Source organism: Pseudochaenichthys georgianus, chromosome 5 (assembly GCF_902827115.2).
Source record: "Pseudochaenichthys georgianus chromosome 5, fPseGeo1.2, whole genome shotgun sequence".
Taxonomy (NCBI): Eukaryota; Metazoa; Chordata; class Actinopteri; order Perciformes; family Channichthyidae; genus Pseudochaenichthys; species Pseudochaenichthys georgianus.
In genome coordinates this window covers 35,237,779-35,381,957 of record NC_047507.1, presented here as the reverse complement: position 1 = coordinate 35,381,957, position 144,179 = coordinate 35,237,779, and the positions used below count along the sequence as shown (strand labels likewise).

At 41.6% G+C, this 144,179-nt stretch overlaps 3 protein-coding genes across 5 annotated transcripts; 1 reads left to right on the top strand and 2 right to left on the bottom strand.

Moving 5' to 3' along the window:
* The first annotated feature begins 6,124 nt into the window (after nucleotides 1–6,124).
* psmf1 (proteasome inhibitor subunit 1) lies at nucleotides 6,125–21,423 on the top strand. The gene is made up of 7 exons (XM_034083302.2): nucleotides 6,125–6,366; nucleotides 7,683–7,838; nucleotides 8,389–8,471; nucleotides 10,802–10,984; nucleotides 16,574–16,630; nucleotides 19,975–20,136; nucleotides 20,874–21,423. The coding sequence occupies exons 1-7, from the start codon at nucleotides 6,238–6,240 to the stop codon at nucleotides 20,923–20,925; spliced, it is 822 nt and encodes a 273-aa protein (XP_033939193.1). The 5' UTR covers nucleotides 6,125–6,237; the 3' UTR covers nucleotides 20,926–21,423.
* On the bottom strand, nucleotides 14,383–33,720 carry tmem74b (transmembrane protein 74B). Of its 2 annotated transcripts, XR_011643235.1 has the most exons (4): nucleotides 33,637–33,720; nucleotides 32,006–32,278; nucleotides 30,359–31,241; nucleotides 14,383–14,542 (listed from the first exon to the last, which is right to left on the bottom strand). XR_011643235.1 is itself a non-coding variant. In XM_034082203.2 (3 exons), exons 2-3 carry the CDS (start codon nucleotides 32,219–32,221, stop codon nucleotides 30,603–30,605), a joined length of 855 nt encoding a protein of 284 aa, XP_033938094.1. In that variant the 5' UTR covers nucleotides 32,222–32,278; nucleotides 33,637–33,720; the 3' UTR covers nucleotides 21,561–30,602. The 2 variants fall into 2 exon arrangements, 1 of the variants encoding a protein (XP_033938094.1); XM_034082203.2 differs by lacking the exon at nucleotides 14,383–14,542 and having other exon boundaries at nucleotides 21,561–31,241.
* Nucleotides 33,721–48,388: 14,668 nt separating this feature from the next.
* Nucleotides 48,389–129,412, bottom strand: flnbl (filamin B, like). 2 transcript variants are annotated; one of them, XM_034083918.2, is made up of 49 exons: nucleotides 129,027–129,412; nucleotides 102,258–102,367; nucleotides 101,805–101,940; nucleotides 101,305–101,402; nucleotides 98,894–99,041; nucleotides 97,563–97,681; nucleotides 97,111–97,185; nucleotides 96,723–96,885; nucleotides 94,795–94,995; nucleotides 94,478–94,615; nucleotides 93,880–94,006; nucleotides 90,721–90,857; nucleotides 90,440–90,633; nucleotides 89,329–89,442; nucleotides 88,370–88,513; nucleotides 84,129–84,252; nucleotides 80,394–80,554; nucleotides 80,214–80,304; nucleotides 79,519–79,673; nucleotides 79,048–79,165; nucleotides 78,691–78,770; nucleotides 78,388–78,573; nucleotides 77,574–77,888; nucleotides 76,316–76,433; nucleotides 75,498–75,698; nucleotides 75,217–75,390; nucleotides 74,716–74,878; nucleotides 74,451–74,611; nucleotides 73,195–73,486; nucleotides 68,284–68,437; nucleotides 67,337–67,526; nucleotides 66,385–66,632; nucleotides 65,784–65,861; nucleotides 64,483–64,579; nucleotides 62,460–62,600; nucleotides 62,095–62,223; nucleotides 61,675–61,848; nucleotides 60,606–60,764; nucleotides 60,303–60,506; nucleotides 59,702–59,854; nucleotides 59,109–59,231; nucleotides 56,257–56,523; nucleotides 55,681–55,818; nucleotides 55,422–55,537; nucleotides 52,550–52,682; nucleotides 51,498–51,674; nucleotides 50,924–51,142; nucleotides 50,121–50,327; nucleotides 48,389–49,839 (listed from the first exon to the last, which is right to left on the bottom strand). In XM_034083918.2, exons 1-49 carry the CDS (start codon nucleotides 129,316–129,318, stop codon nucleotides 49,652–49,654), a joined length of 7,830 nt encoding a protein of 2,609 aa, XP_033939809.1. In that variant the 5' UTR covers nucleotides 129,319–129,412; the 3' UTR covers nucleotides 48,389–49,651. The 2 variants fall into 2 exon arrangements, with proteins under 2 accessions (XP_033939809.1, XP_033939810.1); XM_034083919.2 differs by lacking the exon at nucleotides 65,784–65,861.
* Nucleotides 129,413–144,179: the final 14,767 nt, after the last annotated feature.

The window sequence follows — 144,179 nt, the reverse complement described above, 5'->3', positions numbered from 1 at the left end:
TGACTTGGACACGTCACTTGTTGTCGTCTCCTTCTACCGTTTCTCCTTTCCTGTGACTACGACCTTGCAGTGGCTGGCGTGGACCCACGTAGCTCTCTCGGCGACCTTGACCGCTGTCTGGGTGAGGAGAAGCACCTTGCCAACGATTGGATTTCCAGCTCTTTCTCCGGAAATCCTTGATCAGCACGAAATCGCCGGGTTGAAGGCGGTGCAGCGGACCAGTGGCAGGGGTAGGCAAGGCTGCGGCTACCTGACGTCGGATGTCTGCTAAAGTGGATGATAGGTTAACACAATATGACAACATAGCATCCTCACACAAAGTTGTGGAGGGAAGAGGACATCCTGGAGCCTTGAGTCCAATCTGTGGAGGAGCCCCAAAAAGGATTTCAAATGGGCTGAGTTGACTCCGTGTTCTTTTCCGCATCCGCATGTACATCAGCACAATGGGCAGAGCTTGTGTCCATGACAAACCTGTGTCTGCACAGCATTTTGCTAGTTTGTTTTTTATTGTGCCGTTCTCTCTTTCCACCCCACCCCCACTCTGTGGATGATAAGCACAATGCTTTCTGATGTCCATGCCCATGTATTCTCCTATCTGCGTAATGGCCTCATTAGCAAAATGTGAACCGTTGTCACTAGACATTTTGTCTGGTAGTCCCCATCTAGGAATTATTTCCCTCAGTAGTGCCTTTGCCACAGCATTTGCTGTCTGTGCTTTTACTGGGAAAGCTTCGACCCAATACCTCTGGGTTCTGCTCAGTATTAATCCAGACCCATTTGGACCACATGTCGACCACCACCAGACATTGCTTCTTACCCTCTGATGGGCTAAGCTCAATGAAATCCAGCATTAGGTGCTCAAATGGCCTGGTGGGAGGTGGATGTGCTCCGGGTCCTGTAACCTTTACTGGTCTACCAGAATTTTGCATAAATGCAGATTAGGCATGCTTCACAGTGCTTTTGAGCTGTTACTGTGAACCCCCTTGTGAACACTCCTGATTGATAGACTCTAACATCCCTCCTTTTGACACATGATCCAACCCATGTGTCAACTTAGCGAAATGAGGGAAAAAATGTCTGGGAAGACATGGATTGGAATTTGGGCCAACCCAGATGCTGGAGGTTGGGTCAAAAACAGCCCCAGCAGCCTTCCATTGAGCCTTCTCAACTGGCGTAGCTAGCTGCTGCATGGAAGTCAGTGATGACATTTTGTCAGTGAAGGAGGAGACAGGGATTTTAACAAATGAGTGTGCGTGAGGTGCGAGAGGAATCAGGGCAGCTGCCTTTGCGGCTGAGTCAGCAGACGCATTTCCTAGGGAAACTGGGTCTGTACTGCTTGCGTGTGCGGCACATTTACAGACTGCAACCTCAGATGGGAGCAGAATGGCGTCTAGTAAGCCTGCAACCAGTACATGGTTAAGTACTGGTTTGCCATCAGATTTCAGAAATTGTCTACACTTCCAAATAGCCCCAAAATCGTGTACTACCCCGAAAGCATAGCGTGAGTCAGTGTAAATAGTCACGGTTTTGCCTTCTGCAAACGTGCAGGCTTCAGTTAGTGCGATGAGCTCTGCTGCCTGTGCTGATAGGTGACATGGAAGCGGTCCAGAACGGAGTACAGCAGAATCTGAAACAACAGAAAAACCCACCCGATTAGTGCCCCCTTGGTCGCGAGAGGCAGACTCATCAACATACAAAATGAGGTCAGCGTTGGTCAGAGGAACGTCTTTTAAGTCCGGTCTAGGTGTGCACACAATGGAAAGTACGGCAACACAGTCGTGTTCCTCACCGTCTTCAGGCAATGTTCTAACTAAATGTAGTCTCTCCTTTTGAAACATCATGTGGTGAAATAAACACCTGCAGTTCAAAAATAAAAAGTGAATTGCCTAATATTTTGGTTGTGGAATCAATTAATTTATTTCTTTAAAGGCAAAAACATGAAAAAGCTAAGAGAAAAACCCTATTGAATACAATATTATTTGGAGCAACTTAATTTATAAATGGTTGTCAACTTAAAAACATGTGTTCATGTTCAACATGTGGTAATTAAGTACATACAATTTAAGATTACATTTAAATCATACGGTAAAACAAGTTGGAACTTTTGGAGTAATCAACTTAAAAACATGTGTTTATGCTACCAATTATTAAGTAAGTGGTAATTGAAAACACCTCTGATTGTAGAGGAAAAGCCTTCTCCCCTAACCCAAATAACTTTGTTGCTTTAACAACATTTCAATAGAAGTTGTCTTAACTCAATAACCATCGATGCAACCTATTGCCTTGATTTTCTTTGTTAAGCCAAGGCATTTGTTTTTAGAGTGTACGTAGACTGGGCCTCCCATATAACCTGTCTGAGCCGATATAAAAACCAATCAGCAAATAACTTTTCAATACATTATTGATTACTATTTTTGAGGTACTTTTAGGTTGGAAGTGAACTTAAGTCAGAGGTAAATGGTGTACTTTTACTTTAGTTACTTCACAGATGTGGATGAATGATGTGAAATATAATCAAGTGTTAAATCAGACTTTAGTTCCAGAGGAGTAAATCCACAAGCTACCCTGCAGTATACAACGTACTTCAAACTAGCTGCACCTTTACCAGCTTTGAGAACACTTTCATGATCAATAATTATAAAACATATCATATATATTATTCTGAAATGGACCAATCTGCACAACGACTACTTTTACTGTCTTTACCTTCACTATATTCTGATAATACTTTTCTACTTTTACTTGAGGAACCTTTTGAATGCAGGACTGTTATTGTAACACTCTGGTACTTCTACTTTTACTCAAGTACAAGATCTGAGTACTTATAATTTCACTACAAGATCTGAGTACTTATTCCTTTACTCAAGTACAATATCTGAGTACTTATTCCACTTCTGGTAGTGTATTAGTCTGAATTGTAGCTACAAAATCACACAGAGCTGCATACATATAGACTCACAATGGTAACAAGTGGAAAATAATATGTACTAATGTGTACAATGATTTGTAGGTAATTTTGACTACTCAAGACACCTGACTTATACATCTTCAAAGTATTGGCTTTCAGAATATTAAACTTGTTTCGGCAAATTCAGATGATAAATACAACTTTGAAGCTTGTAACGGCATAATTACAAGCAGAGAACGGACTAATGTAACGTCACAGCAAGCATAACAACAGCCGTGTGTTATGAACACATACGCAAGAATGACATCATCTGTCGCTTAGTGACAGGTTTTGGCAGAGCAGCCAATGATGCAATACACTTATCTGAAAGCGCTTTCCCCTCTCCTGAAATGACATGACCCAAAAATGTAACTGTTCTTTGTACTTTTTTACCATTTAGCCTTAACACAATCGTGTGAATGTGTAAGGTTTACCATTATATTCAAATGTGAACAAAAATTGACTGTCTTTGTGTACAGGGACACTGAAAAATGCATTTGAGACATCTATGGCAGTAAATATGTTGCAGAGGCTGGAACTTCGGAAATAATCAGATAAGGATTCCGGACGAGCGTGCATGCACAGCTGCATTTACATCGTAAATCCTGGACAAATCTCCACTCGTCAGGAGGTTTTGTCTCTGTCTTTTTGACAGGAAACACTGGAATCGTTACACGGAATAATGACCCCTTGTTTAAGCAGAGAGGTAAACACTGGCCGAATGCCATCAACAGCTTCACGTTTCAATGGGTATGGGACGGAACGTGGACATTAAACCTACGTCATATCTGTGAGCTGCCCAGAGTGAGTATGGCACATCTGAAAGCGCAGCAGGAAGCTCAGAGATATGAGAATTGCCTCATCATCCTCAACCAACAGCAATGTGCGCAGAACGGCTACGTTCGTGCACATTTTCATTTGATACACGTCACGTGACATAGAGTACATGACATATTCTGTGTGTGTAGGTGCCCAATCAGTGACTGACTCCCAATCTTTAACGATTGGACCCAAATCCCTCCATCTATCAGTGGGGCCCCCTGGCTAGTGAAATGTGTGGACTGCCCCTGGGATTTGACACGGTTTGTGTTGTGTGAGTGTTAGTGTAACAGAGCCAGCAAACTCCAATACATAGTTTAAGCATGAGCTCATCATTCACACATTCTACCAGAAAAACTCTCATCATAGCATTTACACGGATCCTTCAACCACGTTAGCAGTACAATGCAAATGAGAAGCCTCCACACAGCAGGTGGAAAAACACGTTGATCAGTCAAACGCAACAACGCCTGAGAATCAGGATACCCCGTGTTACCAAAACACTATTTTTTCATCCGTCGATGATACAGATATCCCAAATATCCTACTTTCGAGCAGTCCCTCTCATAAATGTCATGTCGAGTTTAATTACGTTTAACTTTAAACAATTTAGACTCTGTACATCTCACCGATTTTGAAAGCCCTTTGAGTTCGTTGGATCTCGTGAAGTCAATCGGTTCCACCCCGGCGCTGGTCCTCTCGTCCCTTACGGTTTCTGTCGAGGTAGAGGAGGATCCGAGGATCCTGGAGCGCGCACCCACCAGCGTCCGGAGGTGTCCCCAATCGAACTTGCAGAGATCCTGCCGACAACGCCACTTGTTATGGAAATCTAGGACCCAACACGGCTGGAGAGTACAAGTCAAAGTGATCAAAACAAATAAATGGTGAATCGAGCAGAGCTGTCTTTTTGGTTATTTATTTGTAGCTTCAAATACATGATACAATAATAAAATAGACACAGGTCGAACAGAGTATAGGATAGTCTGCTAGAGTGTGCGCAGTACAATGTGATAGCAGAGGTTATATAGAAAAAGAGTGGGAATGTTATAAATCTTGTGTTAACACGGTCACATTGTTATTAGACACCTTCTGTCCTTGAGCTGTAGATAGCATAACGGTTCTCAGAGTAGGGAAGTTCTTGTGTGACTGTGTGTGAGTCTCCCAGTAGCCAAAGCAGCTCTGTGGCCTTGAAGTGCCTGGGAATAAACCCAAAGGAGAGTAGATAGGAGAAAGAAAGCACATCTCAGGAAATGAGAAGCATTTGGTTTAAGCATATAAGGATATAATAAAAATGTCCACTACAGGTGCTTATTAAGCATTTTAAAACATAGGTGGTAAGTTGCCAAAGTGCTTTGTTTTGAACGTTCATCAGTATTATAATCAAAAAGAGAAATATGAACGTTAGTTTTTACTGAAATGATCAAATAAAGTCAACATTTCAGTCTTTACTGAGCTGTGTGGGGTTTGTTCAACTTTTAAAAGATGTTTGAATGGTGATATACATAGTGATAGATGTTAAGGACTAACGTTTATAATAAATACATTTGTATTGATTTTAAGATCTTTAGTTCATACAATCATACGTATTGGGATCATTGGTATTAATGTGGAGGAGAGGGTGACGAGCATAAATTTCACTTTCCTTTTTTATTTAAATTCCAACTTTGGTCATGAAGAATATGTTTCTCTGTTGTCCACGTTCATAAAGCAAAGCAACAGCATCAGAGCACGGTGCAGAGTCTCTAGATGAGTTTACAGTAGTCCCTCGTTCTTATTAAACATCCATGTTGTAGTCCGCTGTATAGAAAACTGTAGTTTCCATAGTTCCCCCACAGCAGCAGACGCACATTCATGACGTCCGCTGGCGCATCATAAACACGTCGGATAGTGAAAGTGCATTCGGATTCTCTAAAGTACCGCAGTCTCTTCTCCTAAGTCCTTTTGAATTCTCCTGTCCACTATCCCTTAACCCCGTGACGTTTCACTCAGAGGTCAAGGAATAGACGATAGGATTAGAATTTAGGAGCTGATCTTTGGACTATTCGACTGCAGCCTGGCTGTGTTACGTCCTAACCAACCCAGCCTTTATGCCAAAGGTCATCACAAGCTCTTTTAGGTCAAGAGTGATCACCTTGGACGGGTTTTTTCCGCCTCCTCATAAATCGGAGGAAGAAGCCACATCTCATCTCCTCTGTCCGGTGCGCGCGCTGTCCTGCTATGTGGCACGGCTTTTTAATAATAATATAATTCATCTGTTAATATCATAGACTATATGGTTAATATCTATGATTTTAAATAACAATTGGTAGTAAAGCTACAATTCTCACTGGTGCTTTTACATTGAAAGGTTTAGACAGGAAGTGGTTGTTGCTGTGCATTTGACGTCGTTAAGCGCCTATGAAGACTTTCGTTTTCATTTCTTGTTGACACTGCATTGATGTTGTTATAGTTGGTTGCTAGTTCAGACAAACATGGCCGGCTTGGAGGTGTTATACTCCTGTGTCGGTGGCAGCATTAGCTGTCCACAGGACGCCGTGGTGTGCTTCGTTCACTGGGAAATGATAAAGAGTGGATACAGGTGCATCGGTTCTGGAGACGAGGTAAATTAAACTAGCTAACATAAGCTGAAAAATACAACATTGTGTTAACCACTGGCTGTATAAAGATGCTAAAGCTAACATTTAACCATCAGCCGTAGACAAGCTTACACCAAACGTCATTCAAAATCCAGCCGTTTAACGCTACATTGACTATTTGTAAACATCGTATATGTACGCGTTTATAGGACCAACATAAATTAAACTATATAAAGCAAATACGTGCTGTTTGGTGAATCACCTATAACGTCAAGCCGAATTGAAGAATGGCTCTTAAACTGTCCAAGTACATCATTCTGTGTGTTTTTACCGAGGGTAAAGATGCATGCCTTACTGGAAGAAAAAAACCAGTACTTTTTTAAAAAGACTTCTGCATTGGCTAACTTGCCCAGCTGCACAGTTTAGCTTTAGCTTCCTAAATGAGCATATCTGAGTTTATCTAATGGGCAGTTATACCGTTGTGAAGACATTGAAGGTCTTCTAAAAAAAGCCTTTGTATTGGAAGCATAATTAGCTAGCAGTTGTTCTATTAGAGATATTTTGACGAGCTCTAAAAACTGTCCTGTCATCTTTAGCTAGCTAACCTGGTACTGTGCCTCCTGGGGCAGTCACAGGAAAGCACTACATTACACTTATACTAAGATCCTTTACTCCAGTAAAAATAGTAATACCTCAGTATTATACAAGTAATGCCGTGGATTCAAAACCTTACATCTTAACAAATAATCATTATGTAGTAAAACAAATCCCTGTCAGTGGTTAGATTTATGATGATAGGATTAGTATTACTGCTGCATTCATTTGTATGTTGCATCTTACTGCTGTAGATGTTTTAGGATCTACACATTTTAATGTTTTGTCGTTTATTCTACAAAATGCATCATATATTACAGGATCATCATATGATTGTAGTTTCTTTGTGTTAAAACATCTTCTAATTCATAATTTAAGACATATGATTATATTTACAACACATAAAGGACACTTTATCCTTCAGTTTTTCACAAACATTATAAATCCTCACATCAGAACCGCATAGTATATTAGTAGTAATAACCGACAGGAAGGGGATGAAAACCGATCAAAGCTGTGAGAGGTATATAGTGGAATAAAAAGTGACCTCTTAGTTATAGTGTAGTGGAAAGACTCAGGTACAATACAAGTTTCTACTTCGGAACAGTTATTCAGTATTTACTACCACGACCACTGATTTTTAGAGCCATCTGATCTGTTTGTCCTGACTGTTATGCTCTCTCTGTCCTCTAAAGCCCTTTATTTATCCCTGTTTTGTTGTTTTTCTCTCTCTCCCCCTCCTCCAGCCCAAAGGCAGTGATAAGAAGTCCGAGCTGCTGCCTACTGACTGGAACAGCAACCGGGAGGAGCTGTACAGTCTGCGATACAAAGCCAAAGACAGTGAGACACAGTTGCTGCTTAAAGCCATCTCTGTCGACTCCACCTTGATCTTCAACTTGATGGTAGGAACAGCCGACTAACATACAGGGGAATGCACATTTCACCAACTTTAAAATGTGTTGGAAAGAAAATGATATGGTGTTTAATTTTAAGTCAAATTTTAAAGACAGAAAACAAATGATTGAATGCTGAGACAAAGCAGCATAAGAGGTAATGATCCCTCATCATTAACATTACTACCAAAATTCTTTGTTATCTACATGAAACTACAAACATATAAAAAAAATAGGGACGTTTTTTGTAAAGTAATTTGAGATATATTGAAAGAGAAAGGATTTGGGTTCTTCTACATTTTCTTTTCTCTATTCACATTCACCAACATTTTGATACTGATAATATAGATTAGGAAGATTTCTGCAAGTGAAGGGCCCCTGCTCCTTCGTACATGCCCCATAGGAAATATATATTATTGTGGTCAGCTTTGATTTATGTGCCATTAAACAATTATTTTGAGAAACAAGTTTATGACTGGTATTGAGCTTTATCTTATGCACTTCGGTAATTGTGTGTATCTTTCTGTCTTTTTCCTGATGTGTGTGTTGGTGTGTGTAGAACTCCGGCACACAGCAGGTGTCCGACTTGACGGTGAACATCAGCGATCACGTGGAGGCTGACCAGCTGCACACATTTGACAGGTTGGTGGTCAGTTTCTTTTTTTAAGTTGTTTTATTGACTTATGTAAATCATATTTTTTTTTAAAAGAAGCATTTGGTCGCCAGTAATGAAGAGCGTGACATGACCAATCAAATGTTTTAATATGCTTGTATTATTTGTTCCATGATTATGAACAAACCAGAACGAAATACAAAAAGAGCAATCGACATTAAAATAACAATTGTATTAACATGTTCCATAGCGGAAAAGGGTAATCGTACTTTGCCTTACCCTTTTTTGAAAGATAAATAAACAATACCAATATTGTTAATAACAGTTCATCGTTAATTACAGTTACAGTAAGTAAAGGTACATAACAACAAATAGTTAAAAGAAGAATCAAAGCCAGGACCATTAATTTAACATAATACCTGACACTTTATTTAGCGTAATTCTTATTTTTTATATCTTTGTTTTATTTCTACAAACCTTTAAATTGTTCTGTAGATAGATCCCATAAATAACGCCCAACCACTGAAATACACATCTGCTTTGACATAATCCTTTCATACCAGGGTTATTATTGTAAACTCAAACTGCAGAGAAAATACAGAAAACTGAAATAAATAAATGTTGCATTTTAATAAAAACCGAAACAATAGTTCCGGTTTCAAAAATGCAAACTGACTTCAATTCCTCTCGGTTGTAGTTTTAAGGCTGTATGTACATTATCACTACAGAGAACAATAGAACATGTAAATCATGACTGGGCAGCAGGTGGCGCTATCTCTCAATGAATCCATGTTGTTTCTTTAGTATCATCTTGTAGAATAAGGTAACAAATCCATCATTCAAATACTGTAGTACAGTGGTTCTCAAAAGGGGGTGCGCGGACCCCTAGGGGTATGTTGGAGTACTGCAGGGGGTACGCGGACCCCTAGGGGTACGTTGGAGTACTGCAGGGGGTACGTGAGATTTATTTTATGTTCATGAAAAAAAACACATAAGTAATGCATTTAAACAAACTACTAATAGTAGATTAACTACTTTTATTCAAAAGTTTACAGTAATTCTGGATAATACAATGGGAAAAATAAACGGGGTGCTCTCTTTTCCTCTCCCTCTCCTGACAGTCTCGTGCAGCTCGCTGAACCTGTAATAACTTTAAGTGACCGACAGTAAAGAATACATATATTTATAACTAGTTTAGCTAGTTCCAGAGTAGATTTATTAGCTAAGTGTGTTAGGTCTAACTCTTAGTGTATTTTGGTCCGTCACAGCGGCGGAGCTGTGATCATGCAGAGCTGCGTGTTCTCTGTCAGCAGCAGCTGATCTGATCTCTGATCTCTCTCTCGCGTCCGGTTGGTCTTCACTCGCGTTTTTGTCCAAATCTATCAGATCTAGCTAGTTCTAGCTAATTATATGACTGCCTGCTTATCAAAGGACCTAAACAATAAGCGTTGCTTGGCAACGGCGTGTGGCCGCAAAGTATAGCGCAGCATGCACATGCTCATATCTTTTTTTTCTCTTCATTCCCCACGCCCCAAAATAAATAAATATACAAATTTTAGGAAAAGTAACAAAGTTTGAGCAGTGTGGGTTTTATATGAACAGAGTTACACATATTTCAAAACGTGAAGTGTAATAATGTTTGCCTCCCTGTCAGAATGACAAAGGTCCTCAGTGAAGCACAAGCCCATGTTTCACTACATTGTAAGTACAACTTATTAAAAAGATCAGTTCAATGCAACTAATGTCGTCTTAGTGTTATTGCATGATGTTAAAATTGATTTGCCATGAATTTAGTGATGGATTGTAAACATTTGAAATGTAGCATTTAAGTGTTTCACAGTTACAATGTTGTTGTTTTAATAAATCAGACACTGATCGTGCAGCGCTGTACTGTACCTCTTTATATAGGCATTTTGTCCCAAACAAATTGTTTTTGCGCTGATCAGGGGGTACTTGGCAGAATATCTTTTTCAAAGGGGGTACATTATTGAAAAAAGTTTGAGAACCACTGTTGTAGTAGATAAAATGTCCTTTATCCAAGCTCTTCAGCTCAGGCCCTATGTTTTACAAATGGGGAGTGTGGTAAAGAATGAGTGGATTTTAACATGGTGCCATTTCTACAGTTATCTTACAATGTATTCTTTAGCTCCACAATTTCGACCCTAAAAAAAGAAGTTATAAAACGTGCCCAAGTGCTGTCAGTTTAATTGTTCCCACCTCAGAATGCTCCATAGTCGACCATCACGAGAACCAAGTTTACCTTTGCCGTAGATCTAAGAAACAATAACAATATACAAACATTTTTACAACTTACAACTTTATTGTGAATAATTAACATAAATCACTTTTTTCTGTGCAGTGTGTTCAAGGACACAGACAGTCTGTCAGAGAAGGTGAAGACTCAGCTGCTACCCGCTCAGGGACGAGCGCCAGGACAGAGGACGAGTCGGAGGGAGGAGGAGGACGAGCGGAGGAGAAGAGAGGACAGCGACCCCCTCCGCATCCCCATCAGACAGCCCCGACAGGGACCCCCCCCACACTGGTGCGTTAACACAGGAGGCTGCCTCTTTAAATCCATACATAGGAAGTATTCTTTTGAGTTAATGTCTGATAACATGTCTTATATAAGCTACAAGAGTCCAAAATATACTGATATATTTTTATACTATATATCAATAGTGTCACATTATAAAATGTTTGTTTTAGATTGAATGATTTGCATTTTAACCACAGATGCAAATCAAAGATGCAAACCGAAGATCTGGATTTAGGCATCACCTATTCCAAAATAGCAAATATTAATTTGATTCCAAATCTGCATTACACACGTACATCCTCCACCAGAGGCCTACACTACGAAGCCGGATCTTCGCTTAGCGAGCTAACTTCAGGGTAAACTCTGGGTTTCCGGTCCTACGACGCTGGTTCACTTCTTACCGGGCTGGATCTCCATGGTAACTTATGCTCCCCATTTGCTGAACGGCTAACCTGCTCCGGAGCAGGTTTGGTTGCAGGCTAAGAGATCAACTCAGTGAAAGCACCGCCTGCTGACCAATCAGAGCTCAGTGTGTGGAGTTTAAAGCGATCAAGTCATATTACAGGAGAAAGGAAATACAGAAAAGCTGCTGTTGCAGGAAAGACGGCCGGCAAAAATCACCGACTGTGTGAACGTGAACATTAATAGAACATCACCTCCATCTTCAGAGCAATCTGACTATTATAACATTAGCGTTAAGAAAGCTTACTTAAATATCTGCCACAACATAAGTAACCGGATCAGAGTACATTAAGTACAGTCCACGGCACTGAGTGCAGACGTCGATGTGTCCCATTATCATTCATATCACATCATATCACTTCATAATGTATCATATATCTCCTTATCTGAGTCAGCTGAGCCGTATCTGGCCGTGCAACACTCACAGTGTCACATACTGTATGCAGAAGTATTATTTTAAGCAACACATCGTCAAACACTCGTCAAATGTAATTAAAGTCAGATCGTGTCTTAGACGGGGCAGTGATATCAGTGATTGGCAGTTATGTGGCTTTTATCCTGGATAAAGTGTTTAAGTCATGGATGTTTAAAGTTTAACTTCTTCATATTAGACATGAAGAAGTTAAACTTTAAACATCATATTATAGTTTACTTTTCATTCAGGAAGCTGTCAGTACGCTTCTCCATGTTTGTGATTGGTCAAATGTTGCTTTCATGTGAACGCGCTCGCAGCCGGACAGAGAAACCCTGGCTTGAGTTACCGAGTTGATAACCAGCGTCGTAGGGCCGTTTAGCGAGAGCACGTTTGTTTTGGATTAGGTAAGCCGGGTAACTCAAACATATCCAGGGTCTGTTGAACTGGATTCATAGTACAGGCCTCAGGTAGCCCCTGTCACACTGTCCCGAAATTGACACCCGATGGACACACGATAAAGGAAATGTTCAAATTCGGCTCTGATCGTAGCAACATCGGGCCATTCGTGAGGGCATCTAAGCCATCGTATGACCGTCGGTGGAGTTTCTCAGGCTCCGGCAGCAACTTCGTGAGCGGCAACTTCGTAAGGCACTCGTGAGGGCATCTTGTCGAATCGTGTAATCTTCGTGTTATCATCGGTGCCATCGGGCATTCGCCCTCACTCTGATCGGGGCGAATGCCCGATGGCACCGATGATAACAAGATGACCTCACGATGGCCTTACGAAGGGCAAAATTGACACACGAATTCAACACGAACATGAACCTTCGCAAGGCCCTTCTGCAATTTTTTGGCATGTCAAAGATTTTGCCACCGCTCACGAAGTTGCTGCCGGAGCCTGAGAAACTCCGCCGGCGGTCATACGATGGCTTAAGATGCCCTCACGAATGGCCCGATGTTGCTACGATCAGAGCCGAATTTGAACATTTCCTTTATCGTGTGTCCATCGGGTTGTTTTATTGCACAACAAAATCATGTAAACATATTATGTAAATAACCCAATTTGTGTTCTGTGAAACTGAAAAGGATATAATATATTATTTTGAAGGAGAGTTGACAGGAAGTTGTTGTTGCTATGGAAACAACATTACGGAGAAAACGTAATATTTTCTACATATAAAGACGGATAAAGTAAAGAACAAAGTCTGAAGATATCAGTACAGTATCATAGTACTGTAACATAATTGTTTTTGTTACTTTCGTTGCAGTTGTATGTCTTAAATGTAATGTAAATGTTGCCTTCGTGTGTGATTCGGGGCCATCTTCGTGCGAAATTCACAATTCCATATTCGTGTGTCCATCGGGTGTCAACTTCGGGACAGTGTGACAGGGGCTTTACTGTCATTTTTCATCTTTTAGGGGACTACTGTACATTTAATCTAATGGTCAAGATTATATTACTTTAAGGTATATACGTTTTAATTAAAGTATAATAATAGTGTTACTTTCTAGGGTGAAATGTCCATACTTGTGCAGATTTATATTAATCCCAGTTTGCTAAAATGTGTCAACCCATAGATTTAGTGAGAAAGTCACTGTCTGATACTCACAACATCTATGGAGTCAGTCTTAGTGGGAGGGTCTCTCTGTTACTATTTTCAGCTATCCTGCAGGTTACAAAATAAATCATATATATTTAGTAAATATTTGTCTATCAACAAATTAGCTGAAGCATTGCCCAAAATATATTGTACTCCTCCTGTCTCCAGTATGACATTTCAACACCCAATCTTTCCCGTCTGTGGTATTCTTGTTTTGACGCACTCTATCACACATTCAGAAATCCCTGATTTGCTTTCTACTTTTTTTTTAATCAAATTTGCAAACAGAATTCTCTTCAAAGTCCTTACACTAGTGAAAGTAAAGTGTATGGATTCTCCCTTAAAATGTCTTGTGTGGAAGAGTGCATCAAAACAAGAATACCACAAACCCATGAAGGACTTGACTTTGAAACTGGCTTGTGTGTGTATAACCTAACCCAGCACACACACACACACACACACACACACACACACACACACACACACACACACACACACACACACACACACACACACACCACACACACAAAGTCTAGACGCAGAGGCTTCAACTGCAGAGCTTGGTGTGTGTGTGTGTGTGTGTGTGTGTGTGTGTGTGTGTGTGTGTGTGTGTGTGTGTGTGTGTGTGTGTGTGTGTGTGTGTGTGTGTGTGTGTGTGTGTGTGTGTGTGTGTGTGTGTGTGTGTGTGTGTGTGTGTGTGTGTGTGTGTGTGTGTGTGTGTGTGTGTGTGTGTGTGTGTGTGTGTGTGGTGTGTGTGTGTGTGTGTGTGTGTGTGTGTGTGTGTGTGTGTGTGTGTGTGTGTGTGTGTGTGTGTGTGTGTGTGTGTGTGTGTGTGTGTGTGTGTGTGTGTGTGTGTGTGTGTGTGTGTGTGTGTGTGTGTGTGTGTGTGTGTGTGTGTGTGCCTGTCTGTCTGTCTGGGTCCAACCACCCTGCTCCCCCCACCTCTTAACCGTGACCCGATCAGATGAGATGCGAGGTGATGTCAGCACTTTATCGACCTCGCTGCTGTCGCCTCCTCATCTCCAGAGGGAGAGGGGGTGAGATAAGGATGGGGTCAAAACAAAGACAGATGGAGTAGAAAAGAATCTGAGAGAGAAAATACAAAATAAGGGAGAGAAAATGACAAAAGAGATATAATAGGGTAGAAACATAGAGCAAAGAATAAAAAAGACAAGGAATAATGAATGAGAAAGCAAAAACTGAGTCAGGACTGCGAAGAGCAGAACGTGTTGGAAGCAGGCAGCGAGGAGGGGGAGGAGAGGGAGGAGGAGAAGGAGGAGAGGGAGGAGAAGGAAGGGGGAGAGAGGAGGAGGAGAAGGAAGGGGGAGGAGGGGAGCCCAGAGGAAGGGAGAGAGGAGAAGAAAAGAAGGGGAGAGGACGAGCAGGAGCGACGGAGGATAGGAGGGCGAGAGCCCGAGAGGAGAGGAGAGACGGAGAGGGGGGAGAAGAAGGGAGGAGCGGAGGGGCGAGGGGATGGAGAGGAAACGAGGAGAGGAAGGGGAGGGAGGGAGAGGAAGGAGAGGAGGAGGAGGGAGCGCAGAGCGAGAAGAAGGAAAGCGGGGGAAAGGAGGAGGAGAGGCAAGGGGGGACGCAGGGAGAAGGAGGGAGGAGATGAAGGGGAGGAGGAGGGGAGGAAGAAGGGAAGAAGGGGGAGAGGAGAGGGAGGAGGAGGAAGGGGAGGAGAGGGATGAGAAGGAAGGGGGAGAGGAGAGGGAGGAGAGGGACAAGAAGGAAGGGGGAGAGGGAGGAGGAGGAAGGAAGGGGGAGGAGGAGAGGAGGGAAGGAAGGGGGAGAGAGGAGAAGGAAAGGGGAGAGGGAGGAGGAGAAGGAAGGGGGGAGGAGAATGAAGGGGAGTGGAGAGGGAGGAGAAGGAAGGAAGGGGGAGAGGAGGAAGGAAGGGGGAGAGGAGAGGGAGGAAGGAAGGAAGGGGGAGAGGAGAGGGGGGAGAGGAGAAGGAAAGGGGAGAGGGAGGAGGAGAAGGAAGGGGGAGAGGAGAGGGAGGAGAAGGAAGGGGAGAGGAGAGGGAGGAGAAGGAAGGGGGAGAGGGAGGAGAAGGAAGGGAGAGAGGAGAGGGAGGAGAAGGAAGGAGGAGAGGAGAGGGGGGAGAAGGAAGGGGGACAAGGAAGGGGGGGAGGAGAAGGGAGAGGAGAAGGAAGGGGGAGAGGGAGAGGGAGGAGAAGGAAGGGGAGAGGAGAGGGAAGGAAGGGGAGGAGAGGGGGAAGAGGAGAGGGAGGAGGAGAGAAGAGGGAGGAGAGGGGGGAGGAGGGAGTAAAGGACAGAAGTGCTAAAGATCAAACCACAAATTGTCCTCATCTAATGATAGAATGTCAACATTGTTCTTCTTGCAACACAATGGTGTTCTCAGCCTCAGTGGAGAGTTCCTGCTCCTCTCCGTTCTCTTTTAAATGAATGACTTAGTTTGGACGTATGAAATTGGGATAAACATTTGTCACACTTTTCTGACATTTAGTTAGTTATTTGATACTATTGATTAATTGAGAGAATAATTGGCAGATGAATCGATAATAGAAATAGTTGTTAGTTCACCTCTCCCATATCACGGTTCAAGGCTTTGATTGGTCGTACGTGCATAGCGACAGTGTAGTTATGACGATGAAAATCTTAGGTCACAGGCTCCTCCAACAGTGCAACACAAAACACAGATAAACAGAAACAAATAGTGCACGTAAATAGTAAATACAAAAGGAAAAAAAGTGAAATAGTGCGAGTGATTGGAATGTGATATATTAGATAAATAATTCCTAAGTAGCAGCCAGATGAATGTTATGGATGTTGTTTCAAAGTTCAGGTGTTTAATATTCTTATGGCCTGGGGGATGAAGCTGTCCCTGAGTGTGGTGGTGTTAGTCCGGATGCTGCGGTACCGCCTGCCTGTGGCTGGGGTGTCACTACATATATATACATACATATATCACTACACTCCAATGCGATCTGAAATCAGATGCGGTTTGATTAACATCTTATCTGAACATCTAGGGACATATTGCATATTTAAAACCCTATTGAAGTGCACTTAATTCTTGTTTACTCCAAGAAGATGTTGCTCACAATTGACAGCAGATATTGTGATTCATTAATAATCGAATGCATTTTCCAGGCGGGACCCCATGGTCCCTCCGTTCTCCGTTGGAGGAGCAGATCTGGATCCCTTCGGGTGAGTCTCTCATAATTAATCCCTACGAATTATTTTTATTGAAATCATTTTGCAGATATATATATAGCTGGTGCTTATATATATATATATATATATATATATATATATATATATATATATAAAGCTCCAGCGTGTTTTGTTGTTGTTATAATCTGGGATTTTAGGGATGAACAGTCCCTCCACGCAGGATTAGCGCTGGCCCAGACTCCCTCTGCCAGCTCAACGTGAACCACAAACATTAGAAATAGTAAACCAGAGCAGTCTGTGTGTAGCCTGAACATGAGAATGACATCACTTTACTGCCTTACTGCTTCCCTGTATTATCCTACAATAGGTTTCTTTTTAAATCAATGACGGTCAGGGTTTGACTTTTTGCAGAGATATTTCTTCACCTTATTATAATTAGAAGGGGCCTGTTATGCTCATTTTCAGGTTCATATTTGTATTGTGTGCCTCTAATGAGACATGTCTCCATGCTTTATTGTACAAAAAGCTCTTTATTTTTCTCATACTGCCTGTGCTGCAGCACCTCCTTTCACCCTCTGTCTGAAACCAGAGCCCAATCTGCTCTGATTGGTTAGCTGGCTGCCCCTTAGCCTATAAAGATGTGGGAGCGCTAGCCAATAGAAGTGCGAGTGTTATATAGTGATGTCACTGTGTTCAGGAATCAAACAAAGAAGTCCAATAGAAGTGTAAAAAAGCAGAGCATAAAGCACAACAGGGCCTCTTTAAAGAAAACAACTTGTATACATACTGTTCAGGCATATGCCACCACAGCTTGATTGGGTACAGTCAGATGTCTGAGAGGACTTCTTTATATATTGTCTTCATTGTCTTTCATTCTTCAGGTTGTAGAAAGCCTTCTTTACAAACATATTTTATTTTGTATTTTGAGAACATGCTCTGAACGATGTCAATTAAAAGGTTAGAAGGACCCAAAAAGAAGAGAAGAATTCACAGACGTTTGTTAAAGAAACTGGAAGCTTAGCAACAATATCTTTGCAGATTTAATAAGGAACAGGTTTGAGTGTCAGGGGCACAACAATGCCTTTAACAACCTGGAATTAACCGCCAATGTGTTCCAATGAAGTTAGCACTGTTGAAACGGATCAGGGAACACCAGCTCAACCTCTTCAATCAAACCCCAACAATCTGACAAACTAAATATTTAAAGTTCAGTTGCAGTGTTGTGGTTAAATAATGAATAAGGGTGTTTTTACACTTTTGTGGCCTGGAAAACTAATTCAAAATCCAACCGTAATCTTTCTGTATAATCAAATCTAAATGGAAGATGTAATCTTTGAATTCTTCTTCTTTTGGATCCAAAACTATTTCAAATGTAAATAATACATACGGTGTATAATTGGTGTAAAGAAGAAAAACCAGCTGATTCCAAACTTTTCATAGTACACTGAACAAAAATATAAATGCAACACTTATGTTTTTGCTCCCATTTTTCATGAGATGAACTCAAAGATCTAAAACATTTTCTATAAACACAAAATAACCATTTCTCTCAAATATTGTTCACAAATCTGAAACAATCTGTGATAGTGAGCACTTCTCCTTTGCAGAGATAATCCATCCCACCTCACAGGTGTGGCATATCAAGATGCTGATTAGACAGCATGATTATTGCACAGGTGTGCCTTAGGCTGGCCACAATAAAAGGCCACTCTAAAATGTTCAGTTTTATCACACGGCACAATGCCACAGATGTCGCAAGTTTTGAGGGAGCGTGCAATTGGCATGATAGCAGGAATGTCCACCAGAGCTGTTGCACGTGAATTGAATGTTCATTTGTCTACCATAAGCCGTCTCCAAAGGCGTTTCAGAGAATTTGGCAGTACATCCAACCGGCCTCACAACCGCAGACCGCGTGTAACCACACCAGCCCAGGACCTCCACATCCAGCATGTTCACCTCCAAGATCGTCTGAGACCGGCCACTCGGACAGCTGCTGCAACAATCGGTTTGCATAACCAAAGAATTTCTGCACAAACTGTCAGAAACCGTCTCAGGGAAGCTCATCTGCATGCTCGTCGTCCTCATCGGGGTCTCGACCTGACTCCGGTTCGTCTTCGTAACCGACTTGAGTGGGCAAATGCTCACATTCGATGGCGTCTGGCACGTTGGAGAGGTGTTCTCTTCACGGATGAATCCCGGGTTTCACTGTTCAGGGCAGATGGCAGATGGCAGACAGCGTGTGTGGCGTTGTGTGGGTGAGCAGCTTTCTGATGTCAATGTTGTGAATCGAGTGGCCCATGGTAGTGGTGGGGTTATGGTATGGGCAGGCGTATGTGATGGACGACGAACACAGGTGCATTTTATTGATGGCATTGTGAATGCACAGAGATACCGTGACGAGATCCTGAGGCCCATTGTTGTGCCATTCATCCACGACCATCACCTCATGTTGCAGCATGATAATGCACGGCCCCATGTTGCAAGGATCTGTACACAATTCCTGGAGGCTGAAAACATCCCAGTTCTTGCATGGCCAGCATACTCACCGGACATGTCACCCATTGAGCATGTTTGGGATGCTCTGGATCGGCATATACGACGGCGTGTTCCAGTTCCTGACAATATCCAGCAACTTGGCACAGCCATTGAAGAGGAGTGGACCAACATTCCACAGGCCACAATCAACAACCTGATCAACTCTATGCAAAGGAGATGTGTTGCACTGCGTGAGGCAAAGTGCGGCGGCGGCGAATAATCGATTAATATTCGCCAGGGCTGTCCGATTTACGATTTTGATCATGGTCAGTTTCTGGCATCCCTATTTCAGAGTGGCCTTTTATTGTGGCCAGCCTAAGGCAGACCTGTGCAATAATCATGCTGTCTAATCAGCATCTTGATATGCCACACCTGAGGTGGGATGGATTATCTCGGCAAAGGAGAAGTGCTCACTATCACAGATTGTTTCAGATTTGTGAACAATATTTGAGAGAAATGGTTATTTTGTGTATATAGAAAATGTTTTAGATCTTTGAATTCATCTCATGAAAAATGGGAGCAAAAACAAAAGTGTTGCATTTATATTTTTGTTCAGTGTAAGTTACTATGACAACATTTGGCATATTTTTATAGCATCAAGTGGAGCGTGGCCCTTGTCCTCTGTTTTTATCATCAGACATATAACTTGTTGTGTTTCATCTCTTGTGTAATTAGAAGTTTTGGCCCTTTATCAAATCAAAGGCCAGTCTCTCCACAATGTTTGACTGGTTTGTACTAAAGCAGTTTTCAGTTCAAATATAAAGCACTCATTAAACTTAAACTAAGGGAAGAAGTGTGTGAAAGAAAAGATAAATAAACCTATCTTAACCCCCCCCCCCCAGGTCCCGTGGTGGTGGCGGGATGATCCTGGACCCGCTGCGGTCGGGGTATCCTCGCTCTGGTTTTGACCCATCAAGTGGAATACCAGACATCCTGCCTCCTGGAGCTGTTCCCCAGGGGGCTCGCTTCGACCCGTTTGGACCAGTCGGACGACCCAGACCAGGGTACAACACACACACACACACAGCGCACACGCACAGCACACTAAATGTGTCTATTTTGGTGAAAGTAACCCCCTCTGCTGGCTCAAGATAAGAATCTACAAGCTGAATGATACTGAAAGGAGAGAGAAGAGATAATATTTTTTTCGCAATTCAGTGTATTTGCCAGGACAATAATATCATCATTAGTTCCAGCCTTAGTTTAATTAATAAAACTTTACAACAGACTATCCATGGCATATGCAAATAAAATATGTAAATAAAGAAGCGTTATAGTTGAAGCCAATGCAGGATAAATACGTTTTCAATTCTCATTTAAAAATATTCACAGCGCTTGTAATCTTTTTGTGCATATTGCAAAAAATGTTTAGCTGCCAAACTTCTTGTTTCTGTGAAAGTTTGTATTTAAAGAAAAATGGCAGCAGTTGGTCTAAGATCATGTAAAACAAAGAACACTAATGTGGGCCACCCCGAAAACATTAGGCGCCTTGTTTGAAAAGACCTAAAACACGAGTAAGCTAGCTTCTACTGGGCTTTTGTGCTATATATTTCTTGTTCTGGTAAAAAGCCTGGCAGATGAGAGTCTCTGTGGATGTTATTTGAGTGGCAGCTACTTAAAAGTGAAGATAGAAAATCCCAGTTTTGGTGACTCACGTTCAAGGCCTTGTTAGCATGCTGCTGTTACAAAAAAAACTCCCAATTTGGGTAACTGGTCTAAAAAAAGCATGTTTGTTTTCCAGGCCGGACCCGGACCACATGCCCCCCCCGGGGTATGACGACATGTTCATGTAGTGCTTCCTTCTTTTCTACTCCTCGTTTGCTTCTCACGACAACATCCTGTCCTCCAGCCAATAGGAGGAGGATCTCCTCTTCCCCCCCTGCAGGGTTTGATCTGCTTTAGTGGCCTGAAAATAAAAATGTTTGCCTTTTTTATTTTCCCGTTTTTGAGAAAGAGGGTTTCATATTATTGGTTTCTTATAACTTATGTACAACTCGTGTATATAACTTGTGTAGAAGTTCCCTTAGTGATACATATACATCAGCAAATGTGCTTTGTTTCCTCTGCTTCCTGGAGGATAGAAGTGAGTCGAGATGATTATTGTCCCATTAAACTGCATCTTGTAGTTCTAATTTATACATAATAAAGAACAAGCGCTTGTATTTCTGTTGTGGAGACATCAGAAGAGCATGACATACGGTTCCTTACAGCTGTTTTGTTTGGATTGTTGTTGATTCTACGACATAGTTGATGAAATATCCCATGCCAAAATAAAAGTCTTAGATTAACAATCTGTTGTCTGTTCCTTCCATATTTATAATTCCTTCATTACGGCTGATGAATGAATTATACTGTCAGCGCAGTGTCATGTTTTAAATGTCAAATCAAGTTCAGAAAAGGTTCAAGAGACAGACACATTTTCACACGATTAAAAACAACAACAAAACCGAACTTTTATTGGTCACGGTAACAAAATGAAGAATCAGCATTGTTGTTACGTACAGTATACAGTATGTACAGGAACAAGGCATGTTTACACTTTCACAGCTCACACACTTAGAACATGCAGATTGAGCGGCCTCCACAGCAGCGCTTCAACTATCAGTGGAGAGGGACCCCTTCTCCAACGGATGACATATAAATGTATCTGTGTGTGTATTCAATGGATCAGTTTCTCAAGGGAGAATATATTAAATTCCGTTAGGGAAGAGCTGAAGCTCCCTACATTCATCTGTATTGAAAAGAGAGGTTTATTAAGAGGAATAAAGTTGATCTTGAGTAGGATTTCTAAGATTTGGGAAATATGAATGGATAGCACATTTAAACACTTGTCAGATTATGATATGGTTTGAACAACATACGGCATTAACACAATGTACATAAGTAGCTGTGCTCGTCACAAAATGCACCACAGAGCATCACCAGGGGTCTGTGCAGCTGACCGCATCTCAAATAGACCGAATGGAAAACACACATTGTTGTAATAACAAAAACAAATTCTATCTTTGTGGTTTGTGTCAAATTAAATAAATACGATCCATGCTTCATGAACTAATCTTGAAAAGCAATCTTCAAAATCCTGATGAATAATACATGTCCCCATTTCATCCAAGTAAAGGATACATTTGTGCCGTAGATGCTTCAATGTTCTGTCTTTGTGTTAACGTAATGCTGGAACCAGATGGAAGCAGAGCGCTTCTTACATTCACTACAGAATGGAGTCTTAAGAAAGACATTTGAGACTCAGACCATTTCTTTTATGAAATGACATTTGACTCAATTCACTCCTGTAATCGATGTCTTCATCACTTAGTGCAAATAACATGAAGGGATACAAAGCTTTAAAGTTACTAATAAAACAATTAACTGTTAACATCTGGATAATTTTTATTTAGAAATACTGAACAAAATTGCAAAACTTCTGCTTTATAAAACTTTATAGACCTCGATGTTCACTCAGGTTAAAGAGATATGTCACTTTGATCACGTTACAATGGTCTTTGTTTGTCTCAATATCTTCATCTTTTCTTTACTCTCTTAACATTCCCACCAGCTGACAGTACAACTAATATACAACCACTTCAAAAACCAACTGATAAATCCCTTTCAATTCCATTTCCCATTATTGCCTGTGCTAAACCTTACTTTCATTGTTATAAATGGATTGCAAAAATGTATTTATTTTATTCACAAACAGACACACAACTACTTTCCCAGGCCACGTTATATTTTTTTCATATATTTCATAATATGCATTTCATTTCATTCTTGTATCGTAAAGCGACATTTCACCTACAGGGAATACTTTCTTTCCTTTTTTTACATTTCATTATTGAAAAAGTCAACTTCCTGTTTCTTGTGCCTGCTTTTATTTTGAAGGCTATACATGTTACTACTAACAGATGCTGGAGCCCCAAAGATGATTCCAGATGGGTGAAATGTCGCTGTATCTGGTTAGATACACATCTTTGAACTTGTTTAAGACAGACCAATACAAACAAAAGAGCAGGAATGTTTATACAGCAGTGTTTCCAAGGCGTCTGCACTGAAACCATGTGACTGTTTACACCATGTGACCGACAGATATTGTGATATTGCGTGACGGTGCTGTGTTACAGCATTCAATTGTACATTCATTGAGTCTCTGAGTAAAATGCTACTGCTGTGTGTGTTTCATCTGAGCATATTGTGTCTGTATATAAAGGGAGGCATCAGCAGGATGTACCGGTTTATGTTTTTAGTTTATTAAATTGAATAAAACTGGAGGGTGTTTAGGTTTATTTTCTCTATTTTCTGCTGATTTCAGGAGTTTGTTTTTGGAGCTTGGCAACCTTCTCTGGGTATTTTATGCAGCAGCAGGATGTGAAGTGATTAACGAGGCTGAGCTGGGGGGCACAACCCTGCCCCGGCTGCTGAAGTGTCCTTGAGTAAAGCTCTGAATCACAAGCAGCTGTGGGAACAACTGACCTCTGACCTCCTATTTGGAGAGGATGGAGGTAGGGACTGGGACTGCTCTGGTTCAGGAAAGGAAACAGCTTATCAGAAAAACAGAACCAACGGTCTCTTGAGTGTATGTTTTGAATACATTAATATATTTCAATGAATGTTATGCCAAATAAAAAAATCTGTGTTGTAATGATGATATAACAGTCAAACAATGTTGTTTGTCTGATATTGTTCAGTGCTGCTCCATGTTAATCTTATTAAAATATGTTGTCTAATAGCAGCGTGTACAAGTGAATTAAGCAGTAAGCGGCTTCAAAATATAAATTGCAGCAGTTGCAAATAGCAAAATATATTGTCGTGGCTTCCTTCCTTCCTTGTTTTTCCACCAAGCCACTAGACGCCTTAAACAGACAGTTCTAACTCGTTTCTTTCCTTGAAGTACTCACAGTTTGAAGTGTTGCTTGGCCTCCGATGGTTAGAAGATGTTGCGGTGTGTTTGCTCAAAATAAAATAACAAACTTTTGCACATGCAACAAAGAAAAATAGGCCTTTACAATATTCGAAAGAAATAGGCAAAACTCAAATAAAACAACACAACTTAGGTATTCTTTCTTTCTTGATAATGCTTATAACTTCACAACTTAAAGGGTACTTGTACGGTTAAAAATGGTTCCTCGACGGCGTCTCTCAACAGGTTGCCCATCACTGTGGCGTTAGCACAGGCGCCGTGGGAATTGTAGTCCTTTATAGTGCGTTGACTACAGACGTCACAATTAGGTGGCCTTTCTTATCAAATCAAAATACTGGCTCTAACATATATATCTTAAAGTTTGAACATGTTTGATGTATTTTTGTACAGAATGATTCTTGCTCCTGCCAGTTGTTTTTTGTAAGTAGAATATGATTTGTTCAACATGGGTTCAACTATGGCAAACAAATCCATAAAAAACGGCACCATCCGCTGAGGTTTCAGTCGTCTGCTGTGTCCTCAGGATTAGCTGCAGCACGTTCTGACTGCTCAGCTCAAATGTGCCCTTGGTCTGGTGAGAATTAAAGCTCCCACTTATAGATGATTTGTACTAAAAATGGACTTCTGCGTGTCCCCTCAGGTTTGTATATTTCCAAGAGGTTTTTAAGAGTTTATACCATTGTCTCCTCTGTGGTGCCCTCACAAGGACTTTCCATGACATCCGAGAGCGGTTCTGCCATGGGTCCTTGATATAAATAGACGATTTCTATGGTAACACAGTCATTGTGTTGCAGACAGAATAAAGATTGATTTTTTTGTGTCTTTGGTCAAGGTTCTGTCTTGACATTGAAGGCGTCACATAGGATCAGAAACATAGTTACATTTCTTTCAGACGATTAGCTACGTCCTTCCTATGTCTGCTTCTGTTCTCTGGTAATCATCCATTCATGTCTTTCATTTTGTGTTCATTGTTTTTCATCTTATATCTCTCATTCAACAGCAACATGACTATCCAGTAAGAATGTCAGATTCATGTATAGATCACTGAACAGACCTACAAGGCACAGGCTCAGAGGACCATCATACAAAATGCCCATCAAAGAGACATGGACCAACAAGAAAGACAAAATTCGACTATAAAAATGACCAAAACAACAACAAAGAGATGCAAATCCGTTGCAAAGAGAATCAGAGAGACTAGCTAGGATACGAAAAGCCGCAGAATGAGAAAAAGAGAATCAAAATGACTATATATAGGGTTAAACAACTGAAAAGAGATATAAAAACAGCTACAAATTGACCTCAAAGACACTCACAGCAGGGAAAACAACCACAAAAAGACTCAACGTTACGATAAAGACACATAAAACAACTGCAAAGCAAACTGTGCAAATCCATCTCAGAAGCTCCTGTCTCCAATTTCTTAGTTTAAGATATCCAGATATTTATACCGGTAACCATTTTTAACTTTAGGGGACACAGCTACGGTGGCCGAAAGATGCAAACGTCTACAATGGTCCATAATATTTCCAGTATGAGAAACGCACTGCACTTTCAAAAACAATGCAAATATAAAAACACAAATTTGCCAAAACACATGCAAGTAAAGAAACATCTTCACCAACTTGACAACAATGTGCAGTGTTTGCTAAAAGCACTGCGTAAATGAAACACTGCAAATATAAGATGTTTCTTTATTTGCGTGTGTTTTGGCACATTTGTGTTTTTATATTTGAATCATTTTAGAAACTGCAGAGCATTTCTGCTAATGGGAGTGTTTCGGGCCGTTGTAGCGGTTTTACAGCGTTGAGACCGGTCAGGTAGAGCAGTGTTTCTCAAACTTTTCATACCAAGGACCACTTCACCAATAAAAAAACACTCGCGGACCACCTAACTCCACAAATATCCAAAAACACATAGTTTTTCTAGAACAGATTACAAATCGCCTGAAAATGGTACAAACCGGCGGCATCATGTGTGACGAAGGTGTTGCGCTGGGCTATATCATGCAATCGAAAGTGAAACTTAAGCTTGCTCCATTGCGGAGATATACCCGCGAGAGTGCGGAAAACTTAAATTAACTTATTTATTTAAAATGTGAAATGTTACCAATATACTCACGGACCACTAGGGGGCGCTCACTGACCACCAGTGGTCCGCGGACCACACTTTGAGAAGCACTGAGGTCGAGACCGGTCTCAAGTCAGCACCGCTGCAGACTCGCTGTTTGAGGGCGAGTCTGCATCTCCCCCTCCACACTCGTTGGTTTGGAACAGCACTTAATGTGGGGCGGACCCTCCGCGCGAACGGTGGGGTAGTGTGTAGGGGTACGATGTAGGGCATGGTTTGGGATTGGGCCTCAATCACTGGAGGATATGTATCAGACTTCCTTTGGAGACAGCATCGACTTTACTTTCACAACATATGAAGTTGTCCTCCCCAACCTTTGATGAAAGACGTGCTTCCCTTTAGGCACAGAAGCAATCATCAACCTTTCTGTTTCCTCCTGACCCGATTCAATCCCTTTGTGTCACTGAACTCTCTCTAAAAACCTTTCAGAAATGTTTTCTTCCAGCTGTGTGCGCCCGACCTGCACCAACCACAGTTCCCTCTCTCTCTTGTTGTTTCCTCCCACTAACAAGGACCTGCCGGTTGAAACTAATGTCTCGACAAGAATGAGTGTTAAAGTGCTTTTTCATGCTCGTTAAAACCAAACATGACACGCCCGACTGTTTATTCCTGTCTCGTGTTATTCTGGGACACCTGGTTGAAAGTGTTGGGTTCATGCAGAGTCACTCCCTGTCTTCCTCCCACAAGCTGCAAATCTCTTCCAGAATCACCTCACGTCATCCGGCTCTCCGCTGCTTCCTATCAGCTCTCACACATCTGCTTATCTCCGATCTCACACAGATACCTCTCCTGCATCTGCTTCCTTCTTAACAAACCAGTCCCTGAAACACAATCTAATCCCTGAAACGGGGAAATCAGTGTAGCCTACTTTTGACTCATGCTTGTATCGTGGTGTTGTACACTAGAAACAGTAACACTCACTTGACATTGAACCTTATATACAGTATGTTATACAATGTATTGTGTCAGCACACCGCAGGCCATGTCACATGAACTTTCTATGACAAATTGACTCTGATTTAAGTGGGTGTCGCTAGTGAGTTATATGCTGGCTCTACATATACAGTCAACCACCAATCACAATCATTCTTAACCTTTTAACAAAACTATGCGGGCTCTGTCTGCGATCAAACCTCGAAAATGAACGTGAGACAGGACAAAAAGATTTGTTTGCAAAAGAACGTCAGTTGAGGGGTGGTGTCTTGTTTTTTTTTCATATTGCAATGTACATCATCATCATTATTATTGATGTTATTTTTTAATATAAAACTGGCAACTATCGCCTTACGCTCTTATTACGGAGCTTTATTACAACATGCAGATTAGACTTTTCTTTTTCTGTCTCGAGGCAGCCAGTCTGAACCATCCCCTCTACCAAGCTTCCTGCCTGCAGCAGGAAGTGTTAAAGTGAAGTCCAAAACAGTGCGATGTTGTTCATTTGAAGATTAAGCGAGAAAGCCGCTCCAAATAAATCACGCTGTTCCTCCAGAAGCAGCCACGCAGATCTTACTCAAGGACACCTCGGCAGGAGATGACTGCAGCAGGGACCACACCTGTCCCCAAACACGTCAGTCTTTCAAATCATCAAGGGATTTTAGAACAGTGCTGACGACCAATTTCATAAATGTTGTTATATTCGTTAAATGCTTTAGGAGACACTTGTCAGGAAATCAAGTCCTGGTGAAGTATTATAAAGTGAGCTTGGTATTCTTTCTTTTCAATCATAATAACATTTATAAATAGGACTTGATCTTCTTAAATAGTTAAGTCAATCGTCAGATATTGGCCATTATTTTTGAAAATAGACGTGTTAACCTCTCTTTTGATAAGATTTTTTTTTTAATTCACTGGTTCCAGTCACAGAAACGTCGATATTTGCGGGGTTTTAGTTTTTGGGTAAAAACAGGAAGCTTTATTTATTACATTAACCTTTTCTGCCATTTTATAGATTAAACATTTATTCTACAATTAAAAAAAAACATTAACAACCCTAACATGTTTAAACCATTGAATTACATTTGTTAACCTATGAGTTGTTTGTCGTGTAAGTACTCTGAACGTTTCATATTTAGGCCCACTTTGGCTCGGTTTCACAGTTGAGTTCTGTTTGTTCTGATCCAGCTGCTGGTTAGTTGCTGCTGCAGATGTTTTGCACACCTGCATTGTGGATTTGGTTTCTAAGCGTTGAGCTTTAGCTGGTCCTCTACATCCCACATGTTCACATGAAGAATTTACAGTATATTTGAATACGAAATACAAATATTGTACATATTATAATAAACAACTTGAGATTAGTATGTCAGTGTTTACGGATATAAAGTCAGAATCAAGATGTTCTCACAAGTTAAAACGTATTAGGACATATTACGTGTAAGTGTGTGTGTTTGTGTGGTTGTGTGGTTGTGTGTGTATGTGTGTGTGTGTGGCTACATTACCCTTGGCTAATTGGCTCACTATGCAGACCTTAACACATTAGCATAATAATATTTGCGTATACACAATGTACAGTGTCAGTGTTTACTGATTAAGGCATATTGTATCCTTACATGACATAAATAACATCTGTTTACATATCATACAAATAAGTAGACGCTGTGTCATTAAAGGTTCATTCCAGTCAAAACCAGCTTCTTCTCCGCGATAAGAGCTGCAGTCAAATAGAAGAAAAAAAAGCTTCTTAATGTTTGGTTGTGTTTAAAAAAAAAAAAAATTAGCTTAAAGTTTTTTTATTTTCTGTATTCTTAAAAGTTATTATCTGGAATCGTGAGGTTTTCTTTTTACAGCAGTGAATAGCTTGTAGCACGGTAGCTTGTTTTATTGTCCACTAAATACTCAGGAGCTCCAAATGCCAGATAAATAGAATGACTTATATGCGGATCTGCTTCTAGTTGATATTTACCTGCAACATGATACAGAGAGGCTGTTGAAAAAGTGATGCTAGCAGAAAATGCTGATTAATAAACACGAGGCAGCAGTTTTTCAGTGATGTAGTAGAAATTGGATATGTGACATGATAGTTTGGAGACTTGGCTTTATTTTGTGGTTATTTCAGATTCACCAAATGTTCAATCTAAAACATTCAGCATTATTTTTGATATTCACACCTTTAATTTCTCTTTTCGAGTTATGTCACTTTCTCAGCTATCTGCCTTCAATCTCAACCAAACATCACCTGATTCTTGTGATGCACATTTCGCTTTTTTCCCACTGTCATAAAAACATCTATTTGCAACTGTGACAATTTCCTTTTCATCCCTCATGTTGTTGTTTGGGAGGTAAAAACACAAAGGCTTTCAGAACCTTCAGGTGGAGGACAAAGACGATGGATGACTAACAAATCAGATATGAAGAGCTCAGGGCTGCTGATGCAATGCTTTCTGGGTAATACGTGTCACCCTCTCCACAGTGACTCATATCAGATGTCCGTCTTACGCCTACTCCAGCTCTGCATCTGAATGCATTTTCTTATTTTTGGTGAAAAAAGCATTGCATTCAGAGAAGAAACAAGCAACTAATAATCATTTTGGTTCAATAAGTCTCGACCAAAGGGTGCATAAAGATCTTAAGGCGCTTTAGTAGCAAGTTTTTACAACTTTTTGTGACTGTTAAGATCTTTTCCAAAACTCTTAGCAATAAGTGAAATGGTTTATTGTAATTGTAGGCACTCAAGTGTGTTATTTAATGCAGGTTTTAATAACACCGTTTTGTTTTTATTTGTTTGCTGATAAACCTGGACATACTTTTGATATGATTGAATCTCCTTTGTTGTCGATGTGTTGCTGATGTTGTTGATGAGCGTAATTGTCTCACATCATGTCAGGAATGTTGCCTGTGTTTATTTGTGCAAGAGCTAGCATCCAACTCTCCATTAAGCTTTCTTATCACAGTACAGTACTAACATGTTCTATCAATGCACTCTACAGCAGCAAGTCTGATATTATTCATCGTTATTGACGTTGAAAACAAGGCTAGGTTTAAAGGTTGATCGTATTTAGGCTGCCTGATGGATGAGGATCAATACTGACCTTTATAAAATCTTTGTTTCTGCAGTTGCAACCAATCAACACATGTGCTTTTACTGTAAAACTCTGATTAATATATTAGGATTTATATTGGAGCTTTTTCATATACAGCCATTCACCTCCAAATGTGCTCTGTTCCACACGAACATATCGGCTTACCTCTTTCCTCTTACCGGGTCGAGCCCTCTTTTGTTAGATCAAGCATCCTTTATGATTGGTTAGAATAAATATCCCAGACCCTCGTTCATCCCAAAACGCTGGGTTGAAGCTGGGTCGCTCCTGCAGAGAGCCTTGTGCTTAACATGGGATTCCCCTGTCTGCACAAATGGGGGGAGCCGCACCATTTTGCATCCCCGTGTTGCGACTGACTCAGAGGAAGGCAGGTTGCACAGTGAACATGATGCTAATTGGCTCCATGTGAAGAAGAAGAAGAAGAGGATGAAGCAGCAGGAGGAGGATTGCTTGGTCCTGGTTCTGATTTGGCGTCCCGGCTCGGACCTGGCTGGGTGGTACTCCGCGTCTCTGCGTGTTCCACCAAAGACTCCTCACCTCCGTCCACGCCCACGCCCTCGCTGCCTCCTACTGCCTCCCCAGTGGCCAGCTGCTTCATTCTCAGGTTGATGGAGCCGTAAGTCCTCTTGGGGCGAATAAACGCCGCCCTGCGTCGGTACATCTCGCCCCGGCAGATGGACACCATGAGCAGCACGGAGAGGAACATCCCCCCCAGAGTCAGCAGGCCCAGGCCCGCGATGATGCACTTGTCCAGGTGGGAGCCCAGCTGGGCGTAGTACATCTCCAGCTTCTCCATCTGGCGGGCAGACACGGAGTCCGGGTCGACCTTGGCCTCTCGGGGGATGGTGTAGGCGATGACCACCAGCACGATGCCGCTCACCAGGAACACCAGGGCGAAGATGAAGCCGTAGTCCGCGGTGTTGTCGTCGGGGGGGTGGAACTCGGTGAAGTCCTGGCCGTCCTCCTGACCTCCAGCTCCTTCCTCGTCATCGTACGACCTCGGGGAGAGCTCCTGATGCTGCTGCTCCACCTGGGAGAGGAAAAGACAGACAGAAGTAAAGAAGGCAGACAAGAGGAGGGTATGACCAAGAATAAACCATATTTTGATGAAGACATTGAAAATAAAAGATGATGCCTAAAATATGTCAAATATTACTTCAATTTCCCTGATGGGGGCGCCATAATATTATAAAATGTTGAATGAAGTCACTTTTTTGTATAGCTTTGTGAAGTCCAAAACCTGAGAGCGACTGTTTGCAGCTTTGATTTTGGCAATTGAGTTGGATGAGTGGAAAAAAAGGTTTGAACCCGTAAATGGTAGCTTGCCTCTTGTCCAATTTTAATTTAGACTCGGTTATTTTGAGGTTGTCAGTTAGCTGCTTACGTTAGCTACTATGCTAGCCCCTTCAGTTTTCCCTACTCTCGATTTAGGACATGGTCAGGCATGAACACAACTCAACATTCGCTCCTGTTCTGTCCTTTCTTTGCTTTAATATCAAAAAGCTCTTCTTTTTCTCTTACTGCCTGTGCTGCTTTTCACCCTCCGGCCCCTTAGCCTATCACGTACAATATTTTGGAGCCGTCAATAGAAGAGCAAGTGTTACACAGTGATGTCGCTATGTTAAGGAAGTAAACAAAGGGATCCAATGGAGGTGTTTTCAGGCAGGGGGGGGGAAGCCACAAAAAGCATAATAGGGCCCTTCAGAGAAAGTCAGATGTTTTATGATTTATGCAAATTAAAGATATTTATGAGACTAAAAGTATAACAACCCTGTATAAAAAGCCTAATGTTACCTTGCTGTTGCCTGAAGTTGAGGGCGGACCCCCCTCCTGGACAGTCGCCCTCTGTTGGCGGTCCTCATTCTCATCGTCCTGCAGGTAGGAGGCGTTCTCGAAGCCCCTGAAGCCCCCCCTTACTGCGGCCGGCGCTGGAGACACGCTCTGCCCCCCTCCACCACCTCCTCCCCCCCGCAGCTCCCGGAGCTCTACACCGTTGAAAGAGGACTCCATCGAAATCTGTTGGATGTGCTCATGTCTTCACCATCCCTCCACTGTGCACTATCCTCACTGAATAAACACAAAATAATGATGTCATGATGAAGAAATACAATTATTTTAGGGACATGTGTGATCAATGAAGGTCTTGTTGGTAAGTTGCTATTGGCATTAGAGTTATTTGAGGTCATATTAATGGTGTCATACTTTAAATATTCATATACAGGGGCTTAAATCCACACATTAGTGACCGGCAGCCTTTCACTTTATGTAAAGTGAAAATACAGTGATGCTATTCAGCCTTTCAGCTGTATTTTGTATATAAAATGTGATAAAGGATATACATTTCTTATTGCTTTTCTTATTATTCTTCATTTCTTAAAATGATTGTTAGAAGTATTAATGACTTAATCAAGTACTACATTATACAATAGTTAACAGTGGAATCTTTTCTTTTTAGTCCACACATTAGATATGAAATGCAGTAACATGCAGTATAACACAAATAATATAGCAAAGCAATAGAACATCAAATTCAATAGATTATAACATGTAGAGTATATAATGGGTAAAGTATGTTGTCTTTTGTCTTTATTATTTCCCAGAGAATAAACTGTGAGTGTGTGCATGCTACAGTAACACCTCTGAGCTCTGGGTGTGAACCTGTCCATGTTCAAACCCTCACACCGGCTACTGTAACCATGAGACTGTCAGAATATCAAAACCACCATGATAGCTACAATACTATATTACTCTGACACATATAGCCTTTACCATATCATGGGGTGTCATTTCACCAACAATATGTCATTTTTGAGTATTAATTGTTCATCAAATTGTTTGTGTTTAAACAGCCGGTTAATCCCCAGGTAGCTCCAGGCTAAAGTAGCCCACTGACAGTTACCACACCGCACATCAAGCCCCGTGGCCCGCAGAGGAGAGCCAGATGCCCGTGGCAAGGTGTCCGGTCACCAGCAGCACCGTGACCTTGTGATGCGCCAAACAGCCAAAAACCTGGACCAATACACTCCATCTATGAGCGCGTGTGTGTGAGCGCGCGCGCGTGTGTGTGTGTGTGTGTGTGTGTGTGTGTGTGTAAGAGCGATAATATCATCCAGGGCAGATAAGCACCACACCGACTGACACGTTATTCATTATCCGGATCTGACGGCGGATAACACGGACTGAGAGCGGAGGGAGAGTCAAAGGGGGATCTTATTCGAAAGGAAAATAACGCATCCGAGAAAACACAAGTGTCAATTTCTCTCCAGAGGGAAACACCGGGGATGGATTCGGTATCCAGGCAGCATCCATCCCGCTTCCCACCCGAGCAAAACCCGAATAAACATCGCGGGTAGCATCGATCACCTGATGGGCATCGATCCGATGTTTTTGCGTGAAGTGATCGGGATGAAAGCGCGGGCTCTTACCTGGTGCTGATGCCGCGACCAGGCGGGAATCAAGACGGCTGAGTGCGGGGCAGAGCATCCAGAGAGATGGATGGCTGCTGCTGGATCATATGTGAGGAGGGTGCAGAGAGAGGGGGCGTGGGGGAGGTGAGGGAGGGGGGCGTGATGAGGGGTGAGACTGACCATGCGCAAACCCTCTGCTGGTCTGAAGGGCTGGTGCCTGGTGGAGGAGAGAGGTGTGGTGGGGAAATATTGATTAATATTGAAATAAATTGTATAAAGTAGACTAAGTGTGATGATGAGAAGATCATAAGGTCATTTTTTGAATGGTGTTGTCATTGTGTAAAGTGCAAGTAAATATAGGGCATACCAGGGTTGCCAACTTTGGGTACCTGGCTGGAGTGAGATTTTGATATCGGTTTAATTACATATGCGCACGAAATGACTGCTATCGTGTCAGCAGCGGGACCTTAGCATAGCCTATATATATATATATATATATATAGGATATATATACAATATATTCAAATACACAATATTGGACACAGACTATAAAGGGCACAACGTTTCATTCACTATTGAAAGTCAAACACATGTTTGTTTCCACTGTTTTATTGTGTGCCTGTCGCGATAAGCAATTAATTGACTTATCGTACGATAAATAAAAATGAACTCGATAAATTTCCATTTACATGAGGATGTGACTAGCAGTTTGAAAGGATGTACTTGAATTATTATTATATATTATCATTATGTCAGTGGTCTAAAATGGTGCCGACAATATTATCGTTTATCGCAATAATTTCCGGGAAAATGTATCCAACAAAATTAATTATCGTGAGAGCTATACAGCTATGCCACCTGGGCGCCTCCCTAGGGAGGTGTTCCAGGCACGTCCAGCTGGGAAGAGACCAAGGGGTAGACCTAGGACCAGGTGGAGGGATTATATCTCTTCGCTGGCCTGGGAGCGCCTTGGAACCCCCCAGTCAGAGCTGGTTGATGTCGCCAGGGAAAAGAAAGTTTGGGGCTCTCTGCTGGAACTGCTGGAACTGCTACCCCCGCGACCCGACCACGGATAAGCGGGAGAAGATGGATGGAGAGCTATACATGAAACACACACACACACAAACAAATCTACAGACTTACTCCAAACTGCCAAATATATTAATTAACACTCTCACTCTCATATACTCTTTGACTCTATTTTGGCCTAGTAGAACAATAAGCAGCAAACTTTTACTTTTTTATCATTTCTACTGGTTCTTAGATCTGAGCATGCGCAATACGGGTCGGCAGTTGCGAGAGAGTATTTTTGTTGTGTAATCTATGGTAGGGCTAACGGTTACCCATACAGTGGTGGGGCTCATGTCAGTATTTGCAATGTAATTACATACACGCTCCCCTTGACAGTGAAATGCCACGCGTGAGGTTTAGATTATTTCCCTGTCTCAATCCAAATTGAACTGTATGAAATAAAAAGGCACATTTGTCTTGTAGTAAATAAAAAGGGCGACCTGGAGCCAATCCTGCAATTTCCCCACAGGTGAAAGAGTTGACATGCTGAAAACCCAACCCCTGCAGGGGGGTCTGGGGGGATTCTCCCCCAGGAGATTTTTTTTGTTTTAGTTTTGAAATAGGTTACTAACATAAAATACACATTCTGGTACTCTCTTGAGAAGAAAAATAAATAACTCTATTACTACACGACATACAGTATTTAAAAAATTAATGCCATTTTAGTTTTTTGTTACTTTGTTCTGAAAGCTGAACCTGCTGCTCCTCATAGAGAGAAGAGGGAAGAGGCTGTGTGAATTACTTTACATTGTGGATAAGGGTGGATACTGAGCCCCCATTGTGTGTCAAAATGAAAGACAGCCCACACAATGTAATTATACCTCTTTTGAAAGCCTCGTTTTTAGTCTTACGCATCCGACCTGGAAAACTTTGCAGCCAATCTTATTTGTTACAGTGTATCGTGCACCAGGTCCTTATTCAGAATTCTTATCAGAATTCTCTGAGTTTTTATCAACTTTGGTTCTTAAAACAGACAAAGTAATTATCGTAGGTGACTTTAATATTCATGTTGACGATGATAAAAATAGCCTTACTGTTGCATTTAACTCTATATTAGATTCTGTTGGTTTTCTGTCAGAGTGTAAATAAACTGTTATATAAATCTGTTAGTGCTATAGCCACATTTAAGGAAGATTTTCAACCAATACTTAACTCGATAGCATGTCTGCATGTAGGGGAGGAAACTTATACAAAATGTACACCACCCCAAATTGATCATGTTGTTGATAGTGCTATAGATGCGCTGCGAATAAAATTAGACTCTGTTGCTCCTTTGAAAAAGAAGAAAATAAAACAACATAGATTAGCTCCATGGCATAATGCCGAAACCCGCAAAATAAAGCAAAAGTCTAGACAACTTGAAAGGATATGGCGTTCCACTAAACTTGAAGAATCTCGTTTAATTTGGCATATTACTCTCAATGAATATAAGAAAGCACTGCGTAAAGCGAGAGCAGCCTACTACTCTTCATTAATAGATGAGAATAAGAATAATGCAAGATTTCTTTTCAGCACTGTAGCCAGGCTGACAGAGAGCCACAGCTCGATTGAGCCTTCTATTCCCTTAGCACTCAGTAGTAATGATTTTATGTGCTTTTTTAACGATAAAATTGTTACTCTTAGAAACAAAATTAATGACCTCTTGCCTTCGACCAGTACAGTGTTATCAACAGCTCCCGGAATCGTAAGTTCTAATATTACACTAGATAGTAAACTAGAATGCTTTTCAGCCATTAACCTTGAACAATTACATTCAATGATTCTCTCTTCTAAACCATCAACGTGCATGTTAGACCCAATTCCAACTAAGCTGTTGAAGGAAGTTTTTCCATTAATTAGCACTTCTTTATTAAATATTATGAATATGTCTTTATTATCAGGCTATGTTCCACAATCATTCAAAGTAGCAGTGATAAAACCGCTTCTTAAAAAGCACAACCTCGATCCAGAGGTTTTAGCCAACTATAGACCTATTTCTAATCTTCCATTCCTCTCAAAAATTCTTGAGAAAGCGGTCGCAAAACAGTTGTGTGATTACTTAAAAAACAATGATTTATTTGAAGATTTTCAGTCTGGCTTTAGAACACATCATAGCACAGAGACAGCTCTGGTTAAAGTCACAAATGATATTCTAATAGCCTCAGACAAGGGACTTGTCTCTATTCTTGTTTTGCTCGATCTTAGTGCTGCATTTGATACTATCGACCATGATATCCTATTGCAAAGACTAGAGCACTTAGTTGGCATACAGGGAACTGCTTTAGGCTGGTTTAGGTCCTATCTATCTGAACGCTCTCAGTTTGTACGTGTTAACGATGAATCTTCCACGCAAACCAAAGTTAGCCATGGAGTGCCACAGGGCTCAGTGCTCGGACCTATTTTGTTCACATTATATATGCTTCCGTTAGGCAATATTATAAGGAATCATTCTGTAAACTTTCATTGTTATGCGGATGATACTCAACTATATTTATCAATCAAGCCTGATGAAATTAATCATCTAAATAAAATTCAAGACTGCCTTAAGGACTTAAAAACGTGGATGACCTTAAACTTTTTGATGTTAAACACGACCAAAACTGAAGTTATTGTACTTGGCCCGAAGAATCTACGAAACAAATTATCTAAAGACATACTAACTATGGATGGCATTAATTTGGCCTCCAGTGAGACTGTAAGGAATCTTGGTGTTATATTTGATCAGGATTTATCCTTTAACGCCCACATAAAATCAATTTCAAGGACCGCCTACTTCCATCTACGTAACATTGCAAAAATCAGGCATATCTTGCCTCAAAACGATGCAGAGAAACTAGTCCATGCATTTGTTACTTCTAGGCTGGATTATTGTAACTCTTTATTATCAGGGAGTACCAAGAAGTCAATCAAGTCGCTTCAGCTGATTCAAAATGCTGCGGCTCGTGTACTAACCAGAGTTAGGAAAAGGGACCACATTACTCCTGTTCTGGCTGCCTTACACTGGCTCCCTATAGAACACAGGATAGAATTTAAAATTCTTCTTCTCGCCTACAAAGCCCTTAATGGGCAGGCGCCATCTTACCTTAAAGAACTCATTATACCCTACTGTCCTACTAGGGCATTGCGTTCCAAGAATGCAGGGTTGTTGGTTGTTCCTAGAATCTTTAAAAGTACAATGGGAGCCAGAGCCTTTTCTTATCAAGCTCCACATTTGTGGAATCAGCTTCCAGTTTGTGTTCGGGCGGCAGACACCCTATCCGTTTTTAAGAGTGCGCTTAAGACCTTCCTTTTTGATAAAGCTTATAGTTAGGGCTGATTAGATTCAGCCCCTAGTTTTGCTGATATAGGCTTAGTTTGTTGGGGGACATCTTACTTCTTCCTTCTCTCTGTCTATACCCGTGTACACTCATGTTCCGATTAACCCAGCTTCCCCAAATGTCTTTCTTTTTGGTGTCTATATACGCTGGGATCGATTGAGTCGTGGCTGTGGTCCTGGATCATAGGTCCTGGATGGATATCCTCGTGGATTCATCTTCCTATTATACACACATGCATTTCCAAACATTTGGACTACCTATGTTGCAAATGTATTATCTTTTCAATTTACACACGGCATCTATTGCACGTCTGTCCGTCCTGGGAGAGGGATCCCTCCTCTGTTGCTCTCCCTGAGGTTTCTCCCATTTTTCCCTTTAAACTGGGTTTTCTTTGGAAGTTTTTCCTTGTACGATGTGAGGGTCTAAGGACAGAGGGTGTCGTATTGTCATACTGATATTCTGTACACACTGTGAAGACCACTGAGACAAATGTAACATTTGTGATATTGCGCTATATAAATAAACATTGATTGATTGATTGACACCTATCCAGGGACGTGCACAGACATTTGGAGGGGCTATTGCTCTAAACTGGAAAAAGGGCCTCCCCCCGAAAAAACAAAAGACCTTTTTTTAATGTAAAAGAAACCAAATGATTATTACATCAATTAAATTGAACAGTAATTCACATCTCATGACAAAATAAGCTAAGGCGACTACTTGCATTCGGTGACTTAATTAAAATTGTTTAAATCAGGGACATTTTTTGTTTTGCGGTCCATATCTCATTAAAATATCTAATGTTAGTAACTATTAAAGACAAAATGGGGACAATTCTGTTCTAATGTAGTTTGACCATTGTAACTGCTGTGCAGTCCAGACATACTGATAAAATAGGGCCTCTAACCAGGGGTTAAATTGGGCCGGGGCTGTCCGGTGCTCAGCCCCGGCACATAGGACGATGCTCTGACGTCATCGCCCTCGCTCATTTGTCATTTGTTTAAGCCATAATGTCAAAACATCTCTCGTTCTTAATATAGACTTTATTTAGGGTTGATATCTGTTGACTTTAAAATTTAAAATAGCAGATCTCTGTGACAGGGTATCGCTTTTCCGCTTAGTGAACGTGTGTCTCTGCTCCGATCAGGAGCTGCAGCACCGTGGCTCCTTCGTGCAGAGAGTCTGCAGCGGTGTGTGTGTGTGTGTGTGTGTGTGTGTGTGTGTGTGTGTGTGTGTGTGTGTGTGTGTGTGTGTGTGTGTGTGTGTGTGTGTGTGTGTGTGTGTGTGTGTGTGTGTGTGTGTGTGTGTGTGTGTGTGTGTGTGTGTGCAGAGAGTCTGCAGTGGTACCGCCAAACCCCGACCCGTCTTGTAACACGGAGCCCGTTTCCTACACCATCAGGGCCGGTTCTAACCAATTTGCTGCCCTAGGCGAGATTTTAGCTGGCGCCCCCCCCTGCCAGAAAATCGTTCAGTAGAACAAATAAAAGTATCCAAGGAATACACAATAGAATATATAAAAAATAAATGAAAAATCTCTACAAAAGACCAATGCACTACAAAAACAGAAACGTATTGACATAAGTTATATACATCAAAGGCTTCAAATGTATTCAGTATTATATGAACATGTTTTAATTGGGGTGAGGACATTACATCCTCTAGGGGGGTCCCCACCGGGAAGAAATGTTTGAACATTTAAAGTAAAATGCTTCAATCTGGTGCACTTAGAGCACACATTACTAGAGACCTGATCTAGGGGGTACAACTCTAACGGCCCGTCCACACAGCGGCGTGCGTTGATGCTTGCCGGCGGGCGTGTCTGAAACTCGACCAACAACCAATCACATGAATCTCCCGCCCCTGACATACAAGCAGCGGTTTGATTGGCTAGAGCTTGTACTGGCATATGATTCGATTGGCTGACGCTTCTGCCGTGGCTTCAAAACTTGAACATTGCTCAACTTTTGCAGCGAGTCACGCCAGCAAAGTGACGTCACCCCATTCAAAGTGAATGGTGAAGCTTTCAACGCACGCTGCTGTGTGGACGGGCCGTAAAACACCCATATGAAAAAGATTGGTTTACATTTTAATAATTAAATAAGTATGTGAACATAACCAATAGCAAATAAATGCAACTTATTTTATTTTTGTTGTTCATTCATATCTTATTTTACCTAGTTAACATTTATTTATGCATATTTTTGTATCTCTCAAGTTTTAAACAATATTTTTGGTTTACTGTCCTATAGTATACATTGAAATGATTTCAAACCTGTTTACCCCAATAATTATAAAAGAGTGCCTTGGAAATATTTGTTTACATAAATTGCATTTATCTCGCTCGATCCTACACCCACTTTGGCTGTGAGCTGCGGACGCCTGATAAGCCAACACCCCCCACTTTCATCACTTACAGCGCCCATCGTACAGGGCAAATGAAAAGTGTAACCCGGGGTGAAAAGGGTGTTACCTTGACTTAATTATGAATGCTGTTACATCAAGGCCGAAAATTAGGATGAGCGCAAACAGTCAAAATGTTTTTTTCCCTCCCAGAGCTGCCAGCGCAGCGCCCCCCCCCCCCCCCCCCCCAGAACTGGCGCCCTAGGCGACCACCTATGTCGGCTATGCCAAAAACCGGCCCTGACTTAACATAACAACTTATTTAATTTGTTTTCACAATTACTAATGTCATGTTTTTTTTTATTCTTGAAGAGAATGTCTTTTTTTCTGGCATTCCTCCAGGATTAACAAAAATAAGAATAACATAAGGAATACACAATAGAATATATAAAGAATAAATGAAAAATCTCTACAAAAGACCAATATACTACAAAAACAGAAACGTATTGACATGTTGGTAATATACATCAAAAAGGCTTCAAATGTATTCGGTATTGTATGAACATGTTTGAATTGGGGTGTGGACGTCACATCCTCTAGGGGGGACCGGGGGTATGCCCCCCCAGGAAGAAATGTTTGAACATTTAAAGTAAAATGCTTCAATCGGGTGCACTTTGACCACACATTACTAGAGACCTGACCTAGGGGTACAACTCTAAACACCCATATGAAAAAGATTGGTTTACATTTTAATAATCAAATAAGTATGTGAACATAACCAATAACCTACCATAGCCAATAGCAAATAAATGCAACTTATTTTATTTTTGTTGTTCATTCATATCTTATTTTACCTAGTTAACGTTTATTTATGCATATTTTTGTATCTCTCAAGTTTTAAATGATATTTTTGGTTTTCTGTCCAATAGTATACATTGAAATGATTTAAAACCTGTTTATCCCAATAATTATAAAAGAGTGCCTTGGAAATATTTGTTTACATAAATTGCATTTATCTCTCTCGCTCGATCCCACACCCACTTTGGCTGTGAGCCGCGGACGCCTGATAAGCCAACACCCCCCACTTTCATCACTTGCAGCGCCCATCGTACAGGGCAAATTAAAAGTGTAACCGGGGTGAAAAGGGTGTTACCTTGACTGAATTATGAATGTTGTTACACCAAGGCCGAAAATTAGGATGAGCGCAAACAGTCAAAATGTTTTTTTCCCTCCCAGAGCTGCCAGCTACAAATGAATTGAGATTTCCAGACAAATGTTCATTAGCAAGTGTGCATAGCAGTGTTAATTTAAAAAAGCAATTTGAAGGTTGGATATTTGTAAACCTTTTTTTGTGTATATATATTCATAATTTAAGATGTAAATGAATTCCAGTTTATTGTAGTTTCTATTTTTATTGTGACATTTGGTGGCATCAATGTCTGCATTTGATACAGATAATGGAGCAGTTGCTTTAGGGCCACAGTGTAGGCTTATATCCCTTAAGGTCAAATAATGAGATCCTCGATCATGTTGATTCGGCCACAACAGAAAAAATAAAAATAAACTCTCGCTCTCTCCAGAGGGGCAGGTCAGCCAAAAAGGCCAAACGGGCCGTTGCCCTGGCAACATTGTCCGTACCTGTGCACGTCCCTGCACCTATCAATCATCAAACCGTGGGGTCTTATTTCATTATGTGTTGATTTCTATCAACACGTAATGTTGTATCGATGTATATAGAGATGTACTACAGCAAAAGTATTCTCCGTCAGGACTTCCTGGAACAAGACCACGCCGTTATCTTGATTCTGATTGGCCAGAAGACATTATCAGAGATGTTATATTGAGAAGACGATCACTACCTGACAAAAGTTTTCAAAACCGTTTCTAGTCTTCGGTATTCTTGTTTTTGGCGTGAGAATAGTTTGGGCAGCGTGCGCATCGTGAGAGTTGGCAACCAAGGCCGCATACTACTAGTGCAATGTTTTTGGATGGCCCCCGTGTATTATCACTGGCCCTGTGTATCTCCTAATCGCTATAACCGGCCTGCTCTCGTCTATCCCACATGCTCTACTCCACTGAGATCAAACATCTAGTTACAGGTGGCCTGTGGAACTGCCAGTCAGCTGTTCCTAAGGCTGACTTCATCTCTGGCTACGCTTCCCTGCAGTCTCTGGATTTCCTTGCCCTCACTGAGACCTGGATTACTCCATCCAACACATCCACCCCAGCAGCTCTCTCCACAGCATATTCCTTCTCCCATACACCCATACCCACTGGCAGAGGAGCTGGCACTGGTCTTCTGCTCTCTCCCAAATGGAGCTTTTCCCTCTTCAAGCTACCTAACTTCACTCCTTCCACCTTTGAATTCCATGCCGTTACCCCGTCCTATCAGTGCTTGAATTGGAATAAAAAAGGTGCCCGTACTCTAAATCAGCAACTGTTTCAAGTCAATCTATTTATACAGCACAAAAACAAGAATTTGGCTCAAAGTCATATATCCTATAATGCTGGTGGGTTTGTCTCGTTACTGTATATTTTAGAAAGGCTCACTGTACGTAAACAAAATGACTCAGGGTGCATCTGAGATTAGAGGGGGTGCAGGGGTAAAGTGCTATTTTTACAAGTGGGGAGTGGATCTAACACAAGATTTTTTTAAATATTGAAGTTAAATGCATCAATCTGGTGCACTTTGAGAGCAAAATTAAGAGATCTATGGATACATCTCTCAACATCCATATGAAACAGAACTGTAAACAGATTTTCTATTTCTTTATGGATATTTTACAAATCACTCCCCTTTTAAACTCTATTCTTGTTTTACTGTCATATAGTATTTCATTTTAATGAGTTACTCAGATGAGTACCAGGAGACAGTGTACAATTGTGGTGAAGGCATCTGATACCTCATTCACACCAACGGTGTTTCAGGGCCGGTTCGGAGCTTGAAAAGCACCGGGTTTTCCTCTTCACACCGCAGCGGAGCAGCCTCTTAGCTCCGGAATCCGGTTTGTTTCAAGCACCAAAAAATTGTCCGGCCAGAGCAAAAGCACCACATACGTCACGCTTACGTCGAGGCGGGGGCAGGGGCAGAGACAGATCAACTCCTGAACAACAACAAAAAGCCCGCGTTTTATCCAGTTTGTACCATGGTTTGTACACAACGATGGAGAAACTTAACAAGAGTTTCAGTGTGTCTGCCATAGACTGTATAAAGGTTTCTGCTCATGGTGAAGCAACGTGTCTGCGTGTTAAGGAACCTGAGCATTCACGTTGCATTCACGTTGATCACCTCTCATTATAAATCTTTAAAACTATAAATATTAAACTTTACTTCACGTGTTCATTTGAGAACAGCTGTTACATACCTGGGTGAAGGTTACAGTTCATTTAAATGAAAGATACAACGTTACTCAACACTCATGGTTCAGTCCACCTTAAGAAATAAGACCGACCTCGGAAGCAGTTGTGTTTAAAAAAAAACCTTTATTGACACGAGTACACTTTTTTATAAGAATATAACTAAACCACAGAAATGACTCCGGAAAAGCTGCAGATAGAGCCATAAGAAATGAATGCAACTGATTTCATCCGTGCGGTTTGGCTTTAGGAAGCAGGCACGCAAACGGTTACGTCATGACGCAACGACGCATTACCAGTCGGACTCTGGACGGTGTGAAAAGAGCCAGAGCTAAACCGAAGAACTGGTTGCGTTGGTGTAAATGAGGTATGAGTTAGATGTATTTGAACCGAAATGTCGACTACATGCATAGCAGAAGATGGCATATTTTTTACAGGAAATTCCAGCCAATCTCTGTTTTTTAAGCATGAGCTGCTAAATGAGCACCTTACCCCACTGTACAGGCGAGTTGGGAACTTATACCTGGCAGGCTCTGTTTAGCCGAGGTCCTCTGGCACTTGCGGGCCGCAGAGGGGTGGCGGTGTTTGGGGCGACGAAGACTGCTGCTCCGGGGGCGAGGCGGGCAAAGCGGCGGCGGTGCATCTCATGACGCATCTACTGAGTACCGCTGTGCCGGTACTCAGTAAGAAGTAACGGTACCAGATGGGTAAAAATCAGAAGTCCCGGTACTGCGTATACCAGTGAGTACCGGCCGAAATTCAAGCACTGCATCCAATACAATTAACCATTGTTGTTCTCTACCATCCACCAGGCGCCTTGGGAGACTTCTTGGAGGAATTAGATAATCTCCTCTCACACATCCCTGAAACTGGCCCTCCTGCTGTACTTCTCGGAGACTTCAACCTCCAGACAGGGAAGATATCTGAACTAACATCTCTTTTAACCGCCTTTGCTTTCTCACTGTCTCCGTCCCCACCAACTCATAAAGCTGGCAATGTCCTTGATCTCATATTCTCAAGGAACTGCGCTACTTCTAACCTCTCTGTAAACCCGCTCCACACCTCGGATCACTTTTTCATATCATTCTCTCTACCCCTTTCCAAACATAACAAACTAATCTCTTCTAACTCTGTACCTGTCCGCCGTAACCTCCGTTCCCTCTCCCCCTCTACCTTTGCCTCATCTGTGCTCTCAGCCCTCCCTTCCTCTGACTCGTTCCAACTCCTGCCTCCAAACTCTGCTGCAGAAACTCTCCTCTCTACTCCTCTCTGGACTCTCTCTGTCCTCTCACATCTCGGCAGGCTCGTCAGTCCCCTCCTGTTCCCTGGCTTAATGATGCACTGCATGCTAATAGAACCATCCTTCGGGCTGCTGAGCGGAAACAGTGGAAATCCAAACACCATGACGACCTCCTAACTTATCAAGCTCTCCTCTCCTCTACCTCTTCTTCGATCTCTCAGGCAAAACAATTTTTTTTTCAAGATAAGATCCATTCTTCCTATTCCAATCCCAATAAACTATTTCCATCTTCACTCCACAGAAACTGCTCTCCTCACTGTCTCTGAGGAACTGCACACGGCTAAAGCAGCCTCCCTTCCCTGCAAGGAATCTGGGTGTGACCCTAGATAACAACCTGTCCTTCACTGCAACCATCGCTGCTGCAGATACACTCTTTACAACATCAGGAGGATACGTCCCCTCCTGACCCAGAAAACAACGCAGGTTCTGGTCCAGGCTCTCGTCATCTCACGCCTAGACTACTGCAACTCCCTCCTGGCTGGTGTACCTGCATGTGCCATCCGACCTCTGCAGCTCATCCAGAATGCAGCGGCTCGTCTGGTCTTCAACCTTCCAAAATGTTCCCACACCACGCCGCTCCTCCGCTCCCTTCACTGGCTTCCAGTAACTGCTAGAATCCACTTCAAGACAATGGCACTTGCGTTCCATGCTGCGAATGGATCTGGCCATTCCTAAATCAAGGACATTGTTAAACTGTACACCCCAGCACCTGCACTCCACTCTGCATTTGTTGAAAAAAGTTGTTTTTCAACAGTTGAGTAATTACTTGCATTTAAATAGCTGTTTCGATGTGTTCCAGTCAGGCTTTCGTCCAAACCACAGCACTGAGACTGCTCTTGTAAAGGTCTTCAATGACATCCACTTAAACACAGATAGTGGCAGAACTTCAGTGTTAGTATTATTAGATCTCAGTGCTGCGTTTGACACTGTTGACCACAGCATATTACTAGACCGACTGGAAAACTGGGTGGGACTTTCGGCAACAGTTCTAAATTGGTTTGAATCCTACTTAAAGGACAGAAACAACGTTGTTTCTATAGGTAAATACACATCTGAGTTGACAAATGTGACATGTGGGGGGTTCCTCAAGGCTCCATCTTGGGGCCTCTTCTCTTTAACATCTACATGCTACCACTGGCTCAGATAATGAAAAACAACTAAATAAGTTACCATAACTATGCGGATGACACACACATTTACGTAACCATTTCACCAGGAGACTATTCTCCAATTCAAACACTGAGTAAGTGCATTGAACAAATCAATGACTGGATGTGTCAGAACTTTCTCCAATTAAACAAAGATAAAACTGAGGTAGGCCTAATGGTTTTTGGAGCCAAGGCAGAACGTATAAAAGTTAGCACTGAGCTTCAGCCTGCAATGTTCAAAACAACAGATAAAGCCAGAAATCTAGGTGTAGTCATGGACTCTGACCTGAATTTCAACAGTCACATTAAAACAGTTACTAAATCAGCCTACTATCTCCTAAAGAACATATCTAGGATTAAAAGACTAATGTCACAGCAGGAAAAACTTGTCCATGCTTTTATCTTCAGTAGACTCGACTACTCTAATGGTGTATTTACAGGTCTCACTAAAAAATATATTAGAAAGCTGCAGCTGACTCAGAACCTGTGTGTCAAAGAATAGATTTAAAAAATACTGCTGCTGGTTTATAAAGCACTGAATGGTTTAGGCCCAAAACACACTTCTGATTTTCTGCTAAATTATGAACCATCCAGATCTCTCCGGTCTTCAGGGACTGGTCAGCTTTCTGTCCCCAGAGTCAGAACTAAACATGGTAAAGCAGCGTTCAGTTATTATGCTCCAAATATCTGGAAGAAACTCCCAGAAACCTGCAGGTCCGCTGCAACTCTTACTACTTTTAAATGCAGGCTAAAGACTTTTCCTTTTGCCGCTGCTTTTACTTGAACTATTCACATCTTAAACTGCACTGTAACATTTATCCATGTATTTTTTCTTTTAATGTTTATTTTTATCTTTGCTTTTTAATGACTGATTTTAAATGCCATTTTCTTAATGCACTTTGAATTGTCTTGTGTTGAAAGGTGCTATATAAATAAACTTGCCTTGCCTTGCATCGACCAAACGGCTCGCTGAACCAGCACTGTGAGGGGGACCCAAGTTCCCATCAGCAAAAACACGTGGGTTTGCTATCCTGGCTCCAAAATGGCAGAATGAGCTCCCCATTGAAATCAGGACAGCAGAAAGCTTACACACCTTCCAGCGCAGACTGAAAACTCATCTTTTTCGACTCCACTTCGAGCGATAGAATGACTAACAAATAACTGCTAACAAAGCACTTATATACTAATAAAGGACTGGCTTATCTAAAGATAAGATAAGCCTGTTGAGTAGCATTTGAAATGTTTTAGCTCTATGAAACCTGATGTACTTATATGATTCTGTTTTCTTCAAGTTTGTATCTTCTTGGTCGAATGCACTTATTGTAAGTCGCTTTGGATAAAAGCGTCAGCTAAATGCAATGTAATGTAATGTAATGATGGGATATTATGTTAGATTTTTATAAATAATGTTTTTTTTCATACTATAGCCTAATAAGACACTTTCTTTTATTTTTATGAAATACTATACTATGATTGTTTCATTGCATTTTTTCAAATGATGCCTTTTTATGGCATATACAGAAACAACTGAAACGTTGACTTTAAATAAATGTGTTATGTCAACAAATTACACATCATTTTATTAAGTTTGTTTAAAGCAATGATGTTAAATTTAACCTTTTCTTTTACTTAATATTATTGCTTTCAACTAACCTAATGCAGTGTAATTTGTTGACATAATACATTTAATTAAGGTCAACGTTCAATGATGTATGGCATACTATATTATACATTTGTAAAGACATACTATAAATAGTATCTATTTATATCATGTATTGCATATTTATTACATTCGTAACATAAATACCATTATATACATAGGACTTTTGGGGATATTATGTTCAGATATTTTAGTTAGTTTAGTCATGCTGTATTAGAATTAGTATTTATGACTATTTAAAGCGTACTAAACTATGTTTTTATTTATTTAAAATATTTGTGTGATACTGTACTATGAATTTTAAAAGGAAATTTCAATGGCGTACTATAATATAATTTATAAGACACTACATTTTAAGTCAACAACATGAGTTTTATAAGATGTTATCGACCTGAACACAGCATATTGTGACAAGAAAATATGATTAAGAATGCATGAGAAATGGTGCTCACATCTTTTCCTGTATACATCTGTCCCCTGATCAGTTATGTTTTAAGAAAGACATGCATTGTTAATTATATTATTATAAGTTAAAGTAGAATTATATTTATAAAGGATGTTAAAAAAGCCGGGAAATGAAAGATAGAAGACAACCTCCTTAGCTCCAGCTGATTTTAATGATCAAATGTACATCATCTCAGGGTTTAGTTTCACATTAAACACCCAATCCCTAATAAAAAAAAAACAAGAAGTCATTTTTTCCCACAATACAAAAATTCTCTCATCCCTTAAGTATCAAAAGTATCAATGATTAGGCAACAACATCGGAGACATAAAGACAGCTCAGATCTGATTGTAGAGTAATATTTTTGCAATTTATGCACCGATTGACTTTGCAGTACAATCGAACACAGAAACACTGGTCAGATCCGAGGAACAGTCAGATCTTTTCATGTGAAAAATACAGCAAAGAGATGAACCCACAGATGAAGCCCATAATAAAGTAGTAGTGGCACCATTATGTACTTTAGGGATTGTGGGAGCTAATAAATCAATAATAAACATCAGTAGTCGTGTACAGTCCGACGCTTCCTGTCGCATCGAGTGCTTTAAAGAAACATAATTCCAGTTCTTAAAATTGAGATGTTAAATCATTTTTTAAATCCACAGCACTCCATAATTTTGTTGAAAAGGCAACTGACTGGTCAGAGAACATGATAGGATTCAGAAGTCCACGTTAAATATACAGTCCGTCTCTATTAGCCGCGTTCACACCAAGTACTTTGCCGTACTTAGTGCCGCTCCTGGTACTAAACTGAGGCAATTGCTGTGTAATTCCAGTCATCTTGTCCAAGTTTGACTCCACTTTTCTGAGCCCAAATCTAGTTTTAACACTTTGGAAACATGCAGATTTTGTGTTCTCACCAACTAATGTCAAGCCGTCTTAATTTACCAATCACGTATAAAAACTATCGTCAAGTTCACAATTTGTCAATTTCGGGTCAGCAAAAATCAACAGATGATAGTTATCTTTCCAAATCAGATCATTTTGACTCCAGTTTTAGGTCAGATTATAGATTCTTTTACCATTTTGCTTCCCTGATTCGCTGCAGAAAAATGGTCCAACTTACATTTATGGATGTGTTCACTTCTCTTCCTGAACATTTTAGTTTAAAACTAAACTAAAGTGTTTTTTAACGCTTTCCTCTCCTTTATCAAGTTCTGTTTTTAGCAAGTAAATCAATTGTGTCAGATCCTTTATACTTGTGATTTGAAATGAACACATCTGAAGGCAAAGTGCACCCCTTTAACTTTGTAAAGCAAGTTGTTTATTGGATGATTATCTGCAGTAGAGCGTTTCCACTCAAACAGGGATGCAAAATGCTTCAGGAGGAGTGACGGTGTGTTTTTATTGGTTGCCTCAGGGGACGTTGACTTGGAAGGGGGAGCCTGGGATGTGGTCGTCGCCCCACTTCACCACCAGGATGTAGCACCCCCGCTCCTTCAGCATGTAGCTCACGTTGTACTGCAGGTTGCCCAGGTGTTTGACCAGAACCTCCTCACAGGGGACCAGGGGGCCGAGCACCCCCACCAGGAGCATGTTCTTACCTGGAGGAAGAGGGGCGGAAGTTTACACGTCAACTGTTTTGAAACTCATAAATAAAGTATTCTTATTTATTTGACCTTCTTGTGTTCCCTGGAATCATGTATGTATCATGTACTCACGCTGCATGTGTGCTAACATATTTTATCCTCTGACTTCAACTGATTGTGTTGTGTTTTGTTTTGCACCAAACTCTCAAAGCACTCTTAAGATGCATCCTCTGTATGAAAAGTGCGATACCACTAAAGCTAAAGAAAAAAATCCATCGATCATGAGCCGTACTTACCGGCCTTGCTGCAGTCGACAGAGAAGTTGCTCCTCTGGCCCACGAAGGCCTTGCTGAGGCCGGGGCCGCGGCTCGACACCTTGCTGGCATCAGAGTCTGTGAGCCGGGGCAAAGCACTCTGGGAGAAGCTGCTGCTGGACCTGACCACTGGATCCACCGTCAGGGTGGACGTCTCGCTGGCGTTGGTCACATTCACCAGCCGAGCGCCTAAGAGAGGGAGACAGACAAATTAGGTAAGATCGTTTTTAAAAACGTTTTTTTACCGAAAAAAAGTCATAAGTTGCTCTAGAACACTAAAATGAGTCAGCTAGCTTGTGCCAATTTTGATAAAATATCTTTACAAATATAATAAGATGGAAACAATACCATTGCAGTATAGAACACCATTTTTAATAATAAAAAAAGGACCAAAACACTTTGTAAATATAAGATTATATTGTAAATCAAGAATTTCAAGGAATATATTCAAGCGAGCGTATTTCTCACTTTAAAAAACAAAACTATTTAGATGAAAAATAATGTATATAACTTAAATATGAGATTAAATATGACATGACAATATGACTTGTTTCTTGAGGTAGTGCTCGAAAAGGCAATTAAAAAAAAATCATATGATGTTTCGAGACACAAATGAGTAATTGCTGTACAGAAAATAAAGCATTAATGTGCACTTACATTTTCAGATTGTATTTTTCCACCGAAAGAATAATGCAAAAGACTCAACAGACCTATTGATTACAGATGCATATATAATGTTTTGCATCGCAAGGTTAAAGTGGATGAGTGCAAGGACGTTCACTGACCTGTGACCTTGGCTTTGAAGGGGCTGCCGGTGATGTGGTTGGGTCCTCCGTACTTGATGCTGATCACGTAGTTTCCAGGAGCCATGGGGGTGTAGTGCACCTTGTAGCCCTCAGGAACCTCCTTACAGTCCATCTTCACTTTAGATGGCCCCTCGATGGTCACTGCAAGGGCCCCGGGCCCCGCCTTAGTGTTGTTAATGATGAACTCTGACTGGCTACCTGCAGGATTTAAAACAAAGAAAAAACGCTTTGTTAAAATGCAGTTATTCTCACAGATTTGTCGCCCTATGGAAAAATGCATGTAATGCTTCATACAATGTGTTGGAAGCCACAACATAAAAGTCATATTTAAAACCAAAGGCTTGTGAAATAAACAAAGTAAAAAAGTTTATTGCTGTGGGCACATTATAAATCTGTAATTTTTTATTTCGCATTTCCAATATACATTTAGATTAGATTAAAAGTGCTTAAATGTTACTTAAGAGCGTATCTGAAGCCTAAAATGTATAATATGGCCTTTAAAAATATATATTTATTCTGATATGAAATAATAACAGACACGAAGCTCTCCCACCTGTGGTTCCTCTCTCCAGCCCCGATCCGTATGCCGACACCAGGCCGGGCTCTCCGGTCTGTCCCGGCTCTCCGACCCGGACCTGGAAAGGACTTCCCGGGATGTGAGAGCCGTTGAACTTCACGTCGATGGTGTGGATTCCGTTCTCTCTCGGGATGAACCGGATAGCGTACTTGTCTGGAGGACAGAGGACTTCGTTATGAGAATTCAAAGTTCTGGCTTCTTTTAGAACACACTGCACAGCGCTTCCACTTTTTAATCCTGATATACTTCACGTATTTTATTTTTAAGAGAAAATTATTATTATCTGATTATTATTCCTGTAAAATGTATTATGTTTTATTTTAGTAGCTTTAGTGTTTTATTTATTTCAATAAAAAGCCCAAATCAACACATCTGATTATGATTTAAGTTGACATATGGCAATATGAAGAAAATCTAAAATTAAGATATTTTCGAGCAAATAACTCAATATCAATATTGTTGGGTTGACCCTTGATGCTTTGAAAAATATTTACACAATAAGAATTTTGATGAATAATAAAGTAATGTGGAATAAATAAAGTGGGTGATATATTATAGTTATTTCCCAGTCCTAACAGGAAGTATTTTATATCTTCTAAAAGCAGTTATAGACCAAACTATACTGATAATTATTCAACGCATTGCAGAACAGGATTTTTCTTTCACCACAGATGCAATAAAAAAACCACTTAAAGCTCACACACACACACACACACACACACACACACACACACACACACACACACACACACACACACACACACACACACACACACACACACACACACACACACACACACACACACACACACACACACACACACACACACACACACACACACACACACACACACACACACACACACACACACACACACACACACACACACACACACACACACACACACACACACACACACACACACACACACACACACACACACACACACACACACACACACACACACACACACACACACACACACACACACACACACACACACACACACACACACACACACACACACCTTTTTCCAGCTCGTTCACCACACACTCCTCCAGAGCTCCGGAGGGACTGTGGACTTTGGCCTCCATCTTGCCCTGCGCTCCGTTCAGACGCACCGCAAAGGATGCTGGGTGATTCACCTTCAGACCAGACTCCTACCGAGGTCACACACACAGTCAGGGTACAGGGCCAGAAAGAGAAACATCAAAGAAGAACAAACCCAACACTCAAAACACAGACACTTTATAAAAGAGTGGAATACTACAAACCAGATACTGTTGTCTCGGCTCTGGTTCTATCATTCCTCTGAACTATCTGTTCTTCCACTCTTACCTGAGCTCCAGGTGGTGCGGCTGCAGCAGACAGAGGCAGCCACAGGGTTAAAACGCATGAAGAGTTAAATCTACAGTCGTAGTGTTATAGTACAGTCTGTGAAATGCTGTAAACCATCTCAGATAGTGAGTAGTTTTAGTTGAACCATGTTTTGATGATAATGACGGCTCTTTACTTGGTTCTTAAAGGTCCCATGTCATGCTTCTCTGGTTATTACCCGCCCCCTTGTGTTATGAAGCTTGTTCTGCATGTACACGGTCTGCAGAGTCAACACCCCTCAAAGTGCACCCTGTAGCGAGTAAAACTCTAACACAGAAGACCTGTCCCAGAATTTCTCTTCCTGGTCATAGTGACGTAACACTGCGGACACTGTTTCTAAATTACCTCCAACCTATTTTTGGCATTTCTCGACCGATAACCTTATCGGTAACCTTATTATAATAATAATAATATTGACAAATGTGCCAAAACTGCTCGATATGCTACATTTGACCAGTTGGCTTTAGTTGTAATAGCCTATACATTATCATAAATAAAAACAAAGAATACTTTTTATTCCTACTTTTGTAAAATAAAAACATTTAAATATCATATTTCTCAAACTTCTAGTATAAATTAATAATAGATTAAGAACTAGGAATAGGAGTATTGACCGTTATCTCAACAAAAGTCATTTTTTTTAATGAATAATTAAATTATGACGTACTATGATTTAACAGCGTTCTATTCTTGTTGTATATTATCTTGCCATTGCCATTATCTTATTCCCTAATGTTATACATCATGATATAGTAAATGAAAATTCAACTAAGGCTCTGTTCATATCTAAGCCTCATGATAACATCTGTTTTTTATTTGTCATAAAGGGGATCTTCCATTAATGCATGTTGTCATGGAGAATCGATGCAGCAACACTCGCACTGTTGACTGTGCTATACGACTCCGATGTAGCTGAACCAGCTGAGGATCTTCTACAGATCAAAAACAAACTAGGACTCGAAAGTTCGGGAGGTGTTCTGAGTGGCCCGCCTCCGTCTGCCAGTGCTCAGCATCCAGAGCTGATGATGAAGATGATGAAGGTGCTGTTAAGAGCCTTTAAATGAAACACAAGAGAAACACCAGCAGTTCCACACCACACAGAAGAGGGATGACCAGAGCCAGGCAAATCGCTCAGAGGACAGATCAGCTGAGAGGACAGATCAGCTGAGAGGACAGATCAGCTCAGAGGACAGATCAGCTGAGAGGACAGATCAGCTCAGAGGACAGATCAGCTCAGAGGACAGATCAGCTGAGAGGACAGATCAGCTCAGAGGACAGATCAGCTCAGAGGACAGATCAGCTCAGAGGACAGATCAGCTCAGAGGACAGATCAGCTCAGAGGACAGATCAGCTGAGAGGACAGATCAGCTCAGAGGACAGATCAGCTGAGAGGACAGATCAGCTCAGAGGACAGATCAGCTGAGAGGACAGATCAGCTCAGAGGACAGATCAGCTGAGAGGACAGATCAGCTGAGAGGACAGATCAGCTGAGAGGACAGATCAGCTGAGAGGACAGATCAGCTGACCAAATGTTTTAAATGAATATTGTTATATAGAATCATTTTAACCTGTAAATCTAAAGTGTCTAATATGTTATTATTATTAGTCACCTCCTGACCCTTTCTTCTAGACCACTGTCAATACTAAATGTCACGAAAAGTGTATTGTAAAAATACAAGAGGAATCCTTTTTTGTTTAATGATAATGTAATCTCATCGGTGAGTGTGTTTAATATATGTTAAGAACACCTGTTGATGTCATGATGTAATGATGTCATGATGACCTTGTAGAGTCATGTATTTATCAGTTCACTGACCCTGAATAATGTCAATCCATCCAATAACGGGTCGGTTATCCACAGTCACTCTTTGGTGCATGTGCTTCAAATGTGAGGATTCAATGGAACATGAATGTAAACTGATCATATTTAGTTGTTCTGACAATTGCAGACATCATTTTGGATATTTTTCACTGATTTCTGACATTATAAATGAAATAATCAATTAGCGGAAAATAAAATGAAACTTAAAGTTAGAGCTTTAGTTCATTCTTAAAAATGTGTCCAAAAATCCCCAAAGGTTTCCTTTAGTGCCTCTCTCAGATTGAGGTGTCCACTTCACCCAGAAGCGGTGCGTTTGCCTGGCTGCGGTCACATCCACGAGGCCAGTTGCATAAAGAAACAAACAGAAAACGTCATCTGACTGTCTGAGCAACACAAAGGTTCCATTGAAACGGCTTTAATTCCTTAATGAGAAACTCAATCATAGTGGGGGGGCTAAATCAGAGAGTTTGTTTAACTTGGAGGACGAGACTTGCTGCTATTACTCACAATACATCACTCCAAAAAATAAATACAAGGAAACTTTATTTAAAAAACTAAGTGGGATGAAATCAGCCAGCTGTGTGTTTTAACTCAAAATCTTAATATCTATCTTCGCCCATGATTTATTGTTGTGCTCATGATATCACACTTTTATGCAACTGAGCCTCAGAGGGTGTGGGGGTGTCTCCTCGTGCCTCACCTGAAGGCCGGTAACACTGAGGCGGCGGGCGTCGTTGGCCGGAGCGACCACATGAACCAGGAACGGGCTGTCGGGGATGTGCTGCTCGTTAAACTTCACCGAAATCTCATAATCACCTGCAGAGGAGGGGGGGGGGGAATTCATCAAAATGTAATCCAAATCGCTTCTCAAACCGAAAACAGAAACACTTGGTACCAACAAAAGTTGAATATAAATGCATCAGTGAACAATCATCAGACTACACTGAGTGTTTCTGTACCGGGGTCCTGAGCCACGTAGGAGACTCCGCAGGACCCGTCTTTGCGGTCGTCGAAGGAGATCTCCGCCCTGCTGGGACCCTCAACAGCGATGGAGAGACCGCCGGCCCCCGCCTCCCTCGTCCAGATACTGAACTCAGCTGGAGAGAGATAGAGAGGGGAGGGGAGGGGGTGAGAGTGACCATGTGCAAAAGCAGCATTTAGTTCTCCCTGCTGAATTTTTTTTCCTAAGCATACTATTTCATGATTTTCTTATGACCCGTTAAGTTGTTCGCTGGGCTTCTTAAGAAAAAGAGGGTAAGCAAAACTCGGATATTTCTGTCACTGGTTTATTATCGTTATGAATCATCGTGAAACAACCGGGTTGGTTTTACTTTAAATGGAAAAGGGTTTGCAACACCTGGCAGGGTATTTCGGTTAAATTATTGTCAAATGTGTCTGTGTGTGTGTGTGTGTGTGTGTGTGTGTGTGTGTGTGTGTGTGTGTGTGTGTGTGTGTGTGTGTGTGTGTGTGTGTGTGTGTGTGTGTGTGTGTGTGTGTGTGTGTGTGTGTGTGTGTGTGTGTGTGTGTGTGTGTACCTGGCTCTCCTGCCTGGGCTCCCTCCAGGCCCGGACCTCCTGCCCTCACCTTGGCGGCACCCCCCTCTCCCAGGGGCCCCACAGTGAACTGGAAGGGGCTGCCTGGCACGTGCACGCCCCTGTACCGCACACTCACGCTGTGCACGCCCATCTCCGTGGGAACGAAGCGCACACAGTAGGTGTCGTTGCCTGCGGCGACCAGCTCTGCAGGCTGGCGGGCCCCCGAGGGGGAGGAGACCTCCGCGGAGACGTCCTGTATGTCGATCGCTGCACACAGGAAGAGGGTTATTATACATATGGATTCTTTTTGTAATCATTTGGGAAGTTACTCCAAGTACATTTATTCCAGAACTGTACTAAAGTTGAATTGTGAGGTACTTTTAATTTACTTACTTATTTTTTGCTGCACCACATTTATCTTAAAAACTTTAGTTACCACTTAATTTGTAGGTTTACATTATTAATAATAAAAAAAAAAAAATAATAACAACATTTGATATAGTATCATGGAAGAAGCTAGCCAGCAGTATAAAGTTAAATATTAGCTCCACCTTTACAAGCTTTTCAAAAAAAGCATTTTTGTATTACGAGTACATATTTGATTATGATTTGATACAATTACGTTAATCAGTAAATGATCCAAGTAGAACAATGACGAGGATAAGAGAAATTAAGAGCAGTTGCAGTTATGTCACAAACACTGGGCGGTTCCCCCTAGAGCAGAGTTTCTGAAATATGCAGCAGGTTTTTCTTTAATATACATTTTGTAAACAGTTGTGCATGGATCCTTGAATAATTATAATATGATAAGTTCAATAAAAATAATGTAAATACAAGTTTGATAACCAGATTGTCTAATATTCCTTTTTTTCAATGCAAATCATTATAAATGCCATCACATTGAAGATGATGTTTGCTCAGTTGGAAAAACAAGAAAACTGATTTGTGTTAAATGTGTGTTTGTTTTAGCATCAATATAGCTGGAAACAATGAGTCCAAAAAGTCAAAAGAAGTCCAAGTTTCTCAATAAATTGTGAAAATAAAAAAAGATGCAGTTAACTGGAACTGCCATCTTATCTTTATTTTTCTACTTTGACCTTAATTTGAGGTATTTATGAATTTGGGATGTTATTCAGGGGTTGAAAGTTTTACTTTTTACTCCAGAAGTAAAATTGTAAGTTTTTGTTTTTTTTACGGATTTTAAATTAGATGTGTATTTTCACTAGATTTCAATAGAAAATATTGTACTTATAATATTTCATATAGTATTAAAGATTATCTAGCCAGCAGTATTAAGTAATGTAATAGTAACTCTAACCTGAACAAGCTGACAACAAATGTGGTTGCACATTCTGCATGAAAAGTATTCAAACAATAAAGTGTCTCCGCTCTACGAGAAGTCAATTGCTCTTTTCAGGAAATATATTTAAAAAGGTGATACATTGTTTGAAAAAAACATTGCCACAGAGCAACAACGCACCCTCCACCCTGGCACCACCCACTGAGCAGCGGGCATCAACGACCCAAACCCCCCTTGCTGCCCTCTTCCCCCCCCCCAGCACCAGGCCGGAGAGGCCGGAGATGAGGCGCACGTGCCCAGGGGAGAGGCTCGGATCCTGGGCAACAGCAGAGGAACGAGCCCCTCGACCGATGGATCTTCCAGACCACCAGAGGGAGCAGAAGGAGCGAGAGGAGGGGGGAGAGAGGAGCTGCTGCCGAGAGAGGGCCAGCAGGAACCAGCTCACTAGAGGAAGAAGAGGGGGAAAAGAGAGAGGAGGACACACGGAGAGGGGGAGGAAGGAAATGAAGAAGGCAGAGGAGGAGGAAAAGAGTAGAAGCTGAGGAGGAAAATAGGGAACAATGATGGAGAAAATGGAGGAGGATAAGGACAAACAAGAAAGGAACAAAATGAAGAAAACTAAAAAATAAGGAGACAAAAATGTAAAAACAGAGATTAAAGAAAGAAGGATGCAAGGTGAGACAAAGGGAAGGATAGAAGAAGAGTAAAGGAGATCAGAGATTAAGAAAGGGTGAAAGACAAAACTGACAAACATCACCAGAGCAGTATGAGACAGAAAGCAGAGACATTTCAGACAGGAATTGGTTTGAGAAAATGAAAAGGAGGAGCAGCTCCGAGGACGCAGAAGTGTTCAGTCTGAAGGTCGTGTCAGATTTCAGCTCCCAAATATCAGGAGCTGCTAACGCTGACCTGAGGAGTTTCTCTCTGACTTACAAGACAGCTGAACGCTCACTGCTGTTCACAGGAGATGGATACAACACATCGGAGACATGTCTTTGCCTTTAAGTGGAGTCAAATACAAAAGGAACGTTCCACTGACTTCTTCTGCTATCCACATCGGCATGAAATATTCAGTAAAATGTTTTTACATAGGTGTTACCATTTATTTTGAGATTTCATAATGCAGCTTCAGAAAAAACGATTAACATCCTACTTCATAGGTCTTTGCAGTTTATTATGAATACATTTGATACAATGAGAGCCACTGCTCCTGTCCTTCAGGGAGTCTGATCATGAGCCATCGGATGAGGGCTTATCAAATTCGAAAAAATATCGGTTTGCCATTATTTTTGACCGATATGGCAATTGCAATATTATTAATGAAAGTTCAGGGACTGTTCATTATCCTTATTTTCATTTATGGGAGATTTATTTTGCCAGGATCTGTACCAAACTAAGATGTATTTGTTGTGTGTATGTATGTATGTGTGTGTGTGTGTGTGTGTGTGTGTGTGTGTGTGTGTGTGTGTGTGTGTGTGTGTGTGTGTGTGTGTGTGTGTGTGTGTGTGTGTGTGTGTGTGTGTGTGTGTGTGTGTGTGTGTGTGTACTGTACCTGGTATCTTCAGACTGAGGTCACACACACTCCCCACGCTGGAAACAGACGCCGCCTTCTGTCGCCGGGTGATGCTCTCACGGATACGACCCTCTCCTGTCACACGCACAGTAAACGCACTTCCTGTTGACACACACAAACACACACATTATTCTTCTGAAAAGACATATCACATTATGGGTAATTCAAGTATATTCTTTATTAGGCATTGAACAATCCTGAAACTATGAAGATTAGAAAAGTCTGTTTGCTTAGTTTCAAATGTTCTAATTGATGGATTCAATCTGGTCCTGACAACAAATATAAAGACATATGACATATATACACTGTTTATATGTCATATGTTTTTATATTTGTAATAGTCCAATGGGGGCCTTTAAATCCAATCCGACTGTAGTCGGATTACATTAACATTAGTTTTACTCCCATTAATACTGTTTTTTGGAACAATTATTCACATCAACACAATCAAAATATTGTTTAACATTTATGGTAGCTTTTTCAAAGAGGAATCCTGTTATCAAATGAATTTACCTATAGTCAAATTATATATTATTTTCACCAACAGCAAATAAAAATGTTGTTTTTTTTACCTGGGACATGTTCCTCTGCAAAGCGGATGGAGACGATGTAATTCCCTGGTTCAGTGGGACAGTAGGTGACTCCACACGTCCCGTCCTCCATGTCCTCCGTCTGGATGTCCACCTTACTGGGACCTTCGATGGACAGAGCCAGGCCACCATAACCTGAATACACACACACACACGAAGTTAACAGTGGCTCACTAACAGCAGAAACAGGCATTTAATGGTTATATTGTGTTCTTCAATCTCAGAATTAACTTTGTGATTACAATGTTATTACAATAGTTTAATACATACAATATTATTACCGATAAAGGACCTAAAGTTTATAACAAACACATGAATAAGAGTCTACATGCTAGTACTTCTGTGATGTGCAGACGGTAGATAGCTAAATGCTAACATGCTAATGTTGCGCAAGTATGATGTTCACCATGTTCTACATCTTATTTCAGCGTTTTCTTTCAATTTCATCCTCTGGGAAATATGAATAAATGTAAACATTATTATAATGGTAAACCCTTACAAAGCTGTCTGTGGTCAAGCCACTACTTAAGTCAAAATGGCAAAAAAAGAAGAAGAAATAATTAAAATCGGCCTCCACACTGACCAGCCTCCCGCGTGTCGACCACAAAGCTGGAGTTGTTGAAGGTGGTTCCCTGCACCAGGCCATCGCCGTGAACTTTGACCGCGCTGGCGTCTCCGATCTCAGACTGGACCACCATGATGGTGATGGGACTGTTGGCCACGTGATGGCCGTTCTTCAGGATGCTGACCTGGTGCTCACCCACCTCCCGGGGGATGAAGGAGATACCTGGGAGGAGGAGAGAGGGGGTAGAGGGATAAACAGTCAAGAGGGAATGAAAGTTGGAATAGAAGATGGAGAGTTTCTGAGTGTGTGTGTGTGTGTTACCGATGTGGTTGTTGGCCAGCCTCTTCAGCAGGCAGGGCTCGTCGCGGCCAGACGGAGCCAGGATGCTGGCGGTCAGCAGGCTCAGGTCCGTCTCATTAATGTCCAGAGAGAAGTCTGCCGCAGAGCCCAGTTTGACCTGCGAGCGCCGCTGGTTGTCCTCTGAAACACACACACACAGGTAAATACACACCTGTGGACATGTAGCTGAAAAATGCGATTTAACAGGTCTGTGCACCATGGATGCGGGAAGGGGGGGTGCTGAGGGGGCTGCAGCACCCCCATCTGCGAGGCTCCACTAGCACCCGCACCCCCAAACGCGGCGCACCTACAGTGTAAGCGCGCCACAGTTTCGCCGCTGCGAGACCAATGGGTCCATTTGGGTATGGTCACGTCACTGTACCCAGGAAGAAAAACGAGGCGTTCTGGGGCAGCACAGACGGGTCTTCTCTGTGTTATGGCTTTTACTCTCTACAGGGTGTACTTTGAGGGTTTGTGACTCTGCAGACCGTTTACATGCAGAAAAAGCTACATAACACAAGGGGGCGGGTAATAACCAGAAAAGCATGACATGTGACCTTTAAGAAGTTTTAATGATAGAACTCAGAAACAAAAACATATGTTTTCTGCTCAGTTTGTCTTAAGCAGAATTACCAATACAATGTTAGAATGGATCTGAATCCCGAGCCAGATAGAATAACTATGTTGCACTTTGATTAACATTGTGAGTTGGGGCATTTGTGCTGAACTTATGTGGGGCTGGCATAAGAAACCAAAAAGGTGTTGTTGAACGCTCTAAGCAATAAAATACAACTTATCTGTTTTGTACCATTCATGATTCAGAAATTGCGATCAAAAAAGCTAATCAACAAACTGATTGGGTGGAATGACTTCCATCCACCCATCTTCCACGTGTGTGTGTGTGTGTGTGTGTGTGTGTGTGTGTGTGTGTGTGTGTGTGTGTGTGTGTGTGTGTGTGTGTGTGGTGTGTGTGTGTGTGTGTGTGTGTGTGTGTGTGTGTGTGTGTGTGTGTGTGTGTGTGTGTGTGTGTGTGTGTGTGTGTGAGGCTGACCGGTGATCCTGGCGGTGAAGGGGCTGCCGTCGATGTGCTTGCTGTTGTATTTGACCAGGATGTTGTAGTCTCCGGGCAGAGTGGGCAGGTAGCTGACGCTGCACGTCCCATCCTTGTTGTCCACACAGCTGATATCCGCTCTGGAGGGACCCTCGATGGCCAGGTCCAGACCCCCTGCACAGACAGATTCAATTTGAAACAGGATGTTATCGCTGAACTGAATTGCATGAAAAATGCAAAGAACGTCACTATTACTGCTGCTACAAACGCAACCGCTTACTACCAAATTATAATCTTGCATTTCTGATTTTGTTGGGTTTTGGACTGATGAAAACAAGGTAGTGAGCTTGAAGGTGATTGATTCTTTGTGGAGAAACTTAGATCTAGAGAAGTGTGGATGGGGTCCTGTAGCTAACGTACCTTCGGAGGCGTCCTCTGTGAAGACGGTGAATGTGGCCACCTTGTTGGCGACTCCATAGCAGAGCCCGGGGCCGTGCGCTGTGACGTTGGGACTGCTGGCGTGGTTCACGTAGAACTGAAGAGGAGACTCTGTAAAAAAAAAAAAAGCATTTCACTTAAACATGAGGTTTACATGCCTTTTACCTACTTTCTGTTTTTATGGTTTGTGCTCCTTTGCTCCAATGAAGGAAAATAAAGGTGTTCGACATGCATCGTGTGTGTGTGTGTGTGTGTGTGTGTGTGTGTGTGTGTGTGTGTGTGTGTGTGTGTGTGTGTGTGTGTGTGTGTGTGTGTGTGTGTGTGTGTGTGAGAGAGTGTGTTCTGACCTGGGATGTGTGTTCCGTTGTATTTGATGTGCATCTCGTGCAGGCCGGCCTCAGTGGGGGAGTACTGCACTGTGACCGTCCCGTCCAGGTTGTCAGAGATCAGCGGCTGAGCGGATTTACCTGAAGGCATCAGCACCTCACCTGAGGGTCAGAGAAAGAGACACATGTAAATAATCTATGATGCAATCCGATTATTCCTTTTGAATTTGTTGTATTATTCTGTTACTTGCATGAAAGTATGCCACGTGGCTCTTTATCTCTTGGTAGGTATACCACTTTGTTCCTAACAGAACAATCTCAACTATTGGATGGATGAATCTTAAAGACTTTTGTGATTCTCTGATGTTTCTCTATCCCCATCATGAGTTTGACATTTGTGGATTTTAGTAAAATGTCTCAAAAAAGATTGGATGTATTGGTTTATGCATGTCTATTCATGGTGTTTAAACCCTGTATATCTGCACAGATGCAGATAAAGATTAGGCTACACTAATATTATTTGGAATGTTTCCAACTTGTGTGCTTCAAACATTTACAATAACTCAAGAGCGTTGTATCATAAGTCAAACTGTATTTGAAAAGGGGGTTGTCGAGGTACAACCTAACAGTGCCATAAATATATACAGTGGGGCTAAAAAGTATTTAGTCAGCCACCAATTGTGCAAGTTCTCCCACTTAAAAAGATGATACCTTTCATCCTAGGTATACCTCAACTATGAGAGACAAAATGAAAAAAATCTGGCTAGGCCACTCCAGGACCTTGAAATGCTTCTTACGAAGCCACTCCTTCATTGCCCGGGCGGTGTGTTTGGGATCATTGTCATGCTGAAAGACCCAGCCACGTTTCATCTTCTCCCCATTCATTCTTTCCTTTACACGGATCAGTCGTCCTGGTCCCTTTGCAGAAAAACAGCCCCAAAGCATGATGTTTCCACCCCCATGTTTCACAGTAGGTATGGTGTTCTTTTGATGCAACTCAGCATTCTTTCTCCTCCAAACACGTCTAGTTGAGTTTTTACCAATAAGTTCTATTTTGGTTTCATCTGACCATATGACATTCTCCCAATCCTCTTCTGGATAATCTAAATGCTCTCTAGCAAACTTCAGACGGGCCTGGACATGTACTGGCTTAAGCAGGGGGACACGTGTGGCATTGCAGGATTTGAGTCCCTGGTGGCGTAGTGTGTTACTGATGGTAGCCTTTGTTACTTTGGTCCCAGCTCTCTGCAGGTCATTGACTAGGTCCCCCCGTGTGGTTCTGGGATTTTTGCTCACCGTTCTTGTGATCATTTTGACCCCACGGGGTGAGATCTTGCGTGGAGCCCCAGATCGAGGGAGATTATCAGTGGTCTTGTATGTCTTCCATTTTCTAATAATTGCTCCCACAGTTGATTTCTTCACACCAAGCTGCTTACCTATTGCAGATTCAGTCTTCCCAGCCTGGTGCAGGTCTACAATTTTGTTTCTGGTGTCCTTTGACAGCTCTTTGGTCTTGGCCATAGTGGAGTTTGGAGTGTGACTGTTTGAGGTTGTGGACAGGTGTCTTTTATACTGATAACGAGTTCAAAGAGGTGCCATTAATACAGTTAACGAGTGGAGGACAGAGGAGGCTCTTAAAGAAGAAGTTACAGGTCTGTGAGAGCCAGAAATCTTGTTTGTTTGTATGTGACCAAATACTTATTTTACCGAGGAATTTACCAATTAATTCATAAAAAAATCCTACAATGTGATTTCCTGGATTCTTTCCCCCCATTCTGTCTCTCATAGTTGAAGTGTACCGAGGATGAAAATTACAGGCCTCTCATCTTTTTAAGTGGGAGAACTTGCACAATTGGTGGCTGACTAAATACCTTTTTGCCCCACTGTATATGGCACTGTAAATATAAATGTATACAACCACAAGAACAAAAATCATCGATAGGCCATCGCTCTCATACCAACTAACAAGAAAGATGTTCAAGGTTCAAGATGTTTTAATGGAAAAACACTTCAGCTTCAACTGAAAATCAAAAAAAATAATCACCTGTGATCTCTCCCTTCGTGAAGGAGAAAGGGATCACCATGTCGAACGGTCTGAAGCCGCTTCCATTAATGCTGCTGCTGTTAGGATCTGAGGTCACCTGCAGAAGACAGACAGAGAGACAGGAAGTTAACACTTTGATTCAACCCTGAAACAACTTCCTGTCAGTCTCAGTGCCCTGCAACAGAAACATGCTGCTGCCTGTGGCATCCTGGGAAGTGCAGAGCGAGGGAGCAGAGAAGAATTAGAATGATTATGATGATGATGATGTTGATGGTGAGGTGACTGATGAAGAGGAGAAAGACAGACCACCACAGAAATCCCCCTGCAGGACAACATATGGATCCTCAAGCAAAGCTTCCTGCATCACAAAGATACCTGGGACTGTTTTGTATTCACGTTACGCTGTTAGGTGATTTCTGCGATCCCATTGGGATTCGGAGACAAAAAGAGAAGCGATGATCTGGATGAGGCAAAGCAGGCGAGGAAGTCCAACTTAGCATGGAGCGAGAGAGAGCAAGGGGCGATTTTACCCAGCAGCCACCTGCAAGAGAGAGGAGCTGTGTGTGTGTGTGTGTGTGTGTGTGTGTGTGTGTGTGTGTGTGTGTGTGTGTGTGTGTGTGTGTGTGTGTGTGTGTGTGTGTGTGTGTGTTTGTTTTGTTCATTTTGTGACTATGTTATGCTACTGTGTGTTAAAGGGAAACTTTACAGAAATCACGTTTTCATATAGTGTATGGTGATTTTCTTTAAATTGTAATATGAATTTTTTTTCTCTTGATTATATCAATTACAACAAAAAAAATTGTTTGGGATTGTGAGGTAATTTGGATTAATGGGAGTTTGTCATTGGAGCTTCTCCCAGTTAGGATTCAATTCATTGTGGGTTTTTTCAAGAGGTTTTTTACCAGGAACTGAATTAAAGGCTCCTCTACCCAAACCAGGTAATTAAAACTGGTTAAAACACTGAATTAGGCAGTTATAAGGATAAGTGCTGTTGGACTGCCGTTAGCATTTGATAACCTTCTCCTCTTCTCTGATAAATGAAGATCCAGTTGGAATATGTAGTTGGACCAAGATTAAGAAAGTGTATCATAAAAATGGGTTTTTATACTGGATGAAAGGTCGATTTATGACAGCCAAACACAACCCTTACGAATGCCCCTTTAAGGCAAATCAAACAGATGTTTCCTTGATTGATATTTGTGTTTGACAATTGTAGGAAACATGTGGTGTAACGTCAGTATACGACTCTGTGCTGTGCCTCATGTGTGTGTGCACGTGTGTGTGTGAGTGCTTTTGGGTACCCAGGGCTGGAACCCAACTCCAGGGGCCTGTGACGGAGAAAACCTCTCCTCTTGCATGATGGGTACCTCATCAGTAGCCTGAAGACACGATAGTAATGATTAACATCTGACCCACACAAACAAAAACACACACCCTGCGTTGTGGGTAAATCCTTTCCTGTAAACTGAAGGTATGAGGTCAAAAAGTTAATTAATCAACCAAAAGCTGCATCAGCTGATTGTTTTTGGCCATTTTCAAATCAATCTGCATTTACATTGCATTGTGCAGTTTATCTTCACAGTTATAGATTATACATCTCAACAAAGCTTCGACAGTCAAAGAGTAATTTGTGTTGATGTTTACATGAATACAAACCAGCAGCTGCCTGGAAGACAAGAAATAAACCTTTAAGCCTGTATAGATAGATATATAGACAATAATCGCAGTTCAGGACTTAAAAACACAGTTATGGTGCTTTGAAAACAAATCTCTATATAAAACTGTAAATAAATGCACTGAGTTCTCAGCTTTATGACGACCTCAACTTTCATGAAACCATTTAGGATCCCCATAAGAGCCGTATGAACCTAAACCTAACCACAAATGTATTCTCCCCCTCACCATGACTTTGAAGGGGCTGCGTGGGATGTTCTCCCCCCCGAAGCGGACGTAGATGACGTAGTTCCCGGGGGCCGGCGCCGTGTAGAAGATGTCGAAGGTGCCGTCCTCGTTCTCCAGCACCTCGGCCTCCACCTCGCTGCCGTCGGGCTGAACCACCACACAGCTCACCTTCCCTTTCCCAGCAGCCTTAGCGTTCACCACCAGGCCCAGCTCCTTGCCGATGGCAACCGTGGGACCCACACCCGGACCTGGGGTGGGGGCAGGAAGAGGACAGTTAATGGATTAACAATCACAATCTGTTTGTTTTATGAAGTTGGATTCTTGTAGTTGCTCCATTTCACAATAAACTAGAATAGGATAAGATTATGAGCTAAATATGAATATATAAAAATAAGAAATTAATGTAACATAACATTTTAGTTTTGTTACAGTTGCTATATTTTAAAATTAAATAAAACAATATTTAAATAAAAAGAAAATATTTATAATAAGATAATTAGTTAAATTAAGAATGTTGGTTCCTTAACAGTTTTTGAATAAATTGAAATAACATAAAATACAAATATATTTATAAACATAAAGAGCAAAGTAGTAAAAATGAGTCTGCCAAATTATTACAATATATAGCAACAATTAATATGAGAAAAATGTATATATAACAATATTTAAATTGGAGTATAAGTTGTAATAAAGATATTCATGCTGAAAACCTGATTATTGCTTGAAATGTAAAGTATAATACTGTAATTATCTTAAGTTAAATCAGTATTCCATGGTCAACTATTGTCCGTCTTGCACAGTTTATTAAGGGTTGTTGTGTGTTTTGTTGGAATAAGTCTTTTACTCAATGATTTGAATGTGGCCAATCCCTCCAGCAATGTTTTTTAATGCGTCATTTATATTTAGGAATATTTATGTTCTCTGTGTTACATCTTCCTCCGTGCCAACGTACCGGTGACAGTGCACTTGCTGGCATCTCCGGTGGCGGTGGCTCGGACTCTGTAGGGCGAGGCGGGGATGTCGTCCCCGCCGTACTTGATGACGATGGTGTACCGGCCTGCCCGGTGGGGGATGTACGACACCAGGTAGGTTCCGTCACCGTTGTCGTGGATGGTGGGCTGCCTGGGTTTACCATCCTGGTCCTGGAGAGGAGGGAGGACGGGACAGAATGCATTTATTATATTCACAAACGGAAAAAAAAACCTTTACAGATTTAAGTGGTTTCATACATTTTCCTATTAACCTGTTTCCACTCATTTATACGGATCCCCTAAAAGGGACATGAAAAAAAGAAAGAAAAAGAAAACGGAGGAGAAAAAAAGTCAGGATAACGGGTTTGCATCTCGTGCACACGAGAAAGTTTCGCATGCGCACGAGGTGTTTTTTTCCAACAATTTAATACAAATTAAATTGTGAGGAATTTCTGACACTTCTTTATCAGAGGATAAAAATATCTTGCGGTGTTTGTCGGATAAAAGGAACTATTTGAAGTCGTCAATTTAGTTTCTTTTAGAAGTTATAAAACATCTAAAACTAATCTTTACTAAATACCCTATATAATAACTAATCTAACTCTAAATAGCACTAGAACATTGATTTCACCAGTCTAAACATAACAAAATGTCATAAGTAATTAAATGCATTTCAGGATAGAATAACTTTTTTTATATTTTGCTAGTCTTATGGTCAAGCTTTGGCATATTTTGATAACAACTGCTGCCTTTATCTCTTAAAAAACAGACAGATAATGTCATTCTATAGTCTTGACACACTAAAGCTCCTACATTTAAGTTTGGGTTTATTACATTCATTCAGGTTTAGAAAAAGGTAGCTGTGAAAAAAATAACATTCAGAGGTTTGTTTATAAATGTGTGTGTGTTATGAGTGTGTGTCACTGACGGTGATGAGCACGCTTAGCTGGCCCTGGCCGGCGTCCTTGGCGTCGATGTTGAACTCCACGGGGAAGCTGGCGGGCACGCCACTGGTCAGCCCGGGGCCGCTGGCCCGCACTTTACTGGCATCGTGAGTGGGAAGGACCCGGAACTTGAAGGGACTGAGGGGAGTCACACAGAGGGACTGTCAGATACTGACTGGAACAACACCGTGGAGTATATACTGCTTAGCCATTTCTTCATGTTATAACTGGCTGCTTCTTCACTATTTGTATATGTTTACTTTGATAATGCTGCTACCTATTTTCTTTTACCGTTAGAGCCAATAGAATCGAGGCGAAGTTCCTAAATGTTATGATGGATTATCAGTAATCATTTCAAAGTGACAGAGACATTGGATTAATCTTCAGCAGCGTTTATCTGCGTTGTAATGCCCTTGAACACAACTTTTGATCAGAAAACAGCAAAGGTAAGACGTACACTGAACACAAATATAAATGCAACACTTTTGTTTTTGCTCCCATTTTTCATGAGATGAACTCAAAGATCTAAAACATTTTCTATATACACAAAATAACCATTTCTCTCAAATATTGTTCACAAATCTGAAAAAATCTGTGATAGTGAGCACTTCTCCTTTGCCGAGATAATCCATCCCACCTCACAGGTGTGGCATATCAAGATGCTGATTAGACAGCATGATTATTGCACAGGTGTGCCTTAGGCTGGCCACAATAAAAGGCCACTCTAAAATGTTCAGTTTTATCACACAGCACAATGCCACAGATGTTGCAAGTTTTGAGGGAGCGTGCAATTGGCATGCTGACAGCAGGAATGTCCACCAGAGCTGTTGCCCGTGAATTGAATGTTCATTTCTCTACCATAAGCCGTCTCCAAAGGCGTTTCAGAGAATTTGGCAGTACATCCAACCGGCCTCACACCCGCAGACCACGTGTAACCACACCAGCCCAGGACCTCCACATCCAGCATGTTCACCTCCAAGATCGTCTGAGACCAGCCACTCGGACAGCTGCTGCAACAATCGGTTTGCATAACCAAAGAATTTCTGCACAAACTGTCAGAAACCGTCTCAGGGAAGCTCATCTGCATGCTCGTCGTCCTCATCGGGGTCTCGACCTGACTCCGGTTCGTCTTCGTAACCGACTTGAGTGGGCAAATGCTCACATTCGATGGCGTCTGGCACGTTGGAGAGGTGTTCTCTTCACGGATGAATCCCGGGTTTCACTGTTCAGGGCAGATGGCAGACAGCGTGTGTGGCGTTGTGTGGGTGAGCGGTTTTCTGATGTCAATGTTGTGAATCGAGTGGCCCATGGTGGTGGTGGGGTTATGGTATGGGCAGGCGTATGTGATGGACGACGAACACAGGTGCATTTTATTGATGGCATTGTGAATGCACAGAGATACCGTGACAAGATCCTGAGGCCCATTGTTGTGCCATTCATCCACGACCATCACCTCATGTTGCAGCATGATAATGCACGGCCCCATGTTGCAAGGATCTGTACACAATTCCTGGAGGCTGAAAACATCCCAGTTCTTGCATGGCCAGCATACTCACCGGACATGTCACCCATTGAGCATGTTTGAGATGCTCTGGATCGGCATATACGACGGCGTGTTCCAGTTCCTGCCAATATCCAGCATCTTCGCACAGCCATTGAAGAGGAGTGGACCAACATTCCACAGGCCACAATCAACAACCTGATCAACTCTATGCGAAGGAGATGTGTTGCACTGCGTGAGGCAAATGGTGGTCACACCAGATACTGACTGGTTTTCGGACCCCCCCAGACACCCCAATAAAGCAAAACTGCACGTTTCAGAGTGGCCTTTTATTGAGGCCAGCCTAAGGCTGCGGCCACACGAGGACGAAAACGGCTAAACGCATAGGATTAACGCAAACGCAAACAAGCTTCCGTCCACACGCAATATTCACCGGATAGTGTCTGTCCACACGAGACCGCTCCGTTTAGCTCCAACCGCTGGAGAAGCTGCAGTACATATGCAGGAGCCTGTACGTGGCGCTGTAACTTCCTCCACAAAAGCAGCGAAGAAGCATGGTTGTCATGGTTGCCCTTCTGTTTATTCTCCGCGGTGGGGGCCGAGGGAACCGGGCAGAGTTTTTCGCCAGTCAACGTGTATTAAAGTTTAAATCTTCCGGACAAAATGGTCTTCAAAGGTCAAAGGTCTTCTTTGTTATTTATTGAGCTTTAAAACAAATGAATAACGACTCTATATAATATAATAATAAAATACACGGAGCCTCTCTTTTTCCTCCCTCTCTTCGGACAGCGTCAGTGTCTGTCTCATGCAGCAGCTCATCCAGTAATGAGTGACCCGGCCGACAGTAAAAATAAACATATTTATAACTAGTTTAGGGAGTTTGAGAGGTAGATAAAATAGCTAAGGGTGATGATCTGACTTGAAGTGTGTGTTTTGCTGCAGCGGGAGGAGCTGCAGGTGAGCAGAGCTGCGTGTCTCCGTCCTGTCAGATTAGACTTCACTCGCGTTTAGGTCCATATCGAGAGAAAGATAAATAATCTGAATTCAGTGTGCAGTTTTACGCGGGGGTAAGCGGCAGAGGTGGGGAGAGGCGGGGATATTGCCTCATCATTATCAGAAAATGATCGTATAGGGCGTACACACGGAGCCGTTGGACCCCCCAGAGCGTTGCGTATGCCGTTCTATCCACCTTGGGACCCATTATTGTTTCCTCAGTCGTTTAGTGCCGTATTCGGTCGTCCTCGTGTGGCCGAACGGTCTATATGACACTAAACAGCAACACAAACGACCGTTTTCGTCCTCGTGTGGCCGCAGCCTAAGGCACACCTGTGCAATAATCATGCTGTCTAATCAGCATCTTGATATGCCACACCTGTGAGGTGGGATGGATTATCTCGGCAAAGGAGAAGTGCTCACTATCACAGATTTTTTCAGATTTGTGAACAATATTTGAGAGAAATGGTTATTTTGTGTTTATAGAAAATGTTTTAGATCTTTGAGTTCATCTCATGAAAAATGGGAGCAAAAACAAAAGTGTTGCATTTATATTTTTGTTCAGTGTATTTGCCGCTTTGGCCTCGTAAAGTGAAGTTGTGTGTTGTCTTTCCTGTTTTGGTCGCTCAGTGATGATACTTATAACATTGGAATCTGTGCAAATTGCATGAAGTATAAAAGATTGCTACCGTGAGTTATGTGCTAAGTGCGTCAGCACTCTTTCGTTTAGTGCTAATTCAGACTCTTGGCGTTAGAGTTGTGTTTTATTTCGGTAAAAATGGTTCATATCATCAGTTAGCTGAGTTGCTTCCCGTTAAGTGGGTAAGACACATTAATATGTTGTTAAATGTTAAGAAGCCCTGAGACACAGTTTCGTGAATATTGTTGTGCTTTCGCCCCCGCGGGTTTAACAGGTTGTGCTCACCTCTCTATTTAAACATTTAACTCTACTTATTTGATTGTTGCCCTTTTTCTGCAGTGTCCACTTTGCTGGAATAAAATCCCCAAATGGGAAGAAGATAGAATTTCAGATTGTGCTCTGATTTCTGAAATAAAATTGGATTATGTTTTCGATTTTTTTTTCAATTTTACAATAAAGTAACAATTTAATTAAGGAATATTAATGTATTACAGCATGGGCGTCACAGCTATTATATGAGGGTGGGACAAGTCCCCCCCACCTTTTCAAATGATTAGTTTAGACCCCCCAACTTTTACCATGTGGGAAGTCCGTGAATCGGTCTATCCACTCGCCAGCCGTACCATGTTTTCACTGCTACTTTGTACCAAGGCAGATTCTCAGAGCCGTACACATGAGCCGTACACATGAGCCGTACATAACGTACATAAGGAGTTGTTTCTACAACAAGGAGGAGGAGAGCTCTCTCCTGTCAGACAAATCTTATAACGTCAGCTCAGGGAGGTAAAGGACTTTAGATCGTTTAGATCGTTAACTTTAGTCTAAGTTATCTCATGTAAACAAGTATTTCCAAGGCACACCTTTTATATGATCATTATAAAAAAACAAGAGAATAACAGGTATGAAATCATTCCAACTCATACTATATGACAGTAAAACAAAAATACAGTTTAAAAGGAGAGTGATTAGTAAAATATGCATAAAGAAAAAGTAAATCTGTTTACAGTACTGTTTCATATGGGTGTTGAGGTATCCATAGATTTAGTTCCTAACTTTGCTCTCAAAGTGCACCAGATTGATGCTTTTAACTTCAACATTTAAAAAACATCTTCCCAGGGGAGCATGGCCCCAGACCCCCCGAGAGGATGTGAGGTCCACCACCTGCCCGCACAACCCGTCAAATTGTCCCACCCACATTGAGGAAGCTTCCTACGCCCATGTATTACAGTCAACAGAAACCAGCTTTTGGTATTCTTTTAATTAATTAGCATAAAAGTCTGAATATTTTCCTCCAAATGTTTCCAACACAATAGTTTCTATTTGTACATTTAAACAAGGTATATTTCATTATCCCCTAAACATCGAATGCCAAAGTATAGGCATTCAAGGGCCATAGAAGAATTCAAGGTCTTGAAAAGTTTATATTGTAGATTTAGTATTGTTTTTGTCCGGCAGTGGCTCAGTCAGTAGGGGCTTGGACTATGAGCTGTCGGGTTGCCGGTTCAAGTCCCCGAACAGACCTATATATGGAGTGTGGACTGCTACTTGGGGTCCCAGTTCACCTCCTGGGCCTTGCCGTGGTGCCCTTGAGCAAGGCACCGGACAGCCCCCTTCCCCCCCACTCCCATTGCTCTAGTACTAGACTCCTGGTACTAGGATGGGTTAAAAGCAGAGAACACATTTCACTGTGTGTGCGGTGTGCTCTACATGTGTGACCATTCTATCTCCAACAGATCTCTCTGAATAGGTTGTGCTCAGTACCTGCGGGGGATGTCCTCCTCTGCGTATTTAACGGCCACAGAGTACGGGCCCTCCACAGACGGGGTGTAGGACACCAGGTGGGTCCCGTCCCCGTTGTCCGTCACCTCCACAGGCTCTGCCAGGCCCTTAGGAGCCGAGACGGCCACGGCAAGCGGCGCCATGCCGGCCTTCCTGCAGTCCACAGTGAAGGATTGTGGGATATTGGCCCTGACCCCTGACCCCACACCGGGACCAGACACCTTGACCTTACTGGAGTCCACCACGTCCTTCACCGGGACCTTGAAGGGACTTCCTGCATGAGGAAATGTTGAAGTCACAAAAACAATCTATAGAGAACAAATATTATCTTTGGAGAATCATACAAAAAACAACTCCAGATTTAGGTTGTTTCACACATTATCTTTTAATTTATTTTCATTCATTTATATTTTTAAACAATAATCTGTATACACAAATGGGAAACAATTTTTTAAATGAAGGTTTTTACATTTTTAAGCAGCATTGACCTTAGATTCTCAAACGCCTAACTACTGGCTAATTATGAGCTCTATAAAGTTTTGTCCTGCTGTTAAATTCTTTGCGAGTTGGATCTGGGTGACGTGGTTTCTGAGTAATGTGGTTTCTGCATCCTGATGCTTCCTGTGTTCCAGCTGCCTGCACACAGCAGAACCACAAACCCACAGCTTTCTGTGAAAGGTGACGAACGAGAAACCACGCTGAGCTTTTCCTGGACGAAGTCGATTAAAGAGAGCTGCGGCTTTTTAACTTCAACCACATCTTTAAAACATTTGTTTCAAAGACCTGGCACTTCGTTTATCAGCCAATAACATCAACAACATCCTTTGAAAAACACTAAGTTCATAACATGTATTACGTTACACGATAAACGACAAAGGGCATTTAGGAAATAAACAGATGTACGGCCTTTTTCTACCGATATAGTTGACGTGTCAAAATCGTCGTACATCCCTAGAAAGACTTTTTTGTGAGCTATTCTTTCCATCAATGGGCTTTGAACTGAGAGCCTAAAAAACAGCATTTAGTGTAACACCCTCTGTCTTAAACCAGAGCCCAGGCTGCTATGATTGGTTAACTGGCTGGCTCTGTTGTGATTGGTCAAACGCTTTCAGTCGGGGGGGGGGGGGGGGGGGGGAAACAGAGGGATTTATTTACATTCACAAAACCTTTGTAACACACTGCAGGAAAGGGAAACCCCCTTAAAGCAGAATAGGGCCTCTTTGAATCCGTTATCTCACCGGGGATGTGCTCTCCTCCGTAGGTGATGTTGACGTCGTAGAGGCCGGGGGTGTAGGGAACATACTCCACGCTGCAGCTGCCATCTTTGTTGTCTTTGCAGGACATCTTGGATTCTGATGGACCCTCCACAGTGATGCCCAGACCCCCGATACCTGCCCCTCTGGAGAGGATCAACACACACAAAGTCAGCATTAGTTTGAGCTCAAGTTAAAGAATGTTCACCTTTCACGAACTTCACGTTTTACTCTCTACTCCCGACAGTACCTGGTGATGATGTTGAAGTTGTTAGTCTTGTCAGTCAGGGCTTGTTGGAGCCCGGGGCCGGTAGCCACCACCCTGCGGGGGTCACATCCCTCCCCCACCATCACCCTGAAAGGGCTCTTAGGAACCGGAGTGTCGTCATAGAAGACCTGCACGCTGTGGACGCCTGAAACACACACCAGGACATAGAGGAGCTGATGATCACAGCATGATGGGTTGTTATAGGTTACAGTTAGATCATTTGGTAATGATTACAGATGTATGATTAGCAGAGATGGGACCACCTCGTTGTTTTGCAAGGCGCAAATAAGTCTTAAGACTTTGTCCTAAAGTCCTAAAGCGCTGTAAACCAAATGCAAAGCCATTTTCCACCAGCACAGTATGTATACTGCAACTAGTTAGTTAAAACAGTGAATCTTGTTAGTTGGTTTGTATTCTGCCTGGAGTTCAGGTCCGGTGACTTGAGTCCAGCTGATGAGTGTTTTCAGTCTCGGTTTGTGTTACCGTTCTCAAACGGCGTGTACTCCACGCTGTATGTGCCATCCTCCCGGTCGGTGATCTGACACTCCGTCAGCGCTCCGGACGGGTTCTTCACCTCCGCCTTCACATGGTCCCCCCCCTGCCGGCTAAGAGGACGGGCGTCCACCGTGAACTCTGTGGTGGCTTCTCTGAAAATGGCTGGAGGAGAAAAGCATGATTAAAGGGACAGTCCACAGATTTTTCAAACAAAATGTAGTTTACTAAACAGAGATACACAATTGACCAACAGATTACCCATACTGCACCTTGTTTTTCCACTCCGGGTCCGAACACTTTGATCTTGGAGGTGTCGACGGCAGGATCCGCCGTCACCTTGGCGGGGAACCCAGGCACGGCCTTGCCCCCGTACTTCAGCAGCAGCGTGTACATGCCGGCGCTCAGCGGCACGTAGGTCACTGTGTACGTCCCGTCTTTGTTGTCCAACACCTCCGTCTTAGCTTTAACACCTGCAGTAACACAGTGCAGTTCTTTTATATTAATATCAGAGCACTGAAGACTGTCTGAATGTCACAAAAACTCAGAGTTACTTAATACAACTTCAACCACCAACAAAAGAATATATGTAAAAGATGATTATGTTGTATAATTAACACAAATAGTTTTGTAGAATTAGGTGCTTTTTTTCTATCAACGAGTTAAAGGATTATACTTGTAGTTTTCCACGGCCTCACAGCCATTTGTTTTAATTTAGCACAATATGAGTCAGAGAACTTCAGGAGAACATTAAGACTTTTCCAAATTAGGATACCATTTTGACATTCCCGACTCAAAATCCCAGCAAGATCTGGCTAACTGGCTGCTTGAATTCAGTAATGTGTTCATTTTGACACCAGAAAAAAATACAATAACAAATACATTAACTTGGCTATTTCTTCCAGACATTTTGTTTTTTCACACCGACTATTTAATGCGGGAATACAAACATAATTAACCTTTACACCAAATGGTTGCCTGGAAGCAGTGAACTATATCTAACATGTATAAAGAAGTGCACCATGAAGGACGTTCACAGCTATCAGTGTGTATACTGGTTACTGGTGAGGGAGAACAGTGTTTGTGTTACCGGTGCGGGGGGCAGACCCCGTGGGGCTGGTGGGGGGGGTGTCCAGCGCCGCCTCCAGGCTGAGCTGTCCCGCTCCGGCCCGGGAACAGTCCACATTCACCACACTGGTCTCTCCAACCTGTACACACCACAAGCTTTATCTACAATCTAAAATGGAAAGCTTGTCATTTAAAGAGGCGAAGGGTCGAAATTCATCTGCGCAAATCTTAACTGAGGAGTGAGAAGGAGCCAAAGTAATATTCGCTTGTTTAAACCTGTCTTCGTATAATCTCCTCACAATCAACACAGTAACACTGGAACCTCTTGGACAATTTGCTATGATCTGGGTTGGGGGCTTGGAACAAACAGACTCAGTTTGGAAAAAATATGCCCCTCATCCTCCCTCAGTTTCGCTCAATACTTGTATGCGTATGGCAGGGGTGTCAAACTCAAGGTCCGGGGGCCAAATCCGGCCCGCAACTTCATTTTATGTGGCCCGCAAGAGCTTGCAAAGAATATTATACGGTTACATGCTAATTTACAGAAGCAGGTGGCCCACAAACTACATGTCCCACAATGCATCTCGTTTGCGCACTGAAGAGACTTGCAATTATTTGCCCTGGATTTCTGCTTTCAAACGTAGTTAGTTATTACCCTATCCGATAATAATCCAATTCAGAGGCAATAATGTAATACATTATTTTATATATATATTATATATTTATATATGTATATTTATATATTTACACCCGGCCCTTTGAGTGCAACCATAATGCTAATGTGGCCCGCGATGAAATTGAGTTTGACACCCCTGGCGTATGGGATCATGATTATGTTTTAATATATCTACAAATGCGCAATGTTGCAGTTTGATATAACTTCAGACTGAACCAAATATAAAAAGGTCCGTCCTAAGATAATATATATCTCGTAAAGAAAGAAACATTTGATTCACTTGGCCTTCTCTAAAAATGTTCGGAACCCGTCTGCTGTTCTTGCCATCATTTTGAATTACCGTATATATTGATATTTTTTCTGAAAAGTAGCAGTTTGGTTTGGTGGGAGACTCTAAATACTATGATAACTACGATCTAGTGAGAGTGAGGGTCTAAAATGAAAAGGTAATAGCAAACGGTTGGGAAAAAAACTAATAATACAACATCATCATTTCTAAAATGATCCAAAATGGATCCAATATCATATTTAAACCGCTGAATGTTTAATCAGGTCTCTAAAAAAAAAGCATAATTCTCCTTCTATTTCCTCTCCGGCTGCTCACCTTGGCTCTTTTCAGGCCCGACCCCGACGCCACCACCTTGGAGGGGTCAAAGGGCATCTGGACGTTGGCTTTAAACGGCGACCCGGGGATGTGGACCTCCTCAAACAGGATGTTCACCAGGTAGTCCCCGGGCTCCGTGGGCAGGTAGGAGACGGAGCAGGTCCCGTCCCCGTTGTCCGAACACTCTATCTTAGCCTCTGTCGGGCCCTCCACTGTCAGACCCAGACCCCCGGTGCCCGCGCCCTTTGTGTCGATGGAGAACTCTGCAGGGTTTCCCACCAGACCCCCCTTCAGACCGGGGCCGGACGCTTTCACCTGGGGGGGGCAGTGATGGTGACATACAGAGGGTTTCATTGCCATTTTTATTATATCATATTCCACCCCGTTTCCAGGCACAGAGCCGTTAGACATCCCAGACTTTCAACAAAAAATGTTAATATTAAGGATACAGTAAACTATTACTCTGTGAAAATAACATACTTTAGATGGATAGATTTACACTGCAGATATTAATGTACATGCGTTATTATATATAACAAACACTCTTTACTCTTCTGTAATAAAGGAAATTGGCTGAATAGACTGTTAAAAAATTGATTATTTAATTTTGGTGATTTCTTTTCCCATTTTCATGCTGGTATTCATAGAAAATGTTGCCCATAATCATGGAGGATAATATTGCTATTGTAGAAAATATAAATGATATATATATATAAATAAACAAATTAAAAGTTTTAAAACATATTTTTTTAAAGAATTGTTAGGATCTAAGGTGGAGGAAAAGAAACATGGTTGTAGAGAGAAAGATGCTGACCTTGCTGGGGTCTGGGGGCAGCTGGGCCTCCACAGGGAAGGGGCTCCCAGGGACGGGGTGTCCGTCGTAGGACACGTTGACAGCGTGCACCCCCTCCTCTGTGGGGGTGTAGCGTACCACACTGACGTCTGCTTTACCGGGCTGAGGCTCCATTTTGCACTTCACCGTCCGCTGGCTGGGACTCAGCTGGTAACACAAGCAAGAACAATTTATTAAGTAACATGTTTAACACTTGTTTATACTTTCCTTCATGTAAACTAACCCTGGGATAATACCCAAGCTGATATTGATTTGAAGACTCACCACTGTCACCTCCAGACGACCTTGACCTCCTGCACCCTTTGTGTCCACCATAAACTGCTGCTCCTGATCCACCTCCGCTCCTGAAACACATTCATCATGTTAGTAACAATATCAATCCAATACATTTTCTGGTGGTGCATTACACAACAGCAACACTTTATTCAAACATTTCATTAACCTGTCCTACTTTCAAACACGCATGCATTTTGACGTATACCTTACTGTTGAGCTTTTTGTTTACAAAGTAATCAACCACAAGTTGATTTACTTGATTTCATCAAGACTTTTCTACATTTTTTGATAATTATTTTGTAACTTGGACAGAAAGCCATCAGGAAGCAGAGAGAGATGTCTTACTTCCTTCCAGGTTGTCCACGGTGACTTTGCTGAGATCCAGCGGTGCAGCGACGCCCACTGTGAAGGGGCTCTTTGAGATGGGGTCTCCTCCGTACGTCACCACGATCTTCTGCTCCCCCTGCAGACACATGACACATGCAGATACAACACACTTAACATAAGAGATATAATGCTTTATCAGTCCCACAGCTGGGACATGTGAAGTTAAAGCAGCAAAGGGAATTCAAGAAAAATCGATAATAAAGCAAAAATACAAATATATATCGACAGACTAAACCATTGAATTTACTTGATTGGACATAGAAAAGATTTGCACGGCTTAGTGATCAAACTTACTATCATCTTATTTGACTGATAAAAGACACAAATCCGTTTGCCGGTCAGGTGTGTATTTTATACAGCTATTGATCAGGAGCATGTTTAATGCATCTGTTACATATATCCTCATGTGCTGCTATTTCTCTGGCGTACCTGTTGTGCAGGTGTGTATTTGACAGTCTGGGAGTAGTCGTAGTTGTCGATGATGTCAAAGTCGTTCACGGGAGAGGAGAAGGAAACATCCAGCGGGGCTTTACCGGCTCCTTTAGTCAGCACTGTGAAGTGAGTCGGCTTACCGCCCTCCACACCTGCACGGGGAGAGAGAGAACAGACACAAGGTACAACTAATTACACAAACAATGGTAAGTGCACACAGGGTGGTTTTTAGAAGCAAGTGGTCCCTTACCAGCAATGGACACTTGGTGGATACTAGTCACTGATTGAACAACAAAACCTTGGGATGTCAACTCCAATATTTAAAACTCCTAGTGGTTGTTTGATATAGGAATATCGCTTATATTGTGAAAATGTTTCTTGGAAATGTGTTTCTGGAAACATTTATGGCCAAAAGTAAGCCGTGCACGTGAGATTTTCATTTTAGTTTGTGAAGAGGTAAAAACCAAACAAACAAAGTATGGTTTACATGTTGAACTACCTTGTCATTTGCAAAGTGCATCCATTACGAAATGTGTCTTTCATTAAGTTTGATAACAGTTCATTTAAAAATATTTTCTTTGCATCTGGAAATGCCAGAAAAACTTTTAGGAGTTTTTTGATCATCATCAAAATCAGATTTGTTAGTCAATATAGAACTGTTAATAAAACAAAAAAGTGTGTGTGTGTCTCACCAGTGCGAGCCAGACCAGGACCATCTGCTTTGACCTTCGATGCATCGTGAGAGGGGTCGACCTTCACGGTGAAAGGGCTATGTGGAACTTCCTGTAGCGAAAAAAAGTCACATTGATTTTCATACGAACAAACCATCAACATCTTTGTGTTTCTGATTGTGTGTGTGTGTGTGTGTGTACCTTATCAGTGAACAGGACTTTCACAGTGAGTCTTCCTGCAGCAGGAGGCATGTATTTGACAGTGAACGTGTCGTTGGCGTTGGGGATGATGTCAAAGTCCACATCGGCCTCTTTGTCACTGACCATATTGGCGTCACACTTAATACCCACGCTGACATCACCTACAGGAACACAAGAACACTCAATATTTAATGTACACTGCACAGATAAACAGACAGATTCATATATATCAATTCATATATTTATTTGGAAATAGAAGCAATGGATTCATTATATTTTCATTGTTAAAAGATAATGAATCTTTCTTTACAATAGTATTATATTGTAAATATTATAATATATTTAATTATTTTAGTTGACTTATTTCAATACATATATCTTACTTTTATTGTTATTCTAGTGTTATGATACTTCACTTTTTAATTATTATTTTAATGTGCTTGATCTATTTGATGTTATTAAATGTTTTACTTTAGTTCACATATAATACTGCATTTATATATTTTTCTTTGTGTAATAAATATTATATAATGTATACTCTATTGTTTTTTATTCTTATGTTGTATGTTACTTTTCTATTTTAGTTACAAGAATGTCCTCTGTGACACGGTCTGCCACAGGGAGGTGCTAAAGGGATCCAGTATACTGCTGTTCCTTCATTAACTCATGTCAGAAACATCTTGCCTGGGGATGTTACATGTCTCTCTAATGTAAACAATGACCAAACCTCGCAGCACAATCAAAGGAGTTTACAGCAGGGGCACTGAGCCGCCAATCACAGCCGAGGAATTCAGAGTATGGGAGATTCCTCAAACACTGGCAACCTGAAAACTGCTTTCCCTTATAGGACTTTCCCCCAGGGGAATGGACACACAGAGGGTGTGTGTTAACACTGTACATCTTAAGCAATCAAAACCGTTAAGATAAACTTCAGGTGATGCAATATTTCAACATTCAGACCATAAAAGGAAAATCCTTTCAGTATCAAATACTCACTACCAGCAGGAGCCGATTGGTCCTTTGCCAATAACAATTCAGTGATTGTACAGTGGTATTAGAAACATAATGAACTTTAAGTCCCAAAAGTATACTGTAACAGAGATCTACTTATATATTAAAGACCCGCACTCTTGCTTTAGCTTCTAACAAACCTAAAGTTCTCCTGTGTTTTTGTTTGTTCCATAATATCCTCACCTCAACAACTAAATATGTTGAATATGCTACATTATGTGGAGCTACATGAGGTGAATGAGCAAGATACATGTAGTGTATGTACTGCAGCTCTGTGAGAGAATGTAAGGAATTGGGGGTTGCAACCAATGGTGGAAAAAAGTACTGATACTGTACTTAAGTAGGGGTTAAAGTTAGGTACTCAAGTATTAAAGTAAAAGTACTCATTCATTTATATAATTGGTCAATATGGAGAACATTTGAGATAGTACTGAGCGAATTAGTAGTACATATATATCGTGTTAACCATATAAAAAGTAACTTCATGTGTCAAATAGCTGCAGTAGAGTAAGAGTATAAAAAGTTCTCTGAAATGTCGTGGAGTAGAAGTACGAAGTAGCAGAAAAGAGAAACACACAAGTAAAGTACAAGTACCCCAACATTATACTTAAAGGGGACATATCATGCTATATTTGAACAATATATTGTAGGGCCATACCTATATAAAGTATATAAATATAGTTGTTTTTTTCAAAATACAAAACAGATCCTGCATTTTAGCCATGCCTCATTTCGCTCTATTTGCTCTTTCCAGCCCTGTTTTTGCAGGGGCTGATTCTGTGAGCTGCAGCTGACCGCGCCCCCTGCAGGAGAGGGGAGTGTGCTTTGAGATCAGCTGCTGGGCTGTCAGAAGAGGGGGAGAAAAAGAGATCTCTGTCCTCCGTGTTTTATTCTTATAGAGGTAAGAAGAGAAGTAATGGGGCAGAAACCCTCCTTTTTACGCAGCGGTCCAGACATAGACATCAAACGGCGACACATATTCAGTTGCCAGTTACTTTGGCATTAGGGCAGGGATATCTAGATACTTTCCAAGGTTTGACATAATGAATTGTGCTACTTTTAAAGCAAGCAACTATGTTTTCAAATCTGTAATCAAAAAGCTCCTCAAAAACACTATCGAACAGTTCCTGCCGTTGGCAACGGACTATTTTTCTTAGCGGATGCATGTCCATTTAAATCAATACATACAACTATTTTTTAAATCAATAAAATCATTTTCTAAATGCACAAAAGCATTTAAATTAATATTGGGAGTCATATCGTTACTTTGTTGAGAATGTGGCCATGTAATAAGCGGGATAATGTGCAGCGATGCGGTCATTATGGGGAAAAGAACACCGACAGGCTGATCAGGAGCCCGACGCGAAGCTACATATGATTATATAGAGTCGTTATTCATTTGTTTTAAAGCAGGAGGCGCAAAAGCTTGCCTCGGGAGGGAGAAAAAGAGCCACAGCAGAGAATAAAGAGAAGGGCAACCATGGCAACCATGCGCGGGAAGTCTTCTTCACTGCTTTTGTGGCAGACTACAGCGCCAATTACAGGCCTGGCATATGTACTACAGCGTCTCCAGCGCTTTCGAGCTGCAATGGCCGGCCGTGGCCCAACTTCTCATTCCCCTGATAGGTGGAGAATTGACCAATAAGCGGAGCACCCCTTTTGTGACGTAGAAAATAATTCAAATCTGGATCAGTCTGTATCAGATCCGTTACAGCCCCTTTTTTTTAGAGATTTGGGTACAGAGGAAAAGAGAGAGGGTTGTATTTTCTGACACTTGGTGAGTTCCCTGACACACCGGGGACACATTCATGTATAAAAGACGTACAAGAGTGCATTTTGCATGATAGGTCCCCTTTAAGTACAGCACTTGGTTACATGCCACAACTGGTTGCAACCAACTATTATTATTATTATTATTTTTAATAAATGTCAGGAAAAAGTGAGGAATGTCCATCCCAGTTTCTCAAGTCCAAGTTAGGATCTTGAAATGTCTTTGGTCAGGCCAAAACACAAAGATATTATGTTGATATGAAATAGGGAAAAAAGCAGGGAATCTCCATATTTAAGAAGTTTATAGGAATGTACTGAAAACACGGATTAACAGTGGATAAATGGATTATTCTGCCGCAACAATTGGTGACGATTCAAAGGCTGCTTTGACAGGCAGAGACCAGTCTTCCTCCATCTTAAACAGTCTGGAAGCAACTTTCTTTTCTTTAAATTGTACGTGTAGTGAATTTATGACACTAAATAGATCCTGGACAGCAGAGCTCATTGTAATGCAAGTCTTTTGCATGTATTCCTGCATGTACAACTAAAAACGGCTTTGTTAGGTTGCTCTTTAATATATTTGTGTACATGGTTAGTGCAGGTAGATGGTGAAGTGTGAGCATGTGTGAGCATGTGTGAGTGTGATCTGCTCAGGAAGGTCAAAGTAAAGAATTTCCCTTCAGGATGTTTCTGCTTTGAGATCACCTCTAGTACATACCAGGGGGAAACGTGTGTGTGTGTGTGTGTGTGTGTGTGTGTGTGTGTGTGTGTGTGTGTGTGTGTGTGTGTGTGTGTGTGTGTGAGAACTATTCACATACCACATTTTAAAGGTCAATGTTTGTGTTGTTCTGACACAGATGGAAACTGATACAACACCAAATAAAACTGTATGTGGGGATATCCTGTCCTAATTGACACTATGTGTGTGTTTGTGTGTGCCTTTGTTCATCTCACCGTCTCCAGCTCCTGAACAGTCCACAGTGAAGTGTGTTGGCTCGTTGGCCTTCAGACCAGTTCTCTCCACTCCAGGACCAAACACCTTCACCATCTTGGGGTGGCTGCCTTTACCCACGTTCACCTACAAGCACCAAAATAGGAGACTATTAACACGATTATTTGACATTATTCCATCATTAAGATAATGCAATGTTAATTACAGCAAAACAGTTACATTTTCCTATTTTAATCATTCATCGGAAACAGCCACATAAATATGGAGTGCCACAGGGTTCCATCGTTGATCCGCTACTTTTCTGCTTTTTTACTTGTATATATCTTTCACATTTTCAAACAGGTTATATTTTGTACGCTGCTTGATTTAACTCAACCATATTAATATTTATATATTTATATCAGCAGCCATATAAAGCATTTTCTTTTTTTTTTTTAAATCAATGTATTCCATATTTGGACAGGAGTTCCGAGACAAGAATTAAAGTAAAGGCCCTGAGATCAAGTGACATTAATATAAGTTGTGCATCAGAACTTTAGACATATATTTAAAATGGATAAGAGGCTTGTCCTGTTCAAAAAACCCAATAATGTTCATGTAAAGCATTTTTTCTTTGTTTTCTCATCAGCTGATTTCCCGGCTGCAGCTCGAGAGGCACCAATGAAGAACTGATTGATATAGAGAGATAACAAGAACTCATATATGAATAAGTAAAAGCAGATCACATCCACAACTTACATTGTCTTAAGACTTTACCTCTAAAACACTGTTTACAAGAGTGGTCAGTTCATAATGAACCCAAAATAATAACAGTACCATTATTGTCATTTAGTAATTAAATGAACAAGCTCTAGTTTTGTCTTTTATAGCTGCTCTAAGCATGTTCTACAGCAAGTTGGTTGAAAAACATGCGACAAGAACTGTTGGAAAACCAGCACTTTCAAGTACAGACACACGCTGCAGGGTGGAGTCAGTCAATTAGTTTTAAATATCAAACAAACGCAGCAAACACTGAGCCGAGATGAATGCAGTTTATAAAGAGTGGGCTATACAGTGTCTGAAAAACAGGGTGGGTTTTTTCTTTGGTAAAACTAAAATTATATTTTACATAATTATCACTTCAAATAACTACAGCTAAAAGTGAATTGTATGTCGGAGTATCTAGTCCTACATAACTTACCAAGATGGACAAATACAAAAAAACATCACTGTCATGCATATCAGCAAAATATATAGCAAATGATCCAAACACAGTAAAACATTGAAATGAAATTTCAGAATTTATTTATTTTGAAACCACACTAACTTGTGACCCAACTTGATAGAAATGATTTTGGTTTTAGTACAGCTGATGGTTAGTTTCAGTCAACATGTTAGTTACAGATTCACCGTGAGACAAAAAATATAATAAAAAATGCATGCACTTCATGTAGGCATGCAAGAAAACACATTTGACTAAATTAAACTTTGGTAAAACAAGTTCAGGGAATAAAATCGTTCAAACATATTTTGTTTAAAAGTATTACATAGATCAAAAGTCAACCCTTAATTAAAATATAAGAACGGTAAGCCAGTCAGACATTTCAGATCATTTCTCTGACTTGCAAAGATGAGAAGCAGTACGTTTGTTTATCAGCCGTCTTCCAGGTTCTTTTAAGTGAAAAACTGAAAAACCAAGGGCAGCCAAAGTTGTATCAGTCAACCTCTTAAATTAAATTCATAAATCTTGTGAGTAGAAGTAAATATTCTGTTTTCATGAGAATCAGGACAACACAAAAACTGCAGCTACATGTAACGCGTGTTGTCCACACCGCCTTCACCATCACTTTTTCCCCATTCACTTTGAATGAAAAGGTGTTTTCAGCTGAGAGCTGGGTGTGACGGTTTACTTTTGTATTCACGTACTGTGTCAACATAAAGCTGGAAAAAGGTGCAGCGGATGCCTGCAGGCTGCTGCAGCTCACAACAAGCCTGTCGATCCATCACAGTGACATCAGCTCTAAACTTTGAAATAATAACTTTCAGACAAGTACAAACTTCTCTGCTGGAATGCTATGTGGACCAGTACAAATACCTGGGTAAACATACATTTCTCTATGTAGTAGAATGTTATTGTTCGACAATGACTGCTAAGAAAATCTTTGAACAGATATACTAAACTGCAGTGTCCAGATTTTAACCCTCATTATGTCACTTGCAAAGTCTCTAAAAGCTCCAAAGCTGCATCAACTATGTTCTTCTATATACTTTTGGACTTTGTACCTCTGACATTTCAACACAAAGAGAGGAAAGTCCTGGCCAAGTCCTGAAGCCGGTTGGCATCATCATACATTCCTTGGCAGCACAGAAACATATATTCAGACATGTCCAAGGAAGTTCCTCATGAGACTTATTATCCTGCGGTGGAAACAAACCCTAACAACTGGGAGAAGGGAAGACAGCTGATAAACAAGGTCAAACACCTCATGGCTAAAACTCTAAATCTGAAAAAGGTGGGTACATTGCAAAGAAGACTGGTATGTGCATTTCAACTGTAAAATAAAAACCTTTCCACCTTGATTTGTTGTATATAATGAATATACTAAGTTATAGTTTTATGATTAGACTTTGATTAAATACAATGGAGCAACATATTTAAATTCTTTTAATGATCATATCATCATAAATGCGGATATAACAGAGCTAAGACAGCATCCTAAATGAATGCTTGTTAGATTAATTGTCAAGACTTTAATTATAATACATGATGTTAAACTTGTGAAAAGGTTTTCATCCAACAGCACTAAGATTTATTGTCATTAAGAAATACATCTATGCTGTTTTTGGGGTAGGGGTAAAAGAAGCATAAAAAGAAAAGGAGCAGGGATTGCAGTGCAGGGAAGACTGGGGAAGTGCATGTGGGGGTTACATACAGAACATGCTTGTTGAGGGGGAAAGAGACAAACCAAAGGTTGTTGCACAGACAGCGCTTACAGTGTGGTTATCTATTATATAAAATGTGAACATTATTTAAAAGACATACAGTTGGGTTTGTTGAACAAGTATTAAACAGTAGTGTTAGTGATGGCAGTCATGCTTATTTAGAACAGAACATTTCTATGATGAAAGTCAGGTATGCAGTTCAGATATTAAACAAATAAACAGACTAATAGTTAAATATCACTTTGGCACATAAACAACAGATTAGCATATGTTGTACTGCTGGCTTAATAACACATAACTTGTGGTTTTAATTGGAAACACAATCCAATACGTTTTTAAATGCCGTAGAATACTGCAGATACAGTATTACATTTTATATTAGCTACCAAGCAGATGTTTGTTACCCATCTGATATGCTAACAGGGTAGTATTTGGTATAGTTTTGTTCGAAAGAATACTTAAAGATTTTGTAATAAACACTTTCTTTTGGAGAAACAGATGGAAAAAAAGGCTTTTAATCTGAGTGATGTCCATTATGGAACCAGTGTAGAGGATTCTGGGGGATCCATCAGCAGGCATTTACTATATTATTCCTAACTATGTTCTCAAGAGTATATAATCACCTTAATGAGCACTTTGCAAATACATAGAGGTGTATTGTTAGCTGAAGGCCGCAGTAGTTCTGTGACCTGCTTCAAAGGGGGCAGTGAGTGAAGGGTTCCCATGGTGGACATACTTCTTCATGTAGTTTTTGAATCAATTTCTTGATTATGTTTGTTTTTACCTGAAGCAGTCCTCCTTTGTTTCTTCAAGCAGTACCCTATTCCTTTTTTGATATATGTTGTTTTTCTCGTTGTATTCTGATTAAATAGTCTTGTTTTTATTGATTTTTTATTTGATCGATTTGCTCCAAGTGTGAAAACGGTAGCACAAAGTTTAGTTAAAAGGGGTAGGAGATGAAAATCTAGAAGATACACGTTTCATCCATCCATCTTCTCCCGCTTATCCGTGGTCGGTCGCGGAGGTAGCAGTTCCCTTTTCTTGCATTCTTCTAAGTGCAGCTGATCTAGTAGCTGAACCTCTGCTCAGTGTATGTAGTGATGATGACCAGAGGCTTCTTAGTTTTACTGCCCCCTTCTTTAATATTCAACTGCCCCGTCTTAAAACTCCCCTTTGACTCTGATTGCACAACGCTGAAACGTTCTGCCTTAACTAAAGCTTCTGATTGGATGACCTTAGCACTTCCTGTCTTAAACGGGTCCTGGGGTTTGGGCGGGACATCACTTCCTGTTTTAACGAGGAGCTGTGATTGGCTGCTTACCCTGAAGGGGCTGTTGGGGACGCTGACTCCTCCCCAGGTGACGGCCAAGGTGTGTTTGAGAGGGGAGGTGGGGGTGTAGGAGCAGGAGTACAGCCCCTCTCCTTTACTCCTCACCTTCACCTCCACAGGAAGTCCCTCTGCGTCCTGGCAGGCAGAGAGACAGAGGTCAGGTTACATTACGGTGTGTGTGTGTGTGTGTGTGTGTGTGTGTGTGTGTGTGTGTGTGTGTGTGTGTGTGTGTGTGTGTGTGTGTGTGTGTGTGTGTGTGTGTGTGTGTGTGTGTGTGTGTGTGTGTGTGTGTGTGTGTGTTTAAAGTCTTCACGTGTGTTCACAAACTAGCTTCACGCCAAATACAATTTTCAGATTGAGTGTACGGTCTTCATTACACAAACACACAGAGGACCTTTATTTTTCTTCTTTTACCTTCAAGTGTGTCTTTGTTTGCTTATAAAATACTATACTACTACTTTGCTTAAAATACTCCAACAACTATTGCTACCATGAGAATTATTAAAGTATCTTATTGATAAAGCACATCAAAAACAGTCAATATACTCATCGATAATAATATATAATCGTAGGCAGCATCAGAAATTCACACTTGTAAGATGCAGAAGCAGCAAACATAAGACGCGATGAGAAACAACACGTCTGTCTGAGAGCGGCAATTAGAGCAGAGACGAAGCAACACCTCAACACCTCCTCTTTTTCTTCCTTAATCTCCACACAAGAAATGTGGATCGCTTTTGTCAGAAAGAATTCTCCCGCGAGGCCTTTCTTCTGTTCCGTGACTCGTGTGTGTTTGGATTAGAGTGTAGACAGTCTTGTGAATATCCTCCTTGTGAACGGTCTCGTCTTGTCTGACCCCCTATTGTAGATCCTTAGTGTAATGTGCAAACTATTTGAAAACACCTAATAACCAAATAAGTATTCTGACATCTCTTATAGTGTGTCAGTACCTGAGCCGTGATCTTCAGAGGTCCCTTCCCAGCATCCTTAGCGCTGACCGTGAACTCTGCCGGTTGGCTGAGCAGGCAGCCGGTCTTCTCCAGACCCGGCCCGTAAGCCTGAACCTACAACCACAGAACCAACACTGATTATTTCATACATGTTTAGAGGCAAGGACCTTCTCATAGTATTCCTGTTCATTTCTTTGAGTATGTACTTTTGACGTTATAACTTTTCTAATTTGAGTATATAAGAAGTAATGTAATAATCCTAAATAACGATGTTTTTAATTGAGGTTTGAGTTTAACTTTATTATTGCATGTCTAGAAAGAATATATATATATATCTTTTTTTCTAATTCAGCACTGGTACTTTAAGAGTGTGCACCCTTGCACATGTTCATCAGATATTTTGGCATCGAGTGGAAGCTAAACTGGCTGTAAAGTGATTTGTCTTTTTGACAATTAGTTTTATATCATCAAGCTTAAAATACTCTGGCGTTATTACCTTCTTGTTTTCACATGTGGAATACATACAATTTCAGTTATTATAGAAATCAACAAGATTTCAGTAAACATCAGATGGACTCAGACCATGATTAACAGCTAAACTGCAGTCACGATTATCATGCGGGAATCCGGCCAGGTTCAAATGTTTAAAACAGAATCTTTTCAAAGATAATCTTGAGTTGTATTGCAATTGCAAAACGGTGGGATACTTCCGGGTTGGCCTTAAGGATGTGCAATATATCAATGTTATATTAATTGAAATACGAGGCTGGATATCGTGTTAGATTTCGGAGAGCGTAATATATTTATATCGATTAAGGGTCTCCTGGTTTTTTAACGAACCATTACAGTAAAGTGATGTCATTTTTTCAACTTTCCAGACTGTTCCATCTTTTTCCTATAACCACTCTATCACTTTTTCATCAGTAGTAATGATTATTTATCATCTCATTACGTTAAAATGTATTGAATAGTCAATTATTTAAGATCATGACAATATCGATATTGAGGTATTTGGTAAAATATATTGTGATTTTGTCAACATCGCCCAGCCCAAGATGGCCTTCAAAAGATACAACCTGCAGCGCTTCATCAGTTGTTGTGTCTTTCTGACCTTTTCAGAGTCACTGGCGTTGTTGTCGGGGACTATGAAGGCCATGAAGGGGCTGTGTTCAATGTCCTCCTCGTCGCAGGTCACGTGGACGGCGTACTCCCCGGCCTCCAGCGGCCAGTATCGGACATCACAGGAGCCGTCGTTCTGGTCCTCACACTCGATCTTAGCCTGAGAAGGACCCTCGATGGCGAACCCTGAACACACAGAAGGTGGGATTAGACTGAACGTAAAGTGGGGGGTTAGCAGAATTGTGTCCAGCAGTAAAACCAAGAATAACTCACCAAGCACTCCAACATCAGTGCCCACGGACTCCACTACAAAGGCGGCAGGTTTACCCACAATGCCCCCCTCCAGGCCAGGCCCCCAGGCCCTGATCTGCTGAGGCCCCGCTTCACGACCTACTGACACCTCGAATGGACTGAAAGAAGAAAAATACTGTCAGAAAGCATAAATCACATAGTAGTAAAGAGTGTGTGTAGCTTTGATAAAACGGCACACTACATTAAATTATACTTGAGGCTACACACACACAAGTGTGCGTACGTGTGTGTGTGTGGTGTTCATGTGCATTCAGAAACTAGCTTCACGCCAAATAAAACTGTCTGTTGGGATTTACTGTCTTCCACACACACACACACACACACACACACACACACACACACACACACACACACACACACACACACACACACACACACACACACACACACACACACACACACACACACACACACACACACACACACACCACACACACACACACACACACACACCACACACACCACACACACCTACACACACACACACACACACACACACACACACACACACACACTTTTTTCCCCTCTAGCCTTCAATTGTGTCTTTGTCTAACTTTTTTTTAAGTGTCTGCCAAAACGTCCCCCTACACCAACAACTACTACTACTTCTGCTGTTACTACTAAAAATAAGGAAATCAACCGTTTAAAAAAAGCCAATTTAAATAGAAATAGCAAGCGTTAACCAGGGTGCTTTACAATTAAAAATAACAGGGCCAAATGGCAGTTGATATACACAACAATGCCATCCCATACTCGAATAAATATGTCATAGTAACAATATAATTATTTATAATTCATCATAATAATAAGTATTATTCTAATGTATTTATTATATACTATTTTCATCAAAATAGTAATTGTTTTGTAATATTTCAGCAGTAAAACATACGTTTAGCACCACCAATGCCATCTGTGCTGTATTTTAATTGGCGCATCTGTGTGAGTGAGCACTATAAACATTGTGTTACATCACTTCCCTTCCTAACGCGCATTTCCGAGCACACAGCTGTTCAGATGTTTACACCGGCTTTCTCTCATCTGTGATTTAGCCTTCAGTAGGTGATCCGTGTCCTGGTGCATCTGTAACGAATGAACACCCAGGTCTCCGGGCTACCTGTAGCTGGGAGTTCTGACAGGCTGGACATTTAACTTGGCCACATCTGGACCAAGCCTCTGAGCAGGCTGCACAGCTGCATGAGATGTGCAGCCTGCTCAGAGGTCCACCGGGTTCAAAGGCTTTACTACAGTATCACGTGCACTACAGCCACAGTGTAGGTCGGCAATGAAAATCTAAAGTCCCAGTCTCCTCTAACAGTGCAACAAAATACAACACAGACACCTTTTACTTTTCTAAATGTCAAATTAAACCATATGTATTCCACCAGGTACTTAGTAAATTTAGTTTTTCTTCTACTATCAACCAATCAAAGTTCATTTATATGGCCCAATATCACAAATTACACATTTGTCTCAGGGGGGTTTACAGTGTGTAGAGCACATGACGCCAAAGACGCCCAAAGAAACCCTAACCCACAGTTAATGGGATAACATGGAAGAAACCTCAGGGAGAGCAACAGAGGAGGGATCCCTCTCTCAGGACGGACAGACGGGCAATAGATGCCGTGTGTAAATTAAAAAGACAATACATTTGCACATAGGTAGTCCAAATGCTAGAAAAGATAATATGTCTGTATTTAAAAGTAAATGAAGATGGATCAAAGTGGATATCGACAATCTTCCAGGTGATGCCAGACAAAATATGCCGTTCACAAGGCAGGACCACGACTAATGATCCAGACATTTCAAACTGGCAACCTCACATGTCCCTTTTTGTTCTTTGATCTTATTCATATAGAATGAGTTTTTCCAGTGATTTCCAAAACGTTGTATGCAAGAGCTTTGCTGAAAAACCTACTCACAGAACTTCCAGCTCAGGACCCGAAACTAAAATGGCTGCCCCACTTTTAGCAAGAAAACTCGGGTTATTCGTCTAACATGACGTGTTCTGTTCATCTGTGCACATGTGTCTGGACTTTGAAACAATTGAATCATTATGCGTTCATAAACAAAGTTAAAGTGTTTACATGACACCCTGAGTACTTCAGGTAGCTTCTCCTAATTTGTATAGTCTGGATAAAAAGCTTGAAAGTCTCTCCCTGTCCGTCTCTGTGTCCGTCCAGCAGATAATCAGAACCAGTGATAGAACGTGTTGACCCGACAGTCAGCGCTGGATGAAATAAAACAAACATGCCCAAGGTCAGCTTCTCCAAACCTCCACAGATCTGAAGATTGCTTCTTCGTTGTGGGAACGTTCTCTTGTGTCTGACCTCTGAGGCGGCCTGTGTGTAATTATGACTCAGCAGCATTTAGACACAGGACATGACTGAAATGTTTTGCTGCATTTAATTATATATTTACAGATATTTCCCCAACATGTACAAGTTCAGATACAGACCTTGTTTGTCTAAGTGTGCCGGCTACTCATCTTGCTGTCGAGACTCGAGTCCCATTACATCGGGCTGCTGCTTACATGCGGAACTCCCTGTATTATACTCGCACTTCTAATTTAGTTCATAAAAACGATGACTTAATAAGTGAATGACTTTTTTCTCCACGACTAAGATTATGATGAGAGAGCAACGATGTCATTCAATTCTAACTGCTGTATTATAATTGTGGAATATTACTGCAAAAACAAGTTTAAAAACTTGAACAAAATCTCTGTTTTATGCGTTGATAAAAAGATTACAAATTGTTGCAACGCAGCAGTTCTGTTTTCTGTACAGTCCAAATAACTTCCTTCTGTTTGAGTCGTCAACGACAACAACAGGGTTCGGGAGGTCCAACTATAAAAGACTCAAATGTACTTTTTTACAAGGGATTTCAATGAATTTCTTTGACTCAAATTATACAATAATATTTAAGATAAGATAAGACTTAAATGTCCACAAAGCCCTGGTTTGGTTTAGTCAACCAAACAGGATGAGGGTCACTGAATATGATAAAAGCCCGAGACTAAATAAAGAACACATCGGACACAACACTCCCACAGTGTCTGGCTCCCACCGTTCAGATCAGACCATGTGCTGAGGTCTCTGAACACACACAGCAACAGCTCACCTCTTGGGGATGTGCTGACCCCCCCAGGTGATGGAGACGGTGACCTTTCCGGGGCTGTTGGGATAATACTCGTAGGAGAACACACCGTCCTGACTGGAGATCAGCTTCACCGGCTCCTCGATGCCCTCTACACACACACACACACACACACACACACACACACACACACACACACACACACACACACACCACGGGGGGGGTTCGTTCAGATGTGTGTATCTCACTGTGATTCATGTAGCTTTGCTTTTAAATGAGTGCTTTTAGATCATTTCATAATATGTTAATATGCTACTAATGTCTTTCATTTTTGTAAAGCACTTTGAATTGCCTTGTGTTGAAATGTGCTATATAAATAAACTTGCCTTGCCTTTAGTCAATAATAATAAATAAAATATTTATTAAAAAAGGAAAAAACTGAACATGCCTCTGCATTTACCTTTCATAAGCAAATGTGAAATGAAGACAATAGACATGCAAAAAAAGAAAAAGGTGCCAAAGATGCCACTGTCGCTTTCAGATTAAAATGTCAATGTTGTCAATAAAGCATCAAATGTTTGGGTGTAGTCCTTTCAATGAACTCTGCAGTGGAAACACTCACTGGGTCCTTTGACGACGACCTTCAGCTCTCCACTGCCGGCGTTCTTGGTGTCCACCTTGAAGTCCCCGACCTGCTTCACTCTCATTCCTGCCGGCTGCAGCCCCCGCCCCGTGGCCCGGCACGCCCCCGGCATGCAGGCTGCTCAGACCCAGAGAAACACACACATCAGGAGAGGAGACGCATTACAGGCAGGTTCAGTAGGGCCATGATTGTTTTACCATACACACCATTTAGCCGACTTACAATAAATGCAATCAGCCGTGAAGATAAAACAGCAAGGATACTGCAAGTTCATTAGCTTCAAAAAAAGGACTCACCGGGGCCCACGTCCACGCTGAAGGGGCTCTTGGGGATCCCCGCCCCTCCGAAGCTGACGGTGACGGTGTGGGGGCCGGCCTGGGTGGGCTTGTATGTGCAGCGGTAGGTGCTGTCGCCCTTGTCCTCCATCATCACCTCCACCACGTTCTGCCGGCCCTGAGGGTCTCGGATCATGGCCGTCACGTCCCCTGTCCCGGCCCCTGCTCAGAAACATCACCAGTCAGCCTTATACCTCAGTCACTGCTGTAGCTTGAATATATTGAAATGGTGAAAACACATCACCCACGCTGACAATATGATAACAGATAGAGATGTTTTGTTTAGCCAGTAGAAGAAATGCTCAGATCTTTTAGTTCAGTAAAAGCACAATAGTATTAGCATAGAACAAGTAAAAGCACAATAGTATTAGCATAGAACAAGTAAAAGCACAATAGTATTAGCATAGAACAAGTAAAAGCACAATAGTATTAGCATTGAACAAGTAAAAGCACAATAGTATTAGCATTGAACAAGTAAAAGCACAATAGTATTAGCATAGAACAAGTAAAAGCACAATAGTATTAGCATTGAACAAGTAAAAGCACAATAGTATTAGCATTAGAACAAGTAAAAGCACAATAGTATTAGCATTGAACAAGTAAAAGCACTCAACCACAGCTGATAAAGATGGAGCTCATCTTAACCCGAAGTTATTTATAAATGTGAATGTATGTCTTAAGTAAAATAACTAGTAAAAAAGCTAAACTAAACTAAAGCTTCAAATAAATATATTGGAGTATAAGTCTAGAGTAGCATGAAATCAAAAGAAAAAGTAGCGGGAAATTGAACTTAAAAACTGAATTATAGTCATTTAAACGGGGGTAAAACCTTCTAGAAGGTTTAGTTTGAATGTGACAACATCTCTGTTTTTCTGGAAACAGAGGGATCTGCACAGTTTTGAATGACATCTTTCAAATAAAAAACATTACGATTTCTGTACTGCCGGCACCCACTGAGCTGAATCTACACTAGCTCTTAAACTTACAAACAAATAGGGATATGACCAAAGGGTCATGTTGTGGTATATACAAAAATAGGATGAAAAGATTTTATTTTTTTTAAAGATTAAAAGAAAGACACGCTTAACATCTTAAAAAAAAAAAACGATGCAGCAGTTTGATAAAAAGCACACCAGTGCTTTTGTGCTTTAAGCAACAACAAAAATGACATAATTTGTATTCATTGATACTCCAGGAACACTACAGCAAGCATACATCTCATCGAAGGATTTAAATATGATTTCACTTTCAGTGGAACTGCGGGACAGAGTCCACAAAAATGTTTTCCATTTGTGGACATGAAAAAGATATCTTATCTTAAGGTAACAGTAAAAGTTCCTCCTTCTGCTGTATAAACAAGGTAATAAGTAACTAATACATACTGTGACTTCATTTGTAATGAGTACAGTAGACAGGAAAAGCTTTCACTCAGTATTCCTGACGAGCTGACTCATGACAAGAAGCCTCCGGTGTGTGTTACACAGAGAACAATGAGCGGGGGGGACTGAGGCGAGTCACGCCTGTGTGTTGTCTTCTACAGAACCAAGCTTCAATCTCAAAGGTGGTTTACAGTCTATGAAATCACTTCCTGTCTGAGGGTCAGATTGGAAGGAATGCTACTATAAAGACAACTTGTCTCTGTGTGAGTGATGTATACGTGTGTGTGTGTGTGTGTGTGTGTGTGTGTGTGTGTGTGTGTGTGTGTGTGTGTGTGTGTGTGTGTGTGTGTGTGTGTGTGTGTGTGTGTGTGTGTGTGTGTGTGTGTGTGTGTGTGTGTGTGTGTGTGTGTGTGTGTGTGTGTGTGTGTGTGTGTGTGTGTGTGTGTGTGTGTGTGTGTGGTGTGTGTGTGTGTGTGTGTGTGTGTGTGTGTGTGTGTGTGTGTGTCTGACCTGCAGTGTAGATGTCGAAGTAGGTGGGTTTGTTGGCGATGTTGCCCACAGGTTCGACTCCCGGGCCTTTCACTGTGACCTTGGAGGCGTCGCCCAGCGCCTTGTCCACACTCACCTCAAAGGGACTTTTGGGAATCTGTTGGCCTGCAAACATCACCGTTACCTAGGAAACAAACACAAATGACATTGATGTTAGAGCAATGATAATGATAAAACTTACTTCCACAGAATTTCAGATCTTAAATAGGGATGAGTTAAGTAGCTAAGTTTGACTTTAAAAATAATTTCACTCAGTTGTATGGCAAAGAAAAAATACATTAAGAGCTAAATACATTTAACCTTTTTTAATGTATTTTTACATGTTTACAGAAAGAGAAATGCCCCTTACCTTGTGAGTTCCCATGACTTGAGGAATATATGTGACGCTGAGCGTCTTCTTGCCCTCATTAGGCTCCGCCTTCAGCTGTTGGACACACAGAGAAATACTGTTTTTAGGACTAAACGAACAGCCAAATAAGCTTATATCACATCTCCCCCAATTTAGAAGAAACACACAAATATATACTTTTAAATAACATTTGACTGAAATTAAGAAATGTAGATTTTTTTCCATGTGAAGAAATTCTCATATAGAAAATAAAAGTAATATGGTAATGAAAAATGATATTAAAGTAAACATAATAACTCAAACTTAACTTGAACAAAAGCTAAAATTAAACCTCCTCTTGCATCTGTAGGATTATCACATGATGTTTTTAATCACTGACAGACCTGGGAGTTGATAAACATTGTTTCTCAATATGGCTCCTATATATCTCTACAAATATTCTGGGGCCGTACCTCCTCTCTGGTGCCGTCGGGATGGTCCAGGTAGACGGTGACCTGCCCCTGCCCGGCGCTGAACGTGTCCACAGTGAACACGGCCGGACGCAGCACCCGGTTCCCTGTCGGCTCGATACCTGCAGGAGAACACAACAACAACACACAGTCAGTAAACATTAATGTAACTTCTTACTTACTGCATCACTTACCTGCTGTATATCTGCACTCACATACAATACATATAGATAGTTATACTGCTGACCACACTGCAGTTCTGACCTTTAGACAATCCATATTTATCAGTGTAACTGTCTGTATAAATCTGATTATATATATGACAGACTTTTGGCAATATTCTACTTTCTGCACTATATATTGGAGCTTTTTCATATTTATACACCCTAACTCTTGATTCTATATTCATTTTACAATAATAATGATAATATAATGACAAACTTGAAAATGAATCCAGTTTCAGTTTTTGATCCATGAGTTTGAAAGTACATCAGCGGTCAAAAAAATATAATACACTGAACAAAAATATAAATGCAACACTTTTGTTTTTGCTCCCATTTTTCATGAGATGAACTCAAAGATCTAAAACATTTTCTATAAACACAAAATAACCATTTCTCTCAAATATTGTTCACAAATCTGAGACAATCTGTGATAGTGAGCACTTCTCCTTTGCCGAGATAATCCATCCCACCTCACAGGTGTGGCATATCAAGATGCTGATTAGACAGCATGATTATTGCACAGGTGTGCCTTAGGCTGGCCACAATAAAAGGCCACTCTGAAACGTGCAGTTTTGCTTTATTGGGGGGGGTCTGGGGGGGTCCGAAAACCAGGCAGTATCTGGTGTGAGGGGTAGGGTTAGATCTTTGAGTTGATCTCATGAAAAATGGGAGCAAAAACAAAAGTGTTGCGTTTAGATTTTTGTTCAGTGTATGTGACGTGGTTTGGTGTGTGTGTGTGTGTGTGTGTGTGTGTGTGTGTGTGTGTGTGTGTGTGTGTGTGTGTGTGTGTGTGTGTGTGTGTGTGTGTGTGTGTCCTGCTTCCTGTAACAATTTCAAGGTAATTTCTTCCTGCAGGCTACAATTGGTGTGTGTGTGTGTGTCAGATACAGAGTGGCTTCCTTTGTTCACACTAACAGCTGCTCACTTCCTCACATTGTAAGACAGACCTGTGTCCCATTAGCATACATAGACTCGGAGGAATAGGTCACACGCACTTTTTACATACATAACATAACATACATACATACAATACATCTGCAAAAATATAATGAACTATGAACAGTGTGTGTTCTATTAAACCATTTTGTTTTTCAGTTTTAGTGTGTGTACCTGGTCCATATGCGCGGGCCTTCTTGGGGTTGAGTTTGGGTTTGAGAGGGGCTCCTGGCTTCAGTTTGGCCTTGGGGAACTGAGACAGGTAGGTCATCACCGACTGCTCGTCCACACTGGGGTCCATGATCTCCTCTGGAGTAATCACCTGCACACACACCAAGACGGGTCAGAATTAGGATAATAAACTCAAATACATCTGTTAATTATTGAAAATCCCTAAAATCAGATTTGGAACGTCAGTACGTGGCTAATCTCTGTTATTTAAATTAAAAAACAAAAAGAATCAGACAGATGGTACTTTATAATTCGATAGTACTTGGTTTCTGGTCAATCATTGTAATATTTTGGAAATGATTTGAAGAACATGAATATCCATAACAAATATACAGTAGTATATCACGTTTTATTTCATGTATTTAAGTCAACTTTAATTTAAATCAAAATGAAATTGTTGCCGTCTACAGTATAATCATCTATGATACAATATATCAAATATAATTATTTCACATGACAAACTAATGATAAAACACTATTATAACAATTATAGCATTAATAATAATTAGGAAACATCACTAATGATCATTTTAAGGTTTTCCTTCACAGGATTTAGTAAAGTGTTTTACTATAAATGAACCATTTCCTAAAGATGATCATAAAATCTTTCCAAAACTTTGCTAAATGTCAAAAAACTTTGCTTCTCCCCGTGTTGCCGAGACGCACGGCCCCTACACACGGCGGCGTGCGGTGCCGCTTCAACGCTTCTGCCCATTCACTTTGAATGGGGTGACGTCACGATTCGCCGAACTGCATTGTGGGAGCAAAGCGTAGCTTCTCTCGCGGTGCTCGCTGCAAAAGTAGAGCAATGTTCTACTTTTGCCGCCTCGACCGAGGCGTCAGCCAATCAAATCCCTCGTATGTAAATCTGACAGTACAAGCACTAGCCAATTAAACCGTGTGTATGTTGGGAGAGCCAGACCGCAGTTATTTCCCATATGTCAACAAAAGGAGGAGAAAATGATCGTGGCGGTAGGGAATCACCCGGTACTCTATGACCAGTCCCTCTTTACATACAGGGATACAAACCGGAGGAGTCAGGCATGGGGGGAGGTGGCAGAGACAGTGGGGGAAACTGGTAGGTGTTCGCTTGTTTGGGGAGTTTATATCCAGTGTATTTCGTTAGAATGGACAGCTAGCAAGCATAGACAGTATATTTAGCCAGCATGGATGTAGCATGAATGCTTTGCTTTGTATGTCCGGGGCGGGACATTCATGTGGTTGGTTGTTGGTCGCGTTGTTCGCGTTGACTCCCCAAGCTCAAGACACGCCCACCGCACGCCGCCGTGTGTAGGCTCCGTCAGAGCTACTAACTGAAGTAAACCGTTGATGTGAATCACTAGAAAGCATTCATTGACACATATTATCCACATTGCAGCGATACAAAGGGAAATGAGAATTAGGCACTTTTCCCTTTAAGATTTCCCTTCATTGAGACCAAGGAGCCCAAAGCAGAAAAGGCCGGTATGTGGCAGGGAAGTCCTGAACTCTGTCTCACCATACAGTCCCTGCCCTCTTATTCTGATCCCGTCATTCCCCCCCACACGTCACTTCACATGCTCAGCTGTCGGATATTAAAAAAACTCGTTATAATGTCAGATCTTTGAATGGAATTAACTCATTTTCCACCATCATGGGTGTGAGGTTTGTCAGCTTTTCTCTGGAGGAGACTTCCTGTGGGTGTCAGCAGACTAACAGGAAGCCGGGCATAACGTAATGCAGCCGTGGCACAAATTACAATTCCACTATGAATATGAAATCAGATTTCTTCACTTAATAACTGCTGGAGTTGTTCTACATACTGAAGAAAGGGCTTAAAAGTTAAGTGACAAACATAAGCTTTAATATCTGCAGCAGTAAATAAATACTTTCCTAATCATTTCCCCAAGAACAGTCTTTTGTTACATAAGCCATTATAATACATCTCCGTTTCAGCTGAGGTTGCATCCTCTTGCTCTAAACAAAAGTGTGTCAAACAAAGTCAGTGAGTTTCCTCACTGCTAACAGTCAGGAAACCGAACAGTGTCTGTGAGGAGCTGCCAGCGACTGGTGACCTCTGGAGGAGATCACAGCAGAGCCACTTCTGTTCTGAAAGGCTGCTCAGAGGTAATGTGATGGTCGTCAGCTGTTGCACGGTGCAAGACGCAAAGCCCCTGCATCTACATGTATTAGAGCTTAGCATTGTTAGCATTCAGTAACAATACATTTAATTTGTTATATTCCTTACTTTCTGTTATACATTAAATCAAAGGGAAACGTCTGTATGTCATGACTTAAAAAATGTAATAAAAATATTGAATAATACAAATGAAAGGTAAACAAATTTAAACGAGTCATTTAAAGAGGAATCTAACCTGAGGGATGCCCAGCCAGTCGTCAGCCAGCTGCATGGCCTCTGTGGCGTTCATCACGGGTTTCACTGGATCCCAGGTCTCCCAGTCGGGACACAGGCCTGCACACACACACCATTTATTAATATCAATATAAAATAAGATACGTATAAGTAAATACAATTGTTTTGCATACTATTTACAGACTAAAATATCAAGCCCCAGCAACAGGGGTTAAAAGCACACACACACACACACACACACACACACACACACACACACACACACACACACACACACACACACACACACACACACACACACACACACACACACACACACACACACACACACACACACACACACACACACACACACACACACACACACACACACACACACACACACACACACACACACACACACACACACACACACACACACACACACCACACACACACACACACACACACACACACACACACACACACACACACACACACACACACACACACACACACTACCTGGTGCGCAGCTGTCCACCAGCGCTCCCAGGGCCATGCCGTTCCTCCAGTCCTTGCTGAAGTTTTTGATCGGCATGTCGGGGACTTTGTTCTGGATCCAGCCCAGCAGACGCTGCTTAGGTGTCTTTGACTCTGCCTGCAACAACAAGCACCAGTCAGTCACATTTCTCACGGCGGTTTGTAATTGTGATGTATTGTCTTTTTAATTTTCAGGTGATACCATTTTTAAAAAGTATTTATGTAACAATGAACATGTTGTTTGCTTTGTGTTGTCAATGAGTGTATAGATTGTAATGCCTCTTTAAAAAACGTGAGACCATCCATCACAACGTTCTCAGTATCCAATTACCCAAACACGACATTCAGAGAATTTTCAAATAATTCAACATAGCACCTTTATTTATTTTCTGAAGTCATGAGACGGATACAAGTCAATATAAAATCTTCTGTTACCTCTTCTTCCTCGCCCTCCCAGACTGGCATGGAGATGGAATAATGCAGAATCAGAGTCCAGACCATACCCAGGATCAGCTTCAGGTTGCCGTCCACGATGGCTTTAGAGTCTGAAGAAGGAGGAGAGAATTTTAACATGCATATATAAAATATATATAAAAGACTTTTAAAAGGCCTTGTGACCCTATGGCGCGGTCTAATTCCCAAATCATAAGTTGAGAGTCCACTTTAGCAGCATGTCAGTGAGGAAAATAACTTTAATGATAATAAAACATGATTGACATTTCAAGTCTCATTGAGCTGATTTTCTAAACATAATACATTTAAAAAATAACAGGGGCCACCGAGAAGGTTAAACATGATTAAAATAAAATCGAACACGACAAAACTCAGGGCGAGAAAGAAAATAATATGATATTGAGATATTAACAACTTCATTTAAAAAGGTCCCATGACATGGCCATTTCCACTGATCATAATTCCATGGTTGAGGTCTACTAGAATACTAGAATAGATTCACATTGTTCAGTGTTCCAAACTCACATTGGTTTCTCACAGCATCTCTGTATAGTATGTGTATCACTCTCTGTCCTACACGGCTTGTTGGAGCTCCTGCCCCCCTCCCTATGAGCCCACTGTGCTCTGATGTGTGATTATGTGTAACAATGGCGTTTGGTAGCAACCGGAAAATGACACCAGTAATGACAAACAGATGAGAATGCTGCGTGGGGTCTGGGTGCCGTGTTGGCGGGACGTTGTGGGGCGCGCTGCTGTGAGGAGCGGACGGTGTGAGCTGGGTTACAAATTAGACAGAATTGTTCTGTCATTCCACAGAACCAGGTATTTAGAGATAAAAAAAAAAGAGAAATGTCCAACGAGGCGTTCTGGGGCAGCACAGACAGGTCTTCTCTGTGTGAGAGTTTTACTCTCTACAGGGTGCACTTTGAGGGTGTGTGACTCTGCAGACCGTTTACATGCAGAAAGAGCTTCATAACACAAGGGGCGGGTAAGAACCAGAGAAGCATGACATGGGACCTTTAAGTTTGTATTGTCAGACAAGTTTAACTGCAGAAACCACAGCCTCAGCTTCTGATCAACCTGTGTGTCATCCTACTGCAGAAAACTGAGGCTTCTTTCAGGTGGGGGTGAAAATGGTGCCACACTGAGCCCAGATGGAGATAACAACCTGTTCCCAGTTAACTGTCAATATTCAGGTTTTACCCTTTTGTTTTTGCAGAGCAGAACAGAGTGCAGCAGGGTAACGTTACTCATTCATCAGACTGTACCAGCTGGTACCACACACACACACACTTATTTGCTAATCTTTGGTTGCAGCACACCGAGTTCAGAGTGAAAAAGACAAAACATTCCAGTCATTTTTAATCTCCGTCTGCATTCCTCTTTCCTATAATGACAATGTATTCATTAAAGGGAAAGTCATTTTGTCTGCTTCCTTGCTCTATATAGTTTCAAAGTTGGAAGGGCGGGGTGAAATATGTCAAGGACATCAGGGTAAATCTGAGATTTGTGTACAGTATGATAAGAAACATAAAAATAAGGACAAAATTGACACTGAATGGAAATATACAAAAAACCAAGGCAAACAACCTCGCTGTAAGAACAGGGGTTAGGGTTATGAGTGGTATCCAGTAGGGCTGTCATTTCCCCCGAAAAGTAATAAATTGTGATAATTTGAGTCTTTTGCCCCTTTCACACCAACGCGGTTCCCGTTCTAGCTCCGTGCTTGCGCTCTTCTGGTTCGGAACCGGTTTTTCTTTTCAACCCCCGTTCTGTTCACACCGCCCAGAGCCCGACTGGTGCTGCCACTGCTGCGTCATGACGTCGCCAATTACGTTGCTGATTTTCTCCCAGACGGCGTCGGGTCGATGATCGTGTTGCTTTTAATCATACGAAGCCAGATTAAGCATAGCAACCAAAGCGAAGCTGACTATCTTGACAACTTGTTGTTGCTATCCTATTGTGGCATAAGCAGTTTTCTCGAGGCACATTTTACCGGCGTATTTTTCATTGTGATTCTACTTGTGATAGTCGGACATGACAACCTGTGCAGCCCATGTATTGATTCCATCCGATAGCTGCTATAATACAAAACAACACGTCTGCCTCTCTCCACAATGATCAATGACAGCGAACGGATGGTCAAAGTAAGGTAAATAAACAGAACCACACGAAGCCTGGTAAGTGTTTTTTATAAGTGTGTGGTTGCGTTCTAGTCACTTTGCTCAGCGCTACCGCTTGTTACAACTTTTATTTGCCGTACTCGCCTTTAACTGTTCTCAGGTTGCTCAGGTTGATTCTTGTTTTCTCAGAAACCTGACAATTTAAAAAACAACTGTAAAAACAATAACATGTAAAACTGAGATTGTTCTTGTCAGAACTTTGGTTTGGTGCACCATCAATATCGATTAAGGAAGTTGTGAATCATGAATCGATTTCCTCCCAACGCCAAACTACTATTTTCTAGTAAACTTTTTTAAATGTATTTCCTGTCCTGTTGTGACAGCTCATATATGTTGGGACCCTTAAGAGGGTCTTGACACAGAGGTTGCTTTAATGCCGTGCCATTGTTTGTCCATGTTTTTGAAATGTGGAGTATGGGTGAAATATTTCTTATTTTAGCTTCATTCAAAATAGTTCAGACCATCAGACTGGGGAGCTCAACACTCTGTGTGTGTGTGTGTGTGTGTGTGTGTGTGTGTGTGTGTGTGTGTGTGTGTGTGTGTGTGTGTGTGTGTGTGTCCTTGCCGACACAGTTTTGTGAGTAACGAGGCTATCGCCATGGTAGCCTATTGTTCATATAAAGGTCGAGAGTATGTTAGAGACAAAGAGAGAGGGGGAGAAGAGAGGGGGGGGTCGGCAAATATATAAAATGCAGTGAGTCAAAACACTGATAGAAGAAGAGCAACACAACAGAAACACACCAACGTATTTGGGGTGTCCTCAGATTTGAAGTCTCGGGTTTGTGTGTGTGTGTGTGTGTGTGTGTGTGTGTGTGTGTGTGTGTGTGTGTGTGTGTGTGTGTGTGTGTGTGTGTGTGTGTGTGTGTGTGTGTGTGTGTGTGTGTGTGTGTGTGTGTGTGTGTGTGTGTGTGTGTGTGTGTGTGTGTGTGTGTGTGTGTGTGTGTGTGTGTGTGTGTGTGTGGCTCTAAAACGAGGAGACTAAAGTGCTTAACTAATGTGTTTCGAAGTGAACAATGCTCATGTAATGTTCTGGGTTGGTTCCAAAGAACACAACCACAGATACTCACACGGACAACTCACTCACACACTCCCACACACACACACCTGGGCAGGTAATGACAAATGCTATTAATCATATCCTTTAACCCTCCTATTGTCTTTCATGAAACACTGCAGTAAATATACAAAGAACAGACACTGAACATGTATTGCGTGTGCCAGGTGTGATCCATGTGGGGGGAGGGGCACATACGAGCGGGACATGTGTCAAATTCTTCTGTGTGTGTGTGTGTGTGCTTCACATGGGGGGGATTGGGCACATAAGGGGACACACATCTAGAGTGTGTGTGTGTGTTTACGTGTGTGTTTTATCTGATCCGGATGGTTACCAATTCCTTTTCTTTATGGCGGTCATGACCGGGAACAACATGCGTGTTACAAAGTTGACTAAATCATCCCAAATGCAATGAAAGTGGTGATCAGCCATTTTATATGTTCAAATGTCTGCTGTGAAGGATGTCATGAAGCCTTGATGCAATCTAATCTAAAACCAAAAAGTTATGATTGATGAAAGTAGTAAATCGGTCAGATTTGACCCGAAGACAACAGGAGGGGTAAGGACTGTATTGGCCGGCGTTAAACCAATCGTGCCAATGGGAGAAAGTCCTTGACCCCGTCCAGCACGAATAAATGTAGTGAGGGTCTCGGGAGGAAGTGGCCCCTGGAGCGGTGTTTTCCTGAGAGTGGATGAAGACCCCAAGTCTGGTCATAGAAAGATTTAAAGTAACTTTAAATACCGACAGTAATAGAAATATCCTGAGAACTGGGCCTTTTCCGCATTTTAATAATAATAGCTTGGATTTATATAGCGCCTTTCAAGGGACCCAAGGTCGCTTTACAAGTAATAGGGCCAAAACAAACGTAACAAAACAAAAGTCAGACTGACAAAACACCAGATCGATTTAGGGGCCGAAAGCCTTATGAATCCTCATCTGTTCTGTGAGACAAATTATGCTTAAATGGTCTTTTAATCTTTACAGTTGACTACTCAGTTTTTAGGGTATTGTTTACGAAATACATTTTTAACCAATGAATATTTCTTATGGTCATTTAATGGGGTATAAGCTTTGTCGCTAGTGGGGTTGGGCATTTAATAAGAATACATTTAAGGTACCAACCTAAAAGTCTCTACAGCTACAGTATATACAGCTGTGCAAACAAATATCTTAAAATGTCATGTCATATTCTTAAATATCAATCTGTTCTCTGAAAATTCCCAGTTTTAAAACGTTTTTTAGGCAATTTTAGATTTTCTTTTTTGTGTATGTCTTGGAATAAGGCGTTGAGAAAAGTATAATTATTGGTGATGATACAGAAACTAGAGTTAGACAGATAAATTAGCCATGCATTTATATTTTGGCAATATTAACTAAATATACATTATTTGCATATCATATCAACCGGCTGTTGAGTAAATTAAACATAGTAAATTGTCCTGATTAGTTTGTTTTTCCGTCTCAATTCTAGAAATAAAAAGCTTAAAATCAAGATTGCCTTGTTTTTTTTTTACAATGTTTGGGCACTTTGCCTTTATTTGTACAGCTGAAGATAAGAAGTAAATGGGCAAAGAGGGGGGGGGCATGCAGCCAAGGGCCATGGGTCAGATTCAAACCTCTGCTGCTGTGATAAGGATTAATAACCATCAGTACAAGATGTTGGGTTATTTACTGTGTGGGTATGGACCAGCACCAGAGGCGTCCCGTACACACAGGCGCTGGAGCTGTTCTTCATGAAATCCCAGAAGGATCAAGTGCTCTGACAAACAGTGCCATCTTTGCGCAAAATGATTATACAGGAATGAAAAGTCAATAAATAAACATGTTGTTAAAACTTTTTTTTTTTTTCTCTCCGCGCGCCCCCCACCCAAATATTTCAACTGATTTTTCAATTAATAAACTAATCAGTTAAACAATCAAGTGGCTTTCAGTAAGCAAAGAGTTTCTCTCCTCCTCACGGATGCTCCTGACGTCTGGAGCACCAGTGAAAGGAGAGCTCAGTTTTCCACGTGTCCATGCTCCAGTCATTAAAAGGCTCCAGGCAGGTTTGTCGTGGCTCCCCACCCTCTCCCACAGACACCAGCTCTGCTCCTCTCTCATTCAGAGATGCATCTGTCCACAGTTCCATTCACACAAAGGCTCCCTGTTAGCCCGGATCTGCGTCAGATAGGGGGCGTCTGAGCCACTGCAGATACCTGCTGACTTGTTGACCTGTCGCTATGGAGACACAACAATACCAAGGCAACAAGGAAACGTAGAGATGTGGGGCCGGGAGGGGTGACGTTTGCATTGGGAGGGACAAAGAAAGTAAACAAGGAGAAACGGAAAGAGGAGGAGGGAGATAACGTCTGAGTGTAAAGGTGAACTGGGTTGGAACAAAAAGCCTCTCTTATCAGAGTGGCACACCCTCTCTCTGCAACAGGAAGTCAAAGAATGAGCCCTCATCAGACTACAGAAATACCTACAACCCTACGGTCCGCCAAATCCACTCCGCTAATACCTAACTACAACCACTTCAACTAACCAACCTATAGCAAGCCCTGGGGTTCAGTTACTCACACTGAGAACAGCGAACAACAGACTATAGAAATACTTATACATTTAGCTGACACCAAAGCTAACTTACAATAACTGCAATCAAGAGGATACACATTTAGAATATCAAAAATATTTGTATAAGTACATTAGCTTCAAATAGGGCTTGGCTATATGGAATTTATTTAATATCCCAATATTTTAAAACAAATACCACTAAGTCTTTATTTAGATGCTGTTGCGACACACACACACACACACACACACACACACACACACACACACACACACACACACACACACACACACACACACACACACACACACACACACACACACACACACACACACACACACACACACACACACACACACACACACACACACACACACACACACACACACACACACACACACACACACACACACACCACACACACACACACACACACACACACACACACACACACACACACCTCAGAGGGTGAGTCAGGTAACTGTAACTCACTTTTTATGACAGATGAATACCTGCCTCCCTGCCTCCTCCTCCTCCCCCCCCCTCTCTCTCTCTCTCTCTCTCTCTTCCACAACTCCAACATCTGTCCCGGTTGAAACAGCTGTTCCTTCACACGATGACTGTGTCAGCGTCTCACAAACACACGTTCCGCTTTCTACCCGACAATTTACTCGTGAACAGTCTACGCCTGCGGCTCATGGTCACACTGATGTCAGCCCCAAAGAATACGAGTGTCGCTCTGCAGCAGCCGGGGGGCCGCGTGCTACCGAGTCACCATGAAGTCATCAAAACTTGCTCAATAAAATCATCTTAAAAAGATCCTTTCATTATGAAATAGCAGGGCTCTTTAACATTAGCCGCGTTCACACCGCAGGACTTTCCCTGGTACTTTAGTTCTTTAGTTCCGTTAGTACCAATAATGTCGCGTTCACACCGCCGGGACTACTCAGTGCCGGGAACTCTTTTGGAACTCTTTTGGTACTTTTTAGTCCCTGCTAGAGAGGTGGTACGAACCTGGTGACAAAAGAGTGCCAATTTCTATTGGCTGGGCGAATTGCAAACCACGCCCCGTTAGACTCTGAATTTGTTTTGTTAGGCAGCCATTTTTTTCCTCGCTACAAATCCACACCTGAGCGAGTGGTTTTTTTGTACTTTAAAGCAGTTATGACCACACGTACTACAACACCGGAGCGGTGGAATGATGAGGAAGTGTCGGCGCTTCTGGCAATTTACTCCAAGGACGGGATGCAGCAGCTTCTACAGAAAGCAGTTCCCAACTCCAAATGTTTTGAGCGATGTTCGCTACTTGAGCTGGGAATCGTGCACAGTGCACACGGATGCCGGGTAAAAATAAAGAAACTCAGGCAGGACTATAAAAAAATTAAAGACCACAATAATAAGAGTGGTAACGATTTTCTATTGTTATTATATATATATATATATATATATTGCCACTGTTTTTTAATACTGACACCTAACTTGCACGAAGGCGTGTCTGCTGCTATATATATTGCCACTGTTACATTGTTTTGAAACTACTTACACTTTATTTTACATTTCACACTGTTATTTAACTTCAATGTACATGCATACGACACACCTGGAACAGCATGATGCCGTTATTGTTATGTCTTGACTGTGCAATAAAACAAACAAACTGGCGAAGCTTTATTTATTGTGTCCCACCCCAAATGTGCAGAATAGAAGAATGTGAGAGCAGACAGGTGTCGGTGGTTGAATTTATCAGAAACACAAGTCTTACACACACAAACACAAGTAATTTATCATGTCATTTGTTTTAGATAAATAAGGGAAAAACACCAAACAAGGGTTGATGTCCTTTTCCAAAATCAGCCTGAGGGGGTAATATATAATAAATACATAAAGATAAAGTCCATTGTTATAATGGGGTATTTTATTTGTAAATTACCCTTATGAACTCCATCATGTCTGAGGTCGGAAAGTAAACAAACGCCTCATACAGCGGATGGGCTTTATACCCCCCCCCCCCCCCCCCGTGTAGTTCTTCTTCTCTCGTTTTTTTGTTGTACTCGCCGTGAAGTGGTTTTGCGGCCTGCCAGTAAACCCAGAGAAGAAGAAGACGAAGTGACGTCAGCGTAATCGTGCCTCAGGGAAAGTACTGCGGTGTGAATGCGATTGGCACTAGCCCCCTGGCGGATTTAGTGCCGTGGTACTTTAGTGCCGGTACTTTAGTGCCGGTACTTTAGTGCCGGCACTAAAGTACCGCAAGTCCTGCGGTGTGAAAGCGGCTATTGGAGATACCCAATCTGGCAAAAGCCCTCACTGAAGTCAAGATGCATGTCGGTGCCTGTATTATCGAACCCTCCATTTTCATTTTGTGTGTACATGTATGTGTGTACGCATCGGCACACGATACCAGTCACCTCAGTGGAAACATCGGCACAGGATACCAGTCACCTCAGTGGAAACATCGGCACGCGACACCAGTCACCTCCGTGGAAACATCGGCACAGGATACCAGTCACCTCAGTGGAAACATCGGCACGCGACACCAGTCACCTCAGTGGAAACATCGGCACGCGATACCAGTCACCTCAGTGGAAACATCGGCACACGATACCAGTCACCTCAGTGGAAACATCGGCACACGATACCAGTCACCTCAGTGGAAACATCGGCACAGGATCCCAGTCACCTCAGTGGAAACATCGGCACACGATACCAGTCACCTCAGTGGAAACATCGGCACACGACACCAGTCACCTCAGTGGAAACATCGGCACACGATCCCAGTCACCTCAGTGGAAACATCGGCTCACGATACCAGTCACCTCAGTGGAAACATCGGCACACGATCCCAGTCACCTCAGTGGAAACATCGGCACACGATCCCAGTCACCTCAGTGGAAACATCGGCACACGACACCAGTCACCTCAGTGGAAACATCGGCACACGATCCCAGTCACCTCAGTGGAAACATCGGCACACGATCCCAGTCACCTCAGTGGAAACATCGGTATAACTACCTTTTTTTATTTATATTTCAGTGTTGTATGTCTTTTAAAAATGGACCTGTAATACCTGACCAATCTGATTACATTTTAAATTTGATTTTTTTTTGTTGTCTATCCATAGACTAAAATACATACATTTGTAGTATAAAAAACACCAGAGCATCATTAAAAAATACTTAAAGCTGAGAACAATGTCAAAGTATTGTAGGGAAAGCACATATTGGGTGGAAATATCCTTTCCAACAAAGGACAGGAGGTACCTGCAGTGGTAAACAGGATGAGGTGCGTGTGAGTGAGTGTGTGTGTGTGGTGTGTGTGTGTGTGTGTGTGTGTGTGTGTGTGTGTGTGTGTGTGTGTGTGTGTGTGTGTGTGTGTGTGTGTGTGTGTGTGTGTGTGTGTGTACACAGTAGGTTTGACCCATGGTACACAGATTCCTCAACAGTGAGATCATAACCACTCTCACCCACCCCTGACTCTAATACACACACATACATACACACTTTCAACAGCCACCTCCCCTGCAAAGAGGTGACACACACACACACACACACACACACACACACACACACACACACACACAGTAGCCTTTTCAAAGTGGTGCCTAATAAGTTACTAGCATCGCTTTTACTCAACACACTCACACACTCCTCCAGCTGTATGACACAAAAGACCATCATCAACGATTGTCTCATCAATATTGTTTTTCCTTTTTTGTCGTTGTTGACCGTTACCTCTTAGTGATCTGTGTTTTCAATGCACATATGTTATCTACATGTAATGACCAATTACCTTCAGCTAAACACTAGCCTATTATGTTTTAGTGAAATGTTCCATGGAATATAACAACAAGTGTATCTCGAGCCGGTTTCTCAAACGTACCTACCCCACCTTTAAGTATAAAGCCAACAGACAGTTAGCTTAGCACAAAGACTGGAAGCAGATGGAAGAGCTAGCCTGGCTGAGTTCATTATGCACTATAAGGTACCTTTACTTCGAGACACTGCTGGTTTGGGCTGCCGTATAGCCGAATTGGTAGAGGATGGGACCCCTGTACCTTGGCATGGTCCCAAAGCGAGGGACCGCATGTCGTGCCCCTCCCAGTTTCAACTCTGTCTCTACAATAAAGGCAAGAAATAAATAAAAACTGCTGGTTTGTGGGTTTACTAAAGATAAATAGTCCCTTGACACAATGAACGTGAATGAATGGATATGCGTGTTCCAATGAAAACGGTTGACAGCATGTTCGCAGTATAATGAAGAGTAATGGGGAAAGATGTGATTCATTTGTCAATTTTCAATGACATCGAGCTCCAAAAATGTACCACCCTTGCATTAAGACTAGAGGTCCGGAAGAGCGTATGTTTCCAATAATTGGGGCGAAGTGACCCTTTAGTTCTCCAGTGTAACTTTAATCTGCTGTCAAATGATTGATCACTTCAAATCCAACTTCAGGTCCTCCATCCTGACCCGTGAGCAGCGAGGTCGACAGTCTTCCCCCATCGCATCATGTCGGCACTCCCATACTGATGACATCACCCCATGATGCATTGCTGTAATAACGGAGCGGCTTAATAAGAGTCGTATGAGTCATGAACCAGCCGCTCAGAGAGGGCCGTTGATCCCCCAAAGGCTTTTAATGTCTTTCAGTTGGTTACTGAGCACGTGAGATACAGAGTCAGTGTCACTCTCTTTAATCTGGGCATCGGTTGAAGAGAAGACGATCAAACACTGGCTCTCACGTCTTTCAGATTCATTCACAATGAAAAAGACAAACTAATTATCCAAGAGAAAACAGAAACTGGGCTTGCGAGTCGACAGTAGTCTATGTTATCCTTCATACAGATGTCTTGCAGATGTAAATGCATTTTTAGGGTTCAATTCAGGGTCCGCATCCCTCTGACGTTCTTATTGTTCATGTGTGTGTATTTCAGCCCAATGTGTATAGGTCATGTGTGTGCATAGGTGTACTGCTCAACAGAATGAAAACGGAACTCCCACTCATGGGATGAATAAAGTATTGTGCAGTAGGACTGGTTGGAATGTTAATGTTGGGCTGTTTTTATGTGTTTTATAATAAAGAATTTATATCACACGACTGTTCAAATTAGATTTACAGAATGTCAACGAACATGTCGCTGATTTGACAGTTATAGTGACTCTGGCTGTGAGTGAAGTGAAGCAGAGTCATTGTGATTGGTTCAGAGTCATGGAGGGAGGTTCCCAACGTAAAACGGAGACCCTACTCTTACCGTTTTTAACAATCAGCAATCCATGTTGTTTTGTTCCAACGACATTTGGCTGCCTTCGTATTCCTTTGAGAACGAATCGTATTGATGTTGGGAGAAGCTGTAAAGGTGAATCTCCTCCAAAACAATCCTCCGCCACAAACTGGACTGGAGTGTTGGACGAAACGGGAGCAGTCGGCACTTTCACTAATTGAGGGCTGTTACAAAGCGTTATCATAAATCACGTCATTCCCCACGTCATTCCCCACGTCTGTGACGACACACTCCTCACAGACGTGGGGAATGACGTGATCTATGATAACAGTTGGCAGTCACAAAAAGTATGTAATGGCCGTGTCTCATGACGTTCAGCACAAAGCCAAAACCCATTCAGGTTCATTTCACATTTCAGGCCCCAATCATCACGTAAGCTGGTAATCAGTACTTCACACAGATCGACTCCGTCACGGGACAAGATTAAGGACAAGGCAATGGAGGACTGTTCGGGACTCAAACCCAATGCAAATAGGGAACCTGGGAAAGTCAATGAGCCATTCTGTAAACCTTTGGTACGTCGCGGAGGCCAGAGTGATGAAGATGAAACCCTGCAAGCTTTCTCTCACTGCAGAAACAAACCCGTTTCTATTTCGAGCCATCGAAGAAGAAACATGAAAACCACAAGAGAGCTGATTACAGAGCTGTGTATGCATTACGTCCGTATGCATAAACAGGACACACACGGACACACACTGCAACGTTTAGCCCCGAGTGACCTCACCCTCTATGATGTCATCAAAGCAGAAACATGACCATGAGGTGAGGAAGAGGAAGAAGAGGGGGAGAGAGCAGGAAGAGGAGGAGAGGATGGACAGGGTGGAGAGAGGAGATAAGGGAGAAGAATGAACAGGAGGAGGGAGGAAGACCTCACCTCTCCTCTGCTGCTTTTCGATTATTGTTTTTTATATTTGATTCAATTTTATTCAATTTTTGTATTTTTCTTGTTTGATGTTCCTGTAAATATATAAAAGTTAGAGGAAGAAGAGGACAGGATTGGGGAAGGAGAAGGATGATTGAGAGAAATAAAAAGAACAGCAGGAGAAAAGGGAGAGGAGTGCAGGATGAGTGAATTAGGAAAAGAGGAGATAATATGTACGGAGAACAATAGCAGTTGTGACGTAATGAAGATCATTTTAGAGGCCACAAGACGAGTCATCGAAGAGACCAAAGCACCCGAGGTGAGATGTGTTGTCCAATGAAACATGTTCTAGTTGATTCTCAGTCTCTATGATGAGTGGACTGTTAATGGACCAAAGGATTTATTGATTACTTGAGAGAATAGCCAATAACACCACATGTTAGAGTGGTTAGATGGTTGACAACAGATCATATATATGTCTGGGACCTTGCATGACAAAACAAGATGACACATGGGAGCCGACACAAACATGATGTCAGTGAGACAAGAGAGCAAAGAGGAATACGTAGAGTATGAGTGAGTGAGGAGTTTAAGATGTTTGCTTCTGAGCCAGGCTGCAGGAGGGTCGCCACGGTGATCATCACAATCGCCGGGAAACCACACACACAGTTCAACACCCGTGTGTGTGTGTGTGTATGTGTATGTGTATGTGTATGTGTGTGTGTGTGTGTGTGTGTGTGTGTGTGTGTGTGAGATTACATTTCACACATCAAACATAGTTCAGCACCAGCACACAAAGACACTGGTGACATGATGACCACAATGTAAGGCTGCGGCCCCACGAGGACGAAAACGGCTAAACGCGTAGGATTAACGCAAACGCAATCGCAAACGGCTTCCGTCCACATGCAATAGTTATCCGGATAGTGTCTGCCCACACGAGACCGCTCCGTTTAGCTCCAACCGCTGGAGAAGCTGCAGTACATATGCAGGAGCCTCTACGTGGCGCTGTAACTTCCTCCACAAAAGCAGCGAAGAAGCATGGTTGTCATGGTTGCCCTTCTGTTTATTCTCCGCGGTGGGGGCCGAGGGAACCGGGCAGAGTTTTTCGCCAGTCAGCGTGTATTAAAGTTGAAATCTTCCAGACAAAATTATAAAAGTGCCGGTCAAAGGTCTTCTTTGTTATTTATTGAGCTTTAAAACAAATGAATAACGACTCTATATAATATAATGATAAAATACACGGAGCCTCTCTTTTTCCTCCTTCTCTTCAGACAGCGTCAGTGTCTGTCTCATGCAGCAGCTGATCCAGTAATCAGTGACCCGGCCGACAGTAAAAAATAAACATTGTTATAACTAGTTTAGGGAGTTTGAGAGGCAATTAAAATAGCTAAGGGCGATGATCTGACTTGAAGTGTGTGTTTTGCTGCAGCGGGAGGAGCTGCAGGTGAGCAGAGCTGCGTGTCTCCGTCCTGTCAGATTAGACTTCACTCGCGAGAGAAAGATAAATAATCTGAATTCAGGGTGCAGTTTACTTTGACGTGGGGGTGAGCAGCAGAGGTGGGGAGAGGCGGGGCTATTGCCTCATCATTATTGCTGTAGATGTTGCACAAACAACTGTAGCATGGTCAATAGCGTCCGGAGCACGATAGCAACTCTGCGATCCGCCATTGTTGTTGTTGTTGGTGGCGAAACACTTCAGCACTGGCGCGGGGTAAGCGGAGGTGAGCAGAAGAGGTGGAGAGGCGGGGCTATTGCGCAATCACTATCAGTGATCTGAAAATGTCCGTATAGGGCGCACACACGGAGCTGTTTGACCCCCCAGAGAGTGGCTTATGCATTTCTATCCACCTTGGGACCCGTTGTCGTTTCCTCAGTCGTTTAGTGCCATATTCGGTCGTCCTCGTGTGGCCGAACGGTCTATATGACACTAAACAGTAACGCAAACGACCGAATTCGTCCTCGTGGGGCCGCAGCCTAAGAGTGGCACAAACGTCTGCTCTGAGACAACAAGGTGACTGTTGTTGGCAATGACACAAAGAGAGGTGTGTGTGTCAGTTTCTAGTAACCTGCATTATATCGGTTTGGCCTTTGTAGTTTTATCCCCCTAAAACATTGTAGAACTAACATCAACCAAAATGCTTGGAACGAAATGTTATGTTTTTGTTATTTTGGTGTACTGGCCCTTTAAGAGGTGCACCACAGATCATGTCATTGGTCAAACCCTAAACCCATTTTGAAACAGCTGGAACAGTTATATGTTATATCAACGGGGAAAATGTTTGTTCTTATATCTTTAACTTTGAATGACATGTTGGAATATTGGCCCATTTCTTTTCTATTAACCAACATAAGGCTACAAGTAACAGCTGTTTAAATTAGCTTAGCATACAAACTGGAAACGGGGTGAAGCCTGCCCTGCTGAAAAAAACAGCATAGACCAGCTTAAGATGGTTGCTGGTTTTAGCTGGTGTTAGGCTGGTTTAGTTGGTTCAAGACCAGCCTGGCCAGCTAACAGCTGGTCTCTGCTGGTTTTAGCTGGTAGTTGAGCTGGTCTATGCTAGTGATGTGACGTTCGCGAACGACCGGATTCTTTTGAGCGGCTCTTTGGTACGAACGAAGGGAACCGAGTCCTACTTGGTGAGAGACTTTTTTTATTGTTGGTTCACTGCCTGCCATAAATCAAGTTCTGGCAACCACAGCAGCCCAAATGTCAACGTAAATGTCAAGTTTTCTTTTTACAGTGTACTTATATCTGTACATTTCTTTTCAGTTTGCTTCAAGGAGTGGCTTCAACAGACAGAAATGTAGGCCAGATTGGGAAAGGCTGGACGCTACACAACGGGAAACATTATGGACATGAACAAGGAAAAACAAAAACCACACTTTCTTTGTTGCCTTTTTCTTATCATACATAGTGTTACTGTTTTTTTTACCATCTATTTATTACTTTTATTTTAAATCAAATGCACCGGTTTTAGATAATATATTTATTTTGATGTGTATAATTATTGTATTGTTACTGTGTATTTTATTATGTTAACTAGCTATTTATTAAATTAAAATACTGTAATGAACACTATACAATGTCTTTATTTTGGTAGATACCAGAATACATGTAATCTTTGTAATATATTTATGTTCTCTTGTTTAAATAATCATACCAGTATTTAATGTATGCTGGTCACCTGGAATCCTGGTAAGCTTCCAGCATGGTATATTTAATACTATTATTAAACATAAGCTGGTGATAGATGGATGCTGGTGACCAGCTAAACCAGCAAAACCAGCCATCCTGGCCAGCTAGTGTCCAAAACCCCTCTCAACCAGCCAACCATCCAGCCTAATATCTACTGGCTGGTCAACCAGCCTGACCAGCTAAATTGGTCCAAGCTGGTTTTTTCAGCAGGGTGGCTCTCTACAAAAGTAACTAAATACACCTACCAGCACCTCTAATCAATGATTACGTTTTAAATGTTGTTTGCCTTATCAATACAGTCACAAGGCAAAGTAAAAAAAGGTAAATTAGCTGATTAATAATTGACTTCGAACTACTTGGAGCCAATGAATATTCTGACCGATGAGATGACCCATACAATGGTACACTTTCCTTTTGTCAGAATTGAACAAACAAGAGCAGTGGTCACTGTTGATCTTTTGAGGCTTGTATGTTGATTCAGTTTCCTCTGGACAGAGACCGGCTTCCTGTTTCTCCTTGTTTCCAGTTTCTATGCTAAGCTAACTAGCCAAGCTAATCATCTGTGGCCTAACATTTCATGGATAGATAGCAAACCAAGAGTGAAAAGTAAAAACTATTTTCCAAAAATCAATATGAATCAGACTTTAGTTAATTACTTCTTTAAATGTTTCTTAAAGTGGCCCTCCGTGACATTTATCGCTTTAGGCTTCACCTCAAAAAATCTGCACAAAGCTGCTCCATTTAGACCTGAGCGCAACAAAGAAGCTTTCTCTGCAGAGTGGAGGTGTGTGAAAGTATATATCCCCCCCACTCTCATGTTACCTTTACTGCAGCAACACAGAGGCCCTGTGACACACACACACACACACACACACACACACACACACACACACACACACACACACACACACACACACACACACACACACACACACACACACACACAACACACACACACACACACACACACACACACACACACACACACACACACACACACACACACACACACACACACACACACACACACACACACACACACACACACACACACACACACACACACACACACACACACACACACACACACACACACACACACACACCCCCACCCTCCCCCTCCCTCCCTCGCATGGGAGGAGAGCTGATACACACAGAGCACAGAAATGTAATTCTGTGTTTACATGAAACGTCTTCAAGGTCAACAACAAACAGAAATAATCCCACCGTCTGTTTCTTTTTCCGTCCCCGTCTGTAGACATGGGTTGCCGGTTTGGGACATTTTGTTTTCCAAATGGGAAGCTTCTGGATTTGTAGGTGAGCCAAATGTCAAATGTCAGTGTGGCGCTCGCTAACCTGCGCTCAGAAGCTCACCTGGTGTTACAGGCAGTATGAGATAAAGCCCTCTTTGAACATTAAAGGATGTAAACGTGTCACAGCGGGGCACAAAATACTAATATGTATTTAAAGTTGAAATTGTGTTACTGATACAAATACAGATTCAAACTCTGACAATACATTTGGATTTTGGGTCAATTTCTGATGATTTTAGCAACTAACAGCAACATGTTTCCTTCACAAGGGTTTTATGTTTCCATGTTTCGTGAAACAGGAACACAGGGTGATGAGAATGATGGCAACACCAGTGACCTTTCCTCTTGTGGCATTAACAATGCAATTAAAATGCTGCTTATTGCAAGTGCAGCTACATACACATGATCTCTGCACGCTTACATTTACAGTTTGAATTAATATTATAAATAAACAAATAATGTACACGTTTTATATGATTAAACCTCTGTTCGATGCAATAGTCTGGTGTCCTTTGAGGGTCTCTGCAGGAAACGTGTGATGATGGAGGGGATTTATTGCTGTTTTGACTGGAGCTCTATTTCTTACAGTGTAAACTTTAACCTGAAAGCAATTTGGATCTCCATCCTAGAAAATGTGTTTTTTCTTCCAACCCCGCAAGTCATGCTTCTTTAACTCCTCAAAGACGATCCTTCACGCTGGAGAATCAAAACCTCCAAAACAAATTGCCAGAGTTGCCCCGGCTTCTTTGTCAACTTTAACTTTTTCTAGACAGCCGTGATCTGGCTGTGATTTTTGATCTGGCTGTGATTTTTGATCTGGTTGTGATTATTACCGCGGTGGAAAACCCTTATCATCTCGACGGAGGCAGTAAATGGGGGGAAAGTGAATTTTGAAACCTCTTCTTCTCCCATCATCGGACAGTTGGGTTGAACCTCAGAATAAAAGCGTGCAGTGAAAGAAATCAAAGTGAAAATGAAGCCACAAATATGACAGCCGCTCTGGTGGTGTTTTTCAACTAGAGCAGTGAAAGACATGCAAGTAGAGAAACAAACTGCTGGAGTGAAGGAGTGCAGAGGAGGAGGAGGAGGAGGAGGAGGAGGAGGAGGAGGAGGAGGAGGAGGAGGAGGAGGCCAACCCGAACACTCCAGCTGCCAGTGTTGTGACCTGGATGCGAGGCGCGTGCGTCTTAGAGCGCATTAAGGGCTTTGTGGCTTCAGTTTCCAAAGGAAATATAAAATGAATCATGAACTCTGCGGCGGTCTGGCTCCGTTCGCTCCAGTTCACTGCAATATGACATTTCCTTAACGCTTTGACTTCACCGGAGACCCCCGCCATCATTAGATGTAAAGTCTAAAATAGACACACTTTTATGTAGCGTTTGATTAACCCAACTTTGGAACACAAAGAGGACAACAAGACACACGTCATTGCTTATTTGTTTTGCATTACCCAACACATGTAACAACAATGTTGTAATATAACTGTACACTAGTACATATAGTATTTACTACTGTCATTCTGCATCTACTGATTTCACTTCTAATATTGCTACTTGCCTTTTTATACTTGGGATGTTTAAATTATTATTTGATCAGATAAATTGTAATATGTATATCACTTAAAACAGGTTTCATCATCATTGTCATTGCTGTATCTGTGTACATTTCCCCTGTGTGGAACTAACAAAGGCATTCTGAATTAAACAGACCAAGAGCGTTAACATGTACAACGATTATGACTTCCCTACATGAAAGAGTCTGTCCACTAATGTCCAAAGAAAAGTCCAACATATACAACACCGGTCTTTGTGAGTAAGAGAATCAAAGAAGCAAGATTAAACGAGTAAACGGTTGTATTGTAAGTGAAGACAACACAAAACAGCATTACACAAAAAGAGCTAAACGTAACTAAAAGTGAACTCTAAACACACACACACACACACACACACACACAGCTATTAGACTGAAACCAAACATCCATCTGCTGTCAGCATGAAACCAGCAGACTGTTGTTGACACAGCACCATGGCAACCAAGGGGCCAAGAGAGAAACCCTGTGTGTGTGTGTGTGTGTGTGTGTGTGTGTGTGTGTGTGTGTGTGTGTGTGTGTGTGTGTGTGTGTGTGTGTGTGTGTGTGTGTGTGTGTGTGTGTGTGTGTGTGTGTGTGTGTGTGTGTGTGTGTGTGTGTGTGTGTGTGTGTGTGTGTGTGTTTAATGTGCCGGAGAGACTTTCTATTTGCAGCCATTATTACCACAGAATGTCCCACCACTGTCTGAGATTGCAACAAATTGATTTTCATAATCACTTTGGCCATGATTCTTTTTTTAACTGACCATTTGGTCTGTCAAATATAATATACGAGCAGTTCATTTGGATGCAGTGACTGGTTTCATAATTGAGTCGCTGAATGACATCAGAGAACTGTTTGTGAAGATGGCAGAAAAGGCTGTTTTCAGCCTCAAATATTGAGATTTTCTGCTTTTCTCAAAAAAGAACGTTGAATGAGAAAACCCCTTGCTGAGTCCCTGCTGCACATTAAAGTGTAACATATGTTCAAACTCCTTCCTTGTATTAACGCAGACTGAAGCTTCAGTGAGGAACACGAGTCACTTCAGAGCCGCTATGCAACTCTTCAAAGGCACAGCCTGAAGGCACTGCAGGTTAACTGTGTGTGTGTGTGTGTGTGTGTGTGTGTGTGTGTGTGTGTGTGTGTGTGTGTGTGTGTGTGTGTGTGTGTGTGTGTGTGTGTGTGTGTGTGTGTGTGTGTGTGTGTGTGTGTGTGTGTGTGTGTGTGTGTGTGTGTGTGTGTGTGTGTGTGTGTGTGTGTGTGTGTGTGTGTGTGTGTGTGTGTGTGTGACACTGAGTAGGTCCCGACTGAAAGCTACGCATCCCGTCGGGCCTGTTCTCAGCAATTGCGATGCGCACTCAGATGAACTTATAGAACAGCGCTTCAAGCAGAGATATGGCAGCAGTTAAAATGTCTGATGGGCCACTTTAAATATAGAAGCAAAAAAGAATCCAAAAGCTACACAACGCGACAGTAATTAGCCTCTAATTGCTGGGTTGTTTCTGTGGAAACTTCACAGCTTTTACCAGCGGATAATTCTAATTGCTGGTATTTGGGACTCGCACTATGCAAGTTTAATCGACCCATGTTAAGCATCATGGTCAAATAAAAGGTAATTTACTTAGTTTGTGGCATTTCCGATCTTAATTTGCAAAGAATTTAACAGCTTTCGCAATAGCAAATACCATGCCGCCTTTTTTAGCTTTTAGTTCTGGTTTTCCAGGACATTTAGGGCATGTTTCAGTCTCAGTAATCTCATGACTTTACTTCTTTCAGCAAACTGCTCTGAGAGTTCCTCTGTACACTACCTGCTCTGCAGCAAACCGCAGCAACACAAAGTAAGAAACATTATCGTGGATATACATAGGACTTTTAGCAGAGACATTTTTCTTAAGATGTGGTGATGGAGACCAAACACAGAGCTTAAAGAGAGAGAATAAGGTGTTAATGTTGCCGTGTGTCAGCTGGATGTGTACATGAGCAGCTGTTTAAAACCACATGAGCCAACGGGAGCTCAACATTGTCCACTGAGTCCGACAAATCCATTCTCTTCGCCTCTTTAAAGACTGCTTGTCGTATTTTAATGTCTTATTGCGGTGCGTTTGTGTTGCACTTTGTCTTGATAGGTTCCATGCAGACTGTTCTGTGGTTTCAGACAGAGGGTGAAATGAGGTGCAGCAGCACAGGCAGACCTTTTTGAACACTAAAGCATGGAGACATGTCCCAGCAGAGACACAAAACACAAATATGAACCTGAGAATGAGCAATATGTCTCCTCTTTAAACAAACTCGCCTCGCCCTGATCTCCCCCCCACTACACTAAGTGAGTCGCCCTGATCTCCCCCCCACTCCTCTCCCACTACACTAAGTGAGTCGCCCTGATCTCCCCCCACTACACTAAGTGAGTCGCCCTGATCTCCCCCCACTCCTCTCCCACTACACTAAGTGATTAATAAACCATGATGCTTATGTAGAAGTTCTGATTGACTAATATACTTGACTCATCATTTCAACACACACAATTCCTCTTCCACTTCAACCATGATGCAACACACCTGTCTGCACAAGTGGAAGGCCAACACCCTTTGTATACCACACACACACACACACACACACACACACACACACACACAACACACACACACACACACACACACACACACACACACACACACACACACACACACACACACACACACACACACACACACACACACACACACACACACACACACACACAACACACACACACACACACACACACACACACACACACACACACACACACACACACACACACACACACACACACACACACACACACACACACACACACACACACACACACAGCATTGGCCAATGTCCACACAGGTAGGTAGAACACACATTCAAAGTTTTGCAATCTCTGCAAGAAGAGTGATTAGGTCTCAGTCTCTATGACTCCTTCACAAGTATGCACTGCTGACACTAGAAACATACATAAACACACACACACACACACACACAGAAAAAGCACACACGGCTTATCTCAAAAGTTAAAAGTTAATTAATTCACTTTAGCTGTGTTTTTGATTTTTTTATTGGTGAAGTGTACCAAAAAGATCCATCCCACTCTTTTGAGATGCATAAATTATGATTCTGGGAATTGTGCTGGCTTAAATGATATTAATAAAATATTATCAGGTGATGTTGTCTGTGTTAAAATAGATTATTCTCCTTCAGACACTTTCACCTAAGGACCCAAAAACGTCTTAAAAGCCGACAGATGTCACCTTCTAGAAAATGAGAAACAAAAAAAATCACCACGAACCAACACCGCTGAATATGAAGCAGGGTGGCGCACGCACGCACACGCGCGCACACACACACACACACACACACACACACACACAATAAAGTTTGCTCAAAGATAATTCATTCAGGAGGAGACTGTTGTAACTGTATGTAACCCTCATGTTCTGTATGGTGTCCCCTTTAACAGCTCAAAACAGCCTTTTTTCCTTTGGCTGAATATTAAAAATGTGAATGAAACAAGTGACAGTTATTTCTGAATGTCGGTAATGCTGCATCACATGAGCCCAGTGTCTGGTAATTGTATCAAGTTAAAAAGAGGTAAACAGGATATTACCAAACGTGTTCATTTTCAAGGTGTAATAATACGTACACAAACCCAATGGGCCCACAAGAAGAAAGTAAAGCCAAACAAAGCACTGCCGGATGAATTCAAAACACAGAAATGTTTAAAGATATTCCTCCTTCTTCCTCAGAAAGGGTAGGGGCCTCTCAAAGGGGCCCCACACCAGAGCTAAACATTAACACACACACACACACACACACACACACACACACACACAAAAGGAGACATTGAGTTTCATCACTTTGTCTGACAGCAGCAGGCATCTTATTCCCACGACCCCCCCCCCCCCCTGCCCTCTCTGTTCACTCTCGTGGAGGTGAGGCATCTGACACACTCTCGTTACCTGTGGACCAGAACCGGACTCCCGCTCACAGACCCTCCAACACTGGGGTTATGCAGACCTGTTTCATGTCTCAACACACTGTTCTGTTCCTATGTTCAAACAATAAGCACGGTGCTGTTCAGACATGCAAATCACAGTCAGCTGTTTAATCATTACATATATAACCAAACTAAACATTTCCTGCTGCGGGTTTTAATCCCCAGACATCACGTGTATTTATTATAGTTTTCACCAGAGACACTATAAAAGCAGCTTATTCAGACTATAACTGAAACGAGTAATCCATTACCCCGTTCACAAAAAAAGGAATCGGCAACTGTTTTAATAATGATTAGTCATTTCCTTTTTATTGTATTTTATTTTTCCTTTTAAGAGGATTTTACATTTGGAATACACGCACATGCAAAACAGGACCAGGCATAGGCATTAATGGAGAGGGGTCAGAGCAAAGGACTGCCAATTGGGGTTACTGCCTTGCTTGAAGGCACCTAGGCAAGCAGTGCCCTGAAGTGAAGCTAGTAGTCCCTCATCAGTACTTGGGACATAACGGACCCAATTGAAGGTATTGTCTCCTTATTTGAGTCAATCTTGAATCCTGAAAGTTGAAGAATATCTCCAATATTTCATGTTTTCAGAAGACTTTCTGCTGCTCTTTTTCATTATTCATTGAAGACTTCATATGTGTACACTGTTTGGAAGACATTCCACCAGGTTCATGTGGGGACTTGAACCGTCGACCCTCTGGTTTCCAAACCTCAGTACCCGAAAACGGAGGTACTTCCACCACATGTCATGTGTTTTTCTAGAGGAAATAGTGGTTCCAACATTCCTCCTGCTTTTCTTTGTCATGTTTAATATCTTTCTTGATATTCAAACTTTTGGCCAAAGGTCATTTTAAGATGTCACGTTTTCCTCTGTTAGTAATGGCAATTGTTTGAGGTGATAAAGACTTAAAGATTGCTATGTTAAGCAATAATGAAATGTTCTGTCAGGCCCCTTTCACACCAACGCGGTTCACGTTCTAGCTCTGTGCTTGCGCTCTTCTGGTTCGGAACCGGTTTTTATTTTCAGCCCCCGTTTTGTTCACACCGCCCAGAGCCCGACTGGTGCAGCCACGGCTGCGTCATGACGTCACCGCTTACGTCGCTGATTTTCTCCCTAACGGCGCTCACGACAACAACACCAATGGGGGACAGCGTCGGGTCGATGATGGTGTTGCTTTTAATCACACGAAGCCAGATTAAATTAAATAACTACTTCTCCAACCTTATACTTTTCACCAGAGTGCCGTGGTTCGTTTTTTATTAATGTGTTTCAGTGGCATTTACCGACCGCTGCAGTGCTGCCCGCTGTTTGGCATCACAACGCTGTTATGGACATTTCTATGGTATACAATGGGTGATGTTAGCATAGCAACCGAAGCTAAACTGACTATCTTAACTACTTGTAGCTATCGGCGTATTTTTCATTATGATTCTACTTGTGATAGTCGGACATGACAACGCATTACATTTAAAAAAAACAAGTCCTCGAAACTAAAACTGTGAATTTCTCACTTTTTCAAAGATGACACATCCCTATGTTTTGGTTTGTGTCTGTCTGAAACATGGCAGTGTTGCTTCGCAATGTGTTTCCCACCCAGTCGTTTCCTTTCTACGTTGGAAAATCCAACCTACACCGTTTGACGTCACTGGACACTGCTCACTCCCATCCCTCAACACTAACAAGCCTCCGTTTGTTTTGGGTATGTCCAAAAGAATTATTGTATACATTAATAAAGCATAAAACACTTCATCTTAAATCTAGAAAAGAATGTTGAAGTCCACCTCAAAACAAGCAGTGGATGAAGCCAGGAGCTCAGTTCAGCTGTGGAAACACACACATTCATCTGATTGTATTGTAAAGATGTGAAATTGTAAATGGTGCCCTTCGACAGTCACTGGCTCTCCATTTTCTCTAGACTCACTTGCGCCAAACTGGCTTCCTGTGTCACTCTGAAATAAATATAGATCCTGCATACCTAAATAAGCATTTACCTCTTATACCTATATATTATCATTATTTTATATTTTTTCTCTGCATGAAATATTTGGTGGGCCAAATCAAACCTAATGGAGGGCGCACACCGGGCAGACCTCCATTAACAAGAATACAGGACATGAAAACAAAACAAAAAGGGATTATGGGTAGAAAGGATGGCTGCAGCCAGTCATGCTTGGTTACTTAGGACGGGCTTGAACACCACAGAAGAAGAAGAACAGTCATGCTGAGGTAAGGTTAAGAAGATTTGAATCAGATTCAAGTGTGACGTTGTTGAACGCAAGCATGAATTTGCAACAGTGGCTAAAAAAACGATGATTTTCTACCGCAGCTGTGAATAAACGAATGAACGCAGCTCTGTCCTGAAATAACCTTGAAAGGACTGTTGTGTTTAAAACGCTTCATAATACATTACATAATCTGCTTCGTCAGTGCTGTGTGGAGTTTCTTTGCAGATAGAGTATTTTCTGAAAAATACTTTTTGAAAGTGAAATGGGACAGTCAAACTTCTTAAATGCGTGAAAGAGCCGCCCCCCCCCCCAGAAAAAGACTACATACGGTATCAAAGTCATAATTGTAAAGCTGAGCAGACATTCAATACTGTCATTACACAACGGTTTGATATTTAAACACTCTAACATGTAGCAGCAGAGAGGGGAAAACAGCTCTGTTGGTAATTTATCTCACTCCGTGGGTAGGAAACTGCGGGTACAAAAAATCCTTACAAGCATGCTGCGTGTCAAGCAGCCAGAGATCGATGGATCTGAAACCAAAGGAACTGCACTTTTTAAAGAGAGAGACAGTTTTGGTCACTTTCATTATAGGGCTGTCACTCCACTGTCCTTTTGAAACCTCATTCGTTCATTAAATGTGTCTTCCACACATTAAAAACAGGGCACTTATATGCATGAGTGTGTGTATGCTCTATGCCTTAATGTGCATTGGGCATTCCTGGCTTGTGTGTTGTGTAATTCAGGGGTCAATAAAGTAAGAGAAAATCTAGACATTTTTAGACATCGTGACTAAAGGAGGGAGAAAGTTTGGAAAAAAACATTTTAGTAAAATATCTAAAAATCTTTACATGATGACCGACCAATAGAAATGAAACTAAGGTCAGCTACAACATACCAGTTGTTAATTTAAAGGAGTTTCTCTTTCCTGTAAAGTGTTATATTGGTTTCTGTGCATTTAAATGGTCTTCAAAGGCTAACATCCCTGTGTTCCCTCCAGAGGGAGTTTCTACACAAATACAAATTAAAACAATTAAAAAAATGTAACTGAAAATATTCAGCATAATAACTAATTTAGCAGCCTGGTTGGAAGCCAAACCAAACTAATTAAAATCTGATGTGTGATTATTATGTCTGGGACACAAGACGCACCCTGTTAAAGAAACATATGAAGCCGCAGGTGACGACTGATCACGTTATCATCACCTTATTAACAGTTTGCTATGGCTTTGTTAATTTGTGGGGGGTGACATATTATCATGTTGACCCCCCAGCATGAAGCCAGGCTCATTAACACAGGTGTGTGTCCCCCTCTGTGGGAGCCTGCTCATTAAAACACACTCTGCTGTTGTCATGTGGAGACTCATGCCACAACATGCCAAACTCCATTTAGAAAAACTGTCAGTTTAAGGCTGCTGTTGACACATGATGCCGTTCATCAGTAATAACTGGGGGACAGTAACTCTAATGAAACTGACAATTGTAGAGGAGATGTGGCTCCAGTACTCACGGTCGTCTATCACATCAATGCTACACTGATGTGATAGGCAGCAGGAGCAAAGTTTACGAAGGAAAAAGTGCAATTTTGAACAATTTATTTTACCCAATGTGGATTATCCGTGTGCCGATTTAAAGATTAGTTCATTTTGAATCTATTGATATTCAAATAATTTAATCTTCACTAGTTTAATGTCGACTAAAGGCAAAGCGACATTAAACTAAAGGATTCTTAAACACAGCTTGGCAGGGGCTGCATGTAGGGGAACTAACAGGACTCAAAGTAACCAAAAATGTAGTGTCGTACAGTGTTATTTAGGTTAAGTTATTTATTCTATCACACAAGGATCTATCATTATATTGATTTCGGTTTACATTCTGATAAAATAATCTCCACACCAATGAAAGGACAAAGGTATGAACTGAACTTTGGTCTCCGGCAAAAGTGCATGGCCAACATTAAACACACAAGACAAGGATTTTAAAAGGCGTCTTCAATATATATTGGCTTTTTCATCACAAAACACCCTCAATAGCGATCACTTCAAGTAAATATCAACTTTGGAATGTGGTTTAATCTGCTCTTGATTGCAAACACCGTCTGTCAACGACCAAATCAACCAGGTGGGCGCGTATCAACACCGTAAACCTAACAAAAAATATGTGTTGTTTTGTGTATAAAATGTATGCCGAATTGAAGAATGAGTCCACCTGATCCTATAAAAGATATAATGTGTTAATGTAAGTTATATATGTATGCGAAAAACGCAGTTAGACTCTAAAATGCTGAATTTCTAACAGGCGGTTTGTGCTCTCAACGAGAGAAGACTGTGTTTTGGGTCAATAAACTAGGAAAACTAGTAACTAACTTTACTGGGAGTCGTATTATAAGTATTACCAGCATCCCTGATATGTGTGAACTTTACACTAACAGGCAAACTTATATTCGGGTTAAAAAAAAGAAGTTTTGCAGCCTGCAGTCGAATGAATGGACTCACCGATGGAGACCAGCTTGATGTTCTCCTTGTCCAGAAACTCCAGAGCCACAGAAACGTTCTCCAGCTTCATCTGCCCGAAGTTGGGCCTCGGGTGGTACTTTCTGTACATCTTCTTGTGGCTGAGGACCTCCAGCAGGGCGATGAGCCTCAGGCCGTCGCCCAGGTCCGTCTGCAGGTCCACGATCCGCTTGTTGACGCATTTCAGGTGCTCGTTGCTCCAGCGCGTAAAGGTGTTCTGCTGGATCTTCTTCCACGGAGCGTCCTCGGCCAGGTCCTTCTCTGTGACCGGCATCTTGTCTTCTCTTTCCCGCTGCTGGTCCTTGGTTAAACTGTGACAGAGTGGGCCGGGAGCGTATTGTTGTGTGTGTTTCCTCGAAGCAGCCTGAAGTTGGTTTGCAGTTTTTTTTGTAACCTCAGGGAGACTCACTGGCTGCTGCGTTCAGGTGCGGCTCTGAAAGCTCGGATTTCTTCCTCTTCTTCTATGAACTTTTACGAGCCTTTGGGATTGTAAATGTTGCATCACTGCCTCCTTTTGGATTTCAACTTGCATCATTGACTTCATTGACATGCACAAAACATTCAGGTGTTCACTTTAAAATAATGTAAGAATAATTTAAATTCAAATAAAATAAAAATATAAACATAAATGATAAATGAATTGATAATACAATTATAAGTAGGCCCTATTATAGATCATACACATAGATGTATCAACTAATGTATTATATTATTATTTTTATATTAACTTTATGTGTGTTTAAATCTTCAAATCTTACTGTTTCAGACAGAACAACCCAACCCTGCATGACAAGTCTCGACACACACACACACACACACACACACACACACACACACACACACACACACACACACACACACACACACACACACACACACACACACACACCCTTCTGTGTTTTCAGGGTAAACAAATGGATGTCTTGACTTGAGGATTGCAGTAAATTCCGCAGGAGGAATCATTGACGTCTGTGGACGTGTTTCAACTTTTTCTAAATTCAGAGACCTCTGCTACTTTTTATGAATCACACTTTGATGTCTGGCGAGGTGTCAGCATCAAATACTCACGGAAACAAGAAGCTGTAAAAATCTCTATATATTTCATAAAGTCAAGGTCTGATTATTGTTACAGTTTGTTATAAATAAGAATATTATATGCTGACAGTAACATGAAAATGTCCTCACATGTCTTTGGAGCTGTTTGACCAAGTACAACACGTCTCTTGTGTTAACTAAACAAACCAAACATTTAGGGTTGATTATTCTAATACAGTAAAAATAGGAGACCAAAAAACAGGTTAAAAATCAGATTGAAAAAAGAAAGAAAAGAGGAGGACTAGATGCAGGGAAAGAAAAAGACGGGTTAGAAAAAGAAAAAGTCCGTGTTTGTTGGGATAATATTAAAAATGGAATGAATCATGGTAAATAATAGCTGTGTTTTTGACACAAGTTATTTAAAAAAAAAGTATGACTCTTGTTCAAACCCCCTTTAAGGTCACCTATTATGCAAAATCCACTTTTTCATGTCTTTTATACATCAACATGTGTCCCCTCTGTGTAAAGAGACTCTGAAAATGTCAGGAACAAAGATTCTCTCTCTTTTTGTCCTGATCCATTTATATAAAAACCTGTCTGAAATTGAGCTGATCAGATTTTGGCCACTTTATGATGTCATAACAATTTTGTGGCTTGTGTAACCATCAGAGTTAACGCGTTAATTATTACAGTAACGCGTTACAAAGTAACAAAGTTACGCGTTACTGTAATAATATTACTTTTGTCGGTAACGGAGTAATGTAACGCGTAACTTTTATAAGTAATCACACTACAGTTACTAACTTTGCCCGACACGCGTTACTTCGTTACTTTTATAAAATCAGTAATAATCACACTACAGTTAGCCTACTAACATAAAGAATTACTAGATTCTCCCTTTGACAGACAAGAGGGATTTCCGCCGTAGGTTTATATTTACGTAACATTTGCGCGACTTGCGTGTCCACATGCAGTGCATAAACATGGCTGAGTAAACAGCGATAACTTTCGAGCGGAGGAGGTATGCCCATTATTTTGAGTTTGTCCGAAGAAAGGACAGGAATGTGACGGTGAGGTTTTATCCACTGCTGCAAACACAACGTCAAACCTCAACAAGCAGCTGCAAAGACAACATGCTAACGTGAAGCTAATAGCTAAGGAGGACCTCCGAATCCAGAGTGAAGATGTCGAGTAAAGTAACAAGTAAACAGCAAGTTATATGAATGAATGAAAACTTTATTACAGACTCAGTGTCCAGATAAAAGACAAGGCATTACATATAATAAATTACATACACAGCATAAAAATAATTCATAGTTTAAGAATAATTTAAATCAGTGTCCTACAAAGAGACAACTATACCAATGTCTCCACAGCTGCGATTGGTAGCGTGTAGTACTAAACCTTATGTTCGATAAGGCCAAGAGGATTTCATTATCAGAGTCATTAAGCCGGCAAATACATTTATACATAAGATTTCTTAAAACAGCTTGTAGAGTATTGACTCCTGCAGCCACAAACATTTCACTTGCACTAGACCAGGGGTGTCAAACTCGATTTCATCACGGGCCACATCAGCATGAAGGTTGCACTCAAAGGGCCGGTTGTAACTTTAAGACTATATAAAAATACATATATAAATATTTAATATATATAAAATAATGCATTATATTACATTATTGCCTCTGCATTGGATTGTTATGGGATAGGATAATAACTTCATAATTAACTACGTCTGAAAGCAGAAGTCTAGGGCAAATAATTGCAAGTCTCTTCAGTGAGGATGTTACAACATGATTTAAAAAGAAAAGCAAAATTCTGGAAAAACAAAAAAAAAGAAGAAGTGACATTTTGAAAAGAAAGTAACATTTCTTTTCAGAAAGTAACATTTTGAAAAGAACATCTAATTAGGAGAAAAAGGCAAATTCTAAGAAAAAAATGCATATTTAAAAGAAAAGGCAAATTCTGAGAAAAGTCAAATTTGAGATGCATTGTGGGACATGTAGTTTTTGGGCAATGTGCTTCTGTAAAGTAGCATCTAACCGTATAATAAACTTATTATATTCTTTGCAAGCTCTTGTGGGGCCACATAAAATGAAGTCGCGGGCCGGATTTGGCCCCCGGGCCTTGAGTTTGACACCCCTGCACTAGACCATCGAGGTCTCTTCAGCAATATTCTCATGGCATCATTATAAGCTACTTGAAGTTTCCGTGAACTTGCTTTTCTGTAGTTTGACCACAGACGTGCCGTATAGAGCGGTGTGCAACATGCTCTGAACAGAGACATCTTCACTCCATCTACACGCACCAAACCTACGTAGGAGAATGTTTGCTTGTGCATACATCATGCGGCATTGCCTATACATATCTTCATCTGTCATTTGTTCTGTAATAAAGTGTCCAAGATATTTTAACTTATTACAGACACTAAGATGAATATCAGACAATTTAAAATCAGGACATTTTAGACATGTATCCTCTTTGCTACTAAAGATCATGACAGCACTCTTACTGGCGTTGTATTTGATGTCATGCTCCACACCATACACAGAACACACAGCAAGAAGCTGCTGAAGACCAGCGCTAGATGGACTCAGCTCAACAAGATCATCTGCATACATAATATGTTCACTAGAGTACTACCAATCATGCATCCAGTATTACAGGCTCTCAGTCGCTCGGACAGATCATCAATATAAAGGTTAAAAAGAACTGGGGACATCATTCCACCTTGTCTGACACCATTGCTAACCCCAAATGGGGCTGAGACGCTATTGCCCCATTTGACTTGCATAGTCTGGTGGCCATACCAGTAGACCAGAATTCTCACAATGTATTTGGGCACCCCTCTTTGACTCAGTTTAACAAATAACTTCCTATGATTAACACGATCAAACGCTTTAGAAGCATCAATGAAACACATAAGAACTGAGGAGTTATTACCTCTATATTTGTTGACCATTTGCTTTAAGGCGTATATACACAAGTCAGTGCCGTGTTTGGCCTTAAAGCCAAACTGGTTATCTGTTGAGTTAATAAAGTCATCTAATCTGTCCAGCAGAATTCTTTCTAGGACTTTTGACAGTATGCTGGCTAATGCTATGGGCCTATAGTTGTCTAGGCTTCCCACTTTACCGGCTTTGTCCTTAATAACTGGCACCAACAGAACAGACAACATTGAGTCTGGTAACAAGCCATGACTCATAAAGGCAGTAAAGCAGATAGAAAGAAGAGGAGCTTTCTTTACACTGGCATATTTAAGATGTTCAGCAGAAATATGATCTACACCACTGGCTTTGTTGTCCGACAGCTTGTTTATAGCTTGGCACACCTCATGTGGCGTTATCACCATTGACTCATTGTTATCAATATCATCTGCCCTATACAGTTCACTTTGGACACAGTTGAATAAGGTGCTATAATGCTGTCGCCATAACTCCACAATGTTGTCTGTTCCGGATGTTTCGGAAACAGTGCATGGTAGAGATATGTTGCATTTATTAATAGCCCTCACTTCTTTCCAAAAGTCCATAACATTGTTACTTAGCAGCTTCTTAGCCATGGAATCGGCCCTCATGGCTTGCTCATTTTTACAGATGAAGCGAATAGCATACTTGTATCTTGCATTAGTAAGCTTCTTGTACTCAAACACAGACCCTTGTCTGGGTCTGCCTGCCATAGCCCATGATTTGGTGGCTTCACAGGCTTCAGCATGATACTCAGCTACATACCTATTCCAGCCAGGACTGATGTTATGAGTCTTATCGTTACTTTTGTAGTAAGGCTTACTGCCTTCATACAGAGCACTTACTCTATCACTGTACATGGAGCAGATATCACCCCTATGCTTTGCATCCTTACAGTTAACATCACTACACATAATTGCATCTCTAGGTAGATGAATATTAGTTAAGGATGTATCCGTCTGAGCATAATAGGATGTAATGTCTTCCTTTGTAAGGGTTGACCAGTCTAGTTTTTCTGTTTGAGCACTATTTACATTTCTGGTTAGCCCAGGTAGATGTTCGACATTTATTGACATAGCAACAGGTATATGATCAGTCGTTGCTGTCCCATACAGAATGCTCATACACTCAAGTGAAGCATCAGCTGTACTAATACAATGATCAAGCCATGACGTAGTATGCCAGGCCTCGCTAACGTAGGTATAACTATCTGCAGGCAAAAGCACCTTGCTTGACAATATAAAATTGTTATCGTGACAGAACTGAGCCATATGCTTGGCAAATAACGAGTTCCTGTCTGAGATATCTGCATTCATATCCCCAATGACATACACACAAGAAGAAGTATTGCTTTGAATAAAGGAATTAATGAAAGCAAGCCTATTTAGATATTCATCCTCATTCTGATGACATTCATTGATATGATGAGGCCCTCTGTGTCGCGAGCGTCAACGGGGGGGGGGTGCGTTTACACTGTAGGTGCGCTTCAGGGGCCTCATTTATAACGCCATGCGTAGTATTCACGCGGGAAGGTTGCTTACGTAGTAGAAATCCAAAAAATAGGTACAGAAATTTTCCGATTCACCAAACATTGCGTACCGGCGAGGAAAGTGCGTACAGCACTTCCTACGCCGGTTTCCCTTTATAAATCACAATCGACTCGAAATGCGGTGCAGCTTTTGTGGGCTTCACGTAACGCCCATATTTGCCTATAAATAGTCAAAGAAACGCCCATTCATTCATTTTGACTGACTTTATGAAGAAGATCGCAGGAAATGACGACAGAACAAAAAAGACATCTCACACCGTAGCCTCATCCCAATACCCCTCCTCGACTCCTCTCTCCCCGTCCTCCGGGACTTGACCCGGAAATCGATCAAGACACGCCATTTTGAAGGACGTCCCAATAGCTGAAATGCACACGGAGGAGTCGAGGAGGGATGAGGGAGGAGGGGTGCGGGAGGAGACGAAAGGGAGGATACACGCGAGCAGACTACGCAGAAGTATTTTCACTACTCGCGTATAAAAGCCCCGCCCCCACCTTCACAGCTGGTCGATTTCAACAGAGGAAAACCGACAACTGGAAGATGAGTGGAAAAGCGTCACATAAATGTATAAGTGCTCACAGCTCCGTGAGAATTATTATGTGCAATTAATTTCTAATCTACTATAATTATATTTTTATTTAAATGTAGGCTACATTTTACACCAAAACGGAACACAAAAGCAGGACCAACCATCATACATTGAATTCCTTGACTAACAAGAGAAAGATTCATTCATTTAAATAAATATTTAACAACAAATGGGCCGATTCTAAGGGGTTATTCAGTTAAGCCCGATGAGAGGGGATACAGCTGTGCACATGTCATCATTAACAGACGTCGTTTAAGAGTGACCTTTGAGTGAACGAGGGCATCCCAATTAATACCTGAGGACTCCTCTGTCCTCGCGTCACCTCCTCGTATCTCTCGCTCGCATCTTACGGAGGCGGAGCTAAGACGCAAGGAAGGGAAGCGAGTGAGGGAAAGGAGGAGTCGAGGAGGGGTATTGGGATGAGGCTCGTGTCAGATTTTGGTTATTTTGGGGAGGTCGAGATAAATCATATTGTTTGGTGGATGCAGTTTGAACCAGAGTAGCAGCATGGAGGTCGGATCGTCACCAACATAAATAAATAAGTGGTCCGAAAAATACGGTGGCCCTGAAGTGCAAGACACCACAGCATTTCAGAAAACACCACAGCATTTCACAAAACACCACAGCATTTCAGAAAACACCACAGCATTTCACATTGGACGGAAAGGGTATTCCTTTAGGGAGAACACTTCTTGTTTGTGATTGGACAGAGCCAGCCAGAGAAGCACTGCTGTGATTGGTTGTTTTTGCTGCCAGTCAAGAAATGACGCTTCGTGATTGGTCAACACCCGACAGCGAAATATGTCCCAACCATGGTCCCACAACGTATGGTCCCAACACATCAGCCGTTAGCACACACTCAGATCTCACAGCTCCTCATATCTGTTCAGAAACTGGACAAAAGTTAAACATGTACAAACCACAGACTGTCTATGTCATGGCGAATACAGTCGCTGCTTTATTTATGTCTGTATGATGTTGTTGTGAGTGTGGACGGAGCAGCTACAGGTTAGTTTAGCCTGATGAATCCGATTCAGAAAACACGCATTTTAAAAGCTTTTCGCCTGCCGTCTTGTCTGCAGACTTGTCAAAGCGTTAATTCATGGTTTTTACTAACTGCTATCAGTATGTAGTTACTTCGGCATCACTTTGAAACGTGTATTACAATTAAATCACGGTCAAATATGTTCATTTTGTTGTAGGATTTACATGGAGATACGCCCCGTCCCCTCTCCAGCGCCTCTTGTTTGAATGACAGCATTGACAGGAGCAAACACAGCTGACAGCCGCTGTGAAACTCGAGCGATTAGAGCGATGCGAATATTGGGTGGTCTACCATAGTATTTACATGGAGATAAGCCCCTTAAAAACCATGAGTTAATAAAGCATTAATTCTGTATTTACTCCTGTCATTCAAACAAGATGCTGGAGAGGGGGCGGGCCGTATCTCCATGTAAATCCTATCGGAATCGGATCCATCAGGCTAAACTAACCTGTAGCTGCTCCGTCCACGCTCACAACAACGTCATACAGACATAAATAAAGCAGCGACTGTATTCACCATGACATAGACAGTCTGTGGTTTGTACATGTTTAACTTGTGTCCAGTTTCTGAACAGATATGAGGAGCTGTGAGCTCTGAGTGTGTGCTAACAGCTGAGCTAACGGCTGATGTGTTGGGCTAATCACAAGCGTCATTTCTTGACTGGCAGCAAAAACAACCAATCACAGCAGTGCTTCTCTGGCTGGCTCTGTCCAATCACAAACAAGAAGTGTTCTCCCTAAAGGAATACCCTTTCCGTCCAATGTGAAATGCTGTGGTGTTTTGTGAAATGCTGTGGCGTTTTCTGTAATGCTGTAGTGTTTTGTGAAATGCTGTAGTGTTTTGTGAAATGCTGTGGTGTTTTCTGAAATGCTGTGGTGTCTTGCACTTCAGGGCCACCGTAGAAGGTTCATGACACAACAAATACACATAAGAGGCTTCTCAATACTCAAATTTCCCCTCCTCGACTCCTCGACTCCTCGGTCCTCCGGTAGTGACCCGGAAATGAATTTCAGCGCGCCATTTTGAAGGACGTCTCATTTCTCTAAATGCACACCGAGGACCGAGGATCGAGCATCGAGGAGGCTCTCTGGAGGAGCTATAACCGAGGATACACTGATGGTTCCTCCACGGCTCCTCCGCGGATGCATTTCCGGGAACGGTGGAGGCGTGACGCACGGCCGGACTTATCTCAGCCAATGACAGCTCTGCATGCATCCCCTGGATATTATTTGAGAACCTGCTCTCATCGCAACGCGATGTTTACAGTGAGAACAGCTGTGAGGTCCTGCAGAAAGCAGAGCAGTGTGTAAAATATATATCACTCAGTATAACAGGCCTACTCTCTTTATTTGCTTTAGTTTAGTAGATATCTACAAAGAGTCCATATTTTTCTAAAACCATTTAGTGCTTCACATAATAAAATACACAACGGCTGTAGCCTGATTATGCTTTAGCAGCTGTAGGTGTGTGTGGTACAGTATGTAGGTGTGTGTTGTACAGTGTGTAGGTGTGTGTTGTACAGTGTGTAGGTACGTGTGTTGTACAGTGTGTAGGTGCGTGTGTTGTACAGTGTGTAGGTGTGTGTGTTGTACAGTGTGTAGGTGTGTGTTGTACAGTGCGCAGATGCCGCGGACAGACGGGTCTCAGTTGGTTTGATGTCCTTACTTTTAATACTTGCAAATACAACTTTTGGCCCGTAATTTCAATTCCCCATTTCAGCGACCAGAGAGAGAGGGGGGGGGGGGGGGGCGTATATCCAGTCTCTGACTGTGTTACGTTATTATGAGAGTGCTCTCATACTTTAAATTGTATATATTTATATAAATATATTTGTGTGTGTGTGTCCGCATCTGTAGCCTGTTATTGTCTCATTATACCGCACTCTCAATGAATTCAAATAAAATATGTGGGGGAACAATGTTCAGCTGATCTAACAGAGATTATAAAATATGACAAAACACTCGACAGCTGATGCAGCTGTTGCCACGTCATAATGAACGGACGTCGCTTTAATATGACCGCTCAGAGGAGAGGAGTTCTCATTTCTTTAAACGTCTGCTGCTTCCCCTCCTCTCTCCTCGGTTCCCCTCCTCGGTCCTCCGCTCGCATCTCCTGTGGGCGGGTCTAAGTCTCGAGGAGGGGAGTCGAGGAGGGGAGTTGAGGAGGGGAAATTTGAGTATTGAGAAGCCTCTATAGCCTTCCTCAGGCAGTGTGTTTGTACCGGGGACAGGAGACTGCGGTCAACTCAGCCGTCTCTCAAATTTGCTTGGTCAAATGAGCAGTTCTTCATTTTTGAGTGCGCGATTTATAGCGCCTTTACGGTAATCGCTGAGAAGCCGCACTAACGCAAGAGTAAAAGAATGCATGTTTTTTCTGCTTCATGCGATACAAATTATTTTTACCATGAGTTCTTAAAAAAACTAACACTGTTTGACTCAGTACAATAAAATGAAGTACTTTTACTGTCTTTTTTCTGGGTAATACTCTCAAATTCCCCTCCTGAGAACAAAATCATGCAACTTCTGCTATATTTGATGAGATAAAATGATTTTTAGCGATACATCCTTAATAAAAGTGATACTGTTGGACTCAGTACTTGTTAGACTACTACCACAAGTACAATCAAGTACTTTTACTGTGTACTTTTTGAGTAATCCTTTGTCAAACTCCCCTGCAGAGTACAATAATGCATGTGTTCTGCCATCTTTGATGAGAGATAAAATGATTTCGTGCAATAAGTTCTTAATGAAATTGGTACTGTTGGATTATGTACTACTTGGACTACTACCAAAAGTACAATCAAGTACTTTTACTGTGTACTTTTGAGTAATACTCGTTTAAACTCCTGTCCTGAGTACAATAATGCATGTTTTCTGCCATCTTTGATGAGCGATAAAATGATTTTGTGCAATAAGTTCTTCATGTAATTGGTACTGTTGGATTCAGTACTACTTGGACTACTACCAAAATCATGCACGAAATCATTTTATCTCAAATCAAAGATGGCAGAAAACATGCATTATTGTACTCTGGAGGGGAGTTTGACAGGGGATTACTCAAAAAGTACACAGTAAAAGTACTTGATTGTACTTTTGGTAGTAGTCAAAGTAGTACTGAATCTAACAGTACCAATTACTTGAAGAATTTATTGCACGAAATCATTTGATCTCAAATCAAAGATGGCAGAAAACATGCATTATTGTACTCTGGAGGGGAGTTTGACAGGGGATTACTCAAAAAGTACACAGTAAAAGTACTTGATTGTACTTGCGCTACTAGTCCAAGTAGTACTGAATCCAACAGTACTAATTTCATTAAGAACTTATTGCACGAAATCATTTTATCTCTCATAAAAGATGGCAGAAAACATGCATTATTGTACTCAGGGGTGGAGTTTGACAGGGGAGTACTCAAAAAGTACACAGTAAAAGTACTTGATTGTACTTTTGATAGTAGTCCAAGTAGTACTGAATCCAACAGTACTAATTTCATTAAGAACTTATTGCACGAAATCATTTTATCTCTCATCAAAGATGGCAGAAAACATGCATTATTGTACTCTGAAGGGGAGTTTGACAAAGGATTACTCAAAAAGTACACAGTAAAAGTACTTGATTGCACTTTTGGTAGTAGTCCAAGTAGTACTGAATCCAACAGTACTAATGTCATTAAGAACTTATTGCACGAAATCATTTTATCTCAAATCAAAGATGGCAGAAAACATGCATTATTGTACTCTGGAGGGGAGTTTGACAGGGGACTATTCAAAAAGTACACAGTAAAAAGTACTTGATTGTACTTTTGGTAGTAGTCCAAGTAGTACTGAATCCAAGAGTACAAATTACATGAATAACTTATTGCACAAAATAAGTGTATCTCTCATCAAAGATAGCAGAATACATTCTTCTGTGTACTCAGGACAAGTGGGACAAGTATTACTCAAAAAGTACACAGTAAAAGTGCTTGATTGTACTCGTGGTAGTAGTCCAAGTAGTCCAGAATTCAGCATAACCGATTTTATTAAGAACTCATTGCAAAAAATGATTGTATCTCTCATCAAAAAGGGCAGAAAACATGCATTATTGTACTCTGGAGGGGAGTTTGACAGAGTATTACTCAAATAGTACACAGTAAAAGTACTTGATTGTATTTGTGGTAGTAGTCTAACATGTACTGAGTCCAACAGTACCAATTTTATTAAAAACTTATGACTAAAAATAATTTTATCCCTCATCAAATATCATTGATTGAAGCACTTGTACTACCGTCAGCGCCACTTCTCGGCGATTACCGTAAATACGCTATTAATCGCGCACTCAAAAATGAAGCGCTGCTCATTTGACCAAGCAAATGCGAGAGACGGCTGAGTTGACCGCAGTGGACAGGAGCAGTGGCGGCGCCAGAGTATTTTTGTTGGGTAATCTATGGTAGGGCTAACCCATACAGTGGTGGGGCTCAAGTCAGTATTTGTAATGTAATTACATACACGCTATATCGCCCCCCTTGACAGTGAAACGCCAAGCATGAGGCTTTTATTAGCTTTTATTATAGCCTATAGCCTATTCTGCTAATTCCACGTTGTTACAACATGCTACGAAGCGGCAGAAACAAGAAAAGTTGACATATAGAATTGACACGTTGAGAGAGAGGGAAAGAGAGAGACAGAGAGACACAGGCACGTAAACATAGAGAGACTGACACAGCACACAACAGGTGGCCTGTGTCTCTATTGTCATACAAAACACTTTTTCAAATGACTATTACAAAATATATTCAAAACTCACTATTCACTCTACAGGTGGGTTGTGTGACTCTGGCACCTGTTCGACTTGTACCTCAATGCGAGGGCGTTTAAGAACAAATCTATCCATCCGAAATATACAATTAATCCTAGAAGTTCTGCTGTCTGTCTGCAATTTACTCGGCGCGAGTTTGGGGACTTTTCACTGTGAACGTGACGTATCGACGTATCAGTAATACATGACGCAGCAGACCCAACGTTTCGTTGCTCTGATTGACTGTAGGTCTATTCAAATTGCATTCGGAGGCATTTTGATCTGACCGCGGCCGAGAGACCAGAGAATGTCCACACCTTTAGTGTATAAAACTCCCCCACTACTTAGACTATTCCTTGCACCCCTCTAGCATAAGCCTGAATGGTCTCAACCATATTGCGTCAGTAACGTGCACTTGTTGTTACAGCAGGATCAGTTTATGTGTTGTGGACACGACCGGTAGATTTTCGCAATCCGTGCTCTCAACATGCTTACTTTAACATAATTTTTCATGGTCGGGCTAAGGTAGGGCTAAGCCATTTCTTGGTATGGCTGTAGCCTACCCCAGCCATACCCTGGCGCGCCACTGGACAGGAGACACCCCCTTTATGAGAGACTGTAAGAAATGATCGGGGAATCCCTCCGGAGTGGAGTCATGACGACTGGATCTGAATTATGTTTTCGTATTTGGTGGTTTGTGTCCCAGCTGTCGATCAGCTGTGCGCAGCGTCTCCACTGCAGCAACTCTATATTACATTACATTACATTTAGCTGACGCTTTTACCCAAAGCGACTTACAATAATCAATCAATCAATCAATGTTTATTTATATAGCCCAATATCACAAATGTTACATTTGTCTCAGTGGTCTTCACAGTGTGTACAGAATATCAGTATGACAATACGACACCCTCTGTCCTTAGACCCTCACATCGTACAAGGAAAAACTTCCGGAGAAAACCCACAGTTTAAAGGGAAAAATGGGAGAAACCTCAGGGAGAGCAACAGAGGAGGGATCCCTCTCCCAGGACGGACAGCCGTGCAATAGATGCCGTGTGTAAATTGAAAAGATAATACATTTGCAACATAGGTAGTCCAAATGTTTGGAAATGCATGTGTGTATAATAGGAAGATGAATCCACGAGGATATCCATCCAGGACCGATGATCCAGGACCACAGCCACGACTCGCGATCCAGGACACAGGATCGCGGGATCATTCATGACTCCGGATCCCGGCGTATATAGACACCAAAAAGAAAGAAATGTGGGGAAGCTGGGTTAATCGGAACATGAGAGTACACAGGTATAGACAGAGAGAAGGAAGAAGTAAGATGTCCCCCGACAAACTAAGCCTATATCAGCAAAACTAGGGGCTGAATCTAATCAGCCCTAACTATAAGCTTTATCAAAAAGGAAGGTCTTAAGCGCACTCTTAAAAACGGATAGGGTGTCTGCCGCCCGAACACAAACTGGAAGCTGATTCCACAAATGTGGAGCTTGATAAGAAAACGGTCTGGCTCCCATTGTACTTTTAGAGATTCTAGGAACAACCAACAACCCTGCATTCTTGGAACGCAATGCCCTAGTAGGACAGTAGGGTATAATGAGTTCTTTAAGGTAAGATGGCGCCTGCCCATTAAGGGCTTTGTAGGCGAGAAGAAGAATTTTAAATTCTATCCTGTGTTCTATAGGGAGCCAGTGTAAGGCAGCCAGAACAGGAGTAATGTGGTCCCTTTTCCTAACTCTGGTTAGTACACGAGCTGCAGCATTTTGAATCAGCTGAAGCGACTTGACTGACTTCTTGGTACTCCCTGATAATAAAGAGTTACAATAATCCAGCCTAGAAGTAACAAATGCATGGACTAGTTTCTCTGCATCGTTTTGAGGCAAGATATGCCTGATTTTTGCAATGTTACGTAGATGGAAGTAGGCGGTCCTTGAAATTGATTTTATGTGGGCGTTAAAGGATAAATCCTGATCAAATATAACATCAAGATTCCTTACAGTCTCACTGGAGGCCAAATTAATGCCATCCATAGTTAGTATATCTTTAGATAATTTGTTTCGTAGATTCTTCGGGCCAAGTACAATAACTTCAGTTTTGGTCGTGTTTAACATCAAAAAGTGTAAGGTCATCCACGTTTTTAAGTCCTTAAGGCAGTCTTGAATTTTATTTAGATGATTAATTTCATCAGGCTTGATTGATAAATATAGTTGAGTATCATCCGCATAACAATGAAAGTTTACAGAATGATTCCTTATAATATTGCCTAACGGAAGCATATATAATGTGAACAAAATAGGTCCGAGCACTGAGCCCTGTGGCACTCCATGGCTAACTTTGGTTTGCGTGGTCGAACGCAATAAGTGCGTTCGACCAACAAAATACAAACTTGAAGAAAACAGAATCATATAAGTACATCAGGCTTCATAGAGCAAAAACATTTCAAGTGCTACTCAACTGGCTTTAGATAAGTCAGCCCTTTATTACAACCTGATCTCACCAGAATGCGTGACTCCACCACGACTCCTTAACACCACAATGCGTGATGGAGTCACGAACTTTGTTACATTTGCGTGTCGGCACCACGCAAACAACCCCAATGTAAAGTGAATGAGGCTCCTTTGTCGTGGTGCACACACGCATTTCTACAACGTGCATTGTGTGTAATGCAACTGTTATTTTTATTAAATTAGTTAGTTTTTAAGGAAGGCCAGAGCTTCAGCTGTGTCAAATAGATTGTTCCCTTCAGTTAACGTTATTTAAAAGATAATGATCATGTCCCCTGTATTGTATTACGAGCGTCCATTCCCATTGGATAACGGAGAATTTTACACCCGGAAGTAAGTAGCCTATTCTCCTTACTGTCGATTGATTTTAGAGTGATATCTGCACTACTCATCGACTAAAAAACACCAAATTGTCCTTGTTAATTACACAACATTGATTGGTTTGAATTGTGTACAATGCTTTTGTATTTTCCCCCTTCGATTCGGAGAAACAAATATATTTTCGGAGTTTTTGGACGGCAGAAGACACTACACTACCCAGAATCCTCAGCTATCGTTTGGGACTACACCATGTGCTTAGCTTGACAAACCCCGTGATCAGTCCTCAACCTCTGTGATTGGATGCGCGACGTTTACACAGAGCGTCCAAAAGGACTTTGAAATGG

Coding starts and splice junctions, on each gene's coding strand:
- tmem74b (XM_034082203.2), bottom strand. CDS start 32,221: ATGGAGTCCTCTTTCAACGGTGTAGAGCTCCGGGAGCTGCGGGGGGGA. Junction 31,242..32,005: donor CAACTTCAGGCAACAGCAAG/GTAACATTAGGC, acceptor TTCCTCTCCCAG/GTGGAGCAGCAGCATCAGGA.
- psmf1 (XM_034083302.2), top strand. CDS start 6,238: ATGGCCGGCTTGGAGGTGTTATACTCCTGTGTCGGTGGCAGCATTAGC. Junction 6,367..7,682: donor GCATCGGTTCTGGAGACGAG/GTAAATTAAACT, acceptor CCCCTCCTCCAG/CCCAAAGGCAGTGATAAGAA. Junction 8,472..10,801: donor CAGCTGCACACATTTGACAG/GTTGGTGGTCAG, acceptor TTTTCTGTGCAG/TGTGTTCAAGGACACAGACA.
- flnbl (XM_034083918.2), bottom strand. CDS start 129,318: ATGCCGGTCACAGAGAAGGACCTGGCCGAGGACGCTCCGTGGAAGAAG. Junction 90,634..90,720: donor CACTGATGTTGGAGTGCTTG/GTGAGTTATTCT, acceptor CTGTGTGTTCAG/GGTTCGCCATCGAGGGTCCT. Junction 73,487..74,450: donor CGGAGGAGAGCACATCCCCG/GTGAGATAACGG, acceptor TTCCTCATGCAG/GAAGTCCCTTCAAGGTCCCG.